This window comes from Amphiura filiformis, chromosome 11 (assembly GCF_039555335.1).
Source record: "Amphiura filiformis chromosome 11, Afil_fr2py, whole genome shotgun sequence".
In the NCBI taxonomy this organism is placed as follows: domain Eukaryota; kingdom Metazoa; phylum Echinodermata; class Ophiuroidea; order Amphilepidida; family Amphiuridae; genus Amphiura; species Amphiura filiformis.
The window spans coordinates 5,889,460-6,001,044 of record NC_092638.1 but is presented as its reverse complement, the minus strand read 5'-3'; the positions used below and the strand labels follow the sequence as shown (position 1 = coordinate 6,001,044).

General features: G+C 37.6%; 1 protein-coding gene across 1 annotated transcript; it reads right to left on the bottom strand.

The window, feature by feature from the left end:
• Positions 1–2,984: 2,984 nt before the first annotated feature.
• Positions 2,985–108,732, bottom strand: LOC140164268 (DNA-directed RNA polymerase III subunit RPC5-like). The gene is made up of 18 exons (XM_072187537.1): positions 108,637–108,732; positions 98,526–98,576; positions 66,311–66,388; positions 65,449–65,567; positions 63,940–64,022; positions 60,264–60,371; positions 59,646–59,812; positions 58,863–58,945; positions 58,117–58,253; positions 56,769–56,889; positions 56,195–56,276; positions 55,475–55,534; positions 54,727–54,884; positions 53,577–53,647; positions 44,602–45,167; positions 42,927–43,001; positions 41,964–42,092; positions 2,985–3,229 (listed from the first exon to the last, which is right to left on the bottom strand). Exons 1-18 carry the CDS (start codon positions 108,667–108,669, stop codon positions 3,173–3,175), a joined length of 2,178 nt encoding a protein of 725 aa, XP_072043638.1. The 5' UTR covers positions 108,670–108,732; the 3' UTR covers positions 2,985–3,172.
• Between the last annotated feature and the right edge of the window lie 2,853 nt (positions 108,733–111,585).

Genomic DNA, 111,585 nt, shown 5'->3' with positions numbered 1-111,585 from the left:
GACCAATTCACCTGGTCATGGAAGGACCCAGAACAAACTGTTTGTTAAACACTATCATAATTATGATTAGGCCCAAAACAAAAAGGTTTGTCTCAAAGCTTGCACGCAATTTTTTTTAAGTTTTTTCTGGAAGAATTTGGCGAAAATCAGACTTTTTTTCTCAAAATACCATAAAAATGCCAAGTCGGGAATAAAAAAAACCCCTTTTTTCTGGCCTTATATGATTGATCACAAGTTGAAAATATAGGTTATTCATCTATCCTTTTAAAGCATTGAAAAACACGGACCGTTGGTAACCGTGGCGGTCGCTGCGGGACAAGGAATTCAATTTGCAGTTAAGGTGTCTTTGAAGCAGGTCGATGTTGATGCAAAAAATGCCAGAAGAGTATTTACATCCAAAAAATCTAAATTTCAAAAATGCAGAAAATTGTTGAAAATCGTGTAATGCCCCTTTAATGACCTAATTAGCATATTTCGGAAACTCTTTGCCAGTATGGGGCGGTATAGGCCCTCCCCTCACCAAGTACCATAGCCATGTGACAAACGATGTTGACGTAACAGCATTTTTTAGCGTTTGTTACAAGCGTTTGTTACTAACGGACGGACTAACGGAGAGACATGGTGACTTATAGAGCTGCTACCCGCAGCTAAAAACACCCAAGAATGTCACTACTTTATGTTTCCCATGGTTATCATATAAGATTTGTGACAGGAACACTTGCAATGTAAATTATATTGCATTTTGGTTTAACACAAAACAGTTTTACTTGACTGTAGGCTATAAGTGGTAATGATACATTGTTTGTGTGAATGTAGCACTATATTCTTGTAAACACCATACATATTCCAGTGCCTAATGAAAAGAAAAAAAAACCAGCTAAGGACCATTCACAAACACTTGTTAGGGGGGGGGCTGATCACGAAAATGGGGGTGGGGGCCTTAAAAGTTTTGACCCTCCTAGGGGGCCCTGAAAATATTGCCCACAAATTTTCCCAAGAAAATTGAGTTTATATGCTTTTCTATGGGGTTGACCCATAATTTTCATGTCAAAAAGGTGGGGGGGGGGGCGGAAATTTTTGAGATCTGAAAAGGGGGACTGAAAATATTTGTGATGAAATTTTTTTGCATCAGCCCCCCCTAACAAGTGTTTGTGAACAGTCCCTTATAACTTGCCCATCTTTCACTCAGGGCTCAGTTTAACGTTCTCATCAACTTACCCACTTTGCCAGATTGGGCTATTCCAGTACCCATACACCCCCCCTATGGAAGACTAGACCCTAATCTTCCATTTAAAATCCACACACCCCCTGTGTAAGATTTCCCTGCATCTCAATTCCAGCTGCTTTTTGGTATAATTTGCCCAATACCCATTAAATATATATACACGCAGAAAGTCAACAAAACCAACCCAAGTTTGAGCATGTGAGACAATACCAATGAAACTAACAGCCACATAGTCTAAATGCATCTGCACCAGAAATGAATTTGGTTTGGTGTCTTGTTTTGCTTCATATTTAGTCCAGTCAATCTAAACAAATTAGTGGTGTCACCCACCACTAATTGCAACAGAATTTGTTTCACTTTTATACATTTTAGAGATGTCCCCTGAACATCATACCAAAAATATACTAAAATATACTTGGTGGAAAGGTAGTTTTTGGCGGGAAAAGGTCATACAGGGGTCGAATTTCAAAATTGCTTTAATCTGATTAAAAACTATACCAACGCATTCCTCTACTCTTAAGGATTCAGAAAAAGTATAGTTTGTCATATATGTGATGTACCATTCTCAAGTTATTAGCAAAAAGGTCAAAGGTCAAATTTTGGGCTCCACATTAGGTCAACTTGAAAAAATGCTCGATCTCCTTAAAAATGCTCTCAATGTGTTCGTCCTTTAAAAACACTCCAAAATAAGAATAGTTTGCCATATCTTGGATGTTTCGTTACCTAGGTAGCAGGGTAAAAGATGTCATTGACCATTGACCTCCATTGACCCCGACCTAGTTTTTGATGTTACGCATGTAAATAAACAACCTAAACAGTGCAAATATTCTTTAAATGAATTATGTTTGCAAGCCGAACAATTTGAGACCATTTTGGTTAAAATCGGACAATTTTTAGTTTTTTGACCTCTGTTGAACCCAACATTTGACCTTTGACCTTTTCGGTTATAACTCAAGAACCGTACATCACACATATGGCAAACTATACTTTTTCTGAATCCTTATGACTAGAGGAATAATTTGGTATAGTTTTTAAAATGATTAGAGCAATTTTGAAATTTGACCCCTGTATGACCTTTTCCCACCAAAAACTACCTTTCCACCAAGTATATTTTAGTATACTTTTTGTATGCTGTTCAGGGGACATCTCTGACATTCATAACAGTGAGAAACATTCTGTTGCAATTAGTGGTGAGTAAAAACCCACTTTGACTGGACTAATTGAGAGTACTTTTATGCACAGTAAAGCACTTTAATACACATAATACAAAGTTCATCAAATGATAAGTGTGTATGTTTTTAAAATGCGTAATTAAGGTAATCTTTCAAGCAGAAAATCATATAGAATATCAGAAAATAGTGCAGTTGTTTCAACAGAAAATTGTTCACACACATTAGAGAATAAACAGGCCTTCACTCAACTCATTTACTTTAGTAAAATAAATAATGATTTTGATCTTTCTTACACCAGTCAACTTAGGCTATTTTATAAAAGGTGCTTAATCTAATGCCCATGTGACCAGGTGGGTACTGATGTCGACAGTACATCTTCTAAAAATGACCTTTGGCATAGCTTCCTGTGTATTTCAGGCAGCATACGCGTTCAGATTTTCATTTTTTTAAAAATATTTTCCAAATTAAGTTCTTGAAAACATGAAAACTTCAGAATCTTCACATATGTAATAAATTTGTAGTAATTTTGATTATATTTGCCTGAAAAGTTTCTATTTTGTTAGCATTGTGGTATACATCAGCTTGGTGGTCTTGATTATGAAAGCACCTGATCATTTGGCTGTCTTGGTATGGCACACCCATGGGTCATATGGGCATTAAATAATAGTACCTTTTATCAAACAGCCTAAGCTTGCTGTAAACTATTTACTTATTTAGAAAACTAGTTAACTAGTGTTGTGAAGCTTGGTATACATCCTAGGATAGGTAGTTGTCATCATGATCCTGTTGTTCCTTTGAGAAACCAGAAGCCTCCTTTGGACACACACATGCTCTGTAGAGGCAATGAGATAAACAGGAGAAAATAAAAATTAGTTTCAACTGTATAAAACTTTTAATAAAAGATTATTTGTTCTCAATACCATAAAATATAATAACATCTACAAAGATGCCAACATTATACCCCTCGATAGATTTGTGTCTATTTTTGAATTTTTCTCAAAAACTAATAACACAGTGGTAACAAAAGTTATGTATATTATAGGGGCAAGGAATCCAATTACTACACTGGAATTTCAGTGACCCAAGACAAGCGGTTTGTTATTTATGATAAGAAATAAGGTACCGCTAGGATGTACCTCATTTCCTATCATATATACTGAACCGCTTGTCTTGAGTCACTGAAATTTCAGTGTGGTAATTGGATTCCTTGCCCCAATAATATACATAACTTTTGTTACCAGTGTGTTATTATTTTCTGAGAAAAATGCAAAAATTGTCACAAATTTACCACAGGGGTGTAGTACCCCTTAACATCCAGAAAATAGTGAGGATTCAAACATAAAATAGGGAGGTTTTCAAAATTACATGCAACTTAAATGGCACATAACTTGTCAGAAATAGGGAGGTTGCCAAATTTGGGTGTCAAAATGGACAAAAATAGGGAGACTCCCTCTAAAATAGGGAGGGTTGGCATCTCTGCATACAGCGAATCAAACAAAGGTTTCTGAGAGTTCTACAGTACAAAAGAATACACAAAATAAAATAGATTAATTTCAAACAATCAACAAAACATGATAATACTAGTTAAATACGTCAGTTTTAAAATTTGATTTAAAAATATCAAAATAGTCTATGTTAATGAAACACAAATGGGAATGCTATTTAGCAACTCATTCCAGAGTTTTGGTGCTGCAATAGTCAATGTTCTATTGCCATAAGATTTTGTTTTTGCACCAGGACAGGGTTTCAGGAAGTTTTCAGAATTAATACAAAAATGGTGATTGGTCAACAGTTTTTGTTATAGAAACACAAGCTCCATATTTCAATATAATTATTTGCAAAGTGAAGTATTTTTTGCTTTATTCCTATGGCATAGTTGTGAAAATAGGAAAGATTTTCATTCACATACAATACATAAACCTCACAATATGCATTGCTGTCTTCACAAGTGGTGCCTTTCTCAGTAGAAATTGAATCTTTGGATATTATACAATGTTTTAATATTACTATCTAGACAACACTGTTGTATCAGAATGTAGAATTATTATCTTGATTAGATAGCTTCACTGACAGTGGTATAATTACTGTATATTATTGCTATCTACTGAAGATAGCACAGCTTTGGCTGTAGGTCTATTATGTGACGTGATCAAGGGGAATGAATCATATGTCGACCCTGGTTGAAAATGAATTTTGCACATGTTTCTAAAGAGGACAATTAGAGCTTTCAGAAACTGAAAACCCAATGTTGATATGACTTTTCTTTGCAAAGTTACATCAATTTATCAATCACTGAAATAATATAAAACAAAAGAATTTTAACACTTTCTTTGCCAATATCTCAAAATCAATATTAGTGACATCGGACTCATTTCCCTTGATCGTGTCACATACGTTGACTTGTAAAATCAATAAGACAATTTTTATATTTTTTTCAGATATTTCAAGCTTTCTGTGTTTTTTAACGGTCATTTAGCAACTTCCAGAAAAAATAATTTAAAAAGTCATCTAAAGTAATAATCAAAAAAGACCTCTAAAGTATTGCTATCTACTAAAGATAGCAAAATGCTTTACAATGGATATAGTGGCCATATAAGTTGACTATGGGCAATTAAACCACTTAAAGGTCAGGTCTATAGCAAAAACAACATCATATCATTGGCAAGCTAATATTATGAGGACAATGAAAATGACTCCTTTTTTGAGAAAATAAGATGTTTAAAATTGATATTCCGCAAAAACCAACTTAAGCGGTGAGTTCCTTCGAACGAGACAGATTTGGCCTAGAAAACCGGTGACGTCATGAAATGAGATGTGCCCGCTGTGAGAAAAGGGACTATAAACACTCTCAATGGACAGAACGTTATACTGTTGCTGTTCACAGAAAAAAATTCCAAATTAAGTATTACAAATTTCATGGTTTTAAACATATGGATAAAATCAGCCGCTTCTTTTTATATATTAGACAATTGTGATATTACAATTCATATGTATATCAATATCATGAGAAATATTAGGCCTAAAAATAAATACATAATTTGAGCTTAGAATTTCATCTGAGACTAGCATATAAACCGTGTTAGTCCACAAACTCGTGTATCTGATATCCCTGTATATTGCAATGCTATAGTTTCAGTTGGATGAAATAATACAAAGCAAACGCATAGTAACAATTACTGTGTGGGCTTTGTTCCCGAAAGAGAACAAAAGCGTGCATATTGTTATGCAGCATTGTTATGGTAAGTGATAGTACAACTCATTGTTGCTAATGTCAAACTTGTCAAAGTGATTGTGATTGTATGATGAGAGCACGATAAAGTGTCCGCTTCAATTACCTAAGTGATCAGTCAAACGGCGTATAGCACGAACGCGTCAATCGGTGGAAGAACACGTACGAGGATGAACTTTACCCACACAATTTCCCCTTTTTCAGGAGAAATACGCACAAAAAATTTGCAACAAGTGTCAACTTGTAATGTAATAATTATTCTCTTCGAATAGAGATAAACTTGTTTTGGCTATAGACCTGCCCTTTAAGGTGTGTACTCTCAGACATGCATGTAGTAAAAGTGCAATAACTTTGTAATTATTCGCATAGCAAGACATATAAAAGTATACATTTTTATGAAGGCAAGACATCAATAAATCTTAATATAAATACAGATTTGGGGTAAAAACAACAATTATGAAGAAAATCACAAAAAAGTGAGTTTTGGGCAATATTTGTTAGGTACATCATAACAAAAAACACTCTTTCCAAAATATTTTATTTTGTTTTTAGCTCAATCTTGAGGCTCCATTCCAAAAACGGTTTTTATATTTTTTGATATTGGCCTTATTTTTTGAGATATTGACCATATAAGGCATCAAATTGAACTTTTAAAATTCACAAACGCATATTTGCACAAAATGATGCCTAAAATCGGAAATAGACCAAAATATAAAAAAATGAGAAAACCGTTTCTTGAGTCGATCATGCTTTTTACGATGATCATATTTGCTTACCTATAGATGCTGTATTTATTGAGTTATCGTGTACCTAAATCGTCATTTTACCGAGAAAATGAACATTGAAATAATGGCCGTTGAAGTTTAAAGTGGTCACATTTTGCACTTTCATCGAATCTCGCAGGAGAATGAGGCAGGTTTTATTTTTCTACCTTAAATTACATAAACATCGGTAAACCCACATTTTATCAGCTAAAACGGAGCCATTTGACCACTAGGTTTTTGTGCTTCCGTGGTGTTTCCATAAGCGCGCATGTAGATAAGCGTCGGCGTATCACGTAAGCGTGTTTGTGCGTCAACAAATTGCGCGATACGCAGCGCGATGCGTTTTTTTTCTTGCATGTACCCTGCTGGTACAACAAAGATTTTCTTTCCTTTTTAATTTCAAACACGAGTGGAATAGTGAAATAAAATCCTTAAAATATTGCAGTTGGAGTTTACAAATCTGGATTTTCATTCCTTGTATTGATAAAAAACACAACAAAGTACAAACATATCAAAAAACTCAATTTTGCGAAAGAAACAATGTCTAGAGTACACAGCTGCCTTAAGGGAAGGGGTATGAACCTTTGGACAGTATTTATTGTGGGACATTAGAGCACATCAGACATATCGAATTGCATTCTGAATACGAAGAATGTCCTTCTGATATCAATTAATTTTGATTTTTTGAAATTCGCAATGTAATACACATTTTACAGCAAATCATTAAAAATTGATATTTTTGATATTTAACAGTACTCGAAGTAAACTTAATAAATCTGATGATTTATATTTGAAGTGTATGTAGGTGGGATGAAAAGCCGATGATCAATTGAAAATTTTGACCTTTCGTATTGAAGATATGGATTTTTTTTTTTTTTTTTTACCAAAAAAAAAATTAGGTGTTTTGGGGAAAAAAATCCATATCTTCAATATGAAAGGTCAAAATTTTCAATTGATTGTCGGCTTTTCCTCCCAGCTAAAAGACTATATCATTAAATTTATAAAATTTACTCTGAGGACTGTGAAAAATATCAAATTGTAATAATTTGTCATAAAATTTGTATTATATCGTGAATTTCATAAAATGAAAATTATTTGATATCAGAAAGACATTCTTCGTATTCAGAATGCAATTCGATAGGTTTGATGTGCTCTCATGTCGCACAAAAAATACTGTCGAAACGCTCATTCCAGTTCCCGTAAGTAAAAATGTAAAAAATTCTTGCTGGCTAGTGGCTAACCATATCACTGTATCTGATATAGTCCAGCAATATGTTAAAGGTGAGCCTATCATATGTAAATATTATGAGGAAACCACCTGTCTTGCCTGAGACAACATGGAAATCCTTGCATATTATAATAAATATTAGGCAATAAATAAAAGGGTTGCCTCAAAGTTCGCTCGTACGCGCATTTGTAAAATCGCACAATTTTATTTTTTCCGGAAAAATTTTGGCCAATTTCAGTTTTTTTCTCAACACACCATAAAAGTACCAAGTCGGGGGTAGCATTTAGCATTTGTTTACAAACCACTTGTGAGCTTTGAGATAAACCTTACCAGAATACAACAAAATCATCTTAAGTAGATAGTGCCTTCTACTGTAAAAGCAGTGGTATTAAATACTGTAAATTTTTGCTATCTACTGAAGATAGCAAAGCATTTTGCCAAGAAGCCACAACCAAGGCCATTGCCCCTATTGCCCTTGGACTCGGTGCCAAAACATTCATCAGTACATGATCAGTACTGTTGCCCACTGGGCTTTAAAATGAGTGAAATACAATCACAGAATGTTGGGGAAATGTATGAACATTGTATTTGCCTGAGGCACTGGCTCATGCATAAACAATGGCTCATAATGAACCTCTCTAATTGACAGGTGTAAATATGTTGGACTAATTGGAATTATAGCTATTACTTGCCCAGATGTTGCTGTGAATTAGAGTTTGGCATAAAATACTGTATTTGTTGAAATAGACTTTAAAGGGCAATTCACAGATCTTGACAAATCTAAATATTGTGTTATTTCTACATAACACCAAGTATATGAGCTAAAACAACAATGAAATGTCAAATTGTGGATCAAAGAGCCTGAAAAATAATCAAAACAGGCCGTGTTTAGCACTCCCCATCAGCGAAAACGCTGCTTGACCAGATTGATATCCTCACCATTCCACATTTACCCCATCAAAGTGCAAATTTTGGTATCAGGTGAAAGTTCTTAACTTTCTCTTAATCCCAGTGAAATTTTAGGCCTGCATATGTTTTCTTTGGGTGTTATGAACAGAAACAGGTAGTTTGGTGGATACCACCTGGGAAGCTGCAATTAAGAGAATTTGTTGAAAGAAAAAAACAGATTTTTGGCACAGGTGCCAAAAAAAAAAGGTCAAAAATGTTACAAATTCTGCCAGCAGAAATATTCCAGGTCAACAATAGGATAAATTCTAGTGTCATTGCAGCAAGCATAATCTTGGACAGTTACCACTCAGAATAAAGCAAATGATTCAATTGGGTTCAGTTGTGGTAATTGGATAGTTGTCCAAGATTCTGCTTAGTGCGGTGTCATATTTACACTCCAGGATCTGTGTTACACTCCTGATTACAAGATGAGTAATCCATCTGTTTGCCTGCATACAGTAGCATTAAACAGCAAGAGATGATTTGTGACACCGTTGTCAACATGTAACAGCATCGTCAATTAAATGTGTAATAAACCAAACCAAGCTTTAAGGACAGCAGGGTTAAGTATGCGTAACAAAACCTTCTGTTTCAAATGACAAATGGGTTTCTAAGCATCATTAATAGGGACACTCCATCAGGGTTGTAGCTACGCCAATTTCTATGCCAAGTGGCAAATTATTGCGCAGCGTAGCATGTGGAGCTCTAGTGCTTACGGTTGGGGGTCCAGGGGCCTGCTTAAGGGGTATCACCCCCCTAAAATGTTTTTTTTTTTTGCTTTTTATGATGAAAAAATCATTAAACAAAATGAAATTAAAATTTAAAAAAAAATTACAGCTAGCTACAACCCTGCACTCCATAATGCTAGTATTCTGATTTAACAGATTTGGATTACATACATAGTAACAATGTGTAATTTCAGTTGAATCCCATACACCCCTATGGACGACAAGACCTTAATCTTCCACACAGGGGTGTAGATTTCAAATGGAGTCATCTATTCAGGTAACCCCATTTGAAATATACTCCCTGTGTGGGAGAATAATGTCATGTCTTCCATAGAGGGTTTGATGGGTTTCAACTGGAATAGCCCGTTTAGTGTACGCTTGTTTAGCGCATTTTGATCAGAAGAAAATGCAATTTGATACATGTAATTTCAAAATATTGATGTGTGTTGGCATTGAGTTACAATATAGGATAAGAATGTAATAAAATCACAGGAAACTGGTTTTGTGTAACTGCATTCTGGCAGCATCCTAGACTATGCTGAAATGCAAGATGGTCGTAAGTCGTCAGTAACATCAAATTGTTTCAACAGAGCACCCCCTCCCAAATTTGCAAAAGTATAGATATAGTCCCAAAGAATTTGTTAGTGTAGCGAGTCAAGTTATCAGATTTTTAAAGCTTTTGGGGAAGAATGTCCACTTTTCACAAAATTGCCCCCTTGGAAAAAAGACCACTTTTTCAAAATCAGCACCCCCCAAAAAAAAAAAAACTGGCTACGGCCTGCTTACAAAGCTATAACTTTTCAGGATGAGCAGTGGAGTTGGAGTGTCATAATGGCATTGGTAACAGACTGGGCACATTTTTTTAGGCTAGTGCTACTACAGTCATTAAATTTCAATAACCCAAATGCCAGACGTATGCAAGATTAATTGATATTTATGAAGTTCTGATTAAAACCACCTGACCACGTTAGTAAATTAGACTCAAAACTGTTTTCTTTATACCATGTATATTCTTTCAAGTAAAAGAGATGCTTGTCTCCTTTTCATTCCCCCATCACAAGCTTTAAACAAATGTAAACCTTATGTATATCCTTTCCTTAGAGTATACAGTCATTGCATTTCAATCTCAAAAATGCAAGATCAGTGTATTAATATTTGAAAGAAAATGATTAAAACAACCTGAACATGCTAGTGAATTCAACTTAAAACTATTTTCTTCATATATTGTATATTCTTTCAAATAAAATAGATGCTTGCCTCCTTTCCATAAGTACTAATCACTCACCATGAGCTTTAAACAAAAATAAATTTAATTTCAACACCCAAAATATAAGTTGTGACTAAAGCAACCTGAACATGCTACTGAATTTAACTTGAAACTGTTTTCTTCATATTGTATATTCTTTTTGAAGTAAAATATATTACGACCTTTGCCTCATTTTCATAATTGCCTGTCATGAGCTTTACAAACCTTTTACCCTTCTTTGCATTCCCACAATTTCACCCTACACTTGACTTCAAAATGGGCTATTCCAATTAAAATCCATACACCCCTATCACCTGCCTATGGAAGACATGAGCTTAATCTCCAACACAGGGGGTGTATATATTTCAAATGGAGTCACCCATTCAGGAAACCCCATTTGAAATCAACACTCCTTGTGTGGAGATTATGGTCCTGTCTTCCAAATGGGGTGTATGGATTTCAACTGGAATAGCCCAAAGATAGTCATAGCAAAGCTATAGGAATTACAGAATGGAAGAACAAGCAAATGACTATTACATAGGTAATAAATTACTACTGACCCACGAAGCATAGAAGTGATAAATAATGGCCTGGGGTGATAATTTGCGCATGTAGATGTTGTGACCCCTATAAGCAGCTTATACTGTCTGTTACTTTGGAGGCAGACTGAGCACAATATGTGACCGTACACGACGAATGAGCCGTAAATTCCTCCCCCTGTCAACTTTTGTTTTATTTCGTGTCAAGAAAATATATATCATAAGCTTTAAAATGGTATATCATTTGACTTCAAACGATATCCAGAAGCAGGGTTATGGTTTGTTGAACTTTGCTCCTTCAACAAAATGGTAGCTTTTTTCGTTCTACATGTGTCTCTTTTTCCACATTGCTGGTAATAAATATCAAACAGTCATAATTGGCGGTCATTTCAAATCATACCCAAGTCAACCAGGTTCAAGAATGTCCTCTTGTTGTTAATTGTTGGTTATACATACCTAGACAAAATACAATGCTTTGTAACCCACCACTTGAACAGGATTTAGCCAAAGCAAACAAAGGCCAGGACCATTAATAGACATCTAAGGTAGAAGCTTATTATCCTCTTCAACAATAGGAATACTGATTGGTTCAAAAGGCGTTTGACTATCAAAATGAGTTAGATGTCGTGCCAACTTGAGGTACCGATGAATATGACCTTCATGCACATTTTACACTGTAACTCAGAATACAATTAAGACATTTACGGCTCATTTGTGGTGTACGGTCACATATTAGCCCCAGTTTATAATGGGGTATCTGCTGTGTGGCTTATTTGTACTCATGATTCCAGAAAAACACCACTTTTGACTTTATGAACAGAGATTTATCACTGAAAATTACATGGATTTTCCTAAACTATTCTGTTTGAAAATCACCAGACAATCCCCAGAGATTTTTGCAAATTTAATGAAATTGAAATGGCGGCTTGCCACAAACATAAATTTTGTTGTGGATTACAATGTATATTTTGTATCTATGTCTAAAGAGTTTGGATCAATTTCAACATAAAAACCATTGTGTGAACTGAAACCTCAGCATTTCCGATAGTATACATGGCTTGAAAGCTCTTGAAGATAAAACGTTCAGATTTGATTAAAGCTGCGGAGGTTAACAACATCAGTGCATGGCAGTGTGCTTTGCACGCTAGTATTATAAATATTTTTTTTACCCATTTGCAAAAAAAAGAACTCACTCAAAAATAATGGCATTTTTCTTTAATTGAACCTATACATGTATGATCCCCCTGAAAGGTTTTTTACTTCATTACCTAAAATAACACATTCATTTTGGTCCACACAGTTTTAGCAGTTCATGACATTGGTTTCAAATTAAGCTAAATTATGGAATATTTATTAACATGACAAGGAAAGGTTGGTGACTTTGTTATCACACTTTACATTAGAACATGCAAGTGCAGTTCAACCTTGTTAATATCTGGACTGGATTTATATGGATATTCTGTTATCTGACTGATCAATCTCCCATATTATTCACATAGCCCATGTTGGCTGCTGTCTGCAGCACATGTACTGTTAACCCTGGAATTTTGCAAACTTTTGGGCCTCATAAACTGCCAAATTGTTGGTCTCAAGTACTAGTATATAAAACTATGCATATGAAGAAGAAGATGTATCAGAGACAGCTATTACAGTTCATGAAATAGATGCATTTGTAGGATTGAAGATTTAAATCAAGTTAGATTTATGATTGTCAAATCCAAAAATACTCACATAATTTAGACTTTTGCCATCTTGGCTGATGGCTTCTTCAGAATGACCACTGGTCATTCTGAAGAAGCCATCAGCCAAGATGGCAAAAGTCTAAATTATGTGAGCATATTTGGATTTGACACTCATAAATCTAACCTGAGCTATTACAGTGCTGTGCTCAATACCAATAAATGGTAGAGCTATAGTGAGGATATTAACATGGCACATTACTGAGGAATTATTCCGCAAAGAAGATGAAACATCTATACACTGCATTTGTACAGCATAATTTGTCAATTTAATTTAATTTTATATGTTGTGATTAAAATAGTATCTATGTCTGTTGTGAACTCTTTAGTCAGTACTTCTCTGTTGTCCAAACTTTAACATGGGCAATAGTGAATTTCCCCCTTTAACCAGGCAGTGCTGAGAAGTGGGAGAGATCTACGGCGCTTTAGTATCTTAGAAACACCTTCCTGTTGTGAATATCTGTATCTTTATAACATATATAGTAACAAGGTAATCCCTATAGTGTTGTGATTGACCCAATATTATTAGGCGACAAAAAAAAAAAAACCCTGTTCTCACGGGCGGACGGGCCTTTCAAGTAGGGTCGGTCGGTCTGCCTTTTTTTTGTTTTTTGAAATGACCCAAAAAATAACCAAAATCTGTAAATAATTTGCAATTTGAGAAAATACAAAGAAAAAAATTTGTCACTGAAATTTCCGAAATTTGGGTCGGCGGCATTCATTTGTACAGGATAAATTTTTTCCCAATTTGTTCAAAATCTGGATCGGTTGGGCCTGTAGAACAGGATTTTCTTTTTTCGTCGCCTAACTATATCTTGCCTTTTTCAAAATCGAACACACTGATTTACTGCAAATGAAAGAAGGAAATTCAATATTTTCTCCTCTAGCAGTAGCAGTGTCTATATTAAATCATTACTGTACACCAGAGGACCAGCCAATATTAAAGGACTGATAGAAATAATATTCTACTGTCATAATATTAGCATTTTGTTTCCACTGTTTACTTAAAGATCTGAAAGTATTTGCATACCATTTAAAAGGTTCATATTGCAAATGTAATATGAGAATTGATTTTGAAATATGTGACTAGATCTGATCCAATCAGGCTAAAGTCGTCAATAATGAAACTGAGATATAGGCAAAAAGAGAGGAGAAAAAACAATAAAAACGTAAGGAAATGGACATATGAAAGGTTCATAACTTTGCAACCTAGAATTCAAAGACCTTGGGATTCAACATCTGTAGGTACTGAGCAAGTTAGTACAGTTACATGTAGTAATCCATTTTTCAACATTTACGACTTTGGCCCGGGACTTTGGCCTGAGTGGATCAGATCAGGTCACATGACAAAAAGAAGTATTCTATGATCCATTTTTTTTTCATTTTCTCAGGGACTGCTTTTTGAGAAGAATGGGAGCAATTACTCTCTACTGTTCTCATTAGGAGAGTGATTTTTAGCTCTCCTTGGTTGACCATTTTCTCCTTACATTCTATTGTAAATGCTCTAAACAGCTCTCCTTGAAGGCTCCAGAAGAGCTATTTAATGCTATCCTGCAAATTTCAAAAGACATTCCCTGTTTTCTACCTTAAATGGATACATATCACAAAACTATTGTATTTTTAACTTTTTGAGGTGAAGGCTAAAACAGATTTTTTTTGTACAAAATATTTTGCCTGACTGCACCACTAGATGATCAATAATTTATACATATAACTATTGATTATGTTGCTGGGGTTTTAAGAAAAATATTTTCTTTCTTCAGGTACGAAAATCTCAATTTTGATTCATGTGGGAGGGGGAGGGGAGGGGCATAATGCTGTCTAAGGGTGGTTAACGCCATCATATTGGTTCACCAACTTGGTACATTCTCTAGCATGGTATGTGTAAAGTATGCTAGAAATATATGACAGAGGTAAATATTGGGCTATTCCAGATGTATTCCGCACCCCCCCCCCTATGGAAGAAATTTAAAAAAAATACAATTCCAGCTGGAATTGAGATGTGTCTAGAATTCCAGCAGTCATTTTAGCAAAGATTCCGGCTGGAGGGTATGGAAGACATTGAGATTAGGTGAAATTCCGGCTGCTAAAATAAACAAAAAAACAAGAGTGGGGATTGTGAAAGGCCATGATGTGCCTATGGAAGACATTCGCATTTCTTAATATTCCGGCTGGAAAATGGTCAAAATGCTCCAATTCCAGCAGAATCTTCACTTATGATCACCATCTCGATTAACCTATGAAAGACATTTACTTGAATTCTGGCTGGAAACAAAAAATGTTCTAATTCCAGCTGGAACCCTATGGAAGACTAATTTACATTTACGTGAATTCCGGCTGGCCATATTAGACATATTACCACAATTCCGCAGTGTCTTCCATGGGTTTTTCCTGACATGTGAATTCGGCTGTCAATTTAGCCCCAATTCGGAAGTGTCTTCCATAGGGGGTGCGGAATACATCTGGAATAGCCCATTGATTTAGCCTGGACAGAGTATCATTTTGCTTGAATGAAATATGCATTGATTTCTCTATTTACAATAATTACTTTGTATGACCCTGAACTTCAAATATGTGACACTATCAAGGGAAATGAGTCGGATGTCGCTAATAATGATTTTGAGATATTGGCAAAGAAAGTGTTAAAACGCTTTTGTTTTATATTGTTTTCAGCGATTGATAAATTGATGTAACTTCACAATGAAAAGTTGTATCAACATGGGGTTTTCAGTTTCTGAAAGCTCTAAATGCCTTCTTTAGAAACTCGTGTAAAACTCATTTTCGACCAGGGCCGACATGTGACTCATTCCCCTTGATCATGTCGCATATGTGACCATCCAACTAGAATGGGCTGTAATGTTGGCAGAGCTTGTTTTGAGATTTTTTAAATTGTTTTTTTTAAAATAAAAACTCCTTTTTTGATGCTGCAGCAAAAAACAATGCAGGCGGGGACGAGAAACTATTTTTTACTTGGCCTTAGATGCGCTACAGAATTTAAAATGTTAATAAATGGATGATCAACATTGACATTTGGCAATTTATTTTTAGCAAAATACAATGACTGTTGTCATTAAAAACATTGGGCGTTCTGTCAATCAACTCCGAACATTAACCAAACCAGAGAAGCTGAGAAACATATTGAAATCACTTTCATTCCCAGTAGGGTTATAAAAGGGTAAATGTATATTACTTTATAGCAAGATTGTTAAGTGGTTATTTCTCTTGTAATTGCTGGTTTTCTCTTGTAATTACTATCAGTGCCTTATCGTATGCCTGTTTTTGGCTTCTTATCTTGCCTGCTGTGAAGCGCATACATGTAGATACCTTTGCTTAGTTAATGCGCTTATATAAGTCTGTGTTATTATTGTTATTATTTGAGCATAATTTTTGCGATTTCTGTCCAAGTTGACCTTTGTGGATGTTGGTATATTATTATTATGACAAAAGGTCATATTTGGGTGCTGTTATTTTCAGGACATCCTTGTTAAATGTTTTACAAAAGGTGGTTTTATTGGCTACGGTGTCATGCTCAGAACTCCTTGAAAATGATATAGGATGTGTGTATTGATGAGAAAACCTTACTTGCCAAGTTTTAATTTTTTTCCAAAAAAGCGTTTTTGATTTATGCAACTTTTTGTTATCTCAAAATCCCATTGAATTAATACAGGGAATGCTGTTTTGTTCATTTGTTTTGGAATATCAGCTGACTCAAGTTGGCTGAGTAACTATATTCTGTCTCGTCTCAAGTTGAAATAATGCTATGTTGGATTTCACAGTGGCAGATTCAAATTGGGCACACGCTAACCTAATGCTGCGGGCGCATACACGCGTGTATAAGGGTGACTTGTCTGTAGCTGGTGATGCAAAAGCTGATTTGAATCTGCCATTGCAAAATCCAACATGGCGTTACTCTCAACTTGAGAAGAGGCACACCATACATGTTTTATAACTCCATCACATGACACATTATGTACATTTGGATGTCATGGTAAAATGATTGGATGAAGGGTACCGGTGGAAAATCCATGCAATAAATTCTCAGCAAAGCAGTGTCTATTATTGAATATTTTTAAAGTTATATTTGAAGGTACACCGACAGGTTATAAATATCTCAATATTAAATAATTGACTAGATGGATTTTGCAATTAGCTACAAAATTGAGATGGTGGGATTGAGGAAGAGAGAGAAGGGGGAGAGTAAAAGAGATGATAAGGAATATGGTATGTGTGTGACAAAGAAAGGTGGGGCAGGAGGGAGGGAGGCAGAGAAAAATATAAAGAAAAGGGGGGCCCAAGAGAGAAAAATGAGAAAGAAAGACAGAAAGAGAGAAAAGTACCGCCGTTCTGCATGTCATGCGTTAGACATGACACCCCCGATTATGCGAAAGTCGCAGCGCGTGATGCACCTCTTCAGTTAAGAGTCAACGCGGTGATCTTAGCAACAAGGCCTTCAGTACCCACAAGATGGCGGCGTTGACATCACATTGACTACCTCTATTATTGCAAGCTGATGTCGAAAGATAAAAAATCTTTTTTGTAGCTTCTACATGTATATGAAAAATACTAAAAGCACACAACCTCCCTGCACACAAGATGAAGGGAAAAAAAAGGTAATATTCATGGAGCTATATATAGAAAATATAGTTAAGCAAACTACACTAAAATGGTTACATCAGTGACAGACAGGTCCCTTAAGGCAGTTAGTTTAGATGTAGTCCTACCAATCAGTAGCTACTCACAATTCCAGAAAAATTATTTTGGATTGGAGAAATATTATCTTGTATTGCCAAATGAAACATATAGCTAGAGCCTAGTCCTAGTTAACTGACTATAAAAGACAAATTTTGACAGTTTTGCAATTTTTGGGAAAATGTGACGAAAACATGCAATTTTGCATGTTTTATTACAAATGCACTCACAAAATTCAAAGACTTGGTACAAGTCTAAGTATTCAAAATTTTGAGTATAAGGCTGAGAGTTTGCTCATGATTTTAACATTTTATATAAATTTTGATAATTAATTATAAAAGATATTCAAAAAGGTGTTTGTCAAAAATTAGAATGTATAACCTATAGCCTTTGGGCTTCATTGTCACTCCAAACAAAAACACCCTAAAACGTACACAGGTCTCCATCCCTGACCATCATATAATCTGTGCATTGTGGTTGCATTCAAGGAGGAGGGTGAAATGAACCTTGTGTTTTCTTTGCAGCACTTTGCGATGTACGCTACAGGGAAGGTGTTTTACAAATCACACCAGCAATAGCATACAACTCCCTTGTGCTGAACTGAGTGTGGTCCATTATGTACATCTTGTCCTTTAACATTCCTTGGGAGTATTAAAATCAGGCCCTGCTTATTGGACTAGCCATGATTTTATACTACTATGTGGGCACTACGTACTTTCCTTCGTCAAATAATCAATACTGTATTAAGTGTATAGTGGGACTCACGCTATGGATCACAATGGCCTCATCCCAATGGCATAGTTCAATAACCTCAATTTAACAATCATGGTGCAAAATTTGACCTTCCGAGTTGCATAGTATGAGTTTTTGTACCCAAATTGTCAAATATCATCCAATGAATGTGCAAATGTTTTGGGTTAAAGAACTGTGCACTGATAGATGAGCATGTTGCGGATCCTAGTGGCAGGAGGTTTTTATTTTCAGGCTTTTTACGATTAATTTCAAAAAACCAAAATATTTTTGACCCACAGGCATTATGTGTACTGTAAAAGTGGGAATTTTTGTGGTACATTAATTTTTGCGCACAACACAGCTACCACGAAAATAAAAACACACGAATATGTTCTTTTTGTAAAGGTCGTAAGAAAACTTAAAAATCACGATATTAAATACAAGCAATGTAGTTCAAAATCGGCAAAAATTACACACATGAAAATTACCCCTTTTACAGTACGCTGTTTGGAAATGTGAATACAAGAATCTGCCAATTGTTCACAAGTTTAAATACCCAACAAATAATATTCTGTACAGTAATATGTGTACATAGCATGCATTTGGATTGCGCCAATATCATGAATATGAAAACTAAAGACGAGGTGCTTTTTTTAATCTAATTATTTCATAAACAATAGCCCAAGTATCAAGAAACCAAATCCAATATAATTATGAATATAAATGATCAAACCAAACATTATTCAAGATTTGTATAAATTTGATAAAATTCTCAAGTTTATAAAATTCATCCTATAAGGTATGCTTACATGAGTGAGCTAAGGTCCGTAAAAATGGGAATTTTTGTGCCTGATAAATATTCATATTTTGACTCTTCTTACACAAAATTAAAACTGAGAAAAATATCTCCCATCAGACAACTACAAAAATACAGCAACTTGCAAATCCCCGCTTTTGCGGTTCAAAAAGGAAAGAAAAAAACAAACTAACCTCTGAAAGCAGCTAGCGAATTCAAAAGCAAGCAAAAATGGTTGAAATTGATGTAGCACGAAATTTAATTACATACAAATTACTATTATTGCAGTACATTATCTCTAAAAAAGAAAGTGCACTAAAAATAAAATAAAATCACTGTCAGTCTGCTTACAATTACATACAGTAATGCAAACTCAAGGCCTGGGAGGGGGGATATCATAAATTTTCATTTGGTATGCTTCCCCAGAATTTTGAGGTGATGGGGCTTTGGGAACTGACGGCATACAAGTAAAGGGGGGGGGGTCTTTAGGAGCTGTGAACAGTTAAAAGGGTGTCTTTTGGATCTGGGAACAGTCAAAATTAAGGCTTTCTGATTGAAAATCGTCTGAAAATGCAGAAATGTTAGGAATGAGCAATTTAGGGGTCTTTCAGAAATTGAAATGATCAAAATCAAGGGTTTTTCGGTGCTCTTTGGTGAAATTTGTGTTGAGTGCCCCCGGGCTCAAGGCTTGTTAAAAATTATCCAGTGATACTAGTATTCAAAAAGTAAATCAACAACAGCCATTTTTTTACTCATTTGAACATACATGGCAAAGAAAATTTATATTTCAACTTCCTGGCTGCACACGCATCATGAGGGTTACCTACTCACACTCATGCAAGAAAGCCCCAATCTATACTTTATGCACGGATAAGTTGAGAGCATCACATGAAAATGTGCTGCAAGGCACGGCACTGGGATTTTATTCTCCCTCTTAAGTTGTGCATCTAGCTACCGTCAAGTAGTAGCAGTAATTTCTTATTACACATAAATTAACCATATCGCGATGCAAATCAATACTATATGAGTTACATCATCAGCACCAGTATCAAGTTGTGTACATTTAATCCAATTAGGTTTCTTGTATTTAATTTATACAGTTGTCTGGAAATAGATGTTAAGGGGTTGCATGACATCCGCCTTTTTTTTTTATTAGTCAAAACCAAATGACGACTATTTGGAGGTCACATCAAAATCTAAATAAGGTTTAAATAGTGCCAAAATTCAAACAGAAACCTGATATTGTCCACAAATGCTGGATGGTGTAGATTAGAGTCCGAAGTTTTCCGTTTTACGGAAAAAGGAAGAAAATCACGGAATCGGAGGTACAACCATTTCCAGGGTCTATGGTACAACACGGAAAATGACATTTTTGTATGATGTGACAAAAATTGTTAAAAGATAAGAGAAATACATGTAAATGTTAAAAACAATCATGAGTTGTGTATGTCAATTTTTATGATAAAATACTGTTTAATAATACCGAAATAAAGGTATATTACCAAGACATGAACCCCCTATCCCTTCAAACATCGTAATAGTCGGCCTATTATCATGAGAATATTCCAATCAGAGCATATTGATCGCGATATTGAACACTTTATTATGACATTAATATCATTGTTTATACATTTTAAGCTTTACATTGTATTCATGACACGGATTTACAAATTTTACAACACAGATTACAACACGGAAAATGGATTTTAGAAAACGGTAAACTTCGGACTCTAGTGTAGATAGATTGCGACTTGCATAAATATGCATTTTAAGAATGTCAATGTCAATGTCTGCAGAGTTGGGGGGGTCTTCCTGGTTTAAGGTGTACGGCGGGATGTGCCACGGTTTTAGGGTATCTTTTCAGCGATATTTTGGTATATCGATGTTTCACTGAAGACCAATGCAGCACATTTCGGCAAAAGTACTCTTAAAAGCATCCAATTTGGGCAAATTTGGGTGTTTTTGTGAAAAATTAGTATTCTGATGGGTTGCAAAAAAGTAGGAATAGAGAAAGTCGGCATCCGAAAGTTTGTGAAAAACCTGTTAAATTTGAGTAAATGCATACCTGAAATGCATAAGATGCTGATAAAAATTCAAATTATAGTGTGCGCTGCTGCCTGAATTACCCCACGCATATACCTGCAATTACTGTGTGTGCATATGCCAATATATCAATCTGAAATAAGTCTCCCATCCAGCCCTATGCATTAAACAAAGTATAGCTGTATTGATTGCCCATCTCAGGCTTCATCTAGCTTGTCTGATTGCATAGGATTTAAATTTACTACCTTTTCTATACAGGGTGACTTAAAAAGAAATGTACCCACAGGAGCGTAGCAAGAGCACCAGGGGCCCATGGACAAGGAGCAGTACGTGCCCTTTTAACCAGGGCGAGGAAGGCATGTGCACTCAAGTCAGAGGCCAAGTTTTGGTTTATGTATAATATAGAGCGGGACTAACATATTTTGCATGCAAAACACTAAAAAAATTCAATTTCAGACTATTTTAGCTGCAGATCAACATGAATTTTGCTATTTGAATAAGCGCAAAATGTGGAAAATTTTACAATTTTGCCCTATTTTGGCCAAAACATGCTGTTATTGGGGTTAACCTAAGATAAATAGGGCAATTTTGGGGCCACCAAATTTTGGGGGCTCTGGACACTGGCCCATCTGGCCCAATGGTATATCCGGCCCTGCTCTCCATTATCGGCCCTTATTTAATTAGCTTTTGTGCTCAGGGCTCCTAAACCGTCGGGGCACATGGACTTTGTCCACCCTGTCCTCCCGCTTGCTACGCCCCTGTGTACCCAACTTCACATATTGTTTCATATTTGTGGAGACTGTACAATTATAAAAATAAATAAACTATCATTGAAAGCAGTGATAAGTGTACTGTAATAGAAATTTTGGAAATAGGTGGTTTTAATCAGAAGATATCGCATTTTCAAAATTTCGAAATTTGGACTTTCTTGACCAAAAAGGACTAAAAACCTCTATTTTTTGTTACCTATGCTTGCAAATGGGGACTTCTTGGGTCAAAAAAGGGGACTTTTTGGCATTTGGCAATTTTTTTGGGGGTTGGCGGTGCCTCCGCCCCTGGTTACAGACCTGAAGTTATCACCCCATGTTTAGGCCAACACACCAAGCTTTTTGGCATGTTTTCAAAGAAAGTACTTTTCTTCAAAACTATTCGAGGTAAAGACTTAATGTTTTCATCAATAAATAGGAAATAAATTACTATTCTATTACATCTTGTAATAATGTTGGTAAATAGTTTATTTTTATTTTTTTAAGTTGAGTTCAGTTCTTTTTAAATCATGCTGTAGTTTGGCTGGCAATCTGTGGTTATTTACATCACTCCGTTATTGTACTCTTGACAGACAGTAGAACTGGCTTCAACTACCATAGAGGTAAAAATTACTTGTGACGCTTGTGAACAAAAATAATGCAGGGCTGACAAGAATAAAACAGAGGCTTCCCTTTATGTACCCTTTAAAGGGACAATACTTAGCTCTGTTAAATTTATGTCAATCAAACAACACTTCACCCTCTTTACATGGTTTGCCTTTCTTATACATGTGTATGTACAATGGTATTAATGTACCCCATCACCAGGGACAGGCGATTTGCGCGAAAAAAAATAGCAAATTGCACCGAACTGTTTTTTCAGTGCAAATCATGTATCCCTGCCCATAGGAAAAAAAAAATGGCCAATTGCGCGGAAAAAAGTTCCGCGCAAATCGCCTGTCCCTGCCCATCACTATCAAATTGGAAACTGCATTTTCCTGGCAAGAGAAACAAATAAGTTTTAGCCATTTGGAAATCAATTTTGGAGCAGTTAGACAAAGACTTTTTTGTACCGAGTCTCTCTGCATGCCTCTTTAAAGCGACAATGTACATGGTCTTGTTTTTTATACTGGGACCCTAAAAAAGGTGGTGCTGTCACATTTTGCTCAATCATTTTGTCTACTTATTCCTATATTTTTGCCAAAATTCATCATGAACAAATGGTTTTGGTCTTATTTTGAAGATAAATTATTAATCTAATGAATTAATAACAAATACAATTAAACAAATGTATTAATTAATTACAACAGCTTAATTAAGTTAATTAGTCAGGGGTGGTGCGGAAGTGGAGGAGCCGGAAGCGGAGGAGCTCTGTGTAATTCCAATGGGAAGTTGATGTTCATTAATAAAATTTATGCACTTTGTTGCCTAGTAGAAGTAAAAATGCATTTGCATAAATGTTAATCTTATTTTTTAACTTTCTATAACTATAATTGCCGAGTTAATCTTAATAAACTTAGTAATTAAGGATTTAACAAGCTTTAATTAATGCAGTGGAATGTGGGTCATACAATACAATATGGGCTTTAATTTTGCATGCATGCATACATTTCAATATTGTTTTATCTTTGAAATATAAAATAAATCTTCTCACAGGAGATTATTACAGTCAAAGGATTTAATCTGATGATATATTGATCTCTGGTTTATTAAATAGTTTATTGATAGGCTAATTGTGCATGTATATGCCTACATATGTACATGTACCTTTGTTACTAATTATTCACTGTATATTGATTTTTGGAACACCCTATAGGAATTGGATATTTAAATTTGATATTATAGCAATTCTGTAAACTATTTTGAATATATTTTCCAAATTAAATGGTATAAACGGAAATTTTACATAAATTAAAAAATTTAATTTACAACTTTTTTCACACCCTGTATAACACAATGGGCTTAACAAATATAGTGCAAACTATATATTTAAAGAAAGGAATAACTGTGTACATTCCAAATATCAAGTGCATTTTCCAATTTAATATACTATGTAGAAATATTGGAGTGGTAAAGAAATTAAATTTGTTCTGTATTTTTCAATGGAATCACCCTGTATATTTTTGGTACACCCTGTATATCCACTCAAACTTTACAGATTTGCAATCATGACAATATATGCTTTCTAAAAATGTATACTTTTACTAGTTTGGGTGAAAACTTTTTGAAATATAATCAGAAATACAAAAAAGGAGTTGATTTTTTACAAATTGCAAGATGTGACACAATTGGGTCCCACCTCAAAAAACATGACCACATGTCAAATTTCAAATTTGTAATTCCTTACTAAAAATAATGAAATAGAAATAATACTTAAACTGGCAGGAATGTTTTCATTTTAAGCTGATGTAATGAGCAGGGACAAGCGATTTGCGCGGAACTTTTTTTCTGCGCAATTCCGCTCAATTGGCTATTTTTTTTTTATGGGCAGCGATACATGATTTGCACTGAAAAAAAAAAGTTCTGCCAATTCCGCGCAATTTGCTATTTTTTTTTCGCGCAAATCGCCTGTCCCTGGTAATGAGGTCTAATGAAAGAAAGCCACAAGTTTGCTATCTTAACCCTAACCCAACTAGGTCTCACTAAAGCTCACTATTAAAACCACTCTGCGTGCATGCATTCCACGTGACTTGATGACGCAATCAGCCCAAGTCATATATACCCAGGGAATCCGGCCAACGTCACCTGTGTGGCTACATGCTGGGGATCTTCTGCGTGGCATGCGAGGGGTCCCAGGCTCGAATCCCTGTGGTGCCAACTGCCAATTGACTTTTCTCCTCATTTTCTCTCCTTTTTCGTTTCCCTTCCGATAGCAAAAAAACCACGGGTAGGGTTAGGGTTAATATGCATGTTTTTCCTAGACTTATGCCTCCTTAACCCTAACCCAACTAGGTCTCACTAAAGCTCACTATTAAAACCACTCTGCGTGCATGCATTCCACGTGACTTGATGACGCAATCAGCCCAAGTCATATATACCCAGGGAATCGCTGGCGGGCCAACGTCACCTGTGTGGCTACATGCTGGGGATTTTCTGCGTGGCATGCGAGGGGTCCCAGGCTCGAATCCCGGGGGTGCCAAGTGACTTTTCTCCTCATCTTCTCTCCTTTTTCATTTCTTCTTTCCCTTCCGATAGCAAAAAAACCACGGGTAGGGTTACGGTTAAAGGATGACTCCGGCAATCACAACATTATGCCTTATATGATAGAAAATTAATTATCAAGCACGAACCGCAGGGTTTCATTTTAAACAAACTCATATTGACCATAAAAAACAATTAAAACAGCCGTCTCTCAATATGTGATATTCAAAATTCCCGGACGCCGAAATTGTCCAGTGCAATGACGTCCCAGTAATACAATGAAGGCTGACAAGAATTGAGCACAAGTAACCATGAAGTCATTGCACTAGATGATTTCGGCGCAAGAATTTAGGGTATCTTTTTCAAAAGAATGTTTTATTCATTTTTATGGTTAGTATCAGTTTGTTTTAAATAAAACCCTGTGGTTCGTGCTTGATAATTATTTTTTTAACATATATAATAAGGCATAATGTTGTTATTGTCGGAGATATCCTTTAACCATTTATCATGGAGATCTATGGGGAATTCAGACACAACAACTTTGGCTGATTTCAATAAGGTGTAAGTTGGGATATGTGTAAACATTACACATATATGCCAATAAAAAGTTTTGCAAAAAGAAATAAGCACATTTTTATTTTTAAAGATCATACTTCATGCCTTTAAAGCATTCAAAGAAACTTGTACCGTACTGCAAGTTAAGAGAAACACCCTTACCCTCTTCCCTGAAGCCTTAGAATATAACTCTTTCACATTGCACTGTACATACACCTTTACTGAAGTTGCTATAGCCACCTAGTGTACTCGAACATGACACACACTGCCTTTAATATTGAAAAGACTGTGTTTCTGGGCAATTCCATTTAAAATCCACATCCCCCTGTGGTACATTTAGCTGACGTCGTGCACAAAGAGCGCAAAAGTTTTGAATAGAATAGACAATTGGGTAACTTCCATTTGAAATCACTCCAGTTGTGGAAGATATAGGTAAAGCCATAATACAGGGGAAGTTATATGAGTTTCAAACCAATTACATTTCAAAACATACTGTGGAAGATATTTCCAAAATCTTCCACAGGGGTAGTGTGGATTTCAACTGGAATAGCGATTTGAAAGTCAGGATACTACCTTACAAAAACACTTTCTCCTCCATATAGCAAGCTAGCTACTCAACTATTGCAACAATGCTAAATTTCGCATCACAGTAATTTCACGATTTTTGAATAAAAGTAGTTTTTGGATACGCAAAAAGGTTTCAAATTACTTCTTTTCAAGAATAAATGAATGAAGAAAGTATATTATACATTGACTTATTGCAAACAGATCAAATTCTCAGATTCAGTGAGGAAAGTTGATTAAATAATCCCTGACTATAGATGGCATATTTATAATGTAATCATGATAAATGAGTAATTTGTCGTTAGTATTGATTTTCAGATATAGCTAATAATATATTAATTATTCAACTTCTTTTGTTATTCGTTGTTCTGAGCAACACTAAAAGTATCATATCTCTTGAACCATTAGTCAAATTGTGATGAAAATGTCATCAAAATAAAGCTCTGAACATGATAATACAATGAAATTGAAAACTGAATTTTAATTTGCCAAACGACTCATGTTGCTTTATTGCATCATATTTGCTCTGTGAAACCGCTCAGGTAGAATTACACCTTTTTATGATTAAGGGAAAATATTCTTTTTCATAAACTCTGGTTTATGAAAACTGGTTTATGAAAGCCGAGCAAAATTGAAATCATATTTCATACACATGTGACATGATTTAGGGGATGAGTCGTATGTTGCTAATATTGATTTTGAGATATTGGCAAAGAAAGTGTTAAAATTCTTTTGTTTTATATTGTTTTCAAAAGAAATTATTGCATTTGTTTGGTTATATTTGAAAAATCATATCCGACTTCCGACTGATTTTACTGATCGCATCACATATGTGTAGCTTTTCAACAAACAGAAAGCTTATATGTGACATGATCAAGAGGAATGAGTCACATGTCGGCCCTGGTCAAAAATGAGTTTTTCACATGTATGTTTTGAAAGAGGACATTTAGAGCTTTCAGAAACTGAAAACCCCATTTTGATACGTCTATTTTTTGTGAAGTTACGTCAATTTATCAATCGCTGAAAACAATATAATACAAAATAATTTTAACACTTTCTTTGCCAATATCTCAAAATCAATATTAGCGACATCCGACTCATTTCCCTTGATCTTGTCACATATTATAACCTGTTGCCTCTAGAAAACATGTATAAATTATTCACACTTTTGGATGAAGATCTTCCTTTCTTTAGCCTCTTGACTACTAGTCTGCAATCCTCATGACTTGCTAATATCATTGGAAACATGTGCCTCTTCTATGCTCAGTGATAGCCAGCGTACTACTGACTGCAGTGTTGCCAAAAAAACTTGACAGCGTCAAGGCGCGGCACATTGACTCGCCAGGCTGCGGTAAAGGATTCTCAAGTAGCCCAATTTTTTAAGCTTCCAAAAAAGCACCCAATACCGGATATTTGGGCAGATTTACCCGAATTTACAACGCAAAACACCCAATTGGGCGGAAAAGCACTTGACTTTAAAACTTCCGGTACTTACTGGGAAGTTACTGACCGATCAATAAATGGTCACAAAACCCATCGTAATTGCAATTTGGAGCTTCAAAGACTCAAAACCTTTATAAATCGGCTAAATTGAAAGGATAACACATAAAATTACTGCCGCGGTCTGAGACTGGCAAAAGTAGCCCAATTTTAGGCAAGTAGCGGCATGCTTTTTTGAGTAGCGGCAAGTGATCGCCAAGTAGCCCCATTGTGCACCTAAAGCGGCGTTGGCATCACTGAGAAATATCTCCCTTTGCATAACATAAACCTTGAGACTACTGCATAAGGGTGTGTATGGGGTGTGCATGTGCATAAGTTTTAGTTTCTTGCATTTTGAGGTTACATCATGAATTTAAAGGCCCATTCAGTGATCCCAACGAAGGTTTAATTGAAATTATGTATAAATTGCTAAAAGGTGAAGGATATTAAGTCCTTAAAATTATCACTGTTAGCACATCTATGCTATAAGTACTAACAAAACAACAACAACAACAAACAAAAAACCAAAAAAGTTATCAATGGTTAATGATTAATTTGGTAGAATTTTTTTTATTTGCTTACCAATAATTTGTTGAAAAGTAATTTTTAGTGTTACTATTTTACTATATTTCTTTTAGGATTTATTTATTTACCAATTGCTAATTTGCACATTTACATTGTGAAACTGGTTTTGCTAATTAATTAGTTACGCAAATATTCACACTTTCTTAATTCTCCTAGAAATATTCCTGAAAGTGTACCCTTGTGCAAGTTTCATCATTGATTCAATCTTAATGCAACTTTCAAAAGGGCTAAAGTGCTGGGGTTAAGTTAAGTTTATAAATATGATCTTGATGATGTAGGATGAATTGCAATTTGATGTGTCTATTGTCAGATATGGATTGTAAGGAACTTTATTAAAGATATTCTGAATACTAGTAGCAAATAATCTCATAGTCTAAAGGAAACCTTTTGATTTTCCTAGAAATTTGCACTCATTAATTTTGATCAAGGTAATACCGCATACGATATTCTGAATACTAGTGGTGATCAATCTCAATTAATATAATGTATTCCAAGTAAAATAGCATTGTCTCAAGGAAACCTTTTGTTTTATGATATGTGCTTTTCCAAAGATATGAACAATCACATCAATTATAAAATTTGGATGTGACAGCATTTCAAAGTTATGGCCAAATTGGAGGGGCAAAATTGATCAAATATAGGGATTTTTCAACTGCACAATAAGGGAATCAAATCAACTCCAAATCAGAATTAATAATAAAACATGCAAATTATTTAATTATGCGAAAATCGTAAAAATAAGTTTAGCGCGAAAATTTACACTTTTACAGAACATGAAGAAATCTTACACCTCTGTGCCTGACAGCCAACACGCCTTGGCTTTAAAAACATTAAAAAGACAACAGAACCGATTCATCTGAGAGAATAGGATTACCTTTAGAATACAACCAAGCATTCCCACAATGCATTTGTGAAATTGTACTATAGCACACATAGAAATTCACTACACTTCAGGAAACAAACCAAAAGTTTCATTACGGAGGGAGGGGTCAAAAAGCGCGATTACGTTTGTAAAAACTAGTTAAAACATGGCCGGCTAAAATATCAATCAAAGTAGATCTCTCGGTTGTAATTTTCAACATTTCATACTTGCATTTTAGTGAGGGGAAGGCAGGCCCGTAGCTAGGATTTATTTTGGGGGGGGTGCTGATTTTGAAAAAAGTGGACCTTTTTTCAAAATTTGGACCTTGTTGGACTGGTGGGGGCGGATTTGGACATTTTTGGACCAAAAAGGCATAAAAAAACCTTATTTTTTCTTTCGCTACGCTCGCAAATGGGACTTTTGGGTCGCACCCCTTGGCTACGGGCCTGGGGGAAGGGGATCAGCCTACAGTAACAAAAGCACTTTCATTTATATGATGTCATCAAACTTTTGGTTTGTTCCCTACTAAATATTGGAGATCATTTATGGAACACCAAAAATGTCATTTAAAATATACATAGTGCAACCCAGAGAAGTTTGTTTTCTCAAATTTTGACTAGATTTGTCAAAATTATGTGCTATATATGCACCGATGCTGTAAGGATTACCCTTTTTACTCCCTCACTAGCAGAAGATCGATGGTGGCCTATGCCATTTCAATGCGGCAACAGCCAGTTGCCGCAAAACAGACATGAGATGGCAACACTGCCCAGACATTGAAAGCAATATCCCCCCCAGGTGCATTTTTGGCTCATATTCGCACCCATGCAGTAACGTGCCAGAAAGACAGGGCACAAAATATATTTCCCACAGCAATATACATCTTCACATGAAAATAAACAATTTTGGGTGAAAATTGGATAAAATTTAATAGAAAAAAATGTCTCTACCAAATGTTGAACCTGGGAATCCCATATGGTTGGCGAAGACCTTGTAACTGCTACTGGTGGACAATTTTGCCCAACATTCCATGGTTTTGAAATTTTAAGTATGTCATAAAATACTGTAGCCGTATGCAAAAAGAGTGAAAAACTCATACTGGAGTGCACTATCACACTACCTAAAATTGTGCATTTTGGGCCTAAAAAGTGAACATTTTCTCAATTTCTGGGAGATGAGGGAAAGCCAAAGGTTCAGGGGATGCAGTCATTGCCCCCCCCCCCCACATGTGGTGCTGCCAATACTGTGCCAATGACACCAAGAAGATCAAATTCCTATGCATGGTACCTTTGCTCATAATGAGTATCTCCAAATTGCAAGTGACTGTCATTTCCTGTAAAAAAATATCATCCCACCGTCTGTCTAGAATGCCGCTTCATTTTGTAGATGCTCAGCTAATTGAGGAACAGTTCATGAACTGCATCTGCTGGATGTATTAAAATGCTGGACACAGAACCACCGCAAAGTAATTAAAAATGTATTGACTTCAGCAAAATAAAAAGGTTTCCTACTTGATATTTATATCTAGTTTTAAAAATTTAATTTAAAAAAAAAAAAACAAATTACCAACAATTTTTTTTGTTACCTTGTCCAAAAAACAATACTAATACTAATACTAATACTAATAATAATAATAATAATAATAATAATAATAATAATAATAATAATAGCGACAAGGCACATATCCACACAATTAAGAGCGCTCAAGGCACTAAAACAAAAAACAAAATCTAACAAGACAAAGAAAACTGGAACTAAATTAAGAAACATAACTTAAGAATTACATGTTTTATGATTTTTTCCAAAACTGAGCATTTTGACATAAATCTGAGGTTACAGTTGGATTCACCAAAGTTTTCCAATTTCAAATATGAATACTTATATTTTAGACCAGGCCTTCTCAGTTCCTTTGCCAACTGGAAAATTGTAGTTATCATGAAGTGGCGACATGTTAAGGTCGGACTTTGCGAGGGAGGGTGTGGGACTCAGCCCATAGTGGGTGGGGTCCAGGGGTCTGTCTTAGGGCCCCTGTTGGGGTCCAGTGGCAAAGCTCCATTGGCCAATGCCCCCGGAAGCTCCTGGATTTTAGGGATTTTAAAAGGCTCAGATTGGGTATTGCCACCCCTTTTTTCTTCAAGATTTATGTGAAAAAATTAGAAAAAGTATCATGCGCCACTAATAATCTGGTAAAGATATTTTTGATAAATGATGCACAACTCAAATGAGAAAGCGATTTATTCTGGTTTATCAAGCAAACAACTCGTCCATGATGATTAACGTCACTGATTATTTTGATGTTTATTTCTTTCCGGAATAATGATAATCAGTCAGCCCTGCAATGGGGTGATTATACTTGGTTGTGGTGGTTGATGCTACCATGAACACGTGCAGTACTCCATGATTGCTTGATTCTGTAATTATTAGCAAATATCTATAGGCTGTCATCACCTCATCAAGTGTACTTGTATGTTCATGTTTTTACACAGGATTCAGGCCTACATATTCCATATATTTTGAAAAGCTAAAAAAAGAGAGCATTTTTCCTGTACAAACGAATACCTACCCTAATTTTTTTAATTCCAGAAAGATTGGTTTTTTTTTTCAGAATTGCTGACATCCTGAAAAGTTTTTAAAACAATTTCTTCACACTTCTAAACTGTTTTAAAACATAAATAAAGTGATGAAGTAGATCATTATCTCAATTCACACCTATTATTGGTGACCAAAGATACGTAACAGAAGAAATTAAAAAAAAAAAACATGATTTTTTAAGTTTTTCAAAATTACCTGTCATGGACTTGGGTCATTGTTATATTCAGGTATTTAATTGCTTTTTGTGACAAGCAATAAATTCTTTGCAATATTAAAGGCCTATTCAGTGATTTGCTCATCCGGAGGATCGTAAAAATCATCAAAATTCAGATTTTGGCACCTTTGTTAGTGTCATAGATGTGCTAATATAGCCTGCTAGTGGTAAACCTGAAAGCCATGTTTTAAGGACAAAATAAAAAAATAAAACATTTTACACAGATATGTAATTGCTCTACTTAATAGCTACATGTATTTGAATCGGACTTCAACTTTGTCAATACTGCTGCTTTCCTTGTGTTTTGACAAATGTTTGATTTCAAAAATACCTCATGACAATTTTAATGACATATCATTCACTTTCAGGAAATTCATACACAATTTCAATTTGTTTACAATTTCACTGGGATCACTGAATAAGCCTTAAAACCGAATCACAGGCATAATGTTATTAGTAATTAACAAGCACCTTGCTCTAAGTGATAGCATCACACAAAAGGAATTGAATTAAAACTACCCTTACATATGTGATTTGATCAAGCTATTTGAGTCGTTTGTCACTAATATTGATTTTGAGATACAGCCAATAACAGTATTCAACTTCCTTTGTATTTTTTTGTTCTGAGTAACACTAATGACCACATCTCTGAAAATACAATTGTGATGGAATATGCATTAAAATAAAGCAGTATGCAGACTCCGAGTATTAGTCGTACAATAGTGTATGTAACATATCTACGTTATTTAATCTTATGCCATTCTATTTCCATTAATATATAATCATATAATCTATTGCCATTCTATTTCCAGCAATGTTTAAGTTCTAACGAATGTTTGATGACGTAAAATGGATAATATGTTACGTATAATATCTGGTAGAAATATATATTGATTTAACATCATCAAACATTAGAGTTGGCTTCTAGACAGACCGTGGATGGAGTAACAGCGAAGTAGCTCTGATATGGTGTATCCACTATGGGGTTTGCTAAGGTGTAGCTACTTCGGAGTAGCTTCAGAGTAGCTCTATCAAGGTGTAGCTTCAGGGCTACACCAGGTGTAGCCGCGAAGGTAATCTGCCGCGGTGGTAAACCATGAATGAGAATCTGGAAGTGTAGTTAGAACTTAAACATTACTGGAAATAGAATGGCAATAGATTAAATAATGTAGATATGTTACATACAATATTGTATGTCTAATATACTGCTTAAAGCTCTGAAAATGGCACATGCAATGAAATGGAAAACTGAATTTTGATTTAGTCTGACAAATGACTGATTTTGCTTGATGGCATCACATATCTGATGAGATTTGAATGGAATTAAAAGAATATTAAGAGTTCAGATGCATAATGTACAAAGGGCTGCCTGGTGTAAGTTCTTTAAGAAATATTGCAATTACCGTAATTTATTTTAGGTGATGAAAAAATCCAATTTAACAAGCCAGGCTGACCCAGACTTAGCATTTTGGGAGGGTTTTTAAAAATTATTTTGATAAAATCATGTAAGATCACCCGTATTTTGAAAACAATTACTGATTTGAGCGAAATTTTTGAAAAAAATTCAACATTTCAAAATATGTTTGCAAACAAATTTGTGTGGATTTTCAAGCTTTTTATAATATTTTAGGATCATTTTAGCCTCCAGAAAAAAACCCTGACCAACCAACCCTACTTGAAAAGTCCGTCCACCAGTGAACTTTTTTTGATTTGTCACCTTTGTCTAAATGATTTTGTGCTTAGTTTTAGTCCCATTCAGTGATCCCAGTGAAAATGTAAAAAAATTCTAATTGTTTAAAACTTGCTTTAAAGTGTAGGATAAGTCATTCAAATTGTCATTTTGTATTTTTGAAAAGAAAAATTTGGTAAAAAAACAAACAAAGGAAACAGCAGTCTTGACAAAGTTGAAGCCCCATTCAAATACATGCAGCATAAATTATATACTGAATAAATTACTGATTCATGTAAATGCCTTATTTTGTCTTAAATACACAGCTTTCTCCTGAACTACTAGCAGGCTATGTTAGCACATCTATAACAATGACCAAGCTACCAAAATCTGAATTTTGATGATTTTTGATGAGCAAATCACTGAGGCCTTTAATGGATACTATTTTAGTCAATTCACCTTTTTTTATGATGATTTTTCTTCATAAAGAATCAGAAAGCAACACAAGGCAATAACGGTGTAAATCCCTTTTCCATCTGAACTCTTAAAGTAGCTGTGCGTGGGTGGTGAAAGAATTATACAAGTCTAAATTTCACAGTTTGTTGAAATTTTCTTCAAAGTGTACATTTTTTTCAACACCATATTGTGAATTGCAACAAAAATATAATTTAAATCAGTACAAACATGTATGGTATATAAGGCAGTTTTTGATTCCAAGGTTTTATTAAAAATTCTTGTGATTTGTGTAAGGTGAAGCTTTAAAATGAAATAAATGACCTGCAATGCTTTTTAATTAGCTGACCTGCTCTTCTGCATTGATTACATTGACTTAATTCTAGTAAGGTATAAATTCATCTTCAGTGCATTTGTGATTACATCTGTATTTTTGTTGGGTATAATTATATATTTCATAAGAAAGTGACATCAATACATGGTTGTCAGAAGTAGGTAGGGGGTTGATCTCCAAATGAGATGGCTTGCTAACTCAACCCCCCTTCCCCCAAAAAACAAATTCAACCCCCTAAAACCAAAATAAAAAGGTTTCCTAGTTGATATTTATATCTAGTTTTAAAAATTTAATTTAAAAAGAAAAAACAAATTACCAACAATTTTTTTGTTACCTTGTCCAAAAAACTATATGGGTCAAAGTCATGTTTAATGATTTTCTCCAAAACTGAGCATTTTGACATAAATCTGAGCAATAAATTTACTGGCCCAACTTTTTCAATATGTTCTACTGCAAAAAGTGCAAATAAAGAAGCATGTTCCCATGCCTGGAACCAGGGGGGCAGGTGGTGAACACCACCTCGACAAATGCCAAAAACGAGTCCACTATTTTGACCCAAAAAGTCCCATTCACGAGCGTAGCAAGCAAAAAAATAGAGGTTTTCAGTCCTTGTCGGTCAAAAAAGGTCCAAATTTTGAACAAAAGTCCACTTTTGAAAGATGTCTATGAATTTGAGATGCTTTCTATAGCCTTGCTAAGTAATATACAATAAACACTTCTGGACGGTTAACTGTGACATTAGAGGGGGCATACTTATGCCTGAACAGTAAAATAAAAAAAGGCATCCTTTTTTCAGGCATTGTTGTACACAATAAATACAGGGCCAAAGATGTATATTTGCACACAATAATTTTACTAATTTTTTAACATAAATCTTGACAAAACAAGTGGTGAAAAATACCCAATCTGAGCCTGTAAAAAACCCTAAAATCCTGTAGCTTCTGTGGGTGTTGCTCAATGGAGCTTCGCCACTGGACCCCAAGACAGACCCCTGGACCCGGGCTGAGTCCCACACACACTCCCTCGCAAAGTCTGCCCTTAACATGTTGGCACTTCATGATAACTACATTTTTCAAGTTGGCACTTTAAATAAAGGAGTTGAGAAGGCCTGAGTATACGTATTTGGAATGGGAAAACTTTGGTGAATCCAACTTGGATTAGCACAGGCTCTGTGCTGTACTCTGATACCTATGATGACCCAGCTCAGTGCTCGCTTTGCTCGCTATTCAAGAGGTAGCGTGGTTTGTGAACAGGGCTAGTTCTACCTCAGATTCAGGGACGGTTTTAAGCAGTGGCCCGGGGCCAGTTGATTTTGCCTCGGGCCAGTAAACTTCCAACAATACTGGCCCGGCGGGCCACTAGATTTTAGTCAATTCACCTTTTTTTATGATGATTTTTCTTCATAAAGAATCAGAAAGCAACACAAGGCAATAACGGTGTAAATCCCTTTTCCATCTGAACTCTTAAAGTAGCTGTGCGTGGGTGGTGAAAGAATTATACAAGTCTAAATTTCACAGTTTGTTGAAATTTTCTTCAAAGTGTACATTTTTTTCAACACCATATTGTGAATTGCAACAAAAATATAATTTAAATCAGTACAAACATGTATGGTATATAAGGCAGTTTTTGATTCCAAGGTTTTATTAAAAATTCTTGTGATTTGTGTAAGGTGAAGCTTTAAAATGAAAAAAATGACCTGCAATGCTTTTTAATTAGCTGACCTGCTCTTCTGCATTGATTACATTGACTTAATTCTAGTAAGGTATAAATTCATCTTCAGTGCATTTGTGATTACATCTGTATTTTTGTTGGGTATAATTATATATTTCATAAGAAAGTGACATCAATACATGGTTTTCAGAAGTAGGTAGGAGGTTGATCTCCAAATGAGATGGCTTGCTAACTCAACCCCCCTTCCCCCAAAAAACAAATTCAACCCCCTAAAACCAATCCCCAAAAGAAAATTTCAACCTCTCCCTAAAACCAACCCTCCAAATATTGAGAAAAATTTAAAATTGGCCGGTAAATACAAAATTTCACCTTATTTGGGGGCTAAAATAGTGTACAATTGAAAAAAAAATTGCAACTGATTATTTTTTGTTTTTGCCCTTCAAACTGACAACTGACCCTGATACTCTACTGAAGATGTAAAATACTTGGGCCCCAAGGGTTTTTACATAGTATTTGCATATTACGTATGTTCATAAATTTAAGGTCCAAAATGTGACACGACAACTAAAATTTCAAAATAGATTGGTAATTTCAGTTTAAAAGTGTGTTTTTCCATAAAGCAGCATCTATATATTTTTATAATCCAAATGAATTTATAAATTTGAAATAAATTGGCCAGAAAACTACAAGGTGCCATTGAATAGCTGAAAAAATCTTGAAATTTGCAAATGTAACAGGGACACAAAACCATCCTTTATTCCCTTCAATGGTTGAGTGGAAATTAGAATGAAATTTTTACCGCTATCAATATTTTAGAAACACTGCAAAGTAATGGGCTACATGGTTATTTCACACAAAAAATTTCAATACTTTTTTTATATAATACACACCACACTTTGCTTAATGCATACCTTGCAAGGTAAAAATATTTTTAGCAGAAAAATCAATCATAAATTTACGACACTCTAGCTACCATACACATTTTTCATGCATAAAATTGGAAAAAAAATAATTTCAAACATCTCACATGGTTAAAAATTTTGTTGCTGTTTTTCAGGCCTCCAGAAAATTTTCTGTTGTCTGGGAACTTAATGACAAGTGCTGAAAATTTTCTGTGAAATAACTGAAATAGGCCTATGTGCGCGTGGCAGACATCATGAGCTAATGCGCAATCCTAACGGCGGTGTCCAGGGCCCGCTTAAGGGCCCTGGAAGCTCTCAGGGTTTAGATGCTCTCTCGTGCAATCTGAGCCTTATTTTGGAACAGTTTTCTATAAAAATTTACATCCTTTTTACAAAAAAACACAACTTAAAATTTCAAAGTATTACTGTCAAAACTCAAAACAATTTTTTATTTATTTTTTAACATTTTTTAGAAGTATTTTGCAGTTTTGAAGAACCACTGGACCTATTCTGAAGGGTTAGGATTATTCACAGATAATTTGAAAAAAAAATGGAAAAAAATTACGAAAAAATTACAGTTTGTTATCCTTAATATGCAAACCATTAACTTGTGTTTACCTCAAATAAACATCAGTTAATGGTTTGCATAATACAGAATAACAAACTAATTTTTTTCGTAATTTTTTCTGATTTTTTTCTTTTTTTAATTAACTGTGAATGATCCTGAAGTTTCATAATAGGTCCAGCGGTTCTCAAGGTCGCCGAAAACTTTGGAAAAAAATTTAAAAAAAAAAAAAAAAAAAAATTTTTTTTTTTTTTTTTTTGCAATTTTTTTCTGTGACCTCTGTGACCTTTCTGGGAACGCCGTTCCCGCGTTCCCGCGGTTTTTGGAGGCCTGCTGTTTTTAATTACATCAAACATGTACTTTCAATATAAGTTTACAGCAATCATGTTCTCAGTCAGATATTGCCTTTATGGTAATTTCACTATAATTGAAGACAGAATTTAAAAAAACAACAAGTTTGCGTATGATGTCCTGTCAACCAGACCAAAAATGCCGTACTGCAGGGCCTCAGTTTCGACGAGAATCACAGAATCAATTCTCGTAAGGATTCTCGTAAGATTCGGTTGCGAGAATCAACTTCTCTCATTGTATCATAGAGTAAGTGCAGCGACTATGATGGATTTTGATTCTTGCAAGTTGTAAACCAAGACGAAATCTAGGCCCTGTACTGTGCAGTTCAGCAACCAATCACACCACACCTTTGCCCTGACGTCAGACGCAAACAAGTCTTTTTAATTCAGTCTTCCAATTTTAAGTATTGTTGTAGTTGTACACAGAACTTTTACAGATCACAGGATTCACATCATTTTAGTTGGTGGTTGTGAGAGACACAATACCCCCGTAATTTATGGATACATGCTATTCTTAGTAATGTTCATCTCTGTTAATTAATAACATATGTATTGTATGATATGTGTGTATGAACTATGATGAAGTCATGAAGACATATAAATTCTCTGAATTTGACAGAGATGCATCTCCTTCTCAAGGTTGTTGGTCTAATTAGAAGGCAGACACAGTAATTAAAGTGAAGCCCATCTTTACCAACATGATGGTGGTAGGCCTAATTAGTAGGCCTTTACAGAAACCTATCATTATCAAGATACCCCAAAGGAAGCACTAGCCCAATTAGCTGTAACAGAGGAACTAAGGCAAATATACAATGGCTGCCACATGTAATTTTAATAAAACTACATTATCAAGGATTATTTATTCAGATTTGTAGGCACAGCATGACAAAATGTTTATTTCCCTGGAAGCAAGCAGGAAAGACATAAAATTTCACACTATACTGTTATGCACAAAAAAGCAAAAGTTCTCTCCAAATGCCAAAAATTTCCCTCCAAATATCAAAATTTCTCTCCAAATATCAAAAATGTGCCGGGTACCCGGGCACAAAATTCCCCCAAAATGCCAGGCTTAACGGCCGCTTGACGTTCTGCATCCTGTTTGTAATCATCATGAGATTGATTCAGTCTAATTTATAGTGTCTAGTATATTGTACAACTGTAAACTTTGCTCATATTTTGCTAATGAAATAAATACATACAATCCAAAGTACTTGTTAAAACATTATTCTTAAGCATTTTTTTGTATGGAAATATCAGCCTTTCTAGCTTTTTTCAAAATAAAACAAAATGTTTCAAAATTCTCTCAACAATGAAACACAGACTGGCCTACTGAATACAAACTTTTCTGATATCTTTCTTTTGAACAAGCAGTGAGTACATTTCTATCCTTTATGTTGCACTATGTTGTCTGCACACTTTTTCAAACAGTGCAAGCATAGAAGACAGATCAGTGAGTGTAAATTTCAAAATAACAAAAAGGCAGCTATTGTACTAACTTGACCAAATGGTCAAGCTCATTCACTGTGTGGTCAAATTTCCTATTGTTATATCATCAAAATTTCCTATGATTCTCAACACACAGGATATGTGGATAACACAGCTGATCATAATGGCAATTCAAAATGATAAAAGTGAGATAAAGATTGTGTAAAGAGACAAACTTCCCTCCCATACAATAGCAGCTGAAGGGAGTATCCCATCATGCATTGTAGTGTATCGGTTTGTTCCACAGCAAATGTATATTTATTTATTTATTTATTTATTTATTTATTCTTTCTTTAACCAGGGTAGCCCCTTCAGTAACTGGTACTGATCTCCAAGGGGCCCTGAGTGACAATTACAGTACACAATATAATAAAATAAGTTGATAACAATTAAAAGCAATGCATGGAAGCAAAAGTTACTTAAATACAGTATTTACATTGTACATCAGGTCAAGTAATAATTACATTATACAGTAATAGAATAACATTGTACAAGTTTTACAATCAAATAGGGAGTAAAAGACAAAAAAATCAAGAAATCAAAAATTAAGTCAAATCACAATTTTGAAATACAGTTTTTAAAAGTATGAACGGTCATAGAATCAAATTTTCCACGGATGTCTTGGGGGGTCTATTCCAAGCATAACATGATCTGTAGTGAAAAGTTCTCTTACCAGGATTTATGTTCCATTTTGGAATGACAAGAGAATTGAAAGTTTGGCTTCTAGTACCATGAGTATGAAGAGATTGCATATAAGAAAATTGAGAAAATAAATATGATGGTGCATTATGGGTAAGACACTTGAACACAATAATCAAAAGTTGTTTCTCCCATCTTGTATGAAGTTTATCCCAGTTAAGAGAATCCATCATGTCTTTAATAGGTATTCTTATATCCGCTGATAAAAGAATACGAGCAAGTCTATTATGATGTACTTGAAGTGAAGTTGAAAGAGAGTTTATGCAATTTGTCCAAACAGGACTACAATAGTCAAAGTGTGGCATGACAAGGGCATTGGCAAGCATTAAGGGTATCATTTGGGAGATAATATTTCAGTCTACGAATAATGCCAATACGTTTTGAGATATTAGAAGAGAGATGGTTTACATGTTCATGCCAAGATAATAATTGATCAAATACAACACCAAGATACTTAAATGTATCAACTCTTTCAATATTATTACCATTGTATGAAACATCAATGTCATCAAATGTATTCAGCATATAACTAGTACCAAAAATCATGAGTTTTGTTTTCTTGATATTCAAGGTGAGATTATTTTCATTCAACCAAGAGGCAACATTTGACAAATTTTCATTTAATTCTACTTGAAGAGTTGCTGCATCATTAGAACTACAAATAAGAGTTGTGTCATCTGCATACATTATAGTTTTACAGTTTACAGAGTTTGGAAGTGAATTTACAAAAATGATAAATAATAAAGGCCCCAAGATTGTACCTTGCGCAATACCAATATTCACATCTTTAAAGTCAGACATAATAGAGGAAATGTTAACAGCTTGAGACCTATTACTGAGATAAGATATAAACCACTTTAGACATGAGCCAGAAATACCACATTGCTTTAATTTGTTAATTAAAAGACTATGGTTGATGGTATCAAAAGCCTTCTTGAGATCCAGGAAAATTGCACCCGTTAATTTTCTATCATTCATGATTTCTGTATACATAAATTAATAGAACCTGTTCAAATATTGATACCTATGGATATTTTCATAATACTTTAGGGGCATATTTTTTCAAACAAAGGTCTAAGCTTGCCTTATTCCATAATTGCAAGTTGGAATGAGGGATTTTGTGTACATTGTCAATGGCACATGCATTTCCTTTATGGTACCGCAAAATATAATGGGTACTCCTTTCAGTTGCTGTATATCACTTGGTACTATGTACTCAAAAAGCATGAAATTTGTGAAAGAATCCTAAAATATTGTGTAAATTTGGGGTAAAAAGTCCCCAAACTGACTGGAAATTAATACAAGTATAGAAATTTGGAGTTTATAACCTGTATTCAAGCTAAAACCAGCAAAGTGGCATGCATTTCTGAATCTTATAAGCACCCTCTTGTACAATAAGACTAAAATATGATTGGGATTTCGTTCATAATATTCTTTGCTGCAAAAACAAAATCAATGCACTAAATTGACCATTGCACCATGTGATGATTGATATTCCTCAGTCTCTGCATGTATATAAGTGGGCAACAGAGACATTTTCTGAAAATCCACCTGGCTCTTGGAAAGGTGGCAGAGCTCTTGCATACAACATTTGGCAATTATGGGGGCTCGTCCGGGTAACAGGCTATGGTAGAGAGGTTATTAAACAGAGCACAGCCCCTAAAAGGACTTTAAGTAAAAAAGTCCAAAAATATATGCACACTATGTTTAGGTCTGTAATCATAACAATAGCTTCACCTGAAAATATCTGAACAGCTCCCATTTAAGGAGCTGTCAGTAAGTCCATTAGGAGGATTTTTCAAAGTCTTTGCTGTCTTTGAAAATGTCTGAAATACTTTGATTTCTTTGAAAAACTCTAAAATAGTTTGCTTTCTTTGAAAATGTCATCATCAAAGAAACATAAAACAAAATATATTACTTTTTCGCACTTTGCATTTTTTTACAGCCCCTATTTCTGGAAATCTGAAAAGAATTACATCTGCATAAATTAAAAATTTGATTTCAATGTGTACAACCTACCTTGATTATTCTATCACACTCAGCTTTTGTCGAGGGTTCAGATCCCACTAATGTACGGAATTGTTCTGTAAATTGGTTACGCCTGTACTTGAACTTGTCCTGGTACATGTCCATAATAACTTTGCGATACTGTGTAGGAATTCAAAAATAGGTATAGGAGTGTGATTCAAAGCTTGTGAAATATCCTGAAAATAGTAGAAATCCTGTAAAACAGCATGAAATTGGGATAAATACCCCAAAACGGGCTGAAAATTAATAAAATTGTGCAAATTTTGGCCACAAAAATTCCTGAAATCAGGACAAATCCTGAAGAATCATACCCCTGGTATAAGCATTGTAAGTTATAGGTCTCGCTTCACCTCGAGTATGATAGTGATGTATGTGTGTATTTCGCTGGTCACAGTATCGAATTGCAAGGACCAACCTAATCTTGCAGAGTGTAAACACACATGTACAAGGGCAATTTGTTGGCAGGCTTATGACACAACTGTGCAATACTGGCATAGCAATGGAGGGGGGGGGCAGGTGCCCTGGGCGCCACCCTTAGGGGGCACCAAATCGACCAATTCAGCATCGATTCTGCGCCCCTCCAAGCGATGAAAGTAAAAAAATTTGCGCGCTTCTCACACATTTCAGCACAATATCATTTGAAAGATCAATTTAAGACCGATATTCAACTTCATTATAACCATAATTAATTAGTGGTAGGCCCTATTTGTGCAAATCGTGCAATTGTTTCAAGAATCGGGGGTGATTATGTATCCTTAGCCCTGGGTGCCACAAGCCCTAGCTATGCAACTGCGTAAAAGCACTGACGTCACTACCAAACTCAAGATGAAACAAAGTGCAATGTAATATTTTGGCATTTCTTGAAGTATAAGTAATCTCGTCTAAAGTGGTTTTGAAGTCAATTTTGATTTCACTTCCAGAAGCTGAAGTGTGTGTATGTATTAATTGACTCACCTTATCACTGGCATCTCCACACTGCCAGCTTACATATATCCTTCTGTCTACGTCTACGCTATGATTTACAGGCCACTGAAAACAAAAATCAAAAACATTGTCATTTGAAAATTATTACATCAGCCATTAGGTTTCAATTGTCACTAAATTGATTTTGCAGAACCTGAGTTGCATTTCACAATTTGTATCTCAGGAATCCATATGTCCACTGTTAGAATTAAGGTGGACCCTCTGCTAAAAGCACTTGAAAATTAATGCAGCCAGCTAAAACACAATTCAGAAGGCCCCCTGTCTATTAACTTTTGATTCCAAAGTCATCAAGACAGACTCAATTAATAACGACTACAACCTAAACCATCCCCTGCTATTTACCCATAATTGATTTGCAAGTCTGAAGTCTCAGAAAGTGGCACATATGTGACCTGCTCCCACAAAATAAATGTAAAGTCGCAAGTTGGTAGTTTTGAGACATTCTGGGTGCTGCATTTGATGTTTTTGTTTCACACACATCTGTTCAAGCCAATAGTATATCTGTATGTCCTTTGTGAATGGGGGCACAATGGGTCATTCACGAAGGATATAGTACTGGCTTGTACAAGTACGCGGCAAACAATGCAGCCAGAGTGTCTCAAAACTACCATATTCTGACTTCATGCTCATTTCGTGGTAGCAGGTCACAAATGTGGACCAGTGCAATATTATAATCTTTAAACGCTAAACATTGTGATGTGTTCATTGAGTTTGGCCCATACAATTTGATCAGCACAGAGAGGGAGACCCATTCCCATAATAAGCAGAAAACACCACTAAGGGATTCTGATAATGAGATGCCCAAATGCACATATATTCAGAAGTAAAAGTCTCCAAATCTAAATTATAAGGAGCAAAAAACAATAAAATCTCTAAGAATATTGCTATTTCCAATTTATAATGTCACACACTGTTTCATTCTGTCAAAATGGTTCATTTTAAGAAAAAAAAGCAGTTTTGAAAATTGTACTTTTGTCCATTCTACTTTAACAGAGCATGCAGATTATTCTACACTTAACATTCTGCATGTTTTGTGAGAGTTTTATGGACCCACTGCAACTTTTAAAACAACATCTTTTCTTACATGAGCCATTGCGACAGAATGGATCAACGTCTGACTTTGTAAATTGGATCAAGTGTGTAAAGCAAAATAGGCTACCAATAACTGTAATTTCATCAAACAACTTTTCCATCAATGAAAGAGATTAAATTCAACACTACACTATTTTTCGCTCATCATTTTAGCTACCACTATGTATGATTATCCACTCCTAAACTTTTCTTTTTAAAAAGACTTATGAATAATGAAGCCTTAATGTTCAGATGATCCTCAATGTTCTTAAAATTATTTGAAACATTGACCTACCACTCTCATTTGTGACATGATCAAGGGGAATGAGTCACATGTCGGCCCTGGTCGAAAATGAGGTTTACACATGCTTCTAAAGAGGATATTTAGAGATTTCAGAAACTGAAAACCCCATGTTGATACGACTTTTCTTTCTGAAGTTACGCCAATTTATCAATCGCTGAAAACAATATAAAACAAAAGAATTTTAACACTTTCTTTGCCAATATCTCAAAATCAATATTAGCGACATCGGACTCATTTCCCTTGATTGTGTCTCATTTGTTTATTACTTACAGGTATAGGCAGAGCTGTGGCACCACTTTGGATTGCACATTCCTCCATCACACGATCCGACACACCTGTGTTTAAAACATCATCAGGCCGACTCTCAGACACCCGAAACAAAAGCATCTTACGTAGTTCAGATATACTCAGTACACAATTAGCCTGAAATTTATCTCTCAAAAACGTTCTCACCGCCTCAAGTAAATCATTATTAGTAGAATCCATACTGCTAGTTTGTGTGTGTGACGGCCCATTGGTAATATGGGCATTAGCTGCTAATCTTGAATTTTGTTCCTCACCCGTTTCCATAGGAACAGGTTTATCAACAGGTTCTTTTTTAATCCTCACATCTGGAGGTTCTGACTTGATTCGCACACCAGAGCTACCTGGTAATGCATTGTCTGCTATTGATCCTGAAGACGTTGATTCACCATGGTTGAAAGATAATTCTTTGCCCTGGACATTCATGTGTGTATTGTTCACAAGCTGTGCTTGCTTCACGGGAGATTTGTCCTTGGATAGTGATTTGGAGCGACTTCGGTGTCGGGTGCGTTCCTGGCCAGGACTGACTTCAGCTGTAAGGGCAAATAGGAAAATGATTAGTGCGAAAAGGCCCTATCTGCAATAGATATGTCATATTTTTAAATGTGTAAAATATACAGGGTGTCCCACTCCTCTAGGTGCTTACAAGGTAAAGGTATAGAGGTAAATACCGAATTGAACACTTTAAACATGTTCAACGCTAAAATAGACACATAGACACTTAATATTAATGAGCACTTCAAATCATTTGAGTATTAAACTACAGGCCCTATACAGGGTGAGTAAAAAAAGTTCAATAGGTCAACGAATCAATATTCATGTAAGAACCAAATAGAACTTTCCCATTATTGAAACTTTTTATAAATGCCACACTCAATATTCACCTTTTGTGAACCCTCTAACTTTTACGAGTCTTTTTACGGTGATACCCATTTAAAGTCTTTGTCCACGAGGCACCATGTAATTTGAATGAGAGCACACAATGCGAAAAAAAGGGTTTAACTTATAAATCAAGGTTGATTTTTGCGTTCTTTCAATTAATTTTTTTTAAATTTCAAACTAACTTTCTAATATTACTTAAGTCCTTGATACCTCACCCAACTCCAACTCCATTTTTCAATTCCCTTCAATGTGTCCAACTTATACTGGATATTTTGTAATATTTTGTAATTCACACCACTTAAATTTGCACACATTCCTTTCGACATTTGAAAAACCTGCCCATAAATTTGTATGTTTCTTTTATAGAGAACGAACATTTTGAATGTAAGGGTAATTAATATGAAAATAACAACAAATAAAAGTAATGTGTCCTCTGCTTATACAAGACAAGGGACAATAAAACTTTGGATGCTCCATTCTACTTCAGTGCTAATGAGGTTAAGAAAATGGCAGTTGTTCCAAATCTACTTTACAAAGAGTGTGCTGACATTCAAAATTTATGTCTCGTGGACAAGGATTAAAATTGGGTATCGCTGTGTCATAACAACAGAACGGTAAGTACCGGTACTAATTACTTAGTTTTTTCACACAAGGCCACTGAATATATCATGTGTTTTAAATCCTAAAAGTTCAATCTGGTTATAAAATAAACACCCTGTTTATAGACTTAACGTCTTAATGTTTTAAGTTGAGCACTATAGACATGTAGTTCAAGAGTGTGTTTAGTCTTTTGTAATGAAATTTGTATGCAACTTTTTTGTGCAATTTGCTGACAACTTATGCACCTTTGCATAACTTAAGTTGCAGAAATCTTATCACATTTTGAGAACTTTACGCTACTGTGCGACAGGTTAAGAGATGGTAGGGACACATGTGCATTTCATTCAACATTTAATAGAGGTTCTATGTACTTTTATGGAGTTATCAAAAATGATAACTCAATTAAATGGTTAAGTAAATCAAAAGGATTTTTTATTATTATTATTACATTTTACAGAAATTAATTTCGTGCAATTGTAGGCACCTGTGTGCATTTTATGTATTTTTGCAGAGTTTGTATTCGTTGATTGCATATCAATACCATCAATCAATACTATAAACTTAATGGCATTAATGATCCTAGTGTGTACTTTCATGGAGCTGTAGGTAATTAAAAATAATGACAAGTCAATTAAATGAATTGGGGAAATAGATTAGTGAACCAGACATGTATCAATTTTCAACTTTTAGTGCATATCATTAGATTGATAAACTTTACTTTGAGGATTGTTAAATGTCAAAAATATCATTTTCTAATAATTTGTCATAAAATTTGTATTCAATCGCAAATTTCAAATATTCAAAATTATTTGATATTGTGATGTGCCCTGAGTAATTTAATTTGATGATTTATCTTTGTTTACAAAGTTACATGAGTGATGACATTTTAGGGGAATTCCCCTCTCAAATTGAGCAAAACAAGTTGAATCATATCTAATTTGGAATATTTGGAAACCCCCTTCAGATTGTAAAGAGATGACATCATATATGGGATTCCCCCCTTCGAAAAGTGCCGATTAGCAAGGAGGGCGCCCTAACCTTGGAGAGTGGCAAAAATTTTTACTCTGCACCTTTAGAATTTTAATCTTCAAAAATCATCTTTTTAACGCGCACATCCTTAGTTAATTTTGATATATGTATTAAATTGGACATTTCCTTTAGTAGTTGAAGCACGTTTTGGTGTTTTTTAGCGATTCGCAAGCACAAAATTTGAACTTTTTAATCAGTGTCGCCATTGAAATTGGAAGCTATTGGAATTCACCATGTTGAAATCTGGATTACGCAATACCGCCGGGACATCATCGCAATTTTACTTCATCCTGTTGGCTATGGTACTCGGTGGTTTACATTTTTCGACGGAGAGGTATCTTTCAACTGCAAATGAAGACTGGATTACATATGGTAGGAGATATCCATTTTCTCACTTTTCTTCGTCAAATTTTTCCGACCAGAACTTTGATAATTTCAAGCCGCCACGCCCATATTTTTCCCAGCCGACTAACGGCAACATAACTTTCATTGTAAAACAGAACTTGTACAATGTTTATGTCAGTACGATATTATCTCTACAAAATCCACAGAAAGAAAACCGGTAAAGGCGTTCAGTACAATTTGCATGCAGGTGTTAGTTTGCTTGTTGCTGCAGGGGACATAGAAACAAATCCGGGACCGGTAAAGAAGGGGAGAAAGCCAAAGTTTCCTTGTGGGCTTTGTCAATACGCTGTTAAAAACAATGATGCTGCTCTTGAGTGTGACTCTTGTAAAAACTGGATTCATAACAAATGTTCAGGGGTTACAGACACTAGTTATGAAACTTTCATTTCCATGAAAAACTTCAATTGGATTTGCCCATCGTGTGAGGTTTTGAACTTTGCTAGCTCACTTTTTTCAATTGATCAGATTGATGTGCATAACTCCTTTGATAGTTTGACAGATGAAGTAAACAGAGAAACATTTAATCCAGGGGTTACCTCTAGCCCCCTTGGTAAGGAGAATGTTAATGGTGCTGGGTACAGGAAACCTACGTTTGTGCCAAAGTTTCCTAGCACCGATCGTGGTTCATCAGAGACGATTAACCGTTCTTCAACCCGAGATAAAACCAACTTTAAACCAAAAATAAAACCTAATCAGAGAAATAAAAGACTAAAACCATCCAGCACAATGGTATCAAGGTGGGCATTATAAACTGCCGTAGTATCAGTGGAAAACTGCATTGTTGCATGCTTTTGTTGACCTCGAAAATCCCGATGTCATCATAGGATCGGAGTCGTGGTTGAATGATTCTGTACAGTCATCTGAAGTATTCCCCCAACTTCACGGTCTACCGTGAGAGATAGGAACTCCAGAGGTGGTGGTGTTTTTGTAGCGGTTAGAGACAATATTACATCCCTTGAACGTAAAGATCTGGAAGTTGATGGCTGCGAGATACTGTGGTGTCAGCTGTCCTCAAGTCCAAGGATGATGACATATTCATCGGAGCATACTATAGATCAACTGATTCATATAAACCCGAAACCTTGAATGGTCTTGAAGAGAGTTTACACAAATTACAGAGCAGTGTGAATGTACCTTTCATAGTGTTAGGTGGTGATTTCAACATACCAGGTATGCTTTGGAAAGTGGATGATACTACTTTCCCTGTGAATGGTCTTCAAAGTAAGATTTTAGACATTGCAAATGACTATAACCTCGACCAGAGAGTTGATTTTCCTACAAGAAAAGACCCAGTTTCTGGAACAGAGAACATATTGGACCTTCTTTTCACAACTCGTCCGTCTTTGATTAAAAACACAAGACCTAGTTCTGGAATTAGCGACCACATAGCTGTGTTAGCAGACATCAACATCAGAGCTCCTAGAGTGACGAAAGCGCCCAGAACTATTTTCAGATGGAAAGACGTTGAGGAAGCGACTTTTATTGAATCTGTGTCCAAGCTTCAGACTCAGTTTATGCGATCTTCGCCTAAGTCCAAGCCAATTGAAGAGAACTGGAATTTCTTCAAGGATGGGTTAACGAACATTATCAACAAAACAGTGCCTCAGAAAATTGCTCGGGGAAAACCAAGACCTTCGTGGCTCTCAACAGACCTTGTTCGCCAGTGCAGAAAGAAAGAAAGAAGCTATGTTAAAGCAGTGAAAAGTGGACTGCCATCAGATTGGGATAACTTCAAAACTCTGCAGAAGAAGGTTAATAAAGAGATTCATGAGCTAAAAGATCTCATCTCCAGGAAATGACATCTTCTGAGAACCCGCGGCAATTCTGGCGGTTTATAAACTCCAGCCGCAAGGACAGTTCAGGTGTTCAAGTGCTCAAAGTTCAGGATACAAATATCACCTCTGATAAAGGGAAAGCTGAGACTTTGGCTGACCAGTTTAGTAGTGTCTTTACAAAAGAAAGCGTGGCTGATTCAAAACCTGAATTACCTCCAAGTCCGTATCCAGATATGCCAAATATCACAGTATCTGTTGATGGTGTTGCCAAACTTTTGAAAGAACTAAAAACAAGTAAGGCTGCCGGACCTGACGCAATTGCAAATAAAGCACTCCAACTAGCGGCCGATGCCATTGCTCCTATGCTTGCAGTCATCTTCCAGCAATCCTTGGACACAGGGACTTTGCCTACTGATTGGAAGAAGGCGAATGTGACCCCCATTTTTAATAAAGGCTCCAGAACTGACCCAGCAAATTATAGGCCCGTCTCACTGACGCCAGTGAGCTGTAAACTGTTAGAGCATATTATTGATAGTCAGCTTATGAAACACCTGGAGAAACACCAAATCCTGAACGGAAATCAACACGCGTTTCGCAAGGGTTTATCGTGTGAATCACAGCTCATCATGACCATGCAAGACTTCACCAGCAACTTTGACAGCCAGATTACTACAGATATCGCGGTGTTGGACTTTTCCAAAGCATTCGACGTGGTACCGCACCAAAGTTTAATCCATAAACTTGGTCACTATGGCATTAGGGAAGCGTGCAGAAGTGGGTCAAATCATTCCTGTCGGACAGACTGCAAAGAGTCGTGCGTCAATGGTGAAACATCCGAGTGGCATAAGGTGGAGAGCGGCGTCCCACAGGGACAGTTCTTGGCCCGCACTTGTTCCTGCTTTTCATTAATGACATAAATGCTGCAGTCGGTGGAACAACCCGGCTTTTCATGGACGATTGCTTATTATACCGAAAATCCAGACGTCAGCCGACGAATCTCTTCTCCAACAAGATCTGGACACCCTCGCAGACTGGGCAGATACCTGGGGATGAAATTTAATCCCAGTAAATGTAACATCATGAGAATCTCCAGAAAGAGAAACCCAGGGAAGACGAACTACACCATGCAAGGTGTCAACTTGGAAGAGAAATCTGAAATCACATATCTTGGTATCATCATCCAGAATAATTTGAGCTGGAATCGCCAGACTGAACATGCAGCCTTCAAAGCTACACGCATCCTCAATTTCATTATGCGTAACTTCTACCCAGCATCAAAAACAGTCAAAGAGAAATTATACTCAACACTGGTGAGACCTCACCTTGAGTATGGGAGTGTTGCATGGAACCCATATACTTCTAAGAACACTTCGCCTCTGGAAAGAGTCCAGCGACGAGCTGCCCGCTTTGTTTGCGGAGACTTCAAGAGGAAGAGTAGTGTCTCCAAAATGTTATTTGACCTGGGATGGACGTCCCCTTGAAGACAGGAGGAATCAAACCAACTCACTTATTTCTATAAAATCATCAACAACATTGTTCATATTAAACCGGATGGCATCCAACACGACAGGATCAGATCACGCAGAAGTAACAACACACAGTTCAATGAAATAACAGCAAAACCAACATTTACATTCAGTCATTTTTGCCAAGAACAGTGAGAAAGTGGAACAAATTATCGCAGGAAGTTATTAGCGCCCCAACCACAACCAATTTAGAAGCAAGATTTAGCGCCACTCATCCAGGGCCTCTTCGTCAGACTTCCTTGCGGAGTACTAGAGAGGACAACCACCAAGTACCAAGTATATGGGATTCCCCTCAGGAAGTGATGTAATGGGATTTCCCCTCAGGAAGTGATGTCATGTGAAAGGTTAATGTAATAATTAAGACTTTGGAATTTCCCAGATTGAGCATAATGTGAAGGTAGTAAATGGGCCATAATAGAATGGGGTTTTTCCCATGCTTGATATATAAGAAATGTAAACACAATTATTGTCACAGTTGATAGTGTTGATCTGGGCTATGCTTACAGTCCAATTCCTTGAAAGAAAGGAAATTACAAACCAGAAATATTTTATGTAGTCAAAGTACTACTATTTACCAGTGTTGTCGGAGAAGATCTAGAATACGTCAAAGAACGTTATTCTTCCAAGAAAGGAAATATATTCTTCTGTCGACTTGCTGAAGTCTGGTATTTTGATTCAACGCAACTGTCAAAATAAGTGGGGACAACTGCATCGCAGTCCTGCTTCCTGAAGATATTGTGTGAAAGGTGGAAATAGCACCAAGTTTGGAGAAAGCAGCGCAAGGAGTTAAATTTGGAGAACTGCGCAAGGAGTTTAGCATAGGAGAACGGCGCAAGGAGTTTAGCATAGGAGGACGGCGCAAGGAGTTTAGCATAGGAGAACGGCGCAAGGAGTTTAGCATAGGAGGACGGCGCAAGGAGTTTAGTATAGGAGAATTGCATGAAGGAGTTGTAAACGTGTTTGGAGAACAACATTTTAGTGTAAGGATTTTATACGCAAGGAGTTATCAATGCAAGTGTACAAAGGACTTCGCTGATTGTCGCAGGACAAGTGAATAGGGATATATTACATCAGTCGTCCAGAACATTACAAGAACTTTATGATCACCAAGAAGAAGAATGCTGGCTAAGTACAAAATAGATAAAGAGTGATTATATTTGATTAATGTATATGTGCATTTGTAGTCATTATATTGTACCAAACGAAACTTGCTTTCAATTAAAGACTTAGATTTTGTTAGCTTAAACGAACAGTGTATTTGTGTTGTGCATTCGTGTGAGTTCGGTAAAGGTGATTTTGGCCTTGAGTCAAGTACGACTCGTAACAAAATCAGTTGGGATGGAGTATGAACGCTTGAACACTATTTATTGTGGGACATTAGAGCACATCAGACATATCAAATTGCATTCTGAATACTGAAGAATGTCCTTCTGATATCAAATAATTTTGATTTTTTGAAATACGCAATGTAATACACATTTTATGGCACTTTATGTGTGTATATGCCAATACGTTTACAAGAATTCAGCTAAACATTTTTTTGTTGTAGTTTTATCGCTGATATCAACAGAGAAATCACCAATCTTCTTGTCAGGTTGAGTGGTAATGACTAACTAATATTCTTCATAAAATAACCATGTGAATTAGAGGGTCTTTAGCCTGTTTTCATTGTTAAAAGTCTGGCGCATCTGGTTTACTTCGTGAGAGCAGCTTTATCTGCCGGAGCAGACGATGGGGATGCATCATTTAGAGAATAAATGATAGGAATTTTATTTTGCCTATCCTCTATCATGTGATAGGCGACAGGCAGGTCCAATATTTTGAGTAGTGGATGCCGGCGCAGCCGGTATCCACTACGATAAAAATATTGACCTGCCTGTCGCCTATCATAGGTAGAGGATAGGCAAAATAAAAAATTACTATCGCTTATTCTCATTCTTAGTCAGTTAAATATTATTTTAATAACTGTAAACAATTTTTTAAAGCAAAAACTAAGTTACCGTCATAAAAATTCCCTCATTATAAAATGAACGAAACTTGTTTACAACTTCACGTATTCTGTTGCGCGTGACTGCTAGCGCGTCGCGTATTCCGCACTAGTCTCGCGATACAGCGCGATACATACGCCAAGCACCTCTACAAGCGTGTAAGGCATTATCAAGACGCATGATGACGTGGGTCGCGTCACGGCCTGATAAACGGCACCAAATCTTGCGATTGTCCAATCAAAATGTGTCTACTGAACTAGACCACTCCCACTGACTAAGAATGTTAAATGGTGATGAACAACGGTGTAACATAATCCCTAATTAAATGTTAAAGGGAGTCTCCGGCAATCATAACATTATGCCTTATATTTTAGAAAAATTATTATCAAGTACGAATCACATGGTTTTATTTAAAACAAACTCATATTGACCATAAAAACTAATAAATACAGCCGGCTCTCAACACGCAATACTAAGAATTCCCCCCGCCAAAATTGTCTAAGTGCAATGACATAATAGTAATTTGTGTTCAATTGTCGTCAACCTTCATTGTAATACCGGGGCATCATTGCACTCGACAATTTCGGCGCTTGTGAATATCGTGTGTTGATAGTTTGTTTTAAATAAAAACATGTGATTCGTGCTCAATAATTAATTTTTCTTACATATAAGGCATACTGTTGTGATTGCCGGAGTTATCCTTTAACTTTTTATCAAATAAAAATCACTCAACCTACCTGCAGCTGCGGAGTCCTTTCTTGTCCTCTTTTCTCCTTCACCTTTAGGCACTTTGAGTACTTTGGAGAGTCTGAAGATTATATAATAAAACTTAAATTATGTATAAAATTGAAGAAAACATCATTAAAATTGTCATTATATATTTTCGAAATAATTTGGATTAGATATACTATGTCTCATCTAAGTAACACCATATATGTATTTTTGGGTGACAGTTTCAAATTATGTGCGCCTAATCCTGCGGAGCGTATATACGTCATGATATATGTACGTGTAGAAGGGTAGTTTGTCTGCATGCTGGCAATGCAACTGCATAAACTCACTGGTGGCAACTTAAAATGAAACATAGGATGGTTCTGTCATCTGTTGCTTCTACACTACTATCACTAGAAAATTGCCTAGAAGTCAACTGGTTGTGATTTGATGCTTATGACTTCTGCAATCACTTTTCACATCCAGCGACGGATGTATAGACCCCAAAACACTTGTTGCGACTTGCTTGGTATGATACAAGTATATTTGCCTAATGCATGGTTCTGCCATATGCGTAGTCTGTACCACAGACTGTGTACCTATCCATAGGGAGATAAACTACTGAGAACCACACACTCTTGGAAACCATCGTGACCATTTGTGACCCGTGGCTTGTGGCTCCCTAATTCGCGAGTAGTCTTTGACAAAGACTACCATATGCGGGGAGAGCCTCGAACTGGCAATAGACATTAACCGCCGTACCAAACATCATCACAGCAAGGCTTATCAACGACCAACCGGAACCAAAGACTGCTGGATACATTCCTACTTTCAAAAAACAATAAAGGACTGGAATCAACTCCCCACTGAAATCGAAATCATTGAGTCAACTAAGCAATTCCAAGAAAGAAGTCACAAATCACTACAATACTCTACACTCAACATAGCATTGTCATCGCTTCACGCAGAGCACACCATTTTTCCTTCTCGCTTGGCCCTAATATAAGGCGTTGAGAAGTATACTACTTGAACTTGAACATGAAAGGAAGTATTACGTAACTTTACACAAAGTTATATGACTGGTTCAGTTTCCATTCATCCATGCTGCCAGATCTAGGCTGTCCTTGCATATGGCGGAACCGTGCAATGGGTGAATACCTAAACCTTGTTACTTACTGTTGGTATTTAGCATCCCATATCATCTGTTGTCTTTGTACTACCTCTGAGTGTTGGTCCACAAACTCTTTGTCATATTCTATAGCAAATTCCCATCCTTGGTTTACTTTAGTTCGAGCCATCTGCTCCAAGATTTCCTTCATGTCCTCTGAGGGCAACTGATATGAGAAGTGAAAATGGTTATCAGAGGAAGAGTGCCTAATAAAAAGCTCTGTCATGTGGTCTGCCAAAAAATTAATCCTTTGTCTCAAAGATCATCTGCTGTTGAAAATATGAAGCAGTAAATGTAGTCTCATTTTATACCACTTAACTTCCATTGCAGGTACATATTACACATATCTAAATGCTAATATCCAATGACAGTTTGATAGAGACTATAATACGAGCTTGCAATAGAATTTTCATGTTTCAGAAATTAAAATGCACTTACTTCACAGCTGTTTTATGATGCTTAAAAGCTTCAATTTTGTCAGGAATAAAAATGAAAAACAAAAAAACAAAAACATAGTTCGAATAGTTAACATGGCACATTTTAAAGATCGTTTTCTTTTGCCTTACAGTCATTGGTATGATTTATAAAAGGATAAGGCAACGAAAATCTGAATATGTTTTTCAAACATAATAAATTTTGGCCAAAAACAAAACAGATGATTTTACAAGATTTTAGCAAAACCTCCAAAACACAAATTCTGGGTCTGTCAGGCCTGTAGAACATAGCATCCTCGATATCATTATCTGGCATTCTTACCTTGGTTATGGAAGCTACTTCTTTTCTTACAATGCATCTACTTTGGGTAAACCTCCACATCTGCAACAAACAAACACACAAACACAATAATTACCAAATGCAAGGCTGAAGGGTGATACAAGCCATAAGATTGCAGTCCTCATGAAATAATCATGTGAATTAGCTAATCTTTAGCTTATTTTCATTGTTGATAATCTTTAGATTGTTTCAGTTTTTGAAAGGGATTCAATCATGTTATACTGTAGTTCATCAGACACTGCACCCAACACATCCACATATTTTTATACCACTCAGAGCCATAAAAGCTGTGCGTTTCCAATATCAATAGAAGTAGGACAGCATCCATATCACCTAGGACACCTGCTCTAAGGTAAAAACATGCAGACACATGGGTGCATTACTGGTAATTTCTGCTGAACCACTGAGTAACATGATTGAATCCCTAAATATAATGCACAAACTATGAAAATATAGCACAAGTAGCAAACAAAGTGCACATTAAATACAATTCCAGGAGCTTTCATTTCATTTCATTTCATATCATATTTATTCAAAATAACATCGTGGCAAATAGCCAAATTGCGTTACTTTTTACAATCTTAAAACATCCAAAAATTATTTACTATTATTACACATAAAAGTTATTAAAATACAATATTACAAGAAATAAGCATAAGAAAAACATACAATATTCAGAATTATATTTATTGACATACTTACCACATAGTCTCTGCCTCGACACAGAATCTCTGCTGGTACACCACTGACTGGGCTACATGTATCTTTCGGATACAATACTTCACTGTGAAAGAGATTGAAAATCAATGGAAATAAAAGAGCACTACATTTAAATCACAATTAGAACAAACTATGCAGAACATTCGGCTATATCACCCTGTCCACAAGAATCTTCCACACAAGGAGTGCAAAATTCAAATTTCAATTTTACCTGAACAGGTAACCTCTTTTGAAATCTACACCCCCTAATCTATAAAGAAGATTGAGTAGAACTGAAACTGGACCACAACTTTTGAAGCACACCGTGCCTGTTTACACACTAATTGGCACTGAATTTGACTCAAAGCAAATTTAGTCAGTATCAAAAATTGCAACTTCTGTATGTGCAAGGTTTAACATATGTCCAGTTTAAGAAGAATCAAATGGTTCATTGGATATCTAAGCATGGGAGGCGGAAACCTTGAAGACTTGTCCTGACCTACATAGACATCCTGAAAGATCATGTGCAGATCATTTTACAATCATTTTCATACTCTAAATAGACAAAGAAGTCTACCTTTTGACAACCCAAGACCCCTGGACCAGCATAGCTCCTTGCTGTAGCGCCCTCAACATGGCTGTCGGATCAGGGTTGCCTGGCAGGATAGTTTGGAGTTGCATAAAACGAAGTACTTTGGCTGTCAAAGAAACAAAATGACATTAATACAATATAAATGCTATAAAGTAGTGCATAAGGTTTATTTTTTAATCTAAGAAAACATAAATGCATAAACATAAACCATAATTAAATGTGAACTAAATTTACTTGTCCAGAGGCAAAAAGTGTAAACTCTGGATTGTTTTTCCATGAACCTGATCATTCACATGTCAACTAGTGTTGTTTACAAACCTGACTCATTGATAACATATTTATACCATTTTTCACGCTGATGTGACAGTGACATCAACGCAGTGAGGCAGCAGTTTTGCGCACCCATCTATGCGGCATCTTCAAGTGTGGCCAGCACTTTGAGCGAATGCCAGTGATTTGGAGCTGCACGCAATGAAATGCGCACTGACGTCACTGCCAGCGGCATAGCCAGGATTTTGGAACTTCGTAGATGTACCAACAAAAATACTTTTTTGGCGACAGCAGTTGGGAATCGTTGACCCAATTTTTTGTGATCAGGAATCTAAAAAGAGGGGGTTGCTGAATACAGATTTTTTCCATAATTTCAACACGCTTTTACGTTGTATTATATCAATATTTTGGCGACAGAAAAAGATTATGGTACAAATACACGAGAAGCACACAACAAATTTTGCTATCATTTAAGTTCAACTGGTGAAATATGGCGCAAAAGCTGAACAAATTTGCGCGAAGCGCGCAAAAAATGGCACTTTTGGGCTAAAATGGCCAAATATGAGGTTAATTTGGTCAGAAACCCACATACAGGCGTCAACATTTGGGGGAATGATTGTATGGACCATCCCCCAGCAAAATATTGGGGTGGATTTGTCGGTTATGAGTGGGTCATCGGGTATATAGTTGACTTCAAAAAGGGGGCACATACCCTCACTTCAAAAGTTGAGTGCCCCCCGTCCCCGGACTTGCTTGCCACGTTAGCCATTCTAAGTCATTCTAAATCCCACTTTTTTCTATGAGAACTGCACATCTTCTCTTGATCTCGGGGGGCACTCAACATTTGAGTGACAGCAGACGGAGTGTATGTCAATAGGCCCTCTTTTCTCCCTCTCCTTTCTCTCGCTCCTCTCCTCCCCCTTCCTCTCTCTTCTTCCTTCTCCCTCCATTCTCCCTCATGGCCGTGATGTACCGACGCCCCTCGATGTACCAACAGACCAGATGAGCTGGGGGCACCAGCCCTCCCGCCACTGGTAACTGCCACATACATACAGATACTTACCATTTTTCAGTAGAGCTAAGACCTGGTCAGTAATACTCATAGATTTGAGCTGACTGATTGATAACACATTACTAGGCATCTGTGGTTTGGTGTTCACTCCTTCACTGGATTCAGGAACCAGCATTGATAAGTATTCCCTTCACGAAAAAATAAATATACACAATAAATATTATACTGTAGAGTCCAGATTTAGAACATGAAGCAGGACAATTATGTGGCATAATTACTAGTAAGGCCTAATCAGTTTCCATTTTTTGGCAGGGAACTAAAATGATGAAATGCAAGTCAAAACTATAGATTAAAATCAACCGATGACAATAGAAGAGAAGTTAAAAGGTATATTGAGAAGAGCTTTATCAAAAATGGATATCATATCAGTTCCTTCAATGTGTAATTCTGATACTCTCTGCCTCTGATGTCACTTCCTGGCTTGGACACACAGCAGCAGGGTTTCATAGCTCTGATTACCACCAGAGCAAAGATATTAGTAATTGGGATCACCGTTCATCATCGGGCTAGATAGCTCTGGTGTTAGACCGCTGGATTCGCAGATGCAGTGGAGGTCGCTAGTTTGAATCCTGCGCCAGCAAATTTTCTTTACTCCCTTCATTTAATATTGTTACATGGTTAAATTATCTGTTTATATTGTTCACTTTGTAATTCATGACATTTTTGATATTCTACATGTAGTCCTACTTCTGCCTAATGTTTACATCATTATTCAGTAGCAAAACATCAGCACTTACTTTGGTGGTATATCAAAGCGTGACGTCTCATTAGTGTTAGACTGGCTGAATAGGTTATCTCTCTCTAGATGTGCCTGAGAGTCCTGAAAAACAATCACAGATTTAAATTAGTGTCTAGAACTTGATAGCAAAATTAAAATAATCCACAACTTTTATGGAACCTCTATGATCAGATTTATTTTCTATAACTTTTCAGCCAATGCCATGAGCTGGTTGAATTGTAATGGACTGGCATGGGTGGCCTTAAACAGCAACAGGTGATGGATGATGGGGTATGTGCGCTATATATAATGGGTGGCTGCTTGGGATGCATGAAGATGTATAATTCAATACACACCTATCTGCATATTTCAGAAGTATTTTGGATTTGCAATTGATATTGTCCATAATATGCATATGATAATCTGCTCTGGGTCTATTTCACTAAACTTTACAAAGTTTCGTAAGTCTAAAAATCAATCGTTACTTGAAAACGTATCTAGAAATATAAATTTCACTAAAATGATGATCAGTACCCTTCATAAGTAATATGGATTTACTACAAGGAATCTTCGTAAAGTTACATCTTGTAAAATGGTATTCGTAACTTATGAACAGTCACTTGAGTTATGAACGATTACTTGAGTTACGAAGGGTTAAAAGTTTAGTGAAATGGACCCCAGGGCCAATAGCCTGGGCAATAAGTCTGCTGTTAGCATTTAAAAGAGGTTGCCTGATGAATAACCCTGTTAGTATCATCACAAAATATTTACACAAAATTTGGAAAAGTTAATCAACACTCACATTTTTGGAGCAGAAGATGACATCAGTCCATGTCTCTTCATTCAGTTTCTGTTCATGATACTGAAATGATGCTAATCTCCTGGCCTTAGCATGGTCACTCTCGGCACGGACAAACTGGACCTTGACTGGTTTGGCCTCTTCTTCTGCTTCACTCTGCGAAGATTCCCCTGAAATAATGGGAAGGTTTATAATAAATTCTTGAAAATAGTCTACATACTTCTTTATTCAATTTAATTTTTGCTGTTGATCAGACTGTGTTTTACAAACATAACAGGATTTTTTTAATTTTTTATTTTGTTAATAATTTTTATTATAATTTTTATAATGTAACTGCCTTTAAATTTGAGGCTGACATATGTTGCCTCCCACATGGCATCAAAGCCACACCACTTTCTGTCAAGTAGAAATTGGTGTCAGAAACTACCTTTTTGGAGGTTTAAATACTGGAAATGTGGTGGACAACTTGTCCTGAATCGGTTCTAGGCCGACTTAGGGGAGGTTTGACATTGACTCTTTGATTTATTTCCAAGCATGATTTTAGAAAACATAGTGTATTTGATCAGGGACTTTAGGTCAGTGAAATTCAATCAAACAATTTTTTTATGTCTTATACCATACCTTCAGCATCTTGCTTGTCCCTGTTGCCTCTGTTCTCAGCCTTGTCTAGGTAACTAAAGCTTGGTCTCAGCTGTACTATACCTTGCAATGGGGTCAGATGTAACTCACCTAATAACAACAAACAGACAGGTTTACAAGCATGAAATGTAAAGTAATATCAAGTGGGTATACACCAATAAGGTCCAACTAGTTCTTCATGTCCCATACCTCCATTTCTAGAACCGCTGACCAATGGCATGAGAAAATAATGAGTCTCAAGTGTAACATCACTGCTGGCACCAATTTTCTTTACCTTCATGTCGAAAGTCACTTGCGAACATCAATGGTAAAAAAAATGGCGGACTCATATGAAATATCATAAAAGTTATACCCTTATAAGCAGGGACAGGCGATTTGCGCGGAAAAAAATAGCAAATTGCGCGGAACTTTTTTTTTCAGTGCAAATCATGTATCCCTAAATTGCGCGGAAAGAAAGTTCCGCACAAATCGCCTGTCCCTGCTTATAAGCAAAAATATAGCTTCTTTATCTTTTTACTAAAGCCAATATCAACATGAGGTCATCACAAGAAATATTTTCCAAAGATTTAGCCCTTGTACCTCAGCTACTTCACAATATGAACTCTGTGGAAAGTGAAGTTCAAATTTTCGACAACAAATACTAGTTAAGCAGTCAAGTCAGCTCAATCAATAAGGCCTTTGACTATGGTGCGAGAGGTTACAGGTTTGAACCCTTACAGTGGTTTAGTGCGCTATCATGGAAAATTTGAAAATTATGCTGGACAAGGCAATTCCTGCTAATTGTCACATTGCAACTCAGGGAGCTGATCCTGACTGCGAAGGTCAAATGTGGAGTGTCTAGGTGTGTGCTTCATAACTGCATGTCACTGTGTTGTTGTTTAATGGTTTATGGTATGATATGGGGCTGTAGTGGTCAGCGACAACCTGTAAAGTGTGCTGAGGCTTGTGGATCAATGTCTAGACATTTTGTCTGTGCATAGCACACTACAAATCACTGCGCTTAAAAAAGATAAATCTACAACATACACTAGGCTTGGGACAAATACCTGGGACCAAATTACTGGTACGGGTAAGGTTACCGAAAAAGTCATTACTGGGTCAGTCCATATGATATCAAGGAGGTCCCCCACCTGACCCCCTCAGATTTGCTTTATATTTTAGTCATATATTGTACCTGTAAAAATATTAAAACCTGCAAATTTGAGGTCTGTAGCTCTTCGGATTTTCTGTGGCAGCCATTTAAAGTTGGAGTATGGGGGTCTAAATTTGGACTCAAAAGTTGCCCTTTAAATAAGTTTCATCTTTGGGAGTCTGTTACTTCTTTACAAAGAGAGAGAGAGGTCTGAAACCTTGTATACACACTAACTGCATGCCCAATTTGTCAAAAAGTAAAAAAAAAAAAATTCTTAAATTGCGTGTTAAGTCACAGGGTCATAAAATATGCAAGAAAAAATTTAATGTTTTGTAAACTGGCAAGTTTAGCCCCCCTAAATTCACATTTTTTGTCATATTAATAATTTTTTGTTGTCACTGATGCTAAATATAGGATAAATACAATACATATCCAAAAAATTGAGGTCACAACTCATTTACATTTCGAACAGCGCCCTCACAAAGATGAAATTTATTGCAAATTCAACATTTTCAGGGGGTCCAAAGTCGATGTGGTCCACCTTCAAAATTTATAAAACATCACTTTTATATGACTACTAGTCTTAAATTACAACTTAGCTAAGTCCCAGTAATTGTCTAGGTTGACTTCATATAAAACGACAAGCCCAAAGTTGACCATTTTCTTATGATTGCATGTACTGCAAATGTGCCGAATTTGGAAGGCTTAAAGTCAAATTGGCCCTAATATTGAAAATAAAATGGAAATTAAAGTAAATAGGGCCAATAACTATGCATCTAGTCATTTATTTTCAATATTGTGGCCATTTTGAATTTTAAACCTTCCGAATTCGCACATTTGCAGTACATACAATCATAAGAAAATGGTCAACTTTGGGCTTGTCGTTTTATATGAAGTCAACCTATAAAATTACTGGGATTGGGCAAAGTTGTACTTTAAAGACTAGTAGTCATAAAAGTGATGTTTTATGAATTTTGAAGGTTGACCACATTGACTTTGGACCCCCTGAAAATGTTTAATTTGCAACTTAAATTTCATCTTTGCGAGGGTGCTGTTCGAAATGTAAATAAATTGTCACCTCTATGTCTTGGATATGCATTGTATTTGTCCTATATATCGCATCAGTGACAACAAAAAAAACAATTGTTATGACAAAAATGTGAATTTAGGGGGCTAAACTTGCCAGTATACAAAACATTACATTTATTTGCATATTTAATGACCCCGTGACACAACGCTAATTACACACATTTATTTTTTTTACTTTTGACAAGTTCGCATGCAATTAATGTGTATACAAGGTTTCAGACCTCTCTCTCTTTCTATTAGGAAGCTACAGGCTCCCAAAGATGAAATTTATTCGAAGGGCAACTTTTGAGTCCAAAGTTAGATTCCCTACTCCAACTTTAAATGGCTGCCACAGAAAATCTATATATTGAAAATAAAATGGAAATAAAAGTAAATAGGGCCAATAACTACGCATCTAATCATTTATTTTCAATATTGTGGCCAATTTGACTTTTAAGCCTTCCAAATCCGGCACATTTGCAGTACATGCAATCATAAGAAATGGTCAACTTTGGGCTTGTCGTTTTATATGAAGTCAACCTAGACAATTACCGGGACTTATCTAAGTTGTAATTTAAGACTAGTAGTCATATAAAAGTGATGTTTTATAAATTTTGAAGGTGGACCACATCGACTTTGGGCCCCCTGAAAATGTTGAATTTGCAATAAATTTCATCTTCGTGAGGGCGCTGTTCGAAATGTAAATGAGTTGTGACCTCAATTTTTTGGATATGTATTGTATTTATCCTATATTTAGCATCAATGACAACAAAAAATAATTAATCTGACAAAAATGTGAATTTAGGGGGCTAAACTTGCCAGTTTACAAAACATTACATTTTTTCTTGCATATTTAATGACCCTGTGACACAACGCAAATTACAGAAATTTTTTTTTTTTTTTTGACAAATTGGGCATGCAGTTAGTGTGTATACAAGGTTTCAAACCTCTCTCTCTTTTTGTAAAGAAGTCGCAGACTCCCAAAGATGAAATTTATTTCAAGGGCAACTTTTGAGTCCACATTTAGACCCACATACTCCAACTTTAAATGGCTGCCACAGAAAATCCGTGAAGAGCTACAGACCTCAAATTTGCAGGTTTTTAATATTTTACAGGTACAACATATGACTAAAATATAAAGCAAATCTGAGGGGGTCAGGTGGGGACCTCCTTGATATCATATGGACTGACCCTACTTGATGTTTACAAGTCTTGTCCTAGTTCTATAAGCTTGCATGAAAAATTCAATGGCACCAATGAGTTATTCCCTAGCCAAAGAACCAAATACAAAAAGCCACGATTCAAACCACTATCTCTTACGCACGACATAACACACGCTCGATCAGATCTTTCGCTATACAGAGTTCTTACAATTATGTAAAAAAGATGACAATTTTTTTGTAATTTGCTTAACTTAAGTACATACAGGTATAACCCCTTAATAAGTTGCATACATACCGTCTCTGAAGATACCAACTGCATATCTGGAAGTTGATGTAGATGTGTTGGTTGATGACAGCACCTGCTTGTCCATCATATTGCTATGAGTACAAACAAAACATGTAAAACTTAACTGTAATAATTGAATGTGAAACATTCCAATACAAACCACATCCATCATTGCTACAAGTACAAACAAACTGTGTAAAACTATTGAATTGTAATAACTAAATGCCAAAAATACCACTGCAAATAACTGGAATAACACACAGATGGTTCATTATCATCCAAATTTTTAAATTATTATGTTGCTTTCAGGACTTTTGCAGTGAGAAATTTTGATTTTGGATACTTAAAGGGATATATATACACGAAAAAAGTTATCACAAACTGCTGCAAAAGAGTGCTTGATTTCGAAGAAGAGCAGTACTATTACACGTATGTCAATAGAACTGTAAAAACGAATATTGGCCAGAAATTCTTAAAGCTGGTAGACAAGCATTTCCCCAAGGGGTCCAAACTGAACAGAATTTTCAACCGCAACAGCGTAAAAATAAGCTATAGCTGCATGAAAAATGTTGGTGCAATTATCAAAGCGCAAAACTCAAAAATAAAACGCAAAATGAAGAAAACCAAAAAAAACCAGTGCAACTGCACTCGCAAATATAAAGGAAATTGCCCCTTAAAAGGGAAATGCTTGTCAGAAGCAGTAGTGTATCAAGCTAACGTCAACTCCAGTAAGGGTTGTAAAACCTATGTAGGCCTTGCTGGGGGTAAATTCAAGGAAAGATATAACAACCATGTTAAATCGTTTACCCACAAAAAAATACGAATTATCTAAACACATTTGGAGTCTGAAGGACAAAAATGTTAAGTATGATATATCCTGGGAAACCATCCGCAAATCAAATATTTTTAGGCGTAAAACGGGTATATGTAATCTATGCCTCGAAGAGAAATTGGCAATCCTTAATAATAAAAAAACCGATCCAAACAGATCGTTAAACAAACGGACTGAATTCATAAGCAAATGTCGACATGGCAACACTGCCAGGAAGAAGAAAAAACCTCCATAGTCATTCGCCTGATGATCGTTTTAGCAACGTGAAACACAGTGTAGCGAGTCCAATACATGCTGTATTGACATACATGTAATAAAGGGATATATAGATCACTTTTGACACCTTTCATCATTGAAAAGACAGTAAAATTTACCTCTGATTGTTTACAAATACCTCTTTAGTTTCACAGACTTTTGCAGCAAGAAATTTGGATATTTTGGGGGCACTGTTAGAGGACAGAGATGCCCGTAGTACCCCAGAAAATATGTCAGAAATCACAGACTCCCAGCAGGGTGCAGGAGCAGCACTAATGTGTAGCCAGAGGGGTAAAGACCTCAACATTGTTGGGATTTGGGCCATATTTGTCAATGATTACCATACATTTTGGGTGCTTTAAAAAATTAATTTAGAGGTTTCACTGATTTGAGAGTTTAGTCCTCTGATGCCATAGACCTAGTATTATTACCTTTCGTAAGTTCTACCACTGCTTCCATGTGCCGTTCCATCCACATTGATAGCTATCTGTTCTCCCTTGCTTTTGGAATAATTTGGGTTGGATGTGTCCAGACCTAACTCTAGTTCCACCTGCAAATAACACAACAATTTGAACAATAATCATTACCTGATGCAAGATTATTTCTGATAGAAATCCTCTAAGACGAAATATCAAATTATCTGTCTAAAATGGTTGCATCCTCAATGTTTATGGAATGACCAATTTCATTGAGATGTAAATAAACATTTTTTGGCTTTGTTGGTGCTTGGCCGCCTATGTTAGTTCATGTTGGGTTTTAGAGCTTTCTACGATACAACCTATCTCACGCATGGAACAGAACCATCAAGCCAATCCCTATCAACTGTCATATGACCAGTCCAGCGGGTCTGTTGCCTGATGAAGTGTGATGGTATCACACACAACCTAGCATTGCTAAAAAAAGTAAGTCCAGTATTTTAATTTAATTCCAAATTTCATGTTACTGTACTACAACTTGATGATTAAGAATATTCATCAATTTATTTACTTCAGGATTCCCAGATCATAGCTAGAAAATTCTTAAACACTTGAGAACGTTCCTGCAATCTCATTGGTTCATTGGTTCTTACCCGTGTAATATGACACAATATCACACAGGTCAGCGCGTGTGCATCAACGCGATACACATGCTTGCTATTTGAACCAATCGGGAGGTGCATAGCAACAACAGGACTGATCGATTTTAAGCCCTAGGTAGTTCCTTATAAAATGTAGGATTTAATTTAATTAAAATTTGTAATACTTTTATCATCTGAACTCTTCTTGTGAACTAAGCAACTTGAATCAAGCTTACCTTCTTCTGTTTGGGTTTGATACGAGCTGCTAAATGTTCAAAGTCATCATAGGGCATACTGGATGGTCTTACTGGGTACTGTATTAAAGAAGAAAGGAAACAAGAGTCATCATAGGGCATACTGGCTGGTCTTACTGGGTACTGTATTAAAGAAGGAAGGAAACAAAAGTCATCATAGGGCATACTGGATGGTCTTACTGGGTACTGTATTTTAAAGAAGAAAGGAAACAAGAGTCATCATAGGGCATACTGGATGGTCTTACTGGGTACTGTATTATTAAAGATGAAAGGAAACAAGAGTCATCATAGGGCATACTGGATGGTCTTACTGGGTACTGTATTAAAGAAGAAAGGAAACAAAAGTCATCATAGGGCATACTGGATGGTCTTACTGGGTACTGTATTAGAGAAGAAAGGAAACAAAAGTCATCATAGGGCATACTGGATGGTCTTACTGGGTACTGTATTATTTTAAAAAGAAGAAAGGAAACAAGAGTCATCATAGGGCATACTGGATGGTCTTACTGGGTACTGTATTATAAAAGAAGAAAGGAAACAAGAGTCATCATAGGGCATACTGGATGGTCTTACTGGGTACTGTATTAAAGAAGAAAGGAAACAAGAGTCATCATAGGGCATACTGGATGGTCTTACTGGGTACTGTATTATTAAAGAAGAAAGGAAACAAGAGTCATCATAGGGCATACTGGATGGTCTTACTGGGTACTGTATTATAAAAGAAGAAAGGAAACAAGAGTCATCATAGGGCATACTGGATGGTCTTACTGGGTACTGTATTATAAAAGAAGAAAGGAAACAAGAGTCATCATAGGGCATACTGGATGGTCTTACTGGGTACTGTATTAAAGAAGAAAGGAAACAAGAGTCATCATAGGGCATACTGGATGGTCTTACTGGGTACTGTATTATTAAAGAAGAAAGGAAACAAGAGTCATCATAGGGCATACTGGATGGTCTTACTGGGTACTGTATTAAAGAAGAAAGGAAACAAGAGTCATCATAGGGCATACTGGATGGTCTTACTGGGTACTGTATTAAAGAAGAAAGGAAACAAGAGTCATCATAGGGCATACTGGATGGTCTTACTGGGTACTGTATTATAAAAGAAGAAAGGAAACAAGAGTCATCATAGGGCATACTGGATGGTCTTACTCGGTACTGTATTATTAAAGAAGAAAGGAAACAAGAGTCATCATAGGGCATACTGGATGGTCTTACTGGGTACTGTATTATTAAAGAAGAAAGGAAACAAGAGTCATAGGGCATACTGGATGGTCTTACTGGGTACCGTATTAAAGAAGAAAGGAAACAAGAGTCATCATAGGGCATACTGGATGGTCTTACTGGGTACTGTATTAAAGAAGAAAGGAAACAAGAGTCATCATAGGGCATACTGGATGGTCTTACTGGGTACTGTATTAAAGAAGAAAGGAAACAAGAGTCATCATAGGGCATACTGGATGGTCTTACTGGGTACTGTATTATAAAAGAAGAAAGGAAACAAGAGTCATCATAGGGCATACTGGATGGTCTTACTGGGTACTGTATTAAAGAAGAAAGGAAACAAGAGTCATCATAGGGCATACTGGATGGTCTTACTGGGTACTGTATTAAAGAAGAAAGGAAACAAGAGTCATCATAGGGCATACTGGATGGTCTTACTGGGTACTGTATTATAAAAGAAGAAAGGAAACAAGAGTCATCATAGGGCATACTGGATGGTCTTACTGGGTACTGTATTATAAAAGAAGAAAGGAAACAAGAGTCATCATAGGGCATACTGGATGGTCTTACTGGGTACTGTATTATAAAAGAAGAAAGGAAACAAGAGTCATCATAGGGCATACTGGATGGTCTTACTGGGTACTGTATTAAAGAAGAAAGGAAACAAGAGTCATCATAGGGCATACTGGATGGTCTTACTGGGTACTGTATTAAAGAAGAAAGGAAACAAGAGTCATCATAGGGCATACTGGATGGTCTTACTGGGTACTGTATTATTAAAGAAGAAAGGAAACAAGAGTCATCATAGGGCATACTGGATGGTCTTACTGGGTACTGTATTATTAAAGAAGAAAGGAAACAAGAGTCATAGGGCATACTGGCTGGTCTTACTGGGTACCGTATTAAAGAAGAAAGGAAACAAGAGTCATCATAGGGCATACTGGATGGTCTTACTGGGTACTGTATTATAAAAGAAGAAAGGAAACAAGAGTCATCATAGGGCATACTGGATGGTCTTACTGGGTACTGTATTATTAAAGAAGAAAGGAAACAAGAGTCATCATAGGGCATACTGGATGGTCTTACTGGGTACTGTATTATTAAAGAAGAAAGGAAACAAGAGTCATCATAGGGCATACTGGATGGTCTTACTGGGTACTGTATTATTAAAGAAGAAAGGAAACAAGAGTCATCATAGGGCATACTGGATGGTCTTACTGGGTACCGTATTAAAGAAGAAAGGAAACAAGAGTCATCATAGGGCATACTGGATGGTCTTACTGGGTACTGTATTAAAGAAGAAAGGAAACAAGAGTCATCATAGGGCATACTGGATGGTCTTACTGGGTACTGTATTATAAAAGAAGAAAGGAAACAAGAGTCATCATAGGGCATACTGGATGGTCTTACTGGGTACTGTATTATTAAAGAAGAAAGGAAACAAGAGTCATCATAGGGCATACTGGATGGTCTTACTGGGTACTGTATTAAAGAAGAAAGGAAACAAGAGTCATCATAGGGCATACTGGATGGTCTTACTGGGTACTGTATTATTAAAGAAGAAAGGAAACAAGAGTCATCATAGGGCATACTGGATGGTCTTACTGGGTACTGTATTAAAGAAGAAAGGAAACAAGAGTCATCATAGGGCATACTGGATGGTCTTACTGGGTACTGTATTATTTTAAGAAGAAAGGAAACAAGAGTCATCATAGGGCATACTGGATGGTCTTACTGGGTACTGTATTATAAAAGAAGAAAGGAAACAAAAGTCATCATAGGGCATACTGGATGGTCTTACTGGGTACTGTATTATTAAAGAAGAAAGGAAACAAGAGTCATCATAGGGCATACTGGATGGTCTTACTGGGTACTGTATTATAAAAGAAGAAAGGAAACAAGAGTCATCATAGGGCATACTGGATGGTCTTACTGGGTACTGTATTATTAAAGAAGAAAGGAAACAAGAGTCATCATAGGGCATACTGGATGGTCTTACTGGGTACTGTATTAAAGAAGAAAGGAAACAAGAGTCATCATAGGGCATACTGGATGGTCTTACTGGGTACTGTATTAAAGATGAAAGGAAACAAGAGTCATCATAGGGCATACTGGATGGTCTTACTGGGTACTGTATTAAAGAAGAAAGGAAACAAGAGTCATCATAGGGCATACTGGATGGTCTTACTGGGTACTGTATTATAAAAGAAGAAAGGAAACAAGAGTCATCATAGGGCATACTGGATGGTCTTACTGGGTACTGTATTATAAAAGAAGAAAGGAAACAAGAGTCATCATAGGGCATACTGGATGGTCTTACTGGGTACTGTATTAAAGAAGAAAGGAAACAAGAGTCATCATAGGGCATACTGGATGGTCTTACTGGGTACTGTATTAAAGAAGAAAGGAAACAAGAGTCATCATAGGGCATACTGGATGGTCTTACTGGGTACTGTATTATAAAAGAAGAAAGGAAACAAGAGTCATCATAGGGCATACTGGATGGTCTTACTGGGTACTGTATTAAAGAAGAAAGGAAACAAGAGTCATCATAGGGCATACTGGATGGTCTTACTGAGTACTGTATTATAAAAGAAGAAAGGAAACAAGAGTCATCATAGGGCATACTGGATGGTCTTACTGGGTACTGTATTATAAAAGAAGAAAGGAAACAAGAGTCATCATAGGGCATACTGGATGGTCTTACTGGGTACTGTATTATAAAAGAAGAAAGGAAACAAGAGTCATCATAGGGCATACTGGATGGTCTTACTGGGTACTGTATTATAAAAGAAGAAAGGAAACAAGAGTCATCATAGGGCATACTGGATGGTCTTACTGGGTACTGTATTATAAAAGAAGAAAGGAAACAAGAGTCATCATAGGGCATACTGGATGGTCTTACTGGGTACTGTATTATAAAAGAAGAAAGGAAACAAGAGTCATCATAGGGCATACTGGATGGTCTTACTGGGTACTGTATTATTAAAGAAGAAAGGAAACAAGAGTCATCATAGGGCATACTGGATGGTCTTACTGGGTACTGTATTATAAAAGAAGAAAGGAAACTAGAGTCAACAGACGCTGAATACAAGCCGCAATTTGACCCCTATAACTTGACCCCTGGGTTACGGATGGGGTCAACTGCTCTTGCACTGTGCTTAGGATGTCATAAGAAATATTCCTGGTGAATTTCAGCTTAATCGGAACTTGTACATGGATTTTGATTTTTTGAAAATTTTTGATTGACCTTTTGACCCCTTTAATGACCTTTGACCTCAATGTAAAAAAAAACCTTATGTACACCGACAAAATGCATTGTTCCAATTTTAATTAAAAAATTCTAACATGTTCAGTTCTTGAGATAAAAATTCTTGAAGTTATTCAGCTAAAAACAGGAAGTGACCCCTTAATGACCTTTGACCCCCAAAATAAAAATACCATGCATACATCAGGGAACACTAATTCATGTATGTTGGTTATATTATTCTGGTCTGTTTACATTTTGAGATAAAAATTTTTTGAACATTTTTGGTTTTTGACCGGAAGTAACCCCTTAATGACCTTTGACCCCAAACCTGTAGGCATCCTAAAGACCCTGGCTAGTAGCAATGCATGTGTGCTAATGGCGACTCTCTGCTATATATTTTGTAAAGACAGTGATTTTTTGAATATTTTAGCTTTCAGACCGAAATGACCCCTTAATGACCTTTGACCTCAATTCTTTTAGGAAGTTTTAAGCACTGCCACATGTTGATTCATATGCATGAGTCACATGATCATTGCATGAAATTTGTGGAAGGAGTAGCATTTTTGTGAAATCACATTTTTGACCATTATAGCTAGGTCAAAGGTCACAGCGAGGTCAAAGTCAAATGGAAGGTTTGGCCTAGCCCAGTGGTCATTTGGGTCAACTTTGGTTGAAATCTGTCAATCTTTGCGGAGCTACATGCAGTTGATTGCGGTTGCCAGAAGAAAGAAGAAAGAACTAGAGCAACTGTGCCCCTTGCAAGGGCACGAGGTAAGTTAGGCGTATGACTGTGATGACATCACACAGCAATACTGTGCAACGTTAAATTTGACCCGACCTTTGTCTTCGGTTGACCTTTTCGGTTTCATATTCTGAGCAACGTTAAATTTGACCTCGGATGACCTTTTTCGGTTTACACTCCCCAAGTGTTAGGGATCATTTGCCGCAAGTTGCAGCCTGATCGAGCAACTTTAAATTTGACCTGACCTTTGAACTTGGATGACCTTTCCAGTTTCATACTTCTCAAGTGTCAGGATTATTTTCCCCAATTGCAGCCCAATCAGAGCAACTTTAAATTTTACCTGACCTTTGACCTCGGATGACCTTTGCGGTTTAATACTTCCCAAGTGTCAGGGATCATTTCCCCGACTTACAGCCCAATTGGACCAACTTCAAATTTGACCTGACCTTTGACCTCACATGACCTTTGCGGTTTCATACTCCTCAAGTGTCAGGGATCATTTTCCCAATTGCAGCCCAATCAGCAACTTTAAATTTGACCTGACCTTTGACCTCGAATGACCTTTTGCGGTTTAATACTTCCCAGGATCATTTCCCCACTTACAGCCCAATTGGAGCAACTTCAAATTTGCCCTGACCTTTGACCTCACATGACCGTTGTGGTTTTATACTCCCCAAGTGTCAGGGATCATTTCCCCGACTTACAGCCCAATTGGAGCAACTTTAAATTTGACCTGACCTTTGACCTCACATGACCTTTGTGGTTTTATACTCCCCAAGTGTCAGGGATCATTTTCCCGACTTACAGCCTAATTGGAGCAACTTCAAATTTGACCTGACCTTTGACCTCACATGACCTTTGTGGTTTTATACTCCCCAAGTGTCAGGGATCATTTTCCCCGACTTACAGCTCAATTGGAGCAACTTTAAATTTGACCTGACCTTTGACCTCACATGACCTTTGTGGTTTTATACTCCTAAAGTGTCGGGGATCATTTTCCCTGACTTACAGCCTAATTGGAGCAACTTCAAATTTGACCTGACCTTTGACCTCACTTGACCTTTGTGGTTTTATACTCCCCAAGTGTCAGGGATCATTTTCCCCTGAGTTACAGCCCAATCGGAGCAACTTGTAATTTGACCTGACCTTTGACCTCACATGACCTTTGCAGTTTAATGCGGTCATATTTCAACATTTTACTTACCCCCCATTATTTACCATTATTAAGCCATCTGTAGAAACTATAAAGTGGGAATTTTTGATTTTCATAAATGCATCATGGGAAGGCATGATGCAGTTTTAGCCAAGATATCACCCCCCCACACACACACACACCCACACCCCAACCAGTTCCGATACATTTCTTCAAGAAAGAAGAAAAGTACGTGTGTGCAGTACCAGTGCAGCACAAAAGCTTTTATAGTACTAATACCACTGCATCACTAACCTCACAATATTCAGATCAAATCTGATTGAATGAAGCCTATTTCACAACCACATCAGTTCGGGGGCACTGCTAATTCAAAGACGTCTCTGATATCAAAGACTCTTCAGTGCCGAGTCACCTGACAGTATCATAATTCAAAGACGTCTCATAAATCACATACTCCCTAGTCTCAAAACCCAGCCGCAAACGATATTGTGAACGTGAACTGGCACAACGGGAATAATTTTGCGAGTAGGCCTAATCAGCATGATCACAGGGTTGTAGCTAGCCCAAGTGCCTGCTAGCTCCTGCTAATTTTACTATCCAATTTATGAATTAAATCGCGGGCTCGGGATACACTCTTTCTAGTGAACGTGAGAAATCGGAGAATGCTAAAAAATGTTGCTCTTTTTCATAATTGAGCTTAAATGCTGCAGAATAACTTTGCTCCCTCGGCGACATTTTGCAGACTTTCAATTCTCCGGACACATCAAAACTGTTTATTGGTTATTTTCGGAGCATATATTTTTTTACAGATTTCCAACTGGCTTAGGGGAAAACTGGGGTAATTGTGGCCCCCTTTTGCATTTTTACCATGTAATTCTTTAAGTATGAACTGGAGAAGTAAAATTTCTGCATGAGTGGATAGAGGCAATGGGTACCTATAAGATGTGATAAATATAATTGGAAAATATATTGCAATTTGCATAATAATTAACATGTTTTAGGGGCCACAATTACATGTGGCCCCTGAACAAAATAAAGAATTTAAAGAGTATTGTGAATCCAGTTCTTCCTGATAACTATTAATAACATGTTTTACAGTGATTGCGATAATTCTAGGCCATTTGGACTGGTTTATTTACCAGAAAAGGGCATTTTAAGGCATTTTGTAAAATACTTGTTATTATGCTAATTTTTGCATGCCGAAACTGCGGCCGGATCTGACTGTTCATTATACTTCCTTGTTTTGACTTGAAAACATACTAAATATGTCTTTTTTTGTTTCAATAATGACACCAAATGGCTAATTTGATTAACATATTAACAGATTAATGACCAAAATAGCTTTTTAGGGGGTCAGATGCAAGTAATTTGCTTAAGACATGAACAGGGGCCACATTCCCAAGCCGGGTATTACATAATATGCAAATTTAGCTCATTAAATAAACAATTTTTTTATAAAATTGTTATATCAATGGGAACTGTTATGATTACCTTTCATGTCAAACACATACAAAATAGTCAGTGATACAACCAATAAGAACCAAAAAAAAAAAAAAAAAGTGGACTTGCCACTTTTTTAGAGCCATTTATGATGTCGCTCCGCTAATTAGACCCCCCCTCATAAAAATTTTAATGCTATTTGAATATTTTTTCACCAAACATAAAGACCACTCTTTCATACAATACAAAGTTACGTCACCTAGACCAATGCTTAGTATAAAGACACCCTGATAAAGACAAAGGGGCCACAATTACCCGGGGCCACAATTACCCCAGTCTCCGCCTATATTTAACACTCGTGCTCAATAATTCCTTCAATTCAGCCTAAGTTTAGGCTTTTCTGTTTTGCTTGAGGGGATGTGCTATAATAGGCCTATAGTCATTATATCTATGAAAGATAGGCCTATAATTCCTAACAAATTTCCTGCGGACCTGACTTCTGCATGGGTATGAACCTGCTCAATTAGGCCTATATGGATAAATGCAAGTTAGCCTTTTCTTTTTTGACGGAGAAGGGTGCCTGAGGGGGATGTGCTCTCTCTGAAGTTGGAGAATTATTTTCAAAAAGTTATGAAAGGCACAATCAAGTCATTTGGTGTAAAGTTTACACTTATTATTCAGTATTATTTTGGGCATAACAGATCAACGGACCCGACTTGTGAGGGGAATATTATCCTCAAACTAAAAGCCAATTGGTGCATCATTTTGCATTAGGCCCCTATTATTAACTTATTTTTCCGACCATCATGATTAAGCATAGCCTATAGGCCATATAACCATGTCATGATAATGCATAATATGTATTTTAGAATGGATTTCCAGTGGATGCGACTTCCGTCACAAATTTCAAGCATGAACATAATTATGATGCGCAATGACTCAGAACGTGGCGTACTCTTCCTCTTTTCTTCTTGTTTTCTTCCTTGTTTTCTTTCCACTTTTCCCCCTTCGTTTGCCTAAAAATCCTCGGATATTGAAATGAGCCTGGGTGGCTGTGGCAAAACAAAATTTTCAACCCAGTTTTGCTAATATTTTGTCCTGATTTTTGTAACATTTTCGTTCCGGTATTATTGGCAGTTATTTTTTATATGTTTTCAGTTGTCGGGTTATTTCTTTCAATTTTTGGGAAATCAGACCGAAAAAGTAGACCTTTTTCTTTTCCCTCTTTTCCGCCCTTCAATTTTTTAGGGGGCACTATCCTGCCCCACTGGCTAAGCCCAGGCCCGTGACGCAGAGTGGGGCCGTGCGGTGAGGCAAAAGTCCTCAAAAAAATCCTAATTTACGACCATAGTGAGCAAAAAAATATGTTTTTTACGCTTTTTTAGTCAAAAAAAGGTCCAAAGTTTGTGAAGAAGGTCCACTTTTTACAAAATCGCCACCTGGAAAAAAAAGAAACACTTTTTCAAAATCAGCACCCCGCAAAAAAAAAACCGGCCTGGCTATGCCACTGCTCTATCGCTCCCCTTCCTCTCCCTCCCTCTCCCTTCTCTCTTTCTCTCTCTGTCTCCCTCATTTTTTTTAAAGACCCGGGGCTGCAGGTTTTACCGTAATTTGTTGATCTATTTTGAGCCACCTAATCATAACATAAGTTTTACATAACCCTACCCCTATCAATAAAATACAAGTGTCCATATTTCTCCGAATTCATCCCATGCACGTGTGCAAGAGTCAGGCCACGAGGTTATAAGCCTGAACGTTTCCGTGAGGGCCTACCATTTTTCAAGTCATTTTTGAATATATTTTTGAAAAGTTGCCGCCACAATGCGTGCCAAAAATCGCTCCCCTCCCCTCGTTGACCGGCCAAAATTCATTGTTCCTCCTTTTTTTGCCTTGCCAAAATATTCACTCCCCGTGACTTGTGATTTTTGTTACTTCAAAACGTTGGATATGGCTCGATTTTGCCAATCTAAGTGTTTTCTGGGACCATTTGTCAGAATTTGCACAGATAGATATGATGTTTGCACAGGCAGATATTTGCTAAACATAGGAAAGCATATTCCGATACAGTCACCTTCTTTCCGATATGCTGCATCTAGCCCCAAACTGTAAAAAAAAAGCCACGGACGTATGTGATATCACAGACCCCATTATGTGAAATCACTGACCCGTCTTTGATATCAGAGACGTCTTTGAATTAGCAGTGCCCCCGAACTGACATGTAATAGCTTCTAATACCATTGCCATCTCTACATGTACATGTACAAACAACTGCAATCACACCTATTTAAAGACATGACTATCTCAAGCAATGCATAATACTGTTGTAGCTGTTTATATCTAGCATACAGGCATCACATCACAAGTTACACTCAAGATATGTAACAAAATTGGCATCTGAACATACCTCAGTTTGTTTCAGTGTGAATCGCCCACTTGCGGTTTCACACACCCCAACTGGGCTGTTCCAGTTGAAATTCATACAACCTCTCCGGAAGACATTATCTTAATCTCCCACACAGGGCGTGTGAATTTCGAATGGGCCTACCTCAATGGGTGACTCCGTTTGTAATATTCACTCCCTGTGTGGACGATTCCCGTCATGTCTTGCATGAAGGGTGTATGGATTGCAGTTGGAATAGCCAAAATTTACATGTTTTGATGTATGGATTGCAGCTGCAATAGCCAGGCGGCGACTGGTATGATAGAGCCGCAACTTGTGAAACCGCCTCGGCCGTGATGACATTTTCCACACGGTTGACGATGGAAATTTACTGAATTTAGAGAATGCACGGCATTCACCACCTAGCACTAGACCAATTGAGACGAAAATTTACACGTTTTGAAGCACAGACAGCAGAACCATTGCCTGTGGTTATTTCTGGTTTATCAAAACACTAGACTAGATGTCTCCATGTTTTGCCCCTAATTATAATGGGGGTGCGGCACATATGAGGCAAAACTGACCATTTCGGACCCCTGTGACCCCCTGGATGACCTCCGATATTAAAACATTTTAAGACTTTTGTAGCCACCTACCCAATACGGCTTGGGTATGCATTTGGTCGAAATCCGATCACGGATGTAGCACAAGTAGTAAATTGTGAGAAAGAAAGAAAGAAAGAAACAGCAACTAGAGCAACTGTGCCCTTTGCAAGGGCACGAGGTAAGTTAGGCGTATGACTGTGATGACATCATCACGCAGCAATACTGTGCAACGTTGACCTTTTCGGCTTCATATTCTGAGGAACGTTAAATTTGACCTCGGATGACCTTTTCGGTTTTACACTCCCCAAGTGTTAGGGATCATTTGCCGCAAGTTGCAGCCTGATCCGAGCAACTTTAAATTTGACCTGACCTTTGAACTTGGATGACCTTTCCAGTTTCATACTTCTCAAGTGTCAGGGATTATTTTCCCAGTTGCAGCCCAATCAGAGCAACTTTAAATTTTACCTGACCTTTGACCTCGGATGACCTTTGCGGTTTAATACTTCCCAAGTGTGAGGGATCATTTCCCCCGACTTACAGCCCAATTGGACCAACTTCAAATTTGACCTGACCTTTGACCTCACATGACCATTGTGGTTTTATACTCCCCAAGTGTCAGGGATCATTTCCCCGACTTACAGCCCAATTGGAGCAACTTTAAATTTGACCTGACCTTTGACCTTACATGACCTTTGTGGTTTTATACTCCCCAAGTGTCAGGGATCATTACCCCCGACTTACAGCCTAATTGGAGCAATTTCAAATTTGACCTGACCTTTGACCTCACATGACCTTTGTGGTTTTATACTCCCCAAGTGTCAGGGATCATTTTCCCCGAGTTACAGCCCAATCGGAGCAACTTGTAATTTGACCTGACCTTTGACCTCACATGACCTTTGTGGTTTTATACTCCCAAAGTGTCAGGGATCATTTTCCCCGACTTACAGCCTAATTGGAGCAACTTCAAATTTGACCTGACCTTTGACCTCACTTGACCTTTGTGGTTTTATACTCCCAAAGTGTCAGGGATCATTTCCCCGACTTACAGCCTAATTGGAACAACTTCAAAATTGACCTGACCTTTGACCTCACTTGACCTTTGTGGTTTTATACTCCCAAAGTGTCAGGGATCATTTTCCCCGACTTACAGCCTCATTGGAGCAACTTCAAAGTTGGCCTGTCCTTGTGCCTCACATGACCTTTGTGGTTTTATACTCCCAAAGTGTCAGGGATCATTTCCCGACTTACAGCCCAATTGGAGCAACTTTAAATTTGACCTGACCTTTGACCTCACATGACCTTTGTGGTTTTATACTTCCCAAGTGTCAGGGATCATTTTCCCCGACTTACAGCCTAATTGGAGCAATTTCAAATTTGACCTGACCTTTGACCTCACTTGACCTTTGTGGTTTTATACCCCCCAAGTGTCAGGGATCATTTTCCCCGACTTACAGCCTCATTGGAGCAACTTCAAATTTGACCTGACCTTTGACCTCACATGACCTTTGGTTTTATACTCCCAAAGTGTCAGGGATCATTTTCCCCGACTTACAGCCTCATTGGAGCAACTTCAAATTTGACCTGACCTTTGACCTCACATGACCTTTGTGGTTTTATACTCCCAAAGTGTCAGGGATCATTTTCCCGACTTACAGCCTAATTGGAGCAACTTCAAATTTGACCTGACCTTTGACCTCACTTGACCTTTGTGGTTTTATACTCCCCGGTGTCAGGGATCATTTCCCCGACTTACAGCCCAATTGGAGCAACTTTAAATTTGACCTGACCTTTGACCTCACTTGACCTTTGTGGTTTTATACTCCCAAAGTGTCAGGGATCATTTTCCCCGACTTACAGCCTAATTGGAGCAACGTCAAATTTGACCTGACCTTTGACCTCACTTGACCTTTGCGGTTTTATACTCCCTAAGTGTCAGGGATCATTTTCCCCGAGTTACAGCCCAATCGGAGCAACTTGTAATTTGACCTGACCTTTGACTTCACATGACTTTTGCGGTTTCATACTCCCCAAGTGTCAGGGATCATTTTCCCCGAGTTACAGCCCAATCGAGCAACTTTAAATTTGACCTGACCTTTGACCTCACATGACCTTTGTGGTTTAATGCGGTCATATTTCAACATTTTACTTACCCCTCACCCCTTATTCACCATTATTAAGTCATCTGTAGAAACTATATAGTGGGATTATTGATTTTCATAAATGCATCATGGGAAGGCGTGATGCAGTGTTAGCCAAGATATCACCCCACACACACACCCCCACACCCTATAGCCATCAGTGGAAATGATGTAGCTGTTTATATCTAGCATACAGGCATCACATCACAAGTTACACTCAAGATATGTAACAAAATTGGCATCTGAACATACCTCAGTTTGTTTCGTGTGAATCGCCCACTTGGGGTTTCATACACCCCAACTGGGCTGTTCCAGTTGAAATTCATACAACCTCTCCAGGAAGACATTATCTTAATCTCCCACACAGGGCGTGTGAATTTCGAATGGGCCTACCTCAATGGGTGACTCTGTTTGTAATATTCACTCCCTGTGTGGACGATTCCAGTCATGTCTTGCATGAAGGGTGTATGGATTGCAGTTGGAATAGCCAAAATTTACACGCTTTGATGTATGGATTGCAGCTGCAATAGCCAGGCAGCGACTGGTATGATAGAGCCGGCAACTTGTGAAACCGCCCGGCCGTATGACATTTTCCACACGGTTGACGATGGAAATTTACTGAATTTAGAGAATGCACGGCACTCACCACCTGGCACTAGACTAATCCAGACGAAATTTTACACGTTTTGAAGCACAGACAGCAGAACCATTGCCTGTGGTTATCTCTTGTTTATCAAAACACTAGTCTAGATGTCTCCATGTTTTGCCCCTAATTATAATGGGGGTGCGGCACATATGAGGCAAAATGACCATTTTGACCCCTGTGACCCCCTGGATGACCTCCGATATTAAAACTTTTTAAGACTTTTGTAGCCACTTACCCAATACGGCTTGGCTATGCATTTGGTCCACATCCGATCACGGATGTAGCACTAGTAGTCAATTGTGAGAAAGAAAGAAAGAAAGAACTAGAGCAACTGTGCCCTTTGCAAGGGCACGAGGTAAGTTAGGCGTGATGACTGTGATGACATCATCACGCAGCAATACTGTGCAACGTTAAATTTGACCCGACCTTTGTCTTCGGTTGACCTTTTCGGTTTCATATTCTGAGCAACGTTAAATTTGACCTCGGATGACCTTTTCGGTTTTACACTCCCCAAGTGTTAGGGATCATTTGCCGCAAGTTGCAGCCTGATCGAGCAACTTTAAATTTGACCTGACCTTTGAACTTGGATGACCTTTCCAGTTTCATACTTCTCAAGTGTCAGGGATTATTTTCCCCGAATTGCAGCCCAATCAGAGCAACTTTAAATTTGACCTGACCTTTGACCTCCGATGACCTTTGCGGTTTAATACTTCCTAAGTGTCAGGGATCATTTCCCTGACTTACAGCCCAATTGGACCAACTTCAAATTTGACCTGATTTTTGACCTCACATGACCTTTGCGGTTTCATACTCCCCAAGTGTCAGAGATCATTTTCCCCGAATTGCAGCCCAATCAGAGCAACTTTAAATTTGACCTGACCTTTGACCTCGAATGACCTTTGCGGTTTAATACTTCCCAGGGATCATTTCCCCCCACTTACAGCCCAATTGGAGCAACTTCAAATATGACCTGACCTTTGACCTCACTTGACCTTTGTGGTTTTATACTCCCCAAGTGTCAGGGATCGTTTCCCCGGCCTCACAGCCCAATTGGCGCAACTTCAAATTTGACCTGACCATTGACCTCTCAGGACCTTTGTGGTTTTATACTCCCAAAGTGTCAGGGATCATTTTCCCGACTTACAGCCTAATTGGAGCAACTTCAAATTTGACCTGACCTTTGACCTCACTTGACCTTTGTGGTTTTATACTCCCAAAGTGTCAGGGATCATTTTCCCGCTTACAGCCTAATTGGAGCAACTTCAAAATTGACCTGACCTTTGACCTCACTTGACCTTTGTGGTTTTATACTCCCAAAGTGTCAGGGATCATTTTCCCGATTTACAGCCTAATTGGAGCAACTTCAAATTTGACCTGACCTTTGACCTCACATGACCTTTGTGGTTTTATACTCCCAAAGTGTCAGGGATCGTTTTCCCGATTTACAGCCTAATTGGAGCAACCTCAAATTTGACCTGACCTTTGACCTCACTTGACCTTTGTGGTTTCATACTCCCCAAGTGTCAGGGATCATTTCCCCGACTTACAGCCTAATTGGAGCAACTTCAAATTTGACCTGACCTTTGACCTCACATGACCTTTGTGGTTTTATACTCCCAAAGTGTCAGGGATCATTTTCCCCGACTTACAGCCTAATTGGAGCAACTTCAAATTTGACCTGACCTTTGACCTCACTTGACCTTTGTGGTTTTATACTCCCCAAGTGTCAGGGATCATATTCCCCGACTTACAGCCCAATTGGAGCAACTTTAAATTTGACCTGACCTTTGACCTCACATGACCTTTGTGGTTTTATACTCCCAAAGTGTCAGGGATCATTTTCCCCGACTTACAGCCTAATTGGAGCAACATCAAATTTGACCTCACCTTTGACCTCACTTGACCTTTGTGGTTTTATACTCCCTAAGGGTCAGGGATCATTTTCCCCGAGTTACAGCCCAATTGGAGCAACTTGTAATTTGACCTGACCTTTGACCTCACATGACCTTTGCGGTTTCATACTCCCCAAGTGTCAGGGATAATTTTCCCGAGTTACAGCCCAATCGAGCAACTTGAAATTTGACCTGACCTTTGACCTCACATGACCTTTGTGGTTTAATGCGGTCATATTTCAACATTTTACTTACCCCCCCCCCCCCCCTTATTCACCATTTTTGCGTCATCTGTAGAAACTATATAGTGGGATTATTGATTTTCATAAATGCATCATGGGAAGGCGTGATGCAGTTTTAGCCAAGATATCACCCCCCCACACACACACACACACACCACACACACCCCTATAGCCATCAGTGGAAATGATGTAGCTGTTTATATCTAGCATACAGGCATCACATCACAAGTTCCACTCAAGATATGTAACAAAATTGGCATCTGAACATACCTCAGTTTGTTTCGTGTGAATCGCCCACCTGCGGTTTCATACGCCCCAACTGGGCTGTTCCAGTTGAAATTCATACAACCTCTCCGGAAGACATTATCTTAATCTCCCACACAGGGCGTGTGAATTTCGAATGGGCCTACCTCAATGGGTGACTCCGTTTGTAATATTCACTCCCTGTGTGGACGATTCCAGTCATGTCTTGCATGAAGGGTGTATGGATTGCAGTTGGAATAGCCAAAATTTACACGTTTTGATGTATGGATTGCAGCTGCAATAGCCAGGCAGCGACTGGTATGATAGAGCCGGCAACTTGTGAAACCGCCCGGCCGTATGACATTTTCCACACGGTTGACGATGGAAATTTACTGAATTTAGAGAATGCACGGCACTCACCACCTGGCAATAGAAGCGAATCCAGACGAAATTTTACACGTTTTGAAGCACAGACAGCAGAACCATTGCCTGTGGTTATCTCTTGTTTATCAAAACACTAGACTAGATGTCTCCATGTTTTGCCCCTAATTCTAATGGGGGGTGCGGCACATATGAAGCAAAAATGACCATTTTTGACCCCTGTGACCCCTGCATGACCTCCGATATTAAAACATTTTAAGACTTTTTGTAGCCACTTACCCAATACGGCTTGGCTATGCGTTTGGTCCACATCCGATCACGGATGTAGCACTAGTAGTCAATTGTGAGAAAGAAAGAAACAAACAGCAAGAAAAAAATAAGTTAGGCTGCACGCCTAACTTAACTAGAGCAACTGTGCCCTTTGCAAGGGCACGATGTAAGTTAGGAGGATGACTGTGACGATCTGATCCAGCAGCAACACTGCTGAATGGATAGTATTAATTTTAATAAGACTGTTTCATTAATTGCCGTTTTAATATACCTTGATCGTGGAAAGGCTGGTATTTTGAAAACTTGACCTTTGACCTCTGTATGACATCCTTAATGACCTTAAATGAATTTTAAAATATTTAAAACATGTTAAGAATGTCATAAGGATCATTGCATTTAAATTTCAGCTCAATTGAAACATTTTGAAAACTTGACCTTTGACCCCTTATTTCCCTTAATGACCTTAAATGAATTTCAAAATATTTTCAACATGTTTAGAATGTCATAAGGATCATTGCATTTAAATTTCAGCTCAATTGAAGCATTTTAAAAACTTGACCTTTGACCCCTTTATGACCCCTTAATGACCTTAAATGAATTTTAAAATATTTTTGAAATGTTTAGAATGTGATAAGGATCATTGCATTTAAATTTCAGCTTAATTGGAGCATTTTGAAAAACTTGACCTTTGACCCCTTTATGACCCCTTAATGACCTTAAATAAATTTTAAAATATTTTAAACATGTTTAGAATGTCATAAGGATCATTGCATATAAATTTCAGCTCGATTGGAGTATTTTGGGTTAAAATGACCTTTTTTTTACCCCTGTGACCCCTTGGATGACCTCTGACTTTAAACAACCCATAACTTTTGTAGCCAGCTACCCAATACTGCTTGTGACTGAGTTTGGTCGAAATCCGATCAAGGATGTGGAAGTAGTAGCAAATTGTGAGAAGAAAGAAGAAAGAAAGAAAGAATTACAGCCTAATTGGAGCAACTTCAAATTTGACCTGACCTTTGACCTCACTTGACCTTTGTGGTTTTATACTCCCAAAGTGTCAGGGATCATTTTCCCCGACTTACAGCCTAATTGGAGCAACTTCAAAATTGACCTGACCTTTGACCTCACTTGACCTTTGTGGTTTTATACTCCCAAAGTGTCAGGGATCATTTTCCCCGACTTACAGCCTCATTGGAGCAACTTCAAATTTGACCTGACCTTTGACCTCGCATGACCTTTGTGGTTTTATACTCCCAAAGTGTCAGGGATCATTTTCCCCGACTTACAGCCTAATTGGAGCAACTTCAAATTTGACCTGACCTTTGACCTCACTTGACCTTTGTGGTTTTATACTCCCCCGTGTCAGGGATCATTTCCCCGACTTACAGCCTAATTGGAGCAACTTCAAATTTGACCTGACCTTTGACCTCACTTGACCTTTGTGGTTTTATACTCCCTAAGTGTCAGGGATCATTTTCCCAGTTACAGCCCAATCGGAGCAACTTGTAATTTGACCTGACCTTTGACCTCACATGACCTTTGCGGTTTCATACTCCCCAAGTGTCAGGGATCATTTTCCCCGAGTTACAGCCCAATCGGAGCAACTTTAAATTTGAACTGACCTTTGACCTCACATGACCTTTGTGGTTTAATGCGGTCATATTTCAACATTTTACTTACCCCTCACCCCCTTATTCACCATTATTGCGTCATCTGTAGAAACTATATAGTGGGATTATTGATTTTCATAAATGCATCATGGGAAGGCGTGATGCAGTTTTAGCCAAGATATCACCCCCCACACACACACACACACACCCACACCCTATAGCCATCAGTGGAAATGATGTAGCTGTTTATATCTAGCATACAGGCATCACATCACAAGTTACACTCAAGATATGTAACAAAATTGGCATCTGAACATACCTCAGTTTGTTTCGTGTGAATCACCCACTTGGGGTTTCATACACCCCAACTGGGCTGTTCCAGTTGAAATTCATACAACCTCTCCGGAAGACATTATCTTAATCTCCCACACAGGGCGTGTGAATTTCGAATGGGCCTACCTCAATGGGTGACTCCATTTGTAATATTCACTCCCTGTGTGGACGATTCCAGTCATGTCTTGCATGAAGGGTGTATGGATTGCAGTTGGAATAGCCAAAATTTACACGTTTTGATGTATGGATTGCAGCTGCAATAGCCAGGCAGCGACTGGTATGATAGAGCCGGCAACTTGTGAAACCGCCCGGCAGTATGACATTTTCCACACGGTTGACGATGGAAATATACTGAATTTAGAGAATGCACGGCATTCACCACCTGGCAATAGACGAATCCAGACGAAGTTTTACACGTTTTGAAGCACAGACAGCAGAACCATTGCTTGTTTATCAAAACACTAGACTAGATGTCTCCATGTTTTGCCCCTAATTATAATGGGGTGCGGCACATATGAGGCAAAAATGACCATTTTTGACCCCTGTGACCCCTGGATGACCTCCGATATTAAAACTTTTTAAGACTTTTGTAGCCACTGACCCAATACGGCTTGCCTATGCGTTTGGTCGAAATCCGATCACGGATGTAGCACTAGTAGTCAATTGTGAGAAAGAAAGAAAGAAAGAAAGAAAGAAACTAGAGCAACTGTGCCCTTTGCAAGGGCACGAGGTAAGTTAGGCTGATGATTGTGACGATCTGATGAAGCAGCAATACTGTGCTGGATAAGATAAGGATCATTGCATTTAAATTTCAGCTCAATTGAAGCATTTTGAAAATTTGACCTTTGACCCCTTTAATCCCCCCTAATAACCTTAAATGAATCTTAAAATGTTTTTAAAATGTTCAGAACATCATAAGGATCATTGCATATAAATTTCAGCTCAATTGGAGCATTTTGAAAAACTTGACCTTTGACCCCTTTATGACCCCTTAATGACCTTAATTGGATTTTAAAATATTTTTTAAATGTTTAGAATGTCATAAGGATCATTGCATTTAAATTTCAGCTCAATTGGAGCATTTTGAAAAACTTGACCTTTGACCCCTTTATGGCCCCTTAATGACCTTAAATGGATATCAAAATATTTTTAACATGTTTAGAAAGTCATAAGCATCATTGTATTAAAATTTCATCTCAATTGGAGCATTTTTCAGTTAAATGACCTTTTTTGACCCCTGTGACCCCTGGATGACCTTCGACGTTAAAAAACCCCATAACTTTTGTAGCCATATACCCAATACTGCTTGTGACTGAGTTTGGTCGAAATCCGATCAAGGATGTGGCAGAAGAAGCAAATTGTGAGAAAGAAGAAAGAAAGAAAGAAACGCAAAGAAAGAAATAAGTTAGGCTGCCCGCCTAACTTAACTAGAGCAACTGTGCCCTTTGCAAGGGCACGAGGTAAGTTAGGCGTATGACTGTGATGACATCATCACGCAGCAATCCTGTGCAACGTTAAATTTGACCCGACCTTTGTCTTCGGTTGACCTTTTCGGTTTCATATTCTGAGCAACGTTAAATTTGACCTCGGATGACCTTTTCGGTTTTACACTCCCCAAGTGTTAGGGATCATTTGCTGCAAGTTGCAGCCTGATCGAGCAACTTTAAATTTGACCTGACCTTTGAACTTGGATGACCTTTCCAGTTTCATATTTCTCAAGTGTCAGGGATTATTTTCCCCGAATTGCAGCCCAATCAGAGCAACTTTAAATTTTACCTGACCTTTGACCTCGGATGACCTTTGCGGTTTAATACTTCCCAAGTGTCAGGGATCATTTCCCCCGACTTACAGCCCAATTGGACCAACTTCAAATTTGACCTGACCTTTGACCTCACATGACCTTTGCGGTTTCATACTCCCCAAGTGCCAGGGATCATTTTCCCCTCGAGCTGCAGCCCAATCAGAGCAACTTTAAATTTTACCTGACCTTTGACCTCGAATGACCTTTGCGGTTTAATACTTCCCAGGGATCATTTCCCCAGACTTACAACCCAATTGGAGCAACTTCAAATTTGCCCTGACCTTTGACCTCACATGACCGTTGTGGTTTTATACTCCCCAAGTGTCAGGGATCATTTCCCCCGACTTACAGCCCAATTGGAGCAACTTTAAATTTGACCTGACCTTTGACCTCACATGACCTTTGTGGTTTTATACTCCCAAGTGTCAGGGATCATTTTCCCCGACTTACAGCCTAATTGGAGCAACTTCAAATTTGACCTGACCTTTGACCTCACTTGACCTTTGTGGTTTTATACTCCCCAAGTGTCAGGGATTATTTTCCCCGAGTTACAGCCCAATCGGAGCAACTTGTAATTTGACCTGACCTTTGACCTCACATGACCTTTGTGGTTTTATACTCCCAAAGTGTCAGGGATCATTTTCCCCGACTTACAGCCTAATTGGAGCAACTTCAAATTTGACCTGACCTTTGACCTCACTTGACCTTTGTGGTTTTATACTCCCAAAGTGTCAGGGATCATTTTCCCTGACTTACAGCCTAATTGGAGCAACTTCATAATTGACCTGACCTTTGACCTCACTTGACCTTTGTGGTTTTATACTCCCCAAGTGTCAGGGATCATTTTCCCCGCTTCGCAACCCAACGGGAGCAACTTATAATTTGACCTGACCTTTGACCTCCACATGACCTTTGTGGTTTTATACTCCCAAAGTGTCAGGGATCATTTTCCCCGACTTACAGCCTAATTGGAGCAACTGCAAATTTGACCTGACCTTTGACCTCACTTGACCTTTGTGGTTTTATACTCCCAATGTGTCAGGGATCATTTTCCCCGACTTACAGCCTAATTGGAGCAACTTCATAATTGACCTGACCTTTGACCTCACTTGACCTTTGTGGTTTTATACTCCCAAAGTGTCAGGGATCATTTTCCCCGACTTACAGCCTCATTGGAGCAACTTCAAATTTGACCTGACCTTTGACCTCACATGACCTTTGTGGTTTTATACTCCCAAAGTGTCAGGGATCATTTTCCCCGACTTACAGCCTAATTGGAGCAACTTTAAATTTGACCTGACCTTTGACCTCACTTGACCTTTGTGGTTTTATACTCTCCAGGTGTCAGGGATCATTTTCCCCGACTTACAGCCCAATTGGAGCAACTTTAAATTTGACCTGACCTTTGACCTCACATGACCTTTGTGGTTTTATACTCCCAAAGTGTCAGGGATCATTTTCCCGACTTACAGCCTAATTGGAGCAACTTCAAATTTGACCTGACCTTTGACCTCACTTGACCTTTGCTGTTTTATACTCCTTAAGTGTCAGGGATCATTTTCCCCGAGTTACAGCCCAATCAGAGCAACTTTTAATTTGACCTGTCCTTTGACCTCACATGACCTTTGCGGTTTCATACTCCCCAAGTGTCAGGGATCATTTTCCCCGAGCTACAGCCCAATCGGAGCCACTTTAAATTTGACCTGACCTTTGACCTCACATGACCTTTGTGGTTTAATGCGGTCATATTTCAACATTTTACTTACCCCTCACCCCCTTATTCACCCTTATTGCGTGATCTGTAGAAACTATATAGTGGGATTATTGATTTTCATAAATGCATCATGGGAAGGTGTGATGCAGTTTTAGCCAAGATATCACCCCCCCCCCACACACACACACACACCCCCCACCCTATAGCCATCAGTGGAAATGATGTAGCTGTTTATATCTAGCATACAGTGTGATGTGCCCTGAGTAATTTAATTTAATTTAATTATTTAACTTTGTTTACAAGCTGAAAGTATGTCATGAGATGGGAAAGCCCCTTGTACGTGCAAGATAATGGTGTGGAAAGTCATTTTGGAATTCCCCAAATTATTGTAAACAAAGTCAGAGCTATGTTTGGAACTTGGAAAGCCCCAGTTCATTATTGCACCATCAGGAAAACCCCCCAGGAAGTGATGTAATGTGTAATGTGAATGTGTATAATTAATCTTGGGAAATCCCAAGATTGCAGCAATGTTGTGAAAATGTGATTGAAGTAATGGTTTATTAATAGATGATGGGTTTTTTGCATGAATACTGATATAAAAAGCTGGAGACTTTTGTTGGGACTGGACAGAATGCCATGGGAGATTGAGATATTCCACATGTGTGTGATGGTCTTCGTGCTTCAAAAAAGAAGTACATTTTAACCAGTTTATATAGCCAATAATTGAGCTAATTTTAATACAGCAACGAAGAAGACAGCGAGCACACAAAAGTGCTCTTCCTCATCAAAGGATTAAAAGTTCTTCTGTCAAATTGCTGGAGTTTGCTGGGTTTGTGAAGGCCACGCATCTGTCAAAGAACAGCGGAGCTGTGTTAACGACACCTGTTCCCTGGAAAAAGAGTGATTGGTGAAAGAAACACCATTTTTGGAGAAAGCAGCGCAAAGAGATATATTGCGGAGAGAGCAGCGCAAGAAGATAAGCAATAGAAGAAAGCAGCATCATTTTCGTGTGAGGATTTCATACGCAAGGATATTTATAAACGCAAAGAATACACTGGACTTCGGGACAAGTGAATAAGGATATAATACATCAGTCGTCCAGAACAGTGCAAGAACTCTAGGATCACCAACAACAAGACAGCTGGTTAAGTACTGATATGGTAAAACTGTCATTGTGTGATTTTATTGTATATGCGATATTGTTATTATATGTACCAATCATACTCCGTTTTCAATTAAAGACTTAGATTTTGTTAGCTTAAACAAACAGTGTATTTGTGTTGTGCATTCGTGTGAGTTCGGGAAAAAGGTGATTTTGGCCTTGAGTCAAGTACGACTCGTAACAAAAATTGGGGGCTCGTCCGGGAAATACACTGTAAAAAAGTTGACAGTAATTTACTGAGTCTTAAAAGTGAATGTACAGTATGGAGTTCAAAGCAGAAGAGTTTCTTGAAACTATAGATTGGGAGAAGTTTGATAAGTTGAAGAAACCTGATTTATTAGCATTTGCAAAATACTATGAATTGGATGTCAAGCAAGCCAACAGAAAACAAATAATCAAAAATGCCTTGATTGAAGTTTTGGTTGATGAAGAGTATTTTGAGGAATCCATTTTGGAGAAGAGAAAAGAGGTCAAAACTGAAATCGGGGATGCAGTTAAGTTGAAAGAACTAGAAGTTCAGGTGGAAATGGAAAAAATGAAAATGCAATTGCAGTTGGACATGCAAAAGCTAGATATGCAAAATAAAGAATTAGAAATGGAAGAAAAAGCACGCCAAGAAAAGATGGCGCTTGAGCACCACAAATTAGAAACAGAAGAAAAGGAAAAGGTAGCAAAATTGGAACTTGAAAAACAAAAGTTGGAAATGGAAGAAAATTTGAAACAAAAAGAAATTGAAGAAAAGTACAAGTTTGAACAAGAGAAGTTGGCAAAGCTAGGTGACAAATACTCATCAAGTTTCTCCTCAAAGTCAGGGTTTGATGTTACAAAGTATGTAAAGCTTGTGCCTAAATTCAAAGAGAAAGAAGTTGACGAGTACTTTCAACATTTTGAAAAGGTAGCTACAAATTTGAAATGGCCTCCAGAGCATTGGACCCTACTTTTACAAAGTAGTTTTGTGGGGAAGGCCAGGAGACTTACTCAGCTCTACCAATAGAGAAGTGTAATAATTATGAAGAAGTCAAACAGGCAGTTCTTAAGGCCTATGAGCTGGTGCCTGAAGCATACAGACAAAAGTTCAGAGATTCAAGAAAGCAAGCAGATCAAACCCATGTAGAATTTGCTAGAGTAAAAGAACAAATGTTTGACAGATGGCTTGGGTCAAAAGAAGTCAAAGATGATTTCGCCAACTTAAGCAATTAGTTCTTATAGAAGAGTTCAAGAAATGTGTCCACGTTGACATTAAAACCCATTTGGATGAAAGCGCTAGCAAAATTACGACGCTAAACGAAGCGGCGACAATGGCGGACGACTATGGCTTAACTCACAAATTGAATGGGAGTAAATTTAGTCATAACAGAAGTTATTTAAACAGGTTCAGCCATAATCAACCTAGAGCAAATCAGGGTGGTACACAAGAAGTGAAACCTCAGTCTAATTCACAGCATAGTGCTGGTGGTAGAGGGACCCCAGGGAGTTCAGGTAACAGAGCAAAATTTGGAACTGAATTTAAAGCCAAAGTAACTTGTACTCATTGTAAGAGACCAGGGCATACGATGACCCAGTGTTATTTCTTAAAAGGCAGGCAAGATGCACAAAAACAGCAGCAAACTGCTAGTAATACTGTGGGATGTGCAGTGTCACTTGAGTCAAAGAAACAAGTCAGTCAAATCAAGAAACAAGAATTCCCACAAAAGGGAGGTGAGACAGACAAGGTGTGTGAAGAATTTGAACCATTTGTGTTAGAGGGAGTAGTATCACTTGGTGAGAATGGTAGTCCAAAGCCCATCAAGATTGTGCGAGATACGTGTTGTGCACGGTCTATGATTCTGGAAGGAACTTTGCCCTTTAATGAGGCTAGTTCAGCAGGTAATGCTTTGATCCAGGGTATTGGGATGGAAATAATTAGTGTACCTCTCCACAAAATTAACTTGACATCTGACTTAGTTTCTGGTCCTGTAACCATAGGAGTTAGACATGAATTGCCAGTCAAGGGAGTGTCCATGTTGCTAGGAAATGATCTGGCAGGGGGGAAGGTTTTTCCTGACCCAATAGTCACAGATAAGCCATGTTTACAGGATGATAATAGTGAGGAAGAGGAGATATTTCCTGCATGTGCAGTGACACGGGCAATGAGTAAAAGAGCCTCATTAGAAACAATTGAGGACAACCAAATTGATGACTTAAGCTACAATTTGGAAGACACATTTGTGTCAAAGTTGAATGAGAAAGAAGATAAACTTCCTTCTCCTGGGGATAAAAATACCCCTAAAAATGACACAGCCTCTGAGCATGAACAAATTGGGGAAACCATGAAAGACCCATTAAGTCATGACAAGCTGATTCTGGAGCAACAAAATGACCCAGAACTCAAAGAGATCAATCAAAGGGCATTGACCCTAGACGAAGCAGAACAAAATTCTGTGTGTTTTTACAAACAAGATGGTGTGCTAATGAGAAAATGGCGCCCACCTGATGTACCTGCCGATGAAGAGTGGAAGGTAGTGCACCAAATTGTGGTACCAAAAGTCTACCACACTGAAGTTATTAACATAGCACATGATAGTCCCATGGCAGGGCATTTGGGTGTTAAGAAAACTCATGAAAGAATTCTGAGACATTTCTGGTGGCCCACTCTCAGAAAAGATGTTTCTGAATATTGCAAAACATGTCACATATGCCAAGTAGTAGGAAGCCAAATCAGAAAATACCTCCTGCTCCATTGAAGCCAATTCCAGCCTTTGATGAACCATTTTAGTAGGGTTATTATTGATTGTGTAGGCCCCCTGCCAAAGACTAAGTCAGGTAATCAATACCTTCTGACAATTATGTGCGCGTCAACACGCTTTCCTGAAGCCATACCTTTGAGAAATATTAAAGCAGTGACTATAGTGAAAGCTTTAACCAAGTTCTTCACATTTGTGGGGCTCCCCAAGTCCATACAGTCAGACCAAGGATCAAACTTTACTTCTGGAGTATTTCAGCAGGTCATGTATCAATTAGGTATAGAACAGTATACCTCAAGTGCTTACCATCCAGAATCACAAGGTGCACTAGAAAGGTTCCACCAAACATTGAAAAACATGATCAGGACATACTGTTTGGAATTTCAGAGGGACTGGGATGAGGGAGTACACTTGTTGTTGTTTGCTGCTAGGGAAGCTGTTCAGGAAACTTTGGGATTTAGTCCTTTTGAGTTAGTGTTTGGACACACAGTCGCTGGGCCCTTAAAGTTGTTGAAAGAAAAGTGGCTCAATGAGAAATCAGATATCAATTTGTTGGATTATGTCTCCAATTTTAAGCATAGGCTTAACAGAGTAACTGATATTGCCAAAGAAAACTTGAAACAGGGTCAGGCCAAAATGAAACAATGGTATGATAAACATGCCAAAGAGAGAGTGTTCAAACCAGGTGACAAAGTTCTAGTACTGTTTCCAATTCCAGGACACCCATTACAAGCCAGATATCATGGCCCATGTGAAGTAGAGTCAAAAGTGGGTGAAGTAGATTATATTATCAAGACTCCTGGTAGACGCAAGAGCAGGCAGTTATGCCACATAAATATGCTCAAAGAGTATGTTGAAAGAAGTGACAGTGGCATTCCAAAACCTGTGTGTACAGTAAAACATGTTGATAATGTAGACAAACATGCCGATGTAGACAAAATCGCCAATGTAGACAAGAGTAAAGATGACAATTCTGATGTCACATTTGACCAGGATAAAGAGCTGGAGCACAAAGAGTATAATGTAAAATTGAACAATTCTGATGTGCTCACTAATTTGGACTCAAAGTTAGGTCATCTTTCTCAAGATCAACAAAGTCAAATTACAAATTTGATTCACAAATTTGACAATATATTTCCTGATACGCCAAGTAGAACAAATGCTGCATTTCATGATGTAGATGTTGGTGATACAAAACCAATCAAGCAGCATCCTTACAGAGTCAATCCATTGAAAATGGAACATCTCAAAAATGAGATCAATTACATGCTAGACAATGATATCATAGAACCAAGTAGTAGTGAATGGAGTTCACCATGCATTCTTGTTCCCAAGCCTGATGGTTCATACCGATTGGTTGGCAGACATGAGAGCTGCAAATGTTCATTCAAAGACAGACTCGCACCCAATTCCAAGAATTGATGATTGCATAGACAAAATTGGGAATGCAAAATTTGTTAGCAAATTTGATCTTTTGAAAGGGTACTGGCAGGTTCCACTCACAGACCGTGCCAAAGAGATTTCTGCTTTTTGTACACCATTTGGTCTTTACCAGTACAAAGTTATGCCATTCGGTTTGAAAAACGCCCCAGCAACATTTCAGAGAATGGTGAACCAAATTGTGGCAGACATAGAGGGATGTGAAGCATATGTAGATGATTTGATTGTTTACAGTCAAACTTGGGAACAACACATGGAACAACTCCATCAATTGTTTAAGAAGCTGTCTGAAGTACAGTTGACAGTCAATCTGGTAAAAAGTGAGTTTTGCCATGCCACAGTCACATACTTAGGATATGTTGTAGGTCAAGGTCAGGTGAAACCTATCAAAGCCAAAGTTGAAGCAATTGAGCAATACCCCACACCTGTAAACAAGAAGGCACTCATGAGATTTCTAGGAATGGTTGGCTATTATAGAAAGTTCTGTCCAAACTTTTCAGAGATAGCAAGTCCTTTGACTGATTTGTTAAAGAAAGATGCAAAATTCATTTGGTCAGAACAGTGTGAAAATGCTTTTCACAAAGTCAAATCTATACTCATGAGTTCACCAGTGCTTACTGCACCTGATTTTCAGAAGCAGTTCAAGTTGACTGTTGATGCCAGTGACATAGGCTGTGGAGGTGTTGTGATGCAAGAGGGTGAAGATCAAATAGATCACCCCATTTGTTACTTTTCAAGGAAATTCAACAAGCACCAGAGAAATTACTCCACAATTGAGAAGGAGTGTCTAGCATTGCTATTAGCATTGCTACATTTTGATGTGTATTTGGGTACCACAGTATACCCTGTGCTTGTTTTCACAGATCACAATCCCCTCACCTTCATCAACAGGATGAAGAACAAAAACCAAAGACTGGTGAGGTGGAGTTTGACCTTGCAAGAGTACAATCTGGACATCAAACATATTAAGAGAAAAGACAATGTAATGGCTGATGCCCTGTCCAGAATTGCATAAAACTTGACAAACAAAAATTTCCTTTAAAAGGGAAGTTGTGTGTGACAAGTAGTCACTGTGTATGATGAGTTAAATACTCAAAGTTGATAAAATGTTGAAGTTGATGTAAAAGAAGAAAACATTTAAGAAAGTTTTCATTACATTCGAACTTTCTTCTTTTAAGGGGAGGTGTGATGTGCCTGAGTAATTTAATTTAATTTAATTATTTAACTTTGTTTACAAGCTGAAAGTATGTCATGAGATGGGAAAGCCCCTTGTACAGCTTGTACGTGCAAGATAATGGTGTGGAAAGTCATTTTTGGAATTCCCCCCAAATTATTGTAAACAAAGTCAGAGCTATGTTTGGAACTTGAAAGCCCCAGTTCATTATTGCACCATCAGGAAAACCCCAGGAAGTGATGTAATGTGTAATGTGAATGTGTATAATTAATCTTGGGAAATCCCAAGATTGCAGCAATGTTGTGAAAATGTGATTGAAGTAATGGTTTATTAATAGATGATGGGTTTTTGCATGAATACTGATATAAAAAGCTGGAGACTTTTGTTGGGACTGGACAGAATGCCATGGGAGATTGAGATATTCCACATGTGTGTGATGGTCTTCGTGCTTCAAAAAGAAGTACATTTTAACCAGTTTATATAGCCAATAATTGAGCTAATTTTAATACAGCAACGAAGAAGACAGCGAGCACACAAAAGTGCTCTTCCTCATCAAAGGATTAAAAGTTCTTCTGTCAAATTGCTGGAGTTTGCTGGGTTTGTGAAGGCCACGCATCTGTCAAAGAACAGCGGAGCTGTGTTAACGAAACCTGTTCCCTGGAAAAGAGTGATTGGTGAAAGAAACACCATTTTTGGAGAAAGCAGCGCAAAGAGATATATTGCGGAGAGAGCAGCGCAAGAAGATAAGCAATAGAAGAAAGCAGCATCATTTTAGTGTGAGGATTTCATACGCAAGGATATTTATAAACGCAAGAATACACTGGACTTCGCAGGACAAGTGAATAAGGATATAATACATCAGTCGTCCAGAACATTGCAAGAACTCTAGGATCACCAACAACAAGACAGCTGGTTAAGTACTGATATGGTAAAACTGTCATTGTGTGATTTTATTGTATATGCGATATTGTTATTATATGTACCAATCATACTCCGTTTTCAATTAAAGACTTAGATTTTGTTAGCTTAAACAAACAGTGTATTTGTGTTGTGCATTCGTGTGAGTTCGGGAAAAAGGTGATTTTGGCCTTGAGTCAAGTACGACTCGTAACAACAGGCATCACATCACAAGTTACACTCAAGATATGTAACAAAATTGGCATCTGAACATACCTCAGTTTGTTTCGTGTGAATCGCCCACTTGCGGTTTCATACACCCCAACTGGGCTGTTACAGTTGAAATTCATACAACCTCTCCGGAAGACATTATCTTAATCTCCCACACAGGGCGTGTGAATTTCGAATGGGCCTACCTCAATGGGTGACTCCGTTTGTAATATTCACTCCCTGTGTGGACGATTCCAGTCATGTCTTGCATGAAGGGTGTATGGATTGCAGTTGGAATAGCCAAAATTTACACGTTTTGATGTATGGATTGCAGCTGCAATAGCCAGGCAGCGACTGGTATGATAGAGCCGGCAACTTGTGAAACCGCCCGGCCGTATGACATTTTCCACACGGTTGACGATGGAAATTTACTGAATTTAGAGAATGCACGGCACTCACCACCTGGCAATAGACGAATCCAGACGAAATTTTACACGTTTTGAAGCACAGACAGCAGAACCATTGCTTGTGGTTATCTCTTGTTTATCAAAACACTAGACTAGATGTCTCCATGTTTTGCCCCTAATTATAATGGGGGTGCGGCACATATGAGGCAAAAATGACCATTTTGACCCCTGTGACCCCTGGATGACCTCCGATATTAAAACATTTTAAGACTTTTGTAGCCACTTACCCAATACGGCTTGGCTATGCGTTTGGTCCACATCCGATCACGGATGTAGCACTAGTAGTCAATTGTGAGAAAGAAAGAAAGAAAGAAAGAAACAAACAGCAAGAAAAAAATAAGTTAGGCTGCACGCCTAACTTAACAAACAGCAAGAAAAAAATAAGTTAGGCTGCACGCCTAACTTAAGAAAGAAAGAAGAATTGAGAAGAGACAGAACAAGCCGACATCCGTCGTCGGCTTGTAACAAGAGTCATCATAGGGCATACTGGATGGTCTTACTGGGTACTGTATTATAAAAGAAGAAAGGAAACAAGAGTCATCATAGGGCATACTGGATGGTCTTACTGGGTACTGTATTATAAAAGAAGAAAGGAAACAAGAGTCATCATAGGGCATACTGGATGGTCTTACTGGGTACTGTATTATTAAAGAAGAAAGGAAACAAAATGAAAATATTGAGCAAAACAAGTTATTTGCTGCTTCAATCAATTTTCATAACCTACACTAAACCCTGTCGATGGAAAAACCATGACAACCAAATATTTTTGCCAATATAGATGAGAAAAAAGTTTGTCCGATCGTGGTGATTTTTTCATCCTTGTGTGTGATTTGATTTTAATTTTAAGTAAAGCTATATTTTGTAGTTATTGTATTTATTAGAGTTGATGCCCTATTGGTTACTTTTCCAAATTGGGTGGAACTACCAACCACCAAAACCTCTATGCTTTTAAGACTCACAAAATCTGGGTAAATATAATAAAGATGTGGTGTATCCAGCAAGCGACTACCATGGGGTGCTGAGTGACTGAAATGGACTCGAAATGGGCTAACATGTGTCACATTTTTGGCACTGTGTTATATATCAATAACAGCTTTTTCTAGGATGATCTTGGTATACGGATGGGTCATTTTCTCAAACATATCCAAATATTTCCAAAGTGTAGCCAAAATTTTGGAAAATGACAAAAAAAAGCGGGGAGTTTGACAATTTATGCTAAATTTTTTCCAAAATTTTGACTTCATGTATATCCAAAGGTCCCAAGTTCTTGAAAAAATATATACAATGGGTGCACTAACAGATTCTCAGCAGCACCTCTTTTGGAATTTGCAGGAGAGCATTAAGCAGCTCTTCTAGAACCTTCAAGGAGAGCTGTTTAGAGCATATGCAATAGAACATAAATAGAGAATGGTCAACTAAGGGGAGCTAAAATCACTATACTACACCAGGCACAAAAAGAAACTCGTCAGTTATATTCATCTTTGCTATTCAATAACTTGATAATTCTGGATTATTCTGAAATATACATTTTGTTAATTGGACTTTGCTTTCTCATTTGACACCCTGGTCGTGAAAAACAAACAAGAATTGACCAAGATATACGCCTCAAAAGCCTCAAACTCAAAAGTTGCATTTTCAACGATTTTCAATGGGAACGCATCGTTGTATTGCACACAATCACCACGGGCCAATCAATAAAGCACACAGTGTAACATGCACAATTGAATCGTTAAAATTGCAACTTTAATTTCATTTTGGGGTTTGAGAGTTTGGAGGCGCATATCTTTGTCAATTCTTGCTCAATGTTCACGAACAGGGTGTCAAATGAGAAAGAAAAGTCCAATTAACAAAATGTATATTTCAGAATAATCCAAATTATCAAGTTATTGAACAGCAAGGATGAATATAACTGACGAGTTTCTTTTGTGCCTGGTGTATATCAGATTTAAGGAGAGCAGTAGAGAGTGATTGCTCTCACTCTCCTCAAAAGGCAGTCCCTGCCTACCACAACCAAACCTTGGTACCTCCTGGGTGTGTATCACTTATGAACTTACCTGAAAAAGATACAACTTATCTGCAAGTCCTTTAGAAAGGTACACATCCACCTGTAAAACAACAAAAATTGACCACAAAAATATAAACAAGACAAAATGAGAATCTATCCCAGCATCCACAGCGTGAGCCCATTCGCTTGATCAGCAAGTCGTCAACAAAAAACTGCCGATTTTGTAACTATACATTAAATGCCAAGTTCACTCACTTTTTGCACAAGGCATCCAGCCAATAAACATTTTCATGCACAAAAAACTACATTTTTCACTGCATATTCAATTTAGCTCACACCGCTAAACCATGTTTATTACTTGGATATTTGAAGAATAATTGCAGCAAAATAAGTTCCAAATCGGCACTAAAACCCAGTTCAAAGCAGTCAAAATTTACTGTGAACACACATGATTCATATGCAACTTCAGGGTTTTAACTTTTATTCTATTAATTAACCTTTGAACTTGACCTTATGAACTTCAGCAGTGCGTGGTTCCAATTAAGTTCCCCGGTTTTACCGCTCGTGCTCAGCAACTCATCATCACGACACTTGAAAACAAACCGAGTTTGATTGGCAGATGACGTCAGACGCAAACTATTCTGGTTAATTCTGTCTTCAATTATACCTCGATAGAGACGTTCGCTTTTCGTATCTCTTTCCTTGTTGGAAAGGTATAACGTTTCTTTAGAAATGACCGGCGATTGTGTGTTCTCAAGTGGGTTCACTTTTATCATGTTAATTTGTGACCTGACACATAGTTGTAGTAACTACAAAATTTCGAACGTTTGAGGACTTGTTCTCAAGTTGTAGGTACTCACGTAGGGTGCCTCCAGGATTTTATTTTGGCAAGTTTGCATTAGTATATCTAGTAAAATACCCACTTTAGAAACCTGTATCACTGATACATGTCATCTGTGATTGCTTAACTTTATTCTACGCATCAGCTTTTGCCCAAAGAAATATTTAAAAAGATGATTTTTTAGTGATTTTTATGAGCAGCAAAAAGTCCACTCCACGACTATGTACATGTGTATATGGTGATGAATTCATGCTAAATCACGGTGACACATACACATAGCTCCTTGGAACTCACAGCGACTCACGGTCGGAGCCGTGAGTTCTAATTATTGGAACTACCTGACACACATTTGTATACTAATTTTTTGGTTTGATCAAGCATTGTTTGTTTGTTTGTTTAAACGTTCGCTCCGTGTGGAGACACGCTTGGGTCCTGATGGGACCAGGCTCAAACAAAATGCTCAAGCCAGGCTAAAAAGCCTATTAGTATTATAGGTATGCCAGGCAAACCTTAATTAACACATTTGTTAGTCAGCCAAATTCGCCTACATGTAGAACACAATACATATATCTAAATATAAAAGAACTGGCCGGTCAAGGAAACCTACATCTATATAATAATACGCTATTCTCTGTCTGTAGATCTGTCTGTCTGTCTGTCTGTCTGTGACTGCTAATGTGAAGCCACTGTAGGTCATACGGGGCTCAAACTTGGTGGGTGGGTGCAGCTTGGTATGAGGAAGAACAAGTTTATATTTTTTTAAGGTCAAAGGTCAAGGGCGGGGTCAAGTTCAATTGAAGTCTAATTTCAAATACTTTAAATGGCAAATCTAGCCATGCCATTGTGTTGACCTTGGACTATCAAACAAAAGTTTCCACAGTGACCTTTTCGTCAGACCAACGGTTAAGAGGTCAAAGGTCAAGAAAGGTAAAAATTTCAAACTGCCCCTATGAAGCTCAGACTTGGTGGGTGGATGGAACTTGGAATAACAAATAAAAGTTTGCACGCTGACCTTTTCATCATACCTACGGTTAAGAGGTCATAGGTCAAGAAAGGTAACAAATTCAAATTGCTCCTATGGAGCTCAAACTTGGTGGGTGGGTGGACCTTGGACTAACAAAGGTTTCCACGGTGACCTTTTCATCAGACCAACGGTTAAGAGGTCAAAGGTCAAGAAAGGTAAAAGTTTCAACGGTGACCTTTTTGTCAGACCAACGGTTAATAGGTCAAAGGTCAAGAAAGGTAAAAATTTCAAACTGCCCCTATGGAGCTCAAACTTGGTGGGTGGGTGGACCTTGGACTAACAAACAAAAGTATCCACTGTGACCTTTTCATCCTACCTACGGTTAAGAGGTCATAGGTCAAGAAAGGTAACAAATTCAAATTGCTCCAATGGAGCTCAAACTTGGTGGGTGGGTGGACCTTGGACCATGCTTGGACTAACAAACAAAAGTTTCCACGGTGATCTTTTCTTCAAACCTACGGTTAAGAGGTCAAAGGTCAAAAAGGTAAAAATTTCAAATTGCCTATGGAGCTCATACTTGGTGAATAGGTGGGAATGGACTCACAAGGTTTGAGATCTGCAAAAGCCAATAACTATGACAGCCGAGAACCGAGAAATACGGGTAACCGCCTAGTCTATATAATAATACGCTATTCTCTGTCTGTCTGTTCAAGTCTGTCTGTGACTGCTAATGTGAGGCTACCGTAGGTCGTACGGGGCTCAAACTTGGTGGGTGGGTGCAGCTTGGTATGAGGAAGAACGAGTTTATATTTTTTAAGGTCAAAGGTCAAGGACGGGGTCAAGTTCAATTGAAGTCTAATTTCAAATTGCCCCTATGGAGCTCAAACTTGGTGGGTGGGTGGACCTTGGACTAACAAACGAAAGTTTCCACGGTGACCTTTTTGTCAGACCTACGGTTAAGAGGTCATAGGTCAAGAAAGGTAACAAATTCAAATTGCCCCTACGGAGCTCAAACTTGGTGGGTGGGTGGACCTTTGACTAACAAACAAAAGTTTCCACGGTGACCTTTTCATCATACCCTACGGTTAAGAGGTCATAGGTCAAGAAAGGTAAACATTTCAAATTGCCCCTATGGAGCTCAAACATCGTGGGTGGGTGGACCTTGGACTAACAAACAAAAGTTTCCACAGTGACCTTTTCATCATACCTATGGTTAAGAGGTCATAGGTCAAGAAAGGTAACAATTTCAAATTGCTCCTATGGAGCTCAAACTTGGTGGGTGGGTGGACCTGGGACTAACAAGCAAAAGTTTCCACGGTGACCTTTTCGTCATACCCTCACGGTTAAGAGGTCATAGGTCAAGAAAGGTAACAATTTCAAATTGCTCCCATTGAGCTCAAACTTGGTGGGTGGGTGGACCTTGGACTAACAAACAAAAGTTTCCACGGTGATCTTTTTGTCAGACCTACGGTTAAGAGGTCATAGGTCAAGAAATGTCAAAATTTTCAATTGTCCCTATGGATCTCAAACTTGGTAGGTGGGTGGACCTTGGACTAACAAACAAAGTTTCCACGGTGACCTTTTAAGTCAGACCCACGGTTAAGAGGTCATAGGTCAAGAAAGGTCAAAATTTCAAATTGCCCTCGAACTTGGTGGGTATGTGGAAATTGGACTAACAAACAAAAGTTCCATTGTGACCTTTTGTCAGACCTACGGTTGAGAGGTCATAGGTCAAAAAACAAAGATTTCATTGAAGCTACCTACGGTTGAGAGGTCATAGGTCAAAAAACAAAGATTTCATTGGAGCTCAAACTTGGTCGGTGGGTGTAACTTTGGCCAAGGAAGCCCAGGTTTGAGATCTGCAAAAGCCAATAATTATGACAGCCGAGAACTGCGAAATACGGGTAACCGCCTAGTTGTCTATACTTCACTTAACCCAAATATATGATTTTTTATGGTGATAAGTCACTCGCACATGGAATTTTAGAGGGATTTTGATAGCAGTTCCATTAAAAAAGCTGCTATCAACATGAGACTTTAGAAGATCTTGAAACACCACCGAAATGCTTTTTTTGGGAATTTTGCTAGCTGAATCTTTTTGATGAAATTGAAAGTCAATCTTTGACAAGATGTAACTTTGCTACGGAAAGTGCTATGAAAAAAAGGTTTTCAGTTTTGGCTTTCTTTACTTGAGGGCTTTAATTTGATATATAAAATGATGCAGTTTGATGGCAAATTTGAATTCACCTGGCATACCTATATTATAAGCATGCTGAAATGCTTTCATTTTTTGTACTGGATCTGGTTCTGGTTCTGGTAAGCCGACGTTGTGCTTGAATCATATATATGGTCATTTTCACGGTAAAGGGTGTAACTTTTGATTTTTAGGGTCAAAATTTCAAACCACTTAAATTTGTTTCTGTTTACTGAAATCATGCATAGAAGCAACTTAAATTCAAGTAAAATAATGTTTCAAGGCTTAAACCTTTTGATTTCTAATAAAAAATTTGACATTTGCATAACATTTTGGTTAAAATCTAAGAAAAAATGTATTTTACATAACCTCAGAAAATTTTGACATGAAAGCTGGAATACATGTGAAATTCCATTCCAAAGTAAGTCAACAGATATAAGTTAAATTTTATACCATGTTTTGCTATGTTTGTAATTGCAGTTTTGAAAATTTTTAACATCAAGTGTCATTTACAATGGAAATTTCCAAACCTTAAACATATTTTTTAAGTTTTAATTGGGTTCCTAAAATAATTTGAATGTCTAACTTCATGTACAAATACTACTTGATGAAAGGAACCTCCCAGCCAAGTTTCACAGAAATTGGAGTTATTTTTTAGAATTGGCAATTCAAGCGATTTGTGTTTCGGAGGCTTCAGTTAACAACACAGGTGATCATAAAAGTAAAATATTTAGCTAACTACTACAAGTTGACATAAAAAAATAGGTAAAAAATATCACAATTACCAATTTTCATGCTTTGCTTCTAAGTATTGAATTTCAGTTGTGACAAAAATTAAATCATCACAGCAAGTCATTTTTTTTTGTTTCGGAGGCTTCATGTTAACAATTGTTAAACATTGCAGAAGTAGTTTTTTTGAAAACAACAGTGTTGGGATCATCTAAGCTGTTATTTTCTTGTGTGTATTGAATCAATGATTCTATGCGGCAGATATTGTAGATTTATCACACATTAATTTTTTCACCCATTTGTTAAGTATGGTGTTTTTTGCATGTGAAGCCTCCGAAACAGGCTTTTCAAGGTATCAGTATATTTTTCAAACATTAACCATAATGTCAATTTTTTTTTAAATTTATGACATTCTGCACATATCAAGTAATAATTACAATGCAGATATCAGTATGAAACACACCAATTTAGATATGCATAGATGATAATTAAGTTTACTGTTGTTTGGAGGCTTCATTTGTTTGGAGGCTTCAATTGTTAACGGAAAGTTTGTATTGGGTCCCATTTTCAAACGGTGATATATATCTCCACGATTTAAAAACATGTGACTTGAGGATCTACTTTGCTACATTTTGATAAATAGATTGGATGAGCTCTTTTATTTATATTTGCACAAGCTTGCTGAACAGTTTGTTTCGGAGGCTTCAAAAAGTTAACGGAAAAAGCGGCTATTTGAAGTCAAGATTTTATAAAAATTTTAAAAGCTTGCAAATCGGCTAATTTTTGTTACCCATTTCAAGTTAAGATAACAACTGTTATAAATCAAGAAGAAGTGAAGAAATAACCAAGAATTATGAACCAAAGCTACACCCACAAAGTTTGTTAACAATTGTTAACGGAAAATGAAGCCTCGAAACGACAAATATCGAAGTCCGGTTCTCAAAAATACAGGGCCGTTCACAATTAAATCTAATGTGGCAGTGTTTACTGAACATATGACTGTACTTTCAGGATAAAAAAAATTATCCATGAACTAACTGAAGAAAACACAGGGTTTTACAAAAATGTTACTGTTTTTTATAGTTTTTCCAAATGGCAATATTAAGTACATTTAAGCCTGCTAAAACTGAACGCAGTAACTCCCAAAGCTGATTATGCTACCCAAGGTAGCTGCTAACTAGATGACTTATGTGGCCAAAAATTATGGAATTCTGTGGCTTTATTAGAACACTACGGATTAAAATGTTAAAAATCCAAAGTTACACCCTTTACCGTGAAAATGACCATATATTAAAGTCAACTTGACCAATGAACTCGCATGGAGATGTGCAGAAAAAATTGCTTAATGTAAAGTCCCAAGTTCAACATCACTACAATGGCTGCGCAGTGATGACTTGAAGCCCTGCAATGTTTTTGCTTCCACTACTTGGGCAGGAAGTTTGTTCCATAGATCATTTGATGCAGGGGAAAATGAGTACTTATACGCATCAATCCTGGTTGCTGGCTTGATGTATTTCTGGCTATGTGGTCTGCTAGACTTTGGGTTTGGTGTGAGGTATTTACTCATGCAAATGTCAATTAGCTCATGGCGGATTTTGTATAACAAGGACAATCTGTGCATCAATCTTCTAGTTTCAAGTGTTTCCCAATCCAGTTCAGAGAGGAGTTTTATGACTGTTCCCTTATCCCTTGAATATTCTTTCTTACAAAAACGAGCAGCCTGTCTTTGGATTCTTTCCAAGGATGATATGTTTTTCTTCCTATATGGGCACCAAGCTCCTCAAGCTTGGATCATTCAAGCATGCCCAACAATATTTTCAATGTAAGTGCCACTAGCACTAGTGGAAGTTAAAAACGGATACTATGGCCAGAGTTCTATAGACGAATCCAAATCCACGCACTCCTACACCTGACTAGCAGCCTTTAGTTGGGTAGCCGTCGGCTACAATGCACCCAAAATGTGAAATGATTCGCCCTTGGTGGAAATTTTAAACTGCATTCCATCACCCGTTTTATACCTTCCGCGAAAACACAGGTAGACAAAAGAATGATTAGTTTACAACACAATAGGCCCTACAGTTCCCTTCGGCAAAACACACAGGTTTTACATGAGATTACATGGTCTATTCGCTGTTGAAGTGACATAATAATCGGATTAACTACACGCGGTATCTATGCATTGAACCATATCATTCTGATCACTCACACCTGTACGATAAGTATCTTTGAAAAAAGCGGTATTGTATTCAATCTATGATTGCAGACATACACAGGTGATGAGTGCTTTTATTTGCACAATGGGGCGCTCAAACGGCTACCCAAAGATGTCCGACCAAATCCTGACCATGACTTGGCTACTTGGATTCGTCTATAGGGCTAATTTATACCTGATCCCTGGACTTGGTTTACCTCGTTCTAGCTAACATGGCTAACCGGTGTCAAGGCTAGTCATAAACTGTAAACGCCATTTTCCGAGGCGCGGAAAGACACCAAATTGGTGTCGTATGACCTATGACCTGATAAACAACACAAACTACTCCACGTGGAAGTTGTTGACATTGTTTGTGACTTTTGTTGAACAAATTCCTATTTTGTAACAACATGTGACACACCAAAACATAAAGATCGACTATCTAATGACTTCATAGTGTACTATGATTCTAAATTTACCATTATCTGCGGATTCCTTTCTGTTCAAACACAAATTTGTAGTTTCATATTTTTGCCGTGATCGCAGTGTTCGACGAAGCTGCCAAATAATTCAACACTGATGGCCATGTGATGACGTTGTTCAATCCGGGTCTCTGTGGACTCTACCACTTCTTAGGTATGCTAAATGCTTTTGCCCATATCATGAATATGCTAATCCTGACTTCCCCCTCCTTCCCATTATTGCATTGCGCGATAAACATGGACGACTGCTGCGAGTGAAAAATTTGGCGTGTTCACCGATTTCATGTAAATGTGTAAGAAATAATCATCTGATTTCAATATGGAATCAAGAAGAAGAAACCGTAATCACCTCATATATGTATGCTAGGTGAATTCAAATTTGCCATCAAACTGCATCATTTTATATATCAAATTAAAGCCCTTGAGTAAACAAAGCCAAAACTGAAAACACTTTTTTCATAGCACTTTCCGTAGCAAAGTTACATCTTGTCAAAGATTGACTTTCATCAAACAATGTCAAAAAGATTCAGCTAGCAAAATTCCCCAAAACGGCATTTCGGGGTGTTTCTAGATCTTTTGTCTCATTATGATAGCAGTTTTTTTTAATGGAACTGCTATCAAAATGAAAATCCCTCTAAAATTCCATGAGCGAGTGTCTTATCACCATAAAAATCATATATTTGGGTCAAGTGAAGTACTATAGAAAACATATTTATGTAGGTTTCCTTCTTCGGCCAGTTGTTTAAAAATTTCTATGTAAAAATGCATTGACATTTTCGGCGAATTTGGCTGACTAGCAAATGTGTTTGCCTGGCATACCTACCTCAAATACGACTAGAGACAATTTCAGTACAATATAGGTATCACAGGGAAACCTCGGTTAACACATTTGTTAGTCAGTCAAAATGGCCTAAACCGGCAATACAAATTTACATTGAAATTAAAAAGAAGCTTTTTAAGAAGGAAACCTTCATAAATATGTTGTCTATACTTCACTTGACCCAAATATATGATTTTTTTTTGGTGATGAGAGACTCGCACATGGAATTTCAGAGAGATTTTGATAGCAGTTCCATTAAAAAAGGTGCTATCGTCATGAGACTAAGATCTAGAAACACCCCCCTAATGCTGTTTTGGGGAATTTTGCTAGAAGAATCTTTTTGATGAAAGTCAATCTTTGACAAGATGTAACTTTGCTACGGAAAGTGCTATGACAAAAAAAGGTTTTCAGTGTTGGCTTTCTTTACTCAAGGGCTTTAATTTGATATATAAAATGATGCAGTTTGATGGCAAATTTGAATTCACCTGGCCAGCCCTCGAATTAAGGATCTGAAGGGGCACGGCAACTTTTTTAGGGCAAGTTGATAATTGCCGTGGATTTTCACTGAAAAGGCAAGGCAGCACGGCAATTTGTAATATTTCAAAAGGGCATCAAGGCAACTGTTGAAAATTTGAGAAGGGCACCAAGGCAATTTTTCAAAAGCGAATCATCAGATGCATTGCCGTCAGCTGAATTCGACACCAAAGTAAAATTCGACTCTCAACTTTACACTAAAACTAACCTGATTGCTTAAAAAACCTGCTTTAAAAATAAGCAAGCAATCAAATATCAAGAGTTTAATTTACTTAAATTTTGCGATCCCTAGTTCTGAGAGCTCTGCAAAACTGACTCGAAACAGCGATGAAACAGCTGTAACTTTGGTAATAATATTGATCAAATTCGCCGGATAAAAACTATTTCGTGCAAAAAATATCTAGAGATGGGCTTACATGTAAAAGATAAGACGATACGGAAGGGTATCGCCATCGGTTTCAATGGGAAGTCAATGTTTGCTAATCGAGAGATTAATTGATTTGCCCAGCGCTCAGATTTTGTTCATGACACGAGGTCAAGGAAGCTTAGCTGTTTAGTTACTAACAGCGTTTCTGATTGGTCGATAATGCGCTGAAGGTGTTTCTCTGACCAATCGAGAAAATGAAGTCATTTCTAGCAACCAGATAATGTATAAAAGCCGATGTGATTGGCTGAATATATACGCTTCGTTAGGGGTAATGAATATTAATTCACAACAAACTATTGTGTATACTGTGATTGATAGCTGGGTTACGATGCTCAAAATAGCGATCGTGTTCAATATTTTCGATCTAATTTTCCACAATTTTATGGGATTTAACCAGTACTTGTTAATGATTTTATAATGAAGGGGCAGGGCTGGCCGGCTAGGGCACCCACGGCAACTTCATTTAGGGCACGACAAGTGACTGCCGTCGGTAAAGGACATATTTTGAGGGCATTGCGGCAATGGGGGTGGGCACCCACGGCAATATGCCGTCGGTGCCGTGGGTTAATTCGAGGGCTGCACCTGGCATACCTATACAATAGCATGAATATAGGTGTGCGTAATTGCTAACGAAGATGAATTAAGAACCGGTAACCAACACAATAAAGGTTGCACCTCCGTGTATATTGCCTAACCACTCAGTCGAGTCTCTCCCTGATATTCATATAACGACCAAATGATAAATGACGACTATCATGGAAGACTGAGTTCCGCAGTCTATGTCCATGTCAAGGCTTCAAAATTCGGCAACCTTCATATTTCGCCACAACATGTAATACCCTGCGATAGCAGATAGCAACACTTACATGTGTTATTATTACATATATACATTCATAAGACCATATTTGCCTAAAATAGCTTTAATTGTTTCAAACAATACACTTTAAAATGACAAAAATGTTTAAATACGTGACCTACCTCCTCCACAACATGGTCTTCCTCGTCCGCCATTGTTGACACAAATGATCAGAGTTGCCAGTTGATTCAAAGAAGCTAGTTGCCAACTTAAAATTGCAGGAGGGACCGTTCACAAACACTTGTTAGGGGGGCCATACTTGGCAGTGGGGTTTGGCCCCCACCCTTTTTATTTGACCCCACCCTTTTTATTGAGGCACCCTTTATATTGAAAATTCCTGACCCCCACCACTTTTTACTGAGGCACCCTTTATACTGAAATTTCCTGACCCCCGCCACTTCAGTTTGCTTTTCCCCCTATTTGTATGTATACATTGATGAAGTCACAGGCAATTTCAGGGGTTCGAAGTAAATCAAGTACGCCAAATTCTGCACCTATCATCACACAATAACCTAGTGGATGTCATGCATCAAATGGAATTTTATCTTGCGATATGGTTTGCTGGCAGTGGTTTGGCACTTATTCTTGTGGTTTGGCACTTATTCTTGGAAACTAGGATGATTTTATCATTCAATGAAAATATATTGTAAGCTGGCACTCCCACCCTTTTTATTTTACTCCCACCCTTTATATCAATCAACCCTTTTTACCAACAAAGTTTAAACCCCCACCCTTTTAAGGATTTTCCAAATTTCCAAGTGGCACCCTTTAAAAAGGGTGCCCTGCCAACAGTGGGGGCTGATGCAAAAAGGGGGGCCCTGAAAATTTTGACCCTCCTAAAGGGGGGCCCTGAAAAAAATGACCACTTCCTGGGAAAATTGTGTATGCTTTTCTATGGGGTTGTCCCATAATTTTCATGTCAAAAAGGGGGACCGGTCCCTGAAATTTTTGAGGTCTGTAAAGGGGGGCCCCGAAAAATGTTTGCGATGATTTTTTTTTTCATCAGGCCCCCCTTAAGTGTTTGCGAACGGTCCCTAATTGCCTAGCCTTGAGCTCCTAGTCCCTCTCTGGGGTTGGTTTACTCTGCATCTGAGACTATTATACCTAGTCTCAGGTTTACTCTTTATATAGGCCTACACCGGGGCGGAGGACTTTTTTTTGACTGACTTCAGGGGGCGGGGGAACATGATATTTTGACTCTAATATTGGAGGGGGACATGAAATTATATACAAGGCATCGGGATTAGGAAGATTTTCAACATGGGGGGCTGAAACGTGAACAATTTTTGGTGGGATTATTGTGGGGGGGGGGCTGAAAGGTATTTCACCCCTACCAAGCCCCCGGTTCCTAAGCCTATGCAAGAAATGGAGGATTCATTGAGGGAAGAACATGAAATTTTTCCTTAGATATGGGGGATGCGAAATTTTTGTGCGAAAATATATGAAAATCCTCCGTTCCCCTTGGCATAGGCCCTAAATAGTGATCCCTCCCTTCCTAAATTAGGGCCTGAGCCATGCATGGGGGACACTGAAATGTCGCCTGACTTGCTATTTTATAAAAGGGGAGCTATTGTTTTCTTCGGAAGCGGGCCGGGTCCACGAGGGAGGGGGCATACATTTTTGGAAAGATGATAGGGGGGTCATAAAAATATTTGATAACCAAAATGTAGGGAGTCACAAGATGACCACATACAGATGGTGTATATGTTAAAGACTGATTTCAATACAATTTTAGCCTGTTTAGGGGGTAAGGTGTATCGGTGGTGGGGTGGAGGAGGGTCATAAATTTTATTGTCGAAATGGGGGGGGGGTGCAATTTTATTGATGCCGGCTTTTTGTAAATTTGGAACCCCCACCCTTCCAAAGAAAATGCCTATAGCATGTTTTTGATCAAGAAAAGATTCTGAAAACATAAATAATGATATAATTTGATGTCTGTTTCACCCAATATAAATTTATTGGTCTCGCTATAATTCTTCTCAGTCTCATCCAATATTTTAAAACTTATAGCTTGACCAATATATTTATATTTGTATCCTAGCCATAAAAAAAAAAGAAGATCATAGGACCTGCACCCTTGAGCGGGAGCCTCACGGGCATGGTATAGACTACCCCGTAGTCCACTTGCCCATTGTGCATACTCTGGATATTGTATTTAAGCTTAAAACTCTGATTTAATTAATGTGTGCACAATTGATAGATTTTCACATCTGATCAGTCACCCTACTCCCTCTGTTTGTTAGCTTCCCAATATTCGGGGTTCGCTATCAAGAAACTGGTAGATTCCAAAATCAGAATTGTTCAGTATTAAAGTGAGTAGTTATAATAATGTTGCATTCAAAGTGGCGTAACTAGGGGGGCGGGGGGGGGCAACATGCCCCGGCGCTACCCTTAGGGGGGCGCCAAATTGACCAATTCTGCATCGATTCTGCGCCCCTCCAAGCAATAAAAGTCAAAATTTTCGCGCGCTTCCCGCGCATTTCAGCACAAAATCAATTAAAAGAACATTTTAAGACCGATATTAGTTAGTGGTAGGCCTTATTTGTCCAAAATTTCGCGCGCTCCGCGCACAATTGTTTTATAAGATCATTTTAAGAACGATATTCAACTTCTAGTAACCAAAATTAATTAATGGTAGGCCTTATTTGTCCAAAATTTTGCCTGCTCCGCGCGCAATTGTTTCAAGAATTGGGGAGGGGCGCCAATTTTGTTTCTTGCCCCGGGCGCTACCAACCCTAGTTACGCCACTGCATTCAATTACTTTTATTGTCACTAATCGTCTGATATTTTTAACTCTTTATGACCATTTTACTATTGAATACTTTAATTTTAATAAACATCAGTATAATTTTTAGTTCAACGAAATGGGTTCATCATGACTAATAATAACATATTTTTAATAAAATTCGACTATGGCATAGTCTAGGCATGGTAGGAGACTGGTAGGGAGTCGGGGGGGGGTATTATGATGCTGTTTTACAGTAACAGGTTGGGGAAGATCAGGTGGATGTTTGGATGTTGGAGATGATTTGGTCATCTGGGAGAGGGAGATGCAGCAGGCATGAGATGAT

Excerpts from the sequence above, each read along its gene's own strand:
- LOC140164268 (XM_072187537.1), bottom strand. The coding sequence starts at position 108,669 with ATGGCGGACGAGGAAGACCATGTTGTGGAGGAG. Across the intron at positions 59,813-60,263 it reads GGACAAGCAAGATGCTGAAG|GGGAATCTTCGCAGAGTGAA; the intron begins GTATGGTATAAG and ends CCATTATTTCAG. Across the intron at positions 58,254-58,862 it reads CGCTTTGATATACCACCAAA|GGAATACTTATCAATGCTGG; the intron begins GTAAGTGCTGAT and ends TTTTTCGTGAAG.